Raw genomic sequence first — 106766 nt, 5'->3', positions numbered from 1 at the left:
GTATGAGAACCAAAACACAGCTATCTTTTGAATTCTGCACTTCTCTGAATTTTGGGGTGCATTTCTGCAACTAAAGAATGTTTACAAACATGCACATATTAGGGGACATTGCTTGCAAAAATGTGGTGTCAAAGCTGCATGAACATGTGCATTAGGAGAAATTCACACTAAAACACAGAGATTTTCATGAAGTTTGTTTGTTTTTAATCACAAAGTGCTGCAGAAAGGTGGGGAACTGAATTTAAAATTGGATAAATGAGAAGTTGAGAGAACTGAAATTAACAGAACGGCCCATCACTAGCCTTGACTGTTCCTACTGTGCTGTGTTTTAGCTCTCCATCCAAAGGACATCCTTGATGTATCTGAAGTGTGCTCTCACGTGCCTTTTCACGGCTGATTCACACTCGCATATCTCCCACATGCTGCAGTGGAGATACTATGTTTGATTCACCAAGGCTCTCAGTAGCCGGAGTCATGCGTAGATCAGCAATAAAAGAAAGCACTAAATGTCAATGAAGTTAGCTCTTTATTCAAGGCTTTCTACTCAACATGGGATACGACCAAGCCAAAGCTCTCATAAAACAACGTGTAGTAGACACTGAGCGCCAATTGGATCTAGCCTGGACTCCAACTTTTATTGCCAATGAATCCTCCAGGTACTCTGCCTACCCTATGGCATATCTTAGCTAAACTTGAAGTCCCTAAGCACCGGAGGGCCTTTACCTTGGCTCTATGTCATGCCCTCCCCTCGGCTGTCCTTGGCCGATACAGGAAGATTGCTTACCCGGAGAGACAATGCCCCTGTGACTCTGGTCAAATAGAAACAACAGAGCATGTGCTTCTATAGTGCCTGTATTACAGAGACATTCATACTAGCTTCATCTTACCATTACTGCATAAGTACCCAGGGTTCTTGAAGCTACCAACATGGTCTGCGCAGACTTGATTTCCAGCGCCACGGAAGCAAGTCCCTGCACCGCGCTGTGTTGGTTTAGTGCAGCATGTGGGAACTCACCAAGCAGGCGGCTTGGTTCAGTGGCAGCTCATGGGCCGATTAAATGACCCCCGTGGGTTGCTTGTGGCCCGTGGGCCTTAGGTTGCCGAGCCCTGTACTAAACCCTGTTGCTGCTTCTGACACCACAAAGCCTGTTGCCTTTTCAGTTTCTTCCCCCTCTTCCTCCCAGTCTGCTCCCTCTGACCATAGATCGTTGTCCCACCACCAAACCCCTGGCTCTGAGCTGCCCTCCCTTGGGGGTTCCCCAGCTTTGGCCTTCTTCCACTCCTCTGTATCCAGCCAGTCCATGACAAAGGAACAAGCTTTCCCACTTGCCCCTCTTATAAGGAGGAGCTGCTGTTCGAGGATTTACTATAGCTTCCTGACATTTGCAGGGTGGGTGCGTGGGAACTGACCTTTGCCTTAGGCAGAAGGAATCAAGTCAAGTATTTGGCTTTCAGTTGTTGGTTTGATAAGATAAGAGTATTTTCCCCTTAAACTTTTTACAATTTAATTTTTTTGCCTGGCATTTTGTATCTGTGTTAAGCTTTGTGGGTCCTTTTTGCCAGAAGGTGGGCATAGGAACAAACTGCAGCGTTACCTCAGATTACAGACGCTTCAGGTTACAGACTCCGCTAACCCCGAAATAGTGCTTCAGGTTAAGAACTTTGCTTCAGGATGAGAACAGAAATTGTGTGGTGGCGGCGCAGCGGCAGCAGCGGGAGGCCCCATTAGCTAAAGTGGTGCTTCAGGTTAAGAACAGTTTCAGGTTAAGAACGGACCTCCAGAATGAATTAAGTTCTTAACCTGAGGTACCACTGTATAGTACACAGCCTTACCATATATTTAAACCACATGGTTTCTCCCAAATAATCCTGGGAATCCTGGGGAACTGAGTTTGTTATGGGTGCTGGGAGGTGTACCTGTTAGGGTTAAACTATTGTTCCCAGGATTCCTTGGGGGAAGCCACATGGTTTAAATACGTGTTAAATGTATGTTGCAAATGTGTCCTAATTGAGCAACTGGTTGCATTTGTGAATGAGCCATAACAAACTTAACACAACAGGTAAAACAGTCACATCACGTAACTCACAATGCTTTTCAGTTAAGTCAGTACACACTTTCAGGTACAGTCATCAAGCACTGAGTAATAAAATGATGCACATACACATGTAAGAAACTGAATGTAAACTGGAAATGGTCATCCTAGTTTTGCTGCCCTATTCAAGAATGGCAAAATCCGTGTGTGTGTGTGTGTGCTTCAGATTTTTTTGGGAAGAGTCAGTGCATGTGTGTGTGTGTAACACACACACACACACACCTTACCTTTAATATATTTTTTAAATAAAAAAATAGTCCTCCCCCCATTAAAAATGCCTTTTCTTTTTTCTCCCTCTTATGCTAGGTGTATGTGTGGTGCTGTCACCATTGTTTTGCCCTCAAAAGGTGATAGCAGTAGCATTTTATTGAGCCCCCCACCCCAGTCTATTCCCCCCCCAAACTAAACAGGTGTAGATCTTCTAGCTATGGATTGACAGAGCAAGATAATTACATCCTATTTCAATTTTGTTGATGTTCAGTCATAGGTCCATCCGATTTCATTTTGTGCAGACTTTTTGTTTTGGTAATGCAACCTACCTGCCCCCCCCCCAATTTAAATTATACACATTTTATAGGAATCTACACTTTGGTCATACCACACCTGAAGTGCAACTACTGATGCTACTAACAACAGTACAGTGGTACCTCGGGTTAAGAACTTAATTCGTTCCGGAGGTCCATTCTTAACCTGAAACTGTTCTTAACCTGAGGTACCACTTTAGCTAATGGGGCCTCCCTCTGCTGCCGTGCCACCGCTGCACGATTTCTGTTTTCATTCTGAAGCAAAGTTCTTAACCCAAGGTACTATTTCTGGGTTAGCGAAGTCTGTAACCTGAAGCATCTGTAACCTGAAGCATCTGTAACCCGAGGTACCACTGTAACAATATATTTTTAAAGGCATGTTTTTGCTTTGTGTCTTTAAAACCAGACAGGGCTATATTTCAGTCTTTATAATCTTTGGTCCATTTTTTTTTTTAAAAAAAGCAGCCTGGCTTCTGACTGCTATGTTATAGAGTCCCACTCCCTTAAATTGTCCTTTGCAATACTTTCTTTACCACTGTAGGGCCATTATGCTGGATTGCTTTCATGCTTCAGAATATACCAGAATCACTTACTAGCTTTTGGCATTTATTGTGCTAGTTTAACTATATATGATAACAAATCTAAGATCCAACTCTTTGCTAAAGACCACGGGCAATGTAGTTTCCTCCTCACAGACCTACAGTTCCTACTACCATTAGGGGGATACTGTTACGATATGGATGCAATGCAGCTGCAAACTGCTAGCTTGAAAAGTAAACATGTTGGGACTGCCGTGGGAATCATAGGGCAGTCTATTCACAGTGCGAAGCACCGGAATTAGCTCAGAGTGTAATATGAGCTCTTCCGTTTATTCCTATCCAGGAAGTGTTTTGACTCTTGGCTGCTGGAGTTTGAAGAGAGGAGTCATGTTTTTGTAATGCTGCAAAGACAGAAATAAAGGCATATAAAAACGTTTCTGTCTATCTCTTTCCCCTGCCCGGGGGGGGGGGGGGGCAGGAAAGAGGGGTGTGTTCTTCTCACGTTTGAGAAGAATCGCCGATCGAGACCTTGCCTGCGTCTGCTGGGGAATGCAGCCAGGGAGGTCATCAGGGAATCAAGCCGGGTGCCTACGATTGTTGCCAGTTCCTCTGATAAAAGGCTTGATATTCCCAACAGATATGGGTGGCGCTGTGGTCTAAACCACAGAGGCTCTTGGGCTTGCCAATCAGAAGGTCAGCGGTTTGAATCCATGCAATGGGGTGAGCTCCCATTGCTCTGTCCCAGTTCCTCCCAACCTAGCAGTTTGAAAGCATACCAGCATGAGTAGATAAATAGTTACCACTGCGGCGCGAAGGTAGATGGCATTTCCATGCGCTCTGGTTTCTGTCACTGTGTTTCCATTGAGCCAGAAGTGGTTTAGTCATGCTGGCCACATAACCTGGAAAGCTGTCTATAGACAAACACTGGCTCCCTTGGCCTGAAGCAAGATGACCGCCACAACCCCATTTGACTGGATGTAACCATCCAGGGGTCCTTTACCTTTCCCCTTACTACCATTATAACAAACTACTGTTCCCAAAATTATTTGGGTGGAAGTTGTGTACTTTAACTGTGCATGTGGATGTCTTACTTGGGCGAAAGAGACCTTTAGTCAGGGAAGGAAAAGTACAGGCTCAGCAGCACACACAGTGCTTGAGCATTTATGAATAAACATGTTGGATTGCAATCCATGTGAGCCAGATAGTTGATAGCTACACTAATGCATATTGTATTTTACCAGTTTAACTGTCATGGCTTCCTCCAGATAATGCTGAGAGCTGTGGCTTGGTGGTGGTGAGCTGTGAACTGTGGCTTGGTGGTGGTGGTATTGAGAATTCTCTAGCCCTAGTCATGCCTTACTCTCAGCTAGAGCGTATCTTTGTTGACCGTGGAGCAGATCTGTGCTTTTAGCCCCAGCTCTGCCACCAGGTCTTCTTTCTGCAACAACTACATGCCATGTGTGGTTGTCAGCAGTGGTATTTGAACTCCTGAGCACTACTCACAGGTAGGCCTTCTACATGCCTGAGAGGTGAGGTTGCATGGGTATCCTGATAACACAGAGCCTCTACATGTGAGTAGGTTCCCGTGTATTTGCATTTTTCCACAGACAACTATGCACAACATACAGCTATTTCTGAAAGAAGTCCCAATGGGGTCTTTGGGACTCACAATGCCTCACTGTAAGGAAGAGCCTCTTCCCCGCAGTGAGACATGGGGCAAGGGCTCCACATGACAAAAGCAGCAGCAACTGTGAAGATGTAGCCATGGTGACATGTGGCTGATAGGGACCAACGAACTGACACCTCTCCCAATCTGCCATCTGAGCCATGAAGCTCATTGTGGCTCATAGTAAGGCCAGCCTTGCCTGTACCAACCAGGAACTGGTTCTTCCTTGTGAAGGGCAAGCTAACCCTGCCTTATTATCTAATTTGATAGTTTCCTGGCTCTTACCTCTTTATCTTTGTGTACAGTAATTACATACGCTTCAGGTTATATACACTTCAGGTTACAGACTCCGCTAACCCAGAAATATTACCTCAGATTAAGAACTTTGCTTCAGGATGAGAACAGAAATTGTGCTCTGGTGGCGCGGCAGCAGCGGGAGGCCCCATTAGCTAAAGTGGTGATTCAGGTTAAGAACAGTTTCAGGTTAAGAACGGACCTCCGGAACGAATTAAGTACTTAACCCGAGGTACCACTGTACTTGTAAGCTTTGTGTACTTAAAAAAAATCCAGTTTTACTTCTTTTTAGTACCAAAAATTTACAGGTTAATTTCATGCTCTGCCTCCCCCTCCCTGCAATAGGTTTGAAATCTTCCCTTGCATATGGAAGTGTCTGGAAATGAGTGTTTTGGGGCACCCCTCTGGGGACCTCAGAATCTCAACACCCCCTCCAGTTATTTGAAGATCGGAATAAATTTCTTGTGCTTTGAGGTTGCTTGCTACTTAGAGCATGGTGAGATTCTTATTTTGTGGTTGATCTTATCTATAAAAAGAAACTAAAATGAAGATTCTGTATTAATAGTGGAACATTCTGGTTTAATAATGGAAAATTTCCAACTTTCCAACTTGAGACTGGTACACTATAGTCAATGGGATTTCCTTCCATGTAAGTACGTTTATTATTAGTTGCTGTGTTCAGGGAACAAATGTGCAAGGCACAGAAATTCAACTGAGTTGACAGAAATAAGACAAGTTGATACATGAGCCTAAGGTGGCCTCAAGCAATTATTTGCATATGTTTCTTTTCATGGATAAGGAAGACGTTAAGCTGCTTCTACCTGCTATGAAGTAATTCTCACTTTGAACTGTGTTGCAAAAGCTTGGTAGTGCATAAATAGAAAGAAGGAGCTATCCTTCCTGGGTAATATATCTCAGGAATAGCCAACATGGTGCCATTCAGATATTCAGACTACAACTTCCATAGCCAGCATGGCCAATGCTCAGGGATGATGGCCATACATCCTGATTTTCCTGGAATTCACTTCCAAAAATGGCGTCCTGGATTATTATTTTTTTAGAATCCAGCAAATGTCCCCAAAAGCTCAAAAATTCTTGTAGCTTTTACTGAAAAAGATCAACAACTTTTGGGTTTTCCTTTAAAAAGTTCAACAATTTTTGAGGTTTCCTAAACATGCAGGTGCTGTACTTCAGTCCCATCCTGGTATAACTTTATGATGAAGGTGCTCCTATGATATACAGTGGTACCTTGGTTTTCAAACATAATCCGTTTCAGAAGAGATCCATTCCATCAGCTGGAAAAGTCCACTGGAACAAACATGACAATCATTTTATACCTGGAGGGGAATGATGTTCCCTGGTTCATCATGGTGCTATTATATGGTTTCCTGCAATATGAACGTTTTTGTAGACCGGACTGGTGTGCCACAAGCTGGACACCATTCAGAACAAGATAAGTGATTCTAGAGCTGTATTAATTTCAGCTGACTAGATCTATGTACATGCTGGCTAAATGCTTACTGATATTTTATACCCACTCTTCAACCCAAAAGGCCTCATATTTTGGCCATTAAGACTTTTGGCAAGCTTTGAATCTCTGTAGTGGGGAAGTAGATGATTGTGTTGCCCAACTCCAAGCCTTGTCTATGTCCTCATCACATTTTCATCAACACCCCCAAATATGGGAGTATTCTCTTTATCAATGTTCTATAAAATCTTTATTGGTTAAGTCTTGTTATGAAGATTAAGGGCTACGTCAGTCAAACACCTGCATTTTTCAGTGGAGGAAGATCATAGAGTGGCCATCAACTGCTATCTAACCAACAATCTTTCTTCTTTGCCTTTACTTAAATAATTTTCCAAACATTTATTTGCACATTTAAGGGTTCCCCATTCTCCAGATGCTGAGAAGTCCAGGGGAAAAGATACAAGGATACGACCACCATCTTTGTATTGGGTTCCCACAAAGTGGTCCTTCACCTCAAGCTGCTTCATCTCCAGGTAGTTCACATAGCTTCATTTAAACAGCGTAACTTTCCTAGACTTTGAGAGCTCATTACTCAGGCTGAATAGTTAAATGGATGTTCTCATCAACCAAGTTGTATGGCCACAATGACCTATAGCCACTTAAGTCACCTCCACCACAACACGGGGACCTTCAGCATCAATTAACTCAAATGACTGGCTTCAAGATACTGAAGGAAATAGGGAGGGAGCTATTTTCATTCCTTGGAATTCAGAAAGGGGTGGGGTCATGAGTCACCTGCTCATCTACTTCACCCAGGAGGCACCGTCAGCTGTGAACTTTATCACTCAAGCACCACTTCGAGCAACTGGATCATATGCAGCAGATACTACGATGGGGGCTAATTCAAGTTCACCTGAGGTAAGAAAACTTTGCAAATCAAGCCAAACAGCCTGGGCTTGTAGGAAGCCCGTTCTGAAGCTCGTTATGCGTACTTTCAAATGTAGGTAGAACATGTTTGAGCAACTTGACAAATCCACAGGTGCTGTACTTGATTGAAAGAGTTGCCTTTCATCCCTTTTGGTTTGATTCCCTTTGGTACATATAGCCTGAGAGCGACTGAGACACCTTACAAACAATTAAACAAACCACTCTGGTAGGAGAGCTGTGAAGTATTTATGCATGTAGGTGGAACTTGTTACAACACCGAGTGGCTATTTTTAATCTATTTTTCTTTCTTTCTTTAGGGCTTAGCAAATAATCGAAATTTGGCAAGACCGGTATGTATGAAATGGGGTAAACACCTTCAGAACATAAGTTTGTTATGATGTGTGTCAGGGGAGTGGATGTTAGGATGAAAACGTGCCATAATTTCAATCGCAAATACACTGTATACATGGATAAATGCTGATTGTTGTGGTGGTTCACCAGATCTTATAATTTTCATCATCCTGTACCAGCACACTCAGATTCTTACTTTGTTCTTGGGAACTGTTCCATTTTCAAAATGTCTCTCATTACAGATTTATTTCTCCTCCTTTTTGTTCCTTTCTCAATTTGATTCATGGAAGTACGATTGTATGTTAGTATATAAGGTTCTACACAATGTTTTCTGTTTAGGGGCATTCAGGATTTATCCTGAGAATATTAGATTAAAAAAAATTCGGAACTCTAAGGATGCCAGATAGTTTGTCTCAAATGAGAGCAGCTTTTCATTCAGCGGGTTTTACACATTAAAAGCAGGCTATAGTGCGACTGTAAAAATTATATGGAAAAGGCCTTTCAGAAGCTTATCTTTTTATATTGGGAGATGTACTGAATCCCATTCCCCCCAATAATCCTCCCCAGTGCTGTATCAAAGTTGCAATAATAAATACAATAAAGAATTGCAATAATAGCAATAAAGAATAGCAATATGGGATACATTAATTGGGGTGTTACTTCCTATTATTTCTTTGAACAGGTATGTTTTTGTACTGATGAATGGCTACCAGTGTTGAAAACAACTGAGCTACCCCTCTTTCTCTGAGAATTGGGAGGTGCTCTAATAGTGTGGCTAATCTTTGGTCCTCAGTGCTTTTTTTCTAGAAAAATAGGTGCCGGTACTCACCATGAGGCTGTTACAGTAAGTGCCACACTTTTTAACAACAAAAAAAGAGGTGCCGGTATTGCGTACCCTTGAGTACCCCCTGAAAAAAAAGCACCGAGTCCTCCAGATATTGGACTCCAGGTCCCATCATCCCCAGCCAGCATGGTTAATGGTGGTGTGAGTTGTAGTCCAGCAATATCTAGAAGGCTGCAGGTTCTCCATCCCTGTATCAGAGACTCAAGAGTGTGGTGATAATGCCTTGTGTAGGTTGCAACACACCTGCTTTAGATATTACAGTGAAGATGGACAAAATTCAGAATTATTTGTGTGCCCAGCCACAGAGTCCCCCACCCGGCGTGCCTAACTACTGAGTGGGAAATGAATGGACACGACAACTGTCTGGGATTTAAAATGGCTTCAACTTTATTGATTTCAGATGTAGGAAGCCTTGGCATAGGTATTGGGCACATATCCCTCTCAGCCCCACCCCTGCTGGGGGGCTGAGGCATGACAGAGTCTATTCGGGGGTAAATCCATCACAAAATGCAGGTTTGTGCAGATGGCCTCCAAATGCCAAGGGAAGCTCTATGGCCCGCTAGCCCTACTAAGTGGTTCTTGGGACAGAGACTCTCCACCAGACCCTTCTAACAGGGTACCCTGTTATCACTGCCACAGAGAACAGGGGCTGGGTGAGTCACCATTTCACCGCACACGAATTGGATGAAAGACTATAGGATTCCACCCAAGGCCTAAACCGCCAAAGTTGTGACTAGGGCTAAGGGGAAGGCAAAACCTGCAAAACAGGGAAAATTCATTCCTGGCTCCAAATACAGCAACTGTCAAAAGACCACAGCAAAGCACTCCTAGCTGAAAAGGAAATGTTAGAGCAGTAATAAACTATTAATGAAAGGGTGGGTGATGCTCCCGGCTGATTGGATGCTGTGCTGAGGGGTTGGCCAGGCAACTAGATGGAGGATGGAGTCCCCCCCCCCCCCCAGGGCCAGGGCAGATTGGCCCCTTTGAATGGATGGGTTTGGCAGGAACCCGTCAGCATCTGCTGTAGCTGAGGGGGACAGGGTAAAACAGCTAAGGTAGCATGGCGTGTCTGGGGGGAAAGGAGGCACTGCGTCAGGCCACAACCACCATGCACTGGGAGGATGCTAAGCAGCCATTCTGTACCACTTCTGTTTGCCTTAACAGCTGTTGCAAATCCCAAAATGATTCTGGCCATATTGAAGTCCTCTGTAGTGGTGGAAATATCACAGTATTCAGCAAGAATGGGATTATTACTGATATGAGGCCTATTGTGTTCTCCTCTGCCCTCCCATGACCATCTCACAAGAGGGAGAGCAGGCATGAGTTGGTGGACCTGCCTCCCTGGACAGCCTCATTCTTGCAGCCCCCCAAGTATTGGGGGCTGGACATCTCCATTGGTGAACCTGCTCTACTCAGAAAAGGTCTCCATGTGATTTAGAACCCAATTCTAAAAGAGGGGGCTGCAAAAATAGCAATGGAGACTTGTGAGAGTACTGGGGGTCAGTAGGCTCATAACTGCTTTCCCCCTTGTATGATTGTAATCATAGGGGGCAGGGGGATTGACAGAAAGTACACCATAATGGAACACCTTGGCTTATACAGATTGCCAAATTAATATTAAGGGTATTCACAGACCCCAATATTCACCATGTATTTCTTTCGGGTTTTTTTTTTTTTTAATCCAATCAATTTCTGAGTTGCTTTGAGCTCTCTCAGTTTTGATCTGTGTTTCGGTTTTCAAGCTGATTTGTACAAAACGAAGTTCTGTGATTCTCCATTCACTATAATGGGGAATCTAAAAACAGCTATAAATTTTCCTTCTTTTGGTAAAAGTGGATGAAATTTACTGGCCCAGAGTGCATTAATGCAGCAAAATTGCAGACAGATAGGTTCTGTGACTTTTTGTGGGAAAAGTAAAAGATTACTTTCTCCCATCATGTCTTATGGGTGGGGGGGGGGGAGCAGATAGTGGTCTCTTTCTTACTTCATAGCTAATAGGAGGATGCTGAGTGGTGTGCATTCTTGCTTGTACATTTGTTTAAACTTTGCATCTTCACACCTGCCCTTTTCTGGTGGTTATTTATGTCCTTCAATAGGCCTTACATGCCTAGACCTTTGCAGGCCTCTGATATGCATTTTAGTGTGAGGCTGTTGAGAATGCTGCCTGCAGAGTTCTGAAGAACTTTGAGTTTGTTTGTTTGTTTATTAATGTAGAACATGGGTAGGCAAACTAAGGCCTGGGGGTTGGATTGGGCCTTCACACAAGGTCTGAGGGACAGTGGACTGGCCCCCTGCTGAAAAAGTTTGCTGACCTCTGATGTAGAACGTAGATTTTTCTAAAATTAAATTAAACTTTTAACTTTTAAAAATATCCTCTGCTGCTGTGCTTTACAAACAAACAAACAAACAAACAAACAAACAAACAAACAAACAAACAAATCCAGAGCTCTACAGTGCTCTGTAGGCAACATTTTGGTCAGCCTCAGTCTGGAATAGCTCATGATCTGAGAGAAACATAGCAATTTATAGGGACACATTGATACAAGGTATGAAAAATTTCAGAAACAAGGTGCCATGAGACTTTGTTTGGCCCCAGTGTAGAAGGGCTGCTGACACCACGCTTCCACCCCAATCCCCCCAATTTGTTTTATTTAACACCCACACAGAACCGATGCACACCCCTAACTAATATAATATAGTAGTAATATTGCGGTTTCCTTGGAATCAGCTTGCTTCATATATGAATGTTTCCTAGGAGATGGAACTGAAATAGGCTTTTGGTAAGGGTAGAAAAATATTGAATCCAATCCAGTCTAAGCCTACTCCGCATTAGATTCCAGCCCACATGCAAACTCCTCAAGATGTTCTGTGATGTTCTCAAAGCTGCAAGGTGCTCACTTAGAGGTACCCTGAGTGCCTTCCATCAGCTTCAGCTGGTGGCCCAGCTATGTCCCTATCTGGACAGGGATAGCCTAACTCAGGCATAGGCAAACTCGGCCCTCCAGATGTTGCGGGACTGGAGAGTGGAGAACTGCAGGTTTCTCACCGCTGCTTTATGCAAAGGATGCCTCTATGTGAATCTTGCCTAGCTGCAAGTCTAACCATGGCACTTCAAATTCTGAAGATGCTGGAATGGGCCTTCCAAATTAAACAATTGTAATCTCCATTCATACCAATGTTTTCAGCATGCAGGGCCTCACTGGTAGATCTTAAAAGCCTTGTGGGATCACACAGGGGAAGACATTGCCTAAGGTAACTCAGGGATTCAACCATGTGGGGCTTTAAAGGTCCAATTCAGTCTCTTGTAGCGAGCCTGCAAATCACCTGATTTGTGTTCTTTGCAGACTTCAGAATGTTTACTGGGCATCTACAGCATTGCTATAAATATCTGATAGATTGCATTTGCTTGATGTTTCACAAGTTGTGCAGGCCTACCATAAACTGAGGAAGACATAATGTATGGTTTTGTGGGCTTGTTTCTTCCTGGTGTACCAATTTGCACAGAGATTGAAGCATGTTACTTTAAATTAAATATGGTAACAAGGCACCATTAAGTGTTGTGGGGGGAGGAGTGCTTTTGGATAAATTCAAGATTAAACTAAACAAGAAGGTTTAGTTTTAAGACCATTTGTTGGATTGTCTATATCACTTTGGAGTGGCTGGAAAATAAACCAAGCTGCTTCTTAAAAAACTGAGAATGACTTAGAATTTGAATTAGCTCAAATCAAATCCAAAGAAATTTTCTGGGGGTCCTGCTACCCACCTTTTGTTGTTGTTGTTGTTGTGAACGTTATGAGTTCCCAAATGTCAAAATTCTGAGCTTCAGAATCTTACTTATGTGCTGTTTTATTTTTTGATTATAACCAGAAATAGGTGTCTGGTTATAATTTAGGGCTGTTGTACGGCTAGGGTTTTATAAGAATGACTAGTGTTTCCGGCTTCCCAAAAGCCTTGGGAAAAGAACTTCAGGACTCCCCCCCTCTCTCTCTCTCTCTCTCTCTCTCTCTCTCTCTCTCTCTCTCTCTCATAACTTTTCATTTGGTTTTATCAAACCTCTTGACTTGACAAGATGTCACTCTATTTAGCTATGTTGGGTGGCATTGATGGGAGTTGTAGACCAAAACATCTGGAGGGCACTTGGTTAAAGTAATGCAAGCCTGTGTAGTAAGTGCAAATGATACCACTGCCTATTCCTCAGCAAAGTTACAACTGACACAAAGTGTTGTGTACATGTTATGTATGGCTGCTGGGAGGCTGTAAACAGTGAGGTCAAAGGAAAATGAAATGCAGAAGGCATAGATGGTGATGATTAAGTTATTAGCAGTGGTAATTCACAGTTAACAATGGCAATTCAACAAGAGGCTTGAACAGTTTGTTTAAAAATTCTTCTTATTATTTTTACTCTTATTCTTAATCTAATTCTACAATGCTGTTGTTGTCGTTTTTGTTGATGATGATTGGCTGTGTTATCACCAACAACTGTTTTCTGAATGGCCATTGTTAGTAATGCAATTTATCACCATACAGTCATACCTTGAGTTACAGACGCTTCAGGTTGGGTTTTTTTGGGTTATGGACCACCGAAACCCGGAAGTACCGCAACGGGTTATGCGCAGAAGCGTTGAATCGCAACCCACGCGTGCGCAGATGCGTCGCTGAAGGTAGCGAACGCTGTGGGTTGCAAACGTGCATCCTGTATGGATCACGTTCGCAAGCTGAGTGTCCACTGTACTTAATTTTCCTCTGACCTCACTTTTTACACCCCTCCTCTCTAAACCATATGTCTCTCTCTGTGTGTATACACACCTGAAACTGATTAACTGGGCTCTAGACTACAAAAGATAAGATCAAAATCCTTCAGAGTACCACAAGACTCTGAGCTATATCCAATATTTCTTATCCAGTACAGCAAAAGTACTTGTACAAGCAGATGGGTGAGTTTTAATGTTGCACAACAGAGGGATTGAATGCAACACTTGCACTAGCAGGAACTCATTATGCCATGTTTCATCTTCACTTGCACAACAATATTTTGCCAGTGGAAGAAGAATAGTGCAAAGTGACTTTAATTTAGTGCTACATTAGATAGAATCCTTCTTGTTTTTACTGAAGAGACTAATGCAGTTACTGCTTTAGAAATGGAAGCTCTTTGAAATGATATATTAAATTGCATTTTCAGTCTGTGTTTTCACAAGACACGGTATATTGTGATTATAATAATTTACATTATAACAATATAAAGTGCAATGCAATCTCCTACACAGATGTTGCATGCTTCCTTTAAGCCTGGGTAAACATTATAGTTCACTTTGGCTCCAGTGTTCTCTCAGTGCTAATGCCTGAAGTCGTGTACAAATGAAATTGGCCACAATCCATATCTATCCCATAGCTGCTTGAGAGATACTATGGTTTGATGTGCTTTCCCTCAAGCCAGCTTCCATCCAATTTGGCAACTTAAGTCACATTCATTTTGCATTTAAATTACGGCTTGTACATTTGAGATAACCATTGCGCATGTGCATTATTTTGACTGGAGCATGCCCAGTGCTCATGTGCACACATGTAAGCACTTCTTTGTGGGTATGAATGGCCTAAATGGGTCATCACAGTCATCTTCATTTTACTTACTTTTTTTTTGCATATGCTGCTATCTTGCCAAGTTCAATTATAAAGTAGTTTTTAGTGATTAAACTTTGAATAACGTTTTCTGTGTGATGCTTCCAGTTTCTTTTGGACCAAATTTGTGGTTCAGTATATTTAAATAGGGACGTGGGTGGCGCTGTGGGTTAAATCACAGAGCCTAGGACTTTCCGATCAGAAGGTCAGCAGTTCGAATCCCAGTGACGGGGTGAGCTCCCGTTGCTCGGTCCCTGCTCCTGCCAACCTAGCAGTTCGAAAGCATGTCAAAGTGCAAGTAGATAAATAGGTACCGCTCCGGCGGGAAGGTAAACGGCGTTTCCGTGCGCTGCTCTGGTTCTCCAGAAGTGGCTTAGTTATGCTGGCCACATGACCCGGAAGCTGCACGCCGGCTCCCTCGGCCAATAAAGCGAGATGAGTGCCGCAACCCAAGAGTTGGCCACGACTGGACCTAATGGTCAGGGGTCCCTTTACCTTTACCTTTATATTTAAATAACTAAATAAATGGTACTAAAAAACACAACTGTAGCAGCATCCTGTCCACTGTAGACCATCCAAGTCAAGGACTCCAATGCCTTGAAATTAAAACATTTATTCCTTGCAAGTTCAGTCCAGTGTATTTCTGCCTGTTGTACCAGGTTGGGCGACTGCTGATGAGAAGCCTCTCGTAAGCCCAGGCACGTCCAAAGTCCGTTTTGGGGGCCTAATCCGGCCCACCAGTTGGTTTAATCTCCTGAGAACTCATGTGTTCTGTCACCTTAGTGAATTTTACCCTCAGCTTTATGTTTTTTTAATATATAAATATTTTTATTGTTTTCACATTTTCCATAACATCCATATTTTATATCTTTTTTTACAACTTCAATTTAGCCTTCAGACCTCCTCCCTTCCCTCCATGGGTTTCTAAAATAATTCCCAATTAACTGCATGTTATTAATATACCAATTCTTAATCAAATATGTAAAAATAATAATCCTATAATAAACATTCACAATACAAGCTCTTCAAAATTCTGCCAATAATTTTAAGTGTTTACAATGGTCTTTTAAATAATTCAAATATTTACTCCATTCTTTTTCAAATACTTGATCTCCTTGGTTTCTGATCTTTCCTGTCAGTCTTGCCATTTCTGCATAGTCCATTAGCTTAATTTGCCAATCTTCTTTTGATGGTAGTTCTTCTTGCTTCCATTTCTGGGCTGGTAATACTCTTGCTACTGTTGTTGCATACATAAATAATTGTTTGTCTTTTCTCGGTAGCTCTTCTCCTATTATACCTAACAAAAAGGCTTCTGGTTTCTTAACAGATGTATATTTAAACATTTTCTTTAACTCATTATAGATCATTTCCCAGAACACCTTTACTTTATCACATAACCACCACATATAGAAAAGAGTAAAAAGAAGTTCCTTCTTTTTACATTTCCAGAAACATTTGAACTAGTTTTATACATCTTTGCCAGTTTGCTTGGTGTTAAATACCAACAATATATCATTTTCATATAGTTTTCTTTCAACGCACAGCATGCAGTCTTCTTTAACTTTTTTCAGCTTTATGTTTGATTGGCTAAACTTGCACTGGTAGTCCCTCACCTTTCATATTAGTAATAGTAATAGTCACTATTAGTAATAGTCACTGGCAAACAGTGCAACAGAACATGACAGTCATGGCTGATTCACATGGTGATTTCCAAATGGATAGCTCTTCCCATCAGGTTGGACATGGTGTGGTAATTCGGTCTTGTGATGTTACCATGACGCCACAGGGTTTGAAATCCCACCATATCTTGCCTCGTCACAGTTTCCAAACAATTCCAGCAGTGTCTTGTGAAGCACCACACTAATTCCAGCATTGTGCTGTGAAGCACTGCACCACATTGATTATTGTGTGAGAAGTTCACCAAATTGAAATTCAGACCACAGAGGCAGAACAACATAATGAAATTGGGCAATTGAAGGAGGCGGAGAATTCCTTTGTGATTCATCCAGTAGAGACTTCTGAGCAAATCAGTCAGGCTCTGTGTGCTCATGTTTCTTTGGTTTGTCTCCATTGTGTTTTAGCACGAGCCTGGGGAAACGTAGTTTGCCACAACAGGTTACATTATCATTGTTTATTTATGTTATTATTTATTAATTTGCTGTACCTCCTTTCATCTGAGGATCACAAGGTGGTTTACAATATACCTAACATAATAACAAACAAAAACTATAACCCTCCCCACAGTTTAAAAGGCCATAGATTGTTTAATTACCCAAAGGCCTGGAAGAAGATGAATGTTTTTGCTTTTTTGCTTGGCGCCTAAAGATAGGGAAGCGGGTGGCGCTGTGGGTTAAACCACAGAGCCTAGGGCTTGCCGATCAGAAGGTTGGTGGTTTGAATCCCCGTGACGGGGTGAGATCCCGTTGTTCGGTCCCTGCTCCTGCTAACCCGTCAAAGTGCAAGTAGATAAATAGGTACCGTTCTGGCGGGAAGGTAAACGGTGTTTCCGTGCGCTGCTCTGCTTTGCCAGAAGTGGCTTAATCATGCTGGCTACATGACCCGGAAGCTGTCTGCGGACAAACGCTGGCTTCCTCAGCCTATAGAGCAAGATGAACATGCAACCCCAGAGTCGGTCATGACTGGGCCTAATGGTCAGGGGTCCCTTTACCTTTACTAGAGATATGGCATGAAGGTGCTAGGCGAGCCTCCCTGGGGAGAGCATTCCACATCAGGAAGTCACTCCTGAAAAGACTTCTTGTTTTGCCACCCTCCAGACCTCTCATGGAGGAGGGACCTGAAGAAGGGCCTCAGATGATGATTGCAGGGTCCGGGTAATTTCATAAGGAGAGAGGTGGTCATTGAGGTATTGCAGTCCTGAGCCATTTAAGGCTTTACAGCCATACCTCGGGATAAATACGCTTCAGGATAAGTATTTTCGGGTTGCTCCGTGGCAACCTGGAAGTAATGGAGAGCGTTGCTTCCAGGGTTTGCAGCTCGCGAATGTGCAGACGGTCAAAATGATGTCACGCGCATGTACGAAAGCGGCAAAACGCGACCCGCACACGTGCAGACATGCAGTCGCGTTTTACATTCTGTTTAGGATGGGAACGGGGCTCTGGAATGGATCCCGTTCACATCCCAAGGTACCACTGTATAGGTCAAAACCAGCACTTAGAATTGGGCCCCTGCTCTTCCCAGCTCCTGTCTTCCCAGGCACATCTCCCCTCAAGAAAAAAACAACAGTAACAAAACCCCACATATTTTTTTTTTAAAAAACACAGAGTTAAAACAATTGTAGCAGCGAAGCTGCCAGATGCACAGATATGAACTTGTGCAGCAAGGAACAAGCTGTCACTGATAGACTTGTTTTGCTTTTAATGATTCCAGGAGGCTGGAGCCAGAGTCAGGGCCGTAGCAGTAGCTGAGTCAGGAAGATTTCTGGAGCCGGAAGCCCAGTGAGCTCAGTGAGGAGCTATTAACCCTGCAAAAGCAAAGAGGAGTCGGAGACTCATATATCCAGCTCCTTGTCTACCTGCTCTTATGCTGAGACCCTGTTTGCAGCAGGTCCTCCATTCTCTACCTTCCCCAAGTGTGTGTGTGCGGAGATCCCTACTTTGGGAAGTGATGAAGAGGGCTCACTATCAAAGATGGGCTCCCAGTACGTTTCCGAGCACAATTCAAAGTGTTGGTGCTGACCTTTAAAGCCCTAAATGGCCTCGGTCCAGTATATCTGAAGGAGCATCTCCAACCCCATCGTTCAGCCTGGACACTGAGGTCCAGCGCTGCGGGCCTTCTGGTGGTTCCCTCGCTGCGAGAAGCCAAGTTACAGGGAACCAGGCAGAGGGCCTTCTCAGTAGTGGCGTCCGCCCTGTGGAATGCCTTCCCACCAGATGTCAAAGAGAAAAATAACTACCAAACTTTTAGAAGACATCTAAAGGCAGCCCTGTTTAGGGAAGCTTTTAATGTTTAATAGGTTACTGTATTTTAGTGTTTTGTTAGAAGCCGCCCAGAGTGGCTGGGGAAACCCAGCCAGATGGGTGGGGTATACATAATAACTTATTATTATTGTTATTATTGTTATTGTTATTGTTATTGTTATTAAAGAGGAGAGGTCTCATAAGGACTCTCCTTGGCTAGAAATGACACTCAGAGAAATGTTTCCTGCTTGGGGTTGTGAGGCTTGACTCTAATAAATTTCTACTTATTTGTTTCTCTAACTCTTTAACACTTTTTTCTAAAATATGCAATACAAACAGGGCAGGTGTTTTGTGAAGTACTGCATTGCATCAGTGAGAAATCACCAAATTGCAGAAGCAAAACTTTTCCCCGTTTTATGCTATGTCATTCATTTCCCATCCTATTTGTATATATGCATGTTAATGGGCACCCTCAAATCCCCATGTCCATTCATTTATTGTTGCTTTTTTATATCAGCACAAAGAAGAAACTCCTTTCAGACTCCTCACAATAAGAATACTGAGAGCCAGGAATATCCAGAAGGCAGATATTTGTGAGTATCTCTGTCTGTTGCTGCCAAATATTCCATCCTTCTAGAGCTGGGTGGGCAGACTTGCAGATCTACTTTGTTTTTGCTAGAACCCTGAGGTTGATCAACCACAGCCAAAATTTTGTACCACAGTACAAAATTGTGGCTCAGCTGGGCAGCCATAGGCTGTGTACACCTTACCAGCTTAACATGCAATGAGGCTTTTCTTTTTCTCAGTCCAGATTGAAGCTGTTTTTTTTTTTTTTGGGGGGGGGGGAATCCATCAAAATACAACACTGCATAAGAAATGCCAGGATAGATACAGGATATGTATGGATTGGGGCTAATGTTGTGTGCACCCTGCTTCCCAAACCAGTGGTGGGAGCGCACTGTATGCAGAGTAAACAGAAATGTGTCTCACTTAGCCATATGCTAAGAATTAAGGAACAGGATGCCTTTGTGCACATGATCAAACTGGAAATTTGTGATTAGTAGCACAGTTGAGCTCTCAAGCCTTTTCACAGAAAAATCCACTCCAGGAGAATTGAAGTTGTGGCAGAGACTGTCATAGCTTTAAGAAATATGGTTTATTCACATATTTACAACATCAGTCTGCATGGAGAGAGTCCAGATCTTACAGCATGGTCATTTCAAGTAGGGCTTGAACAGGAGTCAAAAGCATCTCTCCCAGCCCGCCAGCCTTCAGCCATCCTGCCCAAGATGGATCTCTGTCTTTTTTTTCTCCCCCTTCTTCCCAGCACATCTTTCTAAAGACACCCTTTTATTGTCATCTCACACCCAGTTACCCTGGCAATCTTCTGTCTGCCCAGGCCCAAGATTCCTCTTAGATGGGCAAATTATTATTTATTTATACCCCGCCCATCTGGCTGGGTTTCCCCAGCCACTCTGGGTGGCTCCCAACAGATTAAAAACCTTTTGTCATGTTAATGCCTCTATCCCAGGTGAGGTTTGGAAAGGAAGCTTAGCTTGTATTTTTCCACTGGCCTGCAATCTTTGCTTCAGTACTCCAGATAATGAAGATTTTACCATTTATTAATTTCTAGGGTTTTTGGGGTCCCCAAAATGTATAACACTATTGTTGAAGTTGCTACTGCTTTGGTAAATTGAGCATTCAGTCTTCATGCAATGTCTGCAAAGGGTTCCCTTATTTCTGGAGTGGGTCTATCGGCAAGAGAAGACTTGTCATGATCCCTCAAGATCCTGCTGGCATCTATATGATGAAGGAGGAACATGGACTGAGTCAAGATAGACCACCAGGGTCATCTGAAATATACTTTCTACTTGACCTTACACAGGGGTAGAATTCTGCCCACACTGCCACTTCCCTTACAAAGCTTGCACAGTGGCAGCTTCTCACCAAAATCTTATGAGATTCTGTGCACACCGTGAGGTCTCGTGAGGTTTTGGTGAGATCCCGCCAGAAGTTGCTGCTGCCTCTACTCCTATTCCACCAATGGAGGGAGCAGTGGGTTGGAATTTAGTGAATAGGAAGGCCATGATGCTTCATTTTCTTCTTCTTCTTCCAAAATCAGGATTTGTATTTGACACCAAAGTGCTTCAGAACAAATCAAGCTGTTGTCTGAAGTACCAAATCAGGTTGTGAACTGAATCTTGTGGTTGGTGCACACCCCAGTTCCACACAACAGTTATCGTTGCAAAAGAAATCCACACTGTCCACCAGATTCCATGAACCTTCAAATGACAATTCTCATCCATCCTTTCTGAATAATGTTTGATTGTCAAGGGAATCCTTTAAAAACAACTGCATTGAAACAAAACAAAACCTAAATATATGAAACCCCATGGAAAAAGCATCCTTAGTTTTAATGGCTCCCCACCACCCAATCCTCAAAATAAGGTTCCTTATGGAAAGGTTTGTCTTTTAGGGTTATATGTAGAAAACAAGTTATTTCTGGTTACGTTGCAAATGTTTGGCCGCGGTTATCTCTGTGACTTCCTTTCATTTTAGACACCTGGGGCAGACAGATATGTTGTCTGACAGGCAGAATACTTCATAGCTATTAGGAACATGATACAGTATGTGCCCCAGTGACTCCACCACACTTTGTTTCCTGCTTATAGCTTCAAGTAATGACTTATTAATTGTAACAATGAGTCAATTGCCACTCTGTGGCATTGCAGAAACATGAAACATCTTAACATTGCTGTTTCATATATTGTTACACGGGGATGGCTGTTGTGTCATTTGGCAGCAACACAGGATCCAAAGGCAACGTTTGATTTCCTAATCCTTCCACCCACAGGGACAAGGAGAATGTGATCTGATTTGACCAATGGTTTCTCTATGTTCAAGTAGGAACTTTTGAGTTTTCATCCACTATTCCCACATTCCTGCTCCTCCTTGCTTCATGGGATAAAGCCTTCTATCCCCCACCCCACTTTTGGACTTCAATGGTCATGCTCACATGTCATAATGACCAAGCCCAGTTTTCTGGTTCATTGTGGTTCTTCTTGTGTGTCAGCAGTGTGCTGCTACATGCTCCGTGATCATTCCCATTTTGCTGCTCACCAGGAATGAATGGGAGAAACAAATTAGGAAACCACAAATTAGCTTGGCTTCCTGTTTCCTCACATCTGAATGCTCCCCCCTTCCCAATAAGCCAATTTGTTATTGTCTTGTGGCAGCCTTTCCCAGCCTGGAGCCCTCCAGTTAACGTAAGGAAGTTCATGGAAGAAAAGTTTCTCATCCCTTTCCTCCCTCCCTCCCACCAGCTTCTTGTGCTCCAGCCTGCATTGTTTATGAAGGCCCACAACCCACCAGAGGATTTTAGGGGCACAGCTGGCCATGGGGTAAGGCAGGTGGAGGCAAGAGGATTATTTCCTTCTCTGAGCTTTCTTGTTTTTGGATCCATGCTGATGAGCATTAAGTGGGATAGAAGGGAGGGGATGTGGCTTTTTTAATTAACACCCAAGGTATTACATATTCAAGACAATGCTAAACGAGTGTGACTCCTTTGAAGATTGCAGCTGCCAAGAGATTCATTATTGTTGACTTACATTGCTACATGGCAATTAATTACCAGTCACTGGACACATATGAGTTCAACACTCTGCAAAATGTCTTTTCTTGTACATGTAAAAATGCAAAGCTCTTAAGTGCTGGCTAGTGATGACAAAATGATATGCTTATTAGGAAAGAGGTGATGTAATAGGAAGCTGCAATTATGTAAGAGAGAGGCCTAAAGTTTGAGACAAATGGTACAGGTGGATTCTTTCACGCTCTTTATGAATAATAATAATAATAATAATAATAATAATAATAAATTTTATTTCTATTCCGCCCTCCCCAGCCGAAGCTGGGCTCAGGGCGGCTAACAACAATAAAACAGTACAATGAAGAGGTATTTTTAAACTATTGGCAAAAAGTATATAATACAGATTGTATATAATATCTATATAGACAGTATATATTATATACTGTATATAATAAGATTTAAGGACACTGGAATTTTGGCTAGTTTGGACATTATTGTTACATGCCACCCCAATCTCTGTGTGGTGTGAGATTTGGTTTCTTCAGAATAATGGACAGCGGCGACTGTGGTGTCGTTATGATATGTGGTATATATATATATATATATATATATATATATATATATATACACACAACCTGAACCTACGGTGGAGGGGCTCACAGCCTTAATACCCCAGAAGGCCTTGATTCTCCCTGTCAGGGGTGCTTCTCAGCCAGAGGAATGCACAAGGCAGATAGTGAAATATCTATTATCAAAGATAACACAGTCACTTCTACAGCTCTGGATATATACGCACACCAATAGTAGTAGTAGTAGTAGTAGTAGTAATAATAATAAAAATAAATTTTTATTTATATCCCGCCCTCCCCAACCGAAGCCGGGCTCAGAGCTACAGTGGCGTAGCATGGGGATGGCAAAAGGGCAGTTGTCTCAGGCTCAAAATTATTAGGGCCACAAAATTTCAACACCCAGTGCTGCCTCAATACAGCTGTGCACTTCCAATGCCGGGCTCTGTTGAAAGCTGCTTCTCCATGTGAACCAGGAAGTGGCCTTTCCAGTCAATGGAACGACTCTTATTTTCTTATCTCTGTTGCTGCTCTCTCCCGGGTGATGTGGATGCTGTTAGACAGTTGAATGTGCATGCTAACTTCCTCCATTTCCCTCCCTCCTACTCTCTCCTCTGCGCAGCCCTGGACACTGGCAACCCACGCTATGCTACTGAATGGTTAGGCAGCTATTTCCAGGTCTGTGCTCTATGGAGCAGTTGTGGAAACAGGGTCAGCCCTCCCCACCAGTTTATGTACCACGATGGTGCCTGCATGGAAACTTCCTTTGCACATCCCTTTTCAATTCCTTCCTGGTTCTGGGAGACAGTGGTGCAGGGTAGGGTGGGGAAGCACCCAGCCCTTCACTTGCCTTGGCTGCCTTTTCCTCCTCTTCCTCTTCCTCTAGCTCTGAAGCTTGCCTCCTGCCTCTGATTCTTGCCTCCTGGCTGGTACCGGTCCCCACCAAACACTACCCCCCATCCCCTGAGTCAGACTCCAGCACCCTTCCCTATTGCCCTCACAGACCTACAATTCCCTAAGTGGTTTAACAGACAGTCCCTCCTCCCAGGAAACTGTACTGTAGCTCTGGGAGGGGAATATGGGTCTCTTAACAAACTCTACTTTTTTTGGGGGGGGGAGACCATGACTGGCTAAAGTGGTATGATACTGCTGTAAATTTATAATGCAGATGAGACCTCAGTAATGCTCTATCTGTTTCAGCATTGAAGGACCCCCATATAATTTATCCCCTTATTCTACAGTTACTGAATCTGATTGCTACGTGTGTCTATCCTTGCCAACTGCTACAAGTGAAAAAGTCCGGACCATAACTGTTTCCAACAGTAAAAATCCAGTGTGGAATCAATCCTTTTGCTACAGGATTGACAGCCGTGTAAAGGTGAGGCCATGTGTATTTTTTTCCATGTTGCTCATTCTAATTAGGTTCTCTTAACAAATGAATCTTATATACTATTCCCAAACTCATTCTCTGAGTCTAGGACGACATCTGCATGCAAGAGGGAAGTGGCAGGGTTTGGAGGAACTCAAAGGGTTGCAGAAACCCTAAAATATATTTAGTGAAAAAACCTATGTGTGTGTGTGGGGGGGGGGGGGACAGACGGACAGGGAACCCACCACAAAACAGTGTAGTAAAGACTGATCATGCTCAGCAGACATGGAATACCAACTTTTAGGTGAGGAGGGGGTTTGAGAAAATTGGGGTAGAGGGGTAATGGAATAGAATATCCTGGAAGGAAGGCTGGCTGGAAGCCCGAGCAGGAGCAGTCCACACTGCAACATCTCACAAGGGAACCAAATGGATTCCACCCTGAATGAGCATAGTGACCCAAAGCATTAAAAATAATAATTTAAGCAGTATGCAGGCAAAATGTGGGTATTTACCTTTAGTAATCCCCCCCACATAAGATGAACTCCCAAAGTGTGCAACACTGTTGATTAAAATTAAGAATTTCATTCATTTTTTCAAGTTTAGATTTATAAACGCTGTTAAACAAAACTAAAATAAGCTTACAGACTCTCTTACAATAGCAATCTTCACAAGGCAGTTTACAGAATGAAATAAAAGCAAACACATTGTTCAAACAATATAAAAGCACAGCTTAAAATTATATAAAACAATAGAAAAATAGCAGTCTCCAAAATCTCTTTACTTGCTTCTGAAAAGAGAACAGCAAAGAACAGTTGACATCTGAAAACACAGCTTCGGGGGGAGAGGCCTATAAGTTTTAGGAGTGAGGAACCAGAAGTATAGGCTGTTTTATTTACATATCCCTCATGGACCTAAAGAAACAGAACTTGCATACGCTAGCCTGCATAGTTCATTTGTCATTTCTTTGAAACTCAAAATACAGGTTTCTAAAAAGAATTATTATCACAATGTGTTTCTATTACTAGAATATTCTGGAGCTAAAAGTCTGTGATGAAGATACATTCACCAAAGATGACCACCTTTTCACAGTTCTCTTTGATGTCGGTAAACTGCAAACTGGGCGAACTAGTCGTGTGAACTTCAACTTGAATCCAGCAGTGAGTGGTGAAGTTACACTGAGAAATATACGTACAGTGAAACAACTGCATGCCTGTGATATATTGGCTCAATTTCTACGGAGCACTAAGTTAAACTGTTGCTTAAAGGACATTACTCTTGCTTTGCTCAGTTTTCTAGTTCTGCAGTTGCAGTGAGCTAAGCCATGGATCGTGATTTATCTCCTCAAGACAAACCAAGGGATGTAGCCCTCTAACAAACTTTGTGGTTTGTCTGAAGTGAGTCAAACCATAATCCTGGGTTCAGATGATGTGCTATGCCAACCATGGTTTAGGTCTCTGCATTGCAGAAGCAGCAGGACCAGATGAGAGAGCAAAGCAGATGGATTTTCCTATCTGGGAGCCTGGATGCTTACATGCATTCATGCTAAGCATGACTTAGCAGTACATGTGAACCAGCTCATTGCATTATTGGACTTTACCCTGCATTAGATACTCGCTTTATTGCATTTTGATTAATGTGTGGATTTTTAAATAACATTTCCGGGGCACACAGGCTGATATGATAATGACCAAAAGTGTGAACATCTCAGCAATTTTGGCATGCAGAAACTGAGTTTTGTCAAAATTTGGTCATTTGTGTGCATTTTAAAGAGTAAACCTGTTTGCTGATTTTGCTCATGTATAATGTTGATAGCCAAATTATCGCTTAAATGCTTTTTCAAAATTAAGCTCTCTTAAATTTAGATTACAATTGGGCTGAATATAACATAGAAGTTTTTGCCTTTTAACTTTGAAAATCATGGAGTTTGTCAGTAGGGAAAAATGAAAATGAAAATGAAAATGAAAATCCAATATATTCAGGGTTGTCTAGTTAATTTATTTTTATTATTAAATATGGAACTATAAAATAAGTCACTAAAGCTTAATTGTATTAGAATCCTTTAGAGTATGACAAAATAATATTGTGTTTCATATTGTTACAAACAAGAGATGTACTTGCTACTTTACTTCACTGCTTTTAGAAGCAACACATTTTCTGGACCTGAAGGAATAATTGAATTATGTTCAGATACACAAGTGTGACTTCCCAGATGTAAACTTGCATTAGCTTAGTTCATACATAAGGGAAAGCCATGGTTTACTGCTATGTTTATACATCTATTCAATCCCCCTCTCAACTTATTTTGTGTACCAGAGGAGATTGGAAGACATTGTTCCCGATTTAGAAGAAGTCAGTGTTCCTTGTGACATCTGAACTCTGGGAACTGTGGATTGTTTAAATCATGGCTTGAGAACAGTCAAATCCTGGTTTATTTCACTAACCATAATTTAAACAAATCAAAGTCCCCCAAGTTTGAATGTCATGGGGAATACTGGGTTGTTTAAAATTGGAAATGGAAGCTTCCTGTCTCCTCCTCATGGGCATGGAAGGAGTGGAGAACTACTGGGACTGTTTTCAGGAAGGAACTAAGGTTGTAGCAGCCAAATAGTATACATTGATATTGAAATACTTTGAACACATAAAATGATACTTATGATAATGAGGCGTAATCATTACTTGACTCTACTTTCTTCTCTGCAAGCTGGGAGAAAGGTAAAGTGCCAAAAAAAAAAAATATTATCAATGGATAAGTAGAAAAGCAGATTTTGTATAGGGGGGAGTCATTCTTTTTCCTATTTTTTTTTTAGACACAGGAAGAGTTGGAGGTAGAGTTCACATTACAGCCCATGTGAGTACAACTCTTAATATTGTAAAGACTATAATTTATGTGCAGAATCACATCAGTGCAGCTATAAGAGGCAATTATAATTTAACTTGTGTGTTTGTGTGTAACACAGATGTTGGCGAGACTGTGGATATAATGGTCGATTAGCAGGGCTGCCGCAAACACATTTCTTGCGTGGCTTAGGAATCTGTTATTTGCTGGTGTGTTTGCCTTGGTGAGAGAAATTAGCTGTGCTGAGATTACTCAATGAAACCGAAAAGAGGCTCATTTTTTTACCATCAGCATTTCAGCTGAATTACGAGCATACAATAGGATACAAAAACAAAGCAAAGAAAAAAAAAGTCTCGCCAATTCAAAATATGGCAGGTTTAAAAAATGCAAATTCAAAACCATTTCTTTCATGCTAATGAAATCTGGTGTAAAGATGTGGTAGCACTTTGAGGGGAGGTGTGTGGGAGAAGCCCTCTTGCACTTGTAGGAGCTTTGCGCTGGCTTCCATTAGCAGAATAGCTTAGTTGAATCTGGTCCCGAGGTTTTTATTTTTTATACTAAAATTCAGAGAATGTTATCCACTGAAAGAGTGGCTGTGAAACTGTACATTGGTTCTGTGGTGGCCTCAGTCTTTGGCCCTCTGTGTGTTCCAACCCTGTTTGGATTAGTATATTCACTATCAGGTATCATTCTTCAGGCTGAAAAACTGGCTGCATAGTGGTGTCTTATTTCCTTATATCATTTTTATCCCAGAAACGGATGAAACACATAAAACCTGAACCCATTTATACTCTGCTTATGGTTTACTCTTTGTATCTTAAAAATGCCTGGAAGGGAACTCACCTGGAAATATTCTAAATTGTGTGTCTTTGTTTATTAAAAATGGCACTAACTGCAAATGACCTTAGTCCCAGGAGCTTTGGGAGATGGAGTGCATGCGTCTAAGAGATGCTCCAAATATGTTCAAATAATGTGGGAGAAGTGTGCAAGCGGAGTGTGTACCTCTCCTGGATCTGCTTCACTACGTATATGGGTTGGGAAAATGTGAATCATTAACCTTACTTGTACACCATGTAGTGAACGAAGTAGTCAGGTGAGCAGCAATTGCCAATAGTTTTCCATTTCCCCTTGCATGTAATAGTGATTCATCATGTTTGAAGTGGCTCTAAGATTTGACGCTGGTCCTTCTGAAAGGACAAGGGCGTGTGATTTCAGATTTTTTTCTGACCGTGTCTTTATACATGTTTTCAAAATGCAAGGAGGCCTGACCATTTTAGATGGGGAAGATAAATCAAGGAGGTGTCAGTGGGGAGCTCAGGTGGGGTGACACTGGCGCTTCACATCTCAGCAAGGCATTGGCCTGGCCACAGAGGGCTCAGGCAGGCAGTTGCTGCCAGCAGCAGGAGTTTGAATGGTGTGGCAGCAACTGGTCTGGGGTGTGCTCATTTTGTCAGCTTGGGCAGTGCAGCCTCAGGCAGACAGGGCAGGGGGAGTTCGTTCTGCTGCCCTTGCTTATCTGCCACTGGAGACAAGTACAGTGGTATCTCGGCTTAAGAACTTAATTCATTCCAGAGGTCTGTTCTTAACCTGAAACTGTTCTTAATCTGAGGTACCACTTCAGCTAATGGGGCTTACTGCTGCAACTGTGCTGCCACTGTGCGATTTCTGTTCTCATCCTGAGGTAAAGTTCTGAACCCGAGGTACTATTTCTGGGTTAGCGGAGTCTGTAACCTGAAGCGTCTGTAACCCGAGGTACCACTGTAGCTCAGTGTGGTTCATGAGCGCTAAACATCACTTGAAACATCTCATCACAGAATCATAGTTGGAAGGAATCACTAACTCTTAAGCAGGTGTTATTTTAACTTTGGTTTAATAATTTCTATTGGAACAACTTTCAGTTTGTATGCCATGCCATTTTTCTGGGAATTTTATGTGTGGATTTGTAAAGGGGAACTTCTTGTTCCAAGTTGAGCCAGTTCTCTCTCTCTCTCTCTCTCTCTCTCTCTCTCTCTCTCTCTCTCTCTCTCTCTGTCTCCCTCCCTCCCTCCCTCCCTCCCTCTCTCTCCACTCTCCCATCACTACATACCTGGCATTGGAAATTACCTTTACATTTGGTATTATATGCCATCACAACCATAACAAAATCGATTGATTCAATAGTTAACATTATTTTTTTTATTTTACTTAACAAAATACGTATACCACTTACTCGAACAAAATGCCTCTAAGTGCTTTACAAGACAGTACCAATAAGAAACAAACATTAAAAACAAGATACACAAAAATAAAATATAACAAATAAAATGAGTCATTTAAAAACATTTACACCTACTAAAATCGCAGGTCAACGTGAAATGCCTGGGGAGAATTGCTGGCACCCAAAAATGGTGAAATTTTGAATTTGACAACTGTTGTCGGTGTGTTTGTGTACATTACAGCATTGCAGCTGCGCTTCTTTCTGATATTACGAGACATCAGTATTTGCTTTGGGTGTTACGTGGTCCATGAACAAAATTAGTGATGGGTGAACTCTCTTCAGCTCAATTTGTATATTTCAACACATCTCATTTTTCTGGGCTCGGTACCAATATGTGGAAGTTGTGCTGCAGTTCTGATAACATCATGGGGAGTGTGAATGGGTCAAAATGCCATTTCCTCCTCCCATCTCCTTCTCCCACACCTGTAAATTCCTGAATTCTGCCCCTTTACCTTCACCGACCTTGCTGCAGTGGGAGCAATGGCCATTCCTTTCTGATGCCTGGGACACTGAAATGGCAGCAGCAGGGATTCAGTAGGGATATCCAGGAGCCCTGGAAACCACAAGGCCCAAGGCTTGTGGTTTCTGTTGTGAGCATGTTCAGGGCATCTCAGACTCCTGATATCTCTGTTGAGTAGTTATTGTTGTGGCACACATGTCCAGAAATTTACTGAGCCAGAGAAGAACTTTGGGGGACAAAGTGCTCCGTTCACAAGCTGAGTGCTTCAAGCTGGGGAGCATCATGTTGTGAAGCAGGTGTGTATGAACTTCATGCTTGAGCCAGATGCCATGATTCCTCTGACCACTTGGAGGAGCTGTACACAGGGGTTGGCGCTGTGGTCTAAACCACTGAGCCTCTTGGGTTTGCCTATCAGAACGTCAGCAGTTCAAATCCGTGCGACGCAATGAGCTCCCGTTGCTCTGTCCCAGCTCCTGCCAACCTAGCAGTTTGAAGGCACACCAGTGCAAACAGATAAATAGGTACCGCTGTGGTGGGAAGGTAAACGGTGTTTCTGTGCACTCTGGCTTCCATCACGGTGTTCTGTTGCACCAGAAGTGGCTTAGTCATGCTGTCCACATAACCCGGAAAGCTGTCTGTGGACAAACGTCGGCTCCCTCGGCCTGAAAGCGAGATGAGTGCCACAACCCCAAGGTCGCCTTTGACTGGACTTAACCGTCCAGGGGTCCTTTACCTTTTTACACAGGGGTGAATCATGGAATGCTTTTGCCATCCTCCACTGAGTCTCCACATGGAGGCCAGATTTGCCTAAAGGAGGCAACTGATGCCTCAGTAGGCAGAGACTGAGGAGGTAAGTTCTTCCTCTTCTTAAGTTACTCCATTGGTGTGTTTTTGTTTTCCTGTATTGCTTTGTCGTGTTTCACAAGTGACAACATTTTTTCCTCTTGTTTGTTCATAGGGTCCAAAGACAGCCCCGAGTTGCTGCTGCTGCACGTACTACTGCTCCTCCTCCTGTTCCTCGTGGTGGTGATAATGAAGGAGGCCTTATAGCGACGGGAACACGCTGGATCCGGTGGATTCGCAGTATCGATATCCCTAGGCCTCCTGGCTTCTAACGGAGCACAGGATTCGAGGTTAATAAACTTTTTGTAGTTCTCGAAGAAGCAAATGGCGCTTCACATTCCTAAACGTAATTTATAGGGCATGTCTATACCAGAAGGCATCCTTTCCCCACTTTGGGGCATTTGACTGAGAGAAGAAGGTTAAAGAGTATGTAACAAGGCATGGAAGACAAACTTCTCACCTTGTATTATGTGAATATTGTGGTTCCCACCAGCCCTTCTGTGGCATCTTCTTGCTGTGGAGATGGATGAGGAAACCATGAAAGCCCTACTCATGGATCTGGGCTCATAGGAGGGAGTTTGATTCCTAAACATTGATCTTTGTGGACATGCTGCCTATGGGTGGTTAATTTAACTTTTCTCTCTTTCCAACAGATTTGAAACTGAGCACAATTATGTATTCCTGGAATAGCAAGAAGCTTACGTGAAAACCACAAAGAAAAAAAGCTAAAGAAAAATGTAAATAAATGTATAAAATGTATAAGATATATATTAAAACATTGACTATGAAGAAAAATCAAACTTGTATGCTTTTTTCTTTTTAGTAAAGTATTCGTTTATGTTTTTTAAGTATTTGTTTTAGTGCTGGCACTGTTTTTATAATTTATTTTATTGCATTTTTAAATCACCCTCCCTCTATGGAGTTCCGAATGGCTAACAAGTTTCTTCATGCTCCACCCTATTGAATCTTCACAACACCCCTGTGTGGTAGGTTATGCTGGGAGAGCATAACTGACCCAAGAGATCTAAACCTGAATTTTCCTAGTCTTTGTCCTGTTCTTTGGCCACTACACTGCACTGGGTTGTCCCCTACAATATTTACATTCTCACAGCGAGATGAAGGTGAATTATTTTGTGAACCCATCCAAGTGTTTTTCAGGAGAAAAGACAGCCCTTTAGACCAAACTTCACACCAACTTATGTATTCATTTCATTTTGGTAGAAATGTTTCATATCTGTGCCATTGGAGATATTGACTGAGTTGAATCCTTATGGGATTGTTTTAGTCAGAGATTAATGAATAATCCTGGCATTTGGCGAGCCATGAAAGAAAGAAGTGTTCAGTAAGGCCCACTATAAATTTGCCTGGAGCATTTGGGGCAACTTTTCTTTTTTTTGGGGGGGGGTGGGGAACATTTGTCAGAACAGTGCTTATAGGTTGTAGCCAGATGGGAATTTTTTGTGCAATTGCTGCTGATAATGGTGCTAGGAGATTTCACACGCCATACACATGATGTGCCACCCATTGTTCCCTTTTATCATTTAACTTCCAGTTATTTTCCCAGAACATATACAGTACTTCTTACATTTTAGATGTATATTTCACACTGTCTCCCCTTGCATTATCAGAGTTTGATTCCATCTTTTCTTCTGTTGCACACATTCACACTCAACATTAGTTTCTCCTTTTTTTTTTTTTAGTTTTAAAGGTAAAGGTAAAGGGACCCCTAACCATTAGGTCCAGTCATGACCGGCTCTGGGGTTGCGGTGCTCATCTCGCTTTATTGGCTGAGGGAGCCGGTGTACAGCTTGACTAAGCCGCTTCTGGCAAATCAGAGCAGCGCATGGAAACGCCGTTTACCTTCCCGCCAGAGCGGTACCTATTTATATACTTGCACTTTGAGGTGTTTTTGAACTGCTAGGTTGGCAGGAGCAGGGACCGAGCAACGGGAGCTCACCCCGTTGCACGGATTTGAACCTCCAACCTTCTGATCCACAAGTCCTAGGCTCTGTGGTTTAACCCACAGCGCCACCCGTGCCCCCTCCTTTTTTAAAATTTTAGCAGAAGCTAAATTTGCTACTATATAACATTAACACTTGGGCTGGATCTAGACACACCAAAGAAGTGTTTCAGTTAAATGCTGTAAATTTAAACAGGGCAACCAGATAGAGAAAAACGGGACTCCATAATGCCATCTGGTGGAACATTATATCGCATATTCAATGCATATAAATCACTTTTTCTTTACCAATCTAGCTGAGTCCTAGGTTACGTTATGATGTTCTGTCAAGGGACTCTCCCTCTCCTCTATTCTTTTACACACTACTTTGGAAGTTTTGGGGTGTAATGAAGGGTGTAAATTTCATTTTGCCAGAACACATTATGAACCTCAATATTCTTTGTTTGAAATACTCCACTGGCTGCTCTTGCTTCCTTTGGCTGAAGACAGTTGATTCATGGCTGCATATGAGACTCCACATGCTATCTAAAATGACTTTTGACTACTAAAAAGACCAAAAAATAAAAATAAATAAATCCAATAAACAGACCTGCCAACATTACAATGTCAGGACTTGGCTTACTAGCAGGCCCTGAAGCAAAAATTCTTGGAAAGTCTTCAGTTGCTACAAATAAGGATCCACAACAAAGACTAGTAACTCAGAGTATGCAGTAGGCCCAAGGTTAAATCCCTGACACTTCCAGGTAAGTATAGGAGAGAGCCTTCCCCGGAGAGCTGTAGCCAGACAGTTTTGATAATACTGAGTAAGCTGGAGTAGTGGTCTCACTTGGTGTAAGAAAGCTGCCAGTGTTTCTGTTGTAGTACACACTCCTCTTCTACTCAACCACTGCTACTGTGTCCTTCCTTCTAGCAGATCAAGATAACCAGGTGACAGCAAAAATGACAATTTTCTTTAGCAGGGGCGATTAGAATAAGATCTATTATTTGATTATAGATGTAAACCTCCAGAATGTATTTTGTATTAAGTTTTTACGTCTGTCTTCAGTCTGTTGTATTGCTATGGCTTGTGGCTGTTGCAAATAGATTCTTCTGATTCTCTGGCCCTACCGTTAGGCAGAGTGAGGCAATTGCTTAAGGTGACAAATGCTGGGGGCATTCTTCTTGAAGTAAGGGTCTGCTGCCAGTCCAGTCACTTCTCTTTGTGGAACTACATGTGTGTAGGAATGTGCCATCTTGTCTTCTGCTTCAGGCAGCAAACTGTCTTGGACTGGCCCTGATCTCCCTGCCACCTAAGAACTGCTTGTAGCAATCCTCAGGGTCCACAGAAGTGGAGTCCTTTTAGGAGGTGGGAAAAAGAAAGGGACATTTTCTCCTTCCCTACAACTCGTGAAACCTCCTCATGCTGGGCTATAGGGCTCACAATCAGGAGCAGCTCATGGCAGCTTTGTATTAGAAGGTAAGAATAGTATAAACCACAGAGTACCAAAGGAGCCAGTTGGCAGAGCCATCTTTTCCACAGGGCTTAGTGGTGCATCGCGCCAGGGCGCTGGCCTCTCAGTGGTGCCCCAGCAAGTGGGAGAGCAGCGCGGCTTTGCTGGCAGCCTCCCCTTTCCCTGCACGCCCGCCAGGTGCGCCCCGCCAACCATAAGGCTGGTGGACGTGCAGCTTCCCTCCCAAGCCTCCTCTGGAGGAGAGCGATCCCCACAGAGGCTTAGGATGGAAGCTGTGCCCCACCAACCACATGGCTGGTGGGTGCGCAGCTTCCCTCCCAAGCCTCTGTGGGTATTGCTCTCCTCCCGAGGAGGCTTGGGGGGGCGCATCTTCACTCCCAAGCCTCTGAGGGAATCGCTCTCTTGCAGCGGCATGGGGAGAGTTGCACCCCCGATGGTTGGCAGTGCGCAGCTAGGGCTACCCCAACACTATCCGTGGTAATTTGGGGGCTCTGGGTGCATATTTGCACCCCAACGCTGCATCTGCTAAAGACAGCCCTGCCAGTTGGGACTGCCAGTGTCAGAGATGGAATGACTGGATATAAGATCAGCAGAGCAATTGAACACTGACATCAAGAGAGTTTCTAAGCTCCATTTGTGCTGGGGGGGGGGAGACAGCACCTTTGGGGATCCGGGGGCTGAGAGCTAAGTGGCACTGAAAGAAAGGCTTTCAGGTAGTCGCTGTTGCAAGAATCCACCCCCCCTCCCAGCTGAAGGTGGAGACTAGGGGTCATTTTGATTATTAGGGCATGATGTCAGGATGGGTCAGGAGACCTGCCATTCCACCCACCCACCAGATGCCTTGGAAATTCTCTCGCTCCATAACATGGAGCTCCAATCACATGATGCAGTGTGGATTCACATTGAATAACTTGCTTCAGAAGTCTACTACACTGAAGTGAATCTGATTCTGGGGTCCATTGCGGCACTAATCTATGACAACATATATGAGGCTAGTGGAAGAATTATAGGAAGACCAGCAGCACATCTCCTCGTTCTGTAGCTTAACACCCAGAGCTCTAGAAGAGGCATGGGAAGCTGTGACTCTCCAAATATTGTTGGACTCCAACTCCCAACCTCCAACAACCAGAGGACTCCAGGTTCTCCAGCCCTGCTCTAGAAGTTAAATGTCTTTTCCAACATTGTTTACTTCTGTCCATAATGGATATATCTTTACATCTCTGTTTCCCATCTGTCAAAAGACCCTGTTGGCTATAAAAACCTATGCAATGAGAAGGATATAAGTAATAAGGTGTTAAGGTATAATACCTAACTAAATACAATGTATTTTGTGCCTTAAAGGTCCCATAGAAAATATTAACAGATTGTAATATTTTCATCTGCCATTTTGTTTTTCAGCCCAAATGATCCTGAAAACATCATTACAAATGGAACTTTGGTGGTAATTATTCATTTTCAGAGTCCTTTTCTATGAAATGGCTGCTGTATGCAAACCTTAACCCATACTGTCTTGCAGTAAGCAAGGAACACTCTGTGCTGCTTCTGTACTGTGGGATTAAATTGCTTGCTTCTGCCTATTTCAGCTCAGCTAATGCAGATGATATCTGTTGGTTAAAATGGTTTCAACCAAGCTGCTATTCCTTCCAGTGGTTTTGTTGTTGTTATTCACTTGAACCCTATCTCCTACCCCACAACTTGAATGTATCAGCCCTTAAAATATATATTTTTTTCCTTTTTGGAAGAGGTTTGCAATTACATATGTTTTTCTTCTTGTTGTTGATTAGAAATTACTAGCCTGATGAGAACTATGTAGGCCATTTAACCACCTGGATCACACCCTCTTTGGGCTTTTATGGTTACATGGAAAATAGGGTAATTTGTTAACATTAATCAAGCAGGACTAATAACAGTCATCAGAGAGCTGCCTGGATATGACCAACTGGTTGGGTGACAATGTAATGGTCCAGAGCTCTCTCTCCAGCTATGGAGTATTCATTGTCCCAGAGAGGGACTGTAGCACATTAATACATCACATGCTCTGCATGCAGAAAGCCTCAGGTTCAGTCCTTGGCGTGTCCAGTCCCCACAATGGATGGTTTAGGTGGGTTTTCTGTGTTTCCCTCCTTATCGAACCAGATGCACCTCTACTTGGCAGATTGAAGGAGTGAGAAACAAAGGAGGCAAAGAGCTGAGTTGTCAATAAAAAGGTTTGGAACAGGGATGTGTGTCATAGGAAGGAAGGGCAGAGTAGAATGAAGGTTGGGAAGACAGCAAGACTGGGAGCTTGGAGGGACCAAGGAGGTTGGGGCAGAATGCTGGATTTTGTATACTAATTTGGAATAACCAGTCAGATCTCATGCTGCAGGTTTGCAATTATTTGGTTCCATTGATCATTTTGCTCTTTATTTCCCCATTGTTCCTGCAGTCACGAGAAGTTTCATGTTTGGAAGTTACAGTCGATATTGAGAAGCTGAAGGAACAATACACAGGTGAGGTCATTGCATCTTTAACTCTTTATGTCTTTGTTGCTTTAAATCAATAGCTTACAAACACTGGAAGATATATAATAATCACATCTATTACATTTTCTTGACCCTTGACTTGTTTCTGGTTTCAAGGGACAAAAGAAGAATTTGATAAACTCATGTCTTTCACACATGATAATGTGTTCATTTATTTTGTGGTTAGGTGCACTTACCTGAGTAAAAACATTTGCAACTGACGCCACTTTGAAGGTTGTGTTTTTGTGGCACAGTTCAATAAACTCAAGTATTTTGAGTGGACAGTCCCAAATAGCACTAATCCATTTCACAATGTCTTTATGACTCAGTATTTGGGATTTATCCAGTTTAGTGATGTGTCCACATGGCAGTTTTGAAGGGTAGTTTTCCAAATGAATATCCGGCATTTACATTCCACACACATCCTTTGCTTCATGTACTGGTTCCTTGCTCATCCCATTCATCCTATTCGTGGTGAATGCAGAATGTACAAGAACATGTAGTCCATATAGCAGAAGTACCTCCAGAAAGAATTTATGGGAGGCTACTGTTTGGCACCCTGGGAGTTGCCTTGTGGTGTTCTGCAGGGTCCATCTTGTTCCCCATGGCATTTAATATCAATATGAAGCCACTGAAGGTGCTATCAAGAGAGTTAGAGTCAAGTGGCATCAATGTACAGATGACACCATCAGAATTGGGAGAGGAGGTTGAGGTGTTAGACCAGGGCTTGGAGATAGTGATGGGTAGGTTGTAGGTCAATAAACTGAAGCTGAATCCTGAGAAGACAGAGGTGTTATGTGTCCTGAGTTCTCACATCTGAGAAAGGCAGAGACGACCTCTTTTGGATGGGTTTGCACTTCGCTGGAAGGAGCAGGTCCACAGATTGGGGGTGCTCCTGGATAAATCTCAGTGGCTAGGAATGCCTTTTTCCAGAGCATGGAGTACAGCGGCCAAATCATCTCTGTCCAAAAGAGTCACCAACTACTGCCTCTTTGGGACAGAGATGATTTGGCCACCGTGCTCCATGCTCTGGTAACTGGCTGGAGCTCTGTTGAGATCTCACATAACCCCTGTTATGCAACAGCTGCATTGGTTGCCAGTTCATTTCCATTCCCAGTTCAAGGTGCTCACATGTTTAGAGCCCTAAATAGGCCTCAAATGCCCAAAAGGCCTTCTCCTCCCAAACAAGCTCCCCTTGGGTGTTAAGATCGGTAGAGGGGGCTCTCTTGGTGGTTCCCTTGCCCTCAGCAACCTGGGGTGGTGATGGCCCAGGAGAGGGCATTCGCTATGGTAGTCCCTAAGTTCTAGGTCACCCTCTGCACAGAGGTGTGTTTGCCACCTTCATTATGTAGCTTTTAGCTGAAGATGCTCCTCTTTATCCTGGCTTGGATACCTGAGTTGTAAATTTTTTGGCCCATCTCTTTGTGATTTATAAGTTCTTTTTAAACTGTTTTTATCTTTGTGCTTTAATTGTTGTGACTTGCCCTGAGATGTTAGGGCGAAAGATGGGTAACAAATTAAAACATTAGGAGTTGTAGTAGGAGGATTGATGCTTGCCGTTCACACAAGTTATAGTTGTTTCACATCCTTCCACAGTTTTTTTTACATCTGACTGAGTGTTCTAGCTCCAGACTGAGCAGAAAAAAACGGCAGTCTAGATGTGCCATGTGCCCATCAACATCTTACCTTATCCCTGGGCTGCTTCTGAAACCCCCTCCCTCTGAATTGCCTGCTGAATATTGCTGCTCTGAATGATATTCCCTTGGTTGTAGATCAACACTGCTTTGTTGGTTATATGCCATTTTTTTGAGCTCGGATTTCTGAAATTTGTAAAGACTAATGCACAGTTAAAGGTGATGGGAATAAAATATAGTGAGTATAGAATTACTGAATGTGGTGATCACACAGGGCCCCCGGATGTTTGACGGTCTATTGACCCTCTGCCACCACTGTGATTGCTTTCTTCGCTGCCGCCACCCTGCTTCTCACGGGGACACACGGAGTCCAGACAGTTGTTAACATTAACAAATAATCAAGTTTATTTTTAAATGCAGGAACAAACGTATGGTTTCAATTAATATTTCTTGTCAGTTTCTTAATCTTAGTGCCTAACAACTCTAAACTGATTATTCCAACTATCTATCTGACTCAACCTAACAATTCCTCTCACTCTCACAATCCAACTCTATCCAACTCATTGCCTATTCCTCCCTCTTCCTTCTCCAACTCCCCAAACCTCAACTGTCAACTCCCAAACCTCAACTCCCAACTCCCAAACCTCAACTGACTTTCAAAACTTCTCACTCTAACCTTTACTCCCCCCTTGCATTCTTACTGGCTAATCACATCACACCCCTTTTAACCCTTTCTTTATGACCCATCCTAGGAGGCAAACGCCACACTGAATAATAGAATTGTAGGTTGGAAGGGACCCTGAGGCTCATCTAGTCCAGCCCTCTGCAATGCAGGAATCCTGTCCACAGGCCTCCACAGGGGTGGGGGCTCAAACCACCAAACTTTTGATTAACTGTTAGACACACTGACCCATTGCGCCACTGGGGACTAGTGATGGGTAAATCTTTCAGGGGCTTGATTTAGGATTTGACTAGGTTAACTGAGCTATTTCCCTCCTAAAAGAGTTGTGTTTTACTTTCTTTAAGCTGAATTCTGAATTCTGAAGCCCCTTCACACTCCTGGTAACATATTCAGGAATGCAATGGGGTTCCTGAATGCTTTCCCACAAGCTTCTGCTCCCTGTAAGTCCTCATTGGGGTGTCAGAGAAGGAAATCTAGAGTCTGAGAGGCATCATTCCTTTTTTGTACCTGAAACATTAGGATACCTTGCATCTTGGATGCTAATGTTCAAAGAGCCAGAGAGGTGGTGTCTCAGGGTCTCCAGATTTCTCATCCACTGCCACCATTCCTGCATTTATTGCCACTGTCACCAGTCCAGGTGAATTGGAAGAGAGCTGTAGGAATTGGCCAGAGAATTCTTCTCAAATGTGAATTATCACGAGCTGCCATTTTCAACACCCCATTTTACCTGTTGTGCATGGGTCTCCTCTTAATTCCAGGATTCTGAATAACTGGATCATAGACAAGATTGATTTTTGGACAAAACCTTTTTTGAAGCAAGTGAACTATTTGTGCTTCACTTTTTTTCTGTTTAGAAGGTGATCTGACATTAACAATAAAGGGTTCCTATGAGGAAACACAGAAGATTCCACTGGCTCCAGACACCCGACTTAGCAACAGAATTGTCATTCAGTTCCACTGTATCAAGAATCATCAGTCAAATTTGGAGATCATATTACCTAAGAAGATGCAGTGGTCAAAGGTATGTTTCCTTTGCATAATTATTAGTCCATGGAGGCGCAGGTCAATTCTGTGTCCAGGACAGCTGTTTACCAGCTCCATCTGGTACACAGGCTGAGACCCTACCTGCCTGTGGACTGTCTTGCCAGAGTGGTGCATGCTCTAGTTATCTCCCACTTGGACTACTGCAATGAGCCTTTGAAGGTGAGCCGGAAACTACAATTAATCCAGAATTCAGCAGCTAGACTGGTGACTGGGAGCTGCTGCCTAGACCACATAACACCGGTCTTGAAAGACCTGCATTGGCTCCCAGTACATTTCCGAACACAATTCAAAGTGTTGGTACTGACCTTTAAAGCCCTAAACAGCCTCAGTCCAGTATACCTGAAGGAGCGTCTCCACCTCCATTGTTCTGCCCGGACACTGGGTTCCAGTGCCGAGGGCCTTTTGGCAATTCCCTCACTGTGAGAAGCCAAGTTACAGGGAACCAGGTAGAGGGCCTTCTTCGTAGTGGCACCCAGCCTGTAGAACATCCTCCCACCAGATGTCAAAGAGAACAACAACTACCAGACTTTTAGAAGACATCTGAAGGCAGCCCCATTTAGGGAAGCTTTTAATGTTTGATGGACTACTGTATTTTAATATTTTGTTGGAAGCTGCCCAGAGTGGCTAGGGAAACCCAGCCAGATGGGTGGGGTATAAATAAATAAATAAATAAATAATAATTAATGTGGTTTGACTGAAACAAATAAAGGGGGGGGGGGAGATTCGTCACCAAATTCTTTTATCTCAAACGTGAAAAAGCTCTATTTTTAAAATGTGTGTATATTGTATTTAATGTATACAGCTGGATTTAGAGGTTTTAGAAACAAAAACAAGGGCTGGATTCACATATTTCATTTAGCTTTCAGAAGTGGTGCACATCAGAAGTGGTGGCAATGTTACTGTACCTTGGGGTAATGTAGAAATTTTGTGTTAAATTTCTATACCTTCTTTTAATTTTTGTTGGTGTATTTTAGCTGGCTTCATTTAAAGGAAACTCAGAAAGTAATATCTCTGTGGTTTTACCTTTGGATGAGCTTCCCATAGAGAAGACAATAACATTAAGAAAGGTAAGTGCTTTATCTTTACGAAAATATTGAATTTAAATAATTGTCAGTGAGTGTGGGAACGCTATAGCTCAGTTTGCAAAGCCTCTTTTAACTCAATATAACTTCTGCATAAACATGTGTATAACTGCACTGTAAGCAAGATGGATCGGCGATCTGCTTCAGTGTGAGGCAACTTCCTAATATTTATCCAGAAAATAAAGCACTTTTGCCCAATTCAGGAGCATCACTCTGCTTTTTCCTAGCAGAAAGATGGATAAATTTGTGGCAAGTGAGGCCCAAAGAACATGTAATTCAGTTGTTAATCTGTTAAGGAGGTGGGTATTAAGTAAATAGTGCCAATTACCAACAAGATTAAGCCAGCTGTACTCAGCTTCTCTGAAGGTTCATGATGTTTGGGTTATTCCTTCAGAGAAGCTGGGTACAGTTGGCTTAAACGGGCTCTGAGCTATCCCCCTGCTGTGTTTTGGAAGTGATGCTAAAGCAATGTATTGCAGGTCAAAGGATTTAGATGTGCTAGCACACACACAGTGAAAATGATGCCCAACCCAATCCTTCTAAATCATCCAACAGAGGGTGATGGATTGATCCAACATAATCTTGGTTGTTGTTTTATCTATCTCAGCACAAACGCCTGGATTTGCAGTAGCAGTCCAGCTGATCCACAACTGGACTGCTTTGTTTGTCATGCTGTGCTCTTAAAAGGGCAGAATAGTTTATGATATGCCTGAGGTTTTAACCATTCTCTTGATTTTCAGGACACAACGTTTGATCTGCATGTGAAGGCAAAAGACTGGTAAAACATTGTTTTTCTTTGCCCATTTCATCTAAGCTTGTGCAGTTTTGTTTCTTCGTGTCTCAGGAAAGTATGATTTTGAATCTCAGAAGTGTTTTTATGCATTCAGAGATCATTCAGGAACTAATTCACACACTTTGTTGCCCTTTCTGAATCTAGAGTGAGTTTCTCTTGCTCCGATCTATAAAAAGGCAACATTATAACACTTAAACACAGATGAAATTAACAGGGCAAGGGGAGTCATAACTGTGACTGAGCAGAAACGGTATGTTTCAGGAATGTTTTGGTAACATAAGAAAGCAGTGGTGGGCCTGGGTACTGTGGCACCCTGTGTAATGCCAAAATCCCGCCCCCTCCTCATGCTGCCTTCTGAAAGGTGGGCAAGGAGGCACCTGGCTTTGGGACAGAGGCACGAGGGCCTTACATGTAAGTTACGTGTCATTTTGAAAAATTTAATTGTGTTTTTTTGTTTTGGTATTGTTTTGATTTTGAATTACATATGGAGGACACCAGAATTGTTTCAGTGCTCAGGGCCTCTAAGACTGCCGCTGCTGATGTGCCATAAACTGCACTATAGGTGCAAAAGTCAGGTTAGCTTTAGTAAGACTAGGATAATATAGTACAGATGATTTTGCTGCAGGCACAGAAGTGGGGGGAACTTCCCCCCTTTTGTATCACACAACTGGCTGCTCCATTTAACCTGCAGTCTCATCATTGTTGTACCCTTGGCAAGAGCCATAGTTACATTCTTGTTGGAGGTGGCATCCTTGTGGATTTAGGGGAATGCGGCCAGTTTGGTCCAGTTTGGTTGCACTGGGTGCGGGCCTTGGGGGCGCCTTCGAGGGGCCACCACTATGATGTAGAATGGAAGGAGAGAGGTGTGTGAGCCAAATTTTGGTGTCACACAGGGCTGCCACTGTGTGAAAGATGATACTCCAAGGTCCACTACTGCTCATGTTATTCAGCTAGGTCAACTATGCAAATCATCTGAATTGCGATTTTGGAAGCAATGCCAAAGTAATGTATTGCAGGTCAAAGGATTTAGATGTGCGCCTGGCCTATGACTTGTGTGAGGAAGAACAAAATTTCCTTACCAAGAGAAGGAAATTTGTTGCTACAGCTGTGAAGAAGATTCTCCAGTTAAAGGAAAAGCTGCAGGATGATGAGGTAGGTGACATAGGATCTTCTCATTTCCTCTCTTTCCCCAAGAAGGTTAGAGTAGCCAGCTAGCTCCATCATTCATGAACTAGTGCTAGATATCTTGGGGCAGGCTGCAACCTAGGAATAGAGGAAAAATTCAGGGGTTTTTTTGCATTTGAGATTGGACAAAATGAGAAAAGTAGAGTGGATAGATTTGTCCATTCCTACTGCCTTCTGCTGTTTAAGAATGAAGACACTACAAGCTGTGTTAATGGTCAATTAAACTTTATTCCTGATGTTGCCTAGGAGCCTGCACAGATCAGAAACTAACTTCTCTAGCCATGCCACACCTGTGAGTCAGCTCTCCAGAAGCTGGTCTCCTGGGTCATAGCCATTTCTCTTAAAAGGATCACATGCCAGAGATTTAATTATAATGGTTTATCAAGGCTTGTGGTTCATAGGGTGGAACACACATTGATGCAAAGATGCCCAGTTCCACCCAAAGCTTCTTCTGATGCAGTTGTATCCTGTACGGGCAGTGGAAGAACAAGAGGGAAACAATATGCTGTTTGCTTCACCTTACTCAATGCATATAATATTCCGGACTGCTAATATTATGCTTAATATGTTAGGTAACTTCTATAAAGCTTTGTCAATGCTAAGTGCACATGACAGTACCAGTGTTGCAGATCATTTGCTCTATCTTTTCTTTCACAAACATGGTACTTTTGGAATAAGGTCCAGCAGCTTACTGTTCATTCTTTGCTTCTCTGTGTTAAACAGTTGCCTGTGGTGGCAATCATGACAACAGGTGGTGGGACCAGGTCATTTGCAGCAATGTATGGAAGCCTTCTGGGTCTGCAGAAACTGAATCTCTTAGACTGCATTACGTATCTCACAGGCTTGTCTGGCACAACATGGTAAGGAGGGCTTTTCTTCACTATATTTTGCATGCCCAATTCAGTTTGCTGTTTTATGTGGTCTCCCAGTATTCAAGACAACACATAAAGCTTTCCATGCTACCAGTGCTACCTAGGTCACAGGAGAAAATTCCCTTTTAAATAACTGTGTTATGACTGATGTTTACCTTGTGCTCTATGAAAAATATAGGGCTACAAAGCTTTGCAGGCACAGCGAACCTAGATTCACTGGGGGCAGAGGGCATAAGAACCAATAATGGCATGGCAACAGCTTGGGACTGAAATGGCCCCAACTTTATTGAATACAGAGATAAGTAGGCTTTGGTATAAGCATTGGGTATGTATCCTGAATCAGTCTATCCTGATTGCTGGCTCATTGCTCCTTTAGGGTCAATCCTAGGTTAAAGCAACCCTCCCATAATGCAGATCAAATGGGGCGAACTGCCAGGCCACCACGTGGGAAGCCTTTTGGCCCATTAGCCCCTGTCTGGGCCTTTGGACAAAACTTTCCCCATAGACTTTACCAGAGTACCATAAACATTAGTTCCAGTTTAGACTAAGGATCCAACCCAGTGCCTTTTCTGCCAGAAGGTTGTGACAGGTGCTATGAGGTAGGCAAAATCTCCAGACAGGCAAATTCCTTCCTGGTCCTAAATACAGCATCTGATTAATTCCACAACAAGGTCAAACATGTGCTCTGTTAGCTTGCCTTTGTGTAGGGCCAAGATATACCAGGTGGGCAGATGGGATATCCATTGCTGAGTGCTCTGCCCACTCCTGGCGCAGCCAGAATGTAACGTGTGGAGGCAGACCTGAGTGGAGATAGGCTGCCTCAGGTCCATCTCCACAACCGCACTCCCTAGACTGGCAATGGTTGGCCATTTTGCATTTGAAATTCTGGTGGGAAGTCCCAGAAGACCTTGTGACCAGCTGAGGCTGAATAACACAACCGGTGGTCAACCCCTGGCTTCCTCGCAGCTGTGCCAGTTTGCAATTGCCGCTGCTGCTAATATGATAAGCAGTCTTTTCATTAATCAGCTAGATCATTCGGTCTGAAACTTTTTAATTCACAAAAATGCAGCTGATTAAGGCATCATTAGGATTTTTATGATAAGTGCTCATAAAAACTGCAGATGGCAGGCACATTCTCTAAATAGGCATTCACCATTGTCACACAGCTTAGAAAAAGAGAAAAGCCCCTTTCACTACAAGAGTCTGTCCGGCAGTGACCCTCCATCTATGGAATACCCTACCCTGAGAGGCTTAGCTGGTGCCTACTTTAATATCTTTTTGATGCCAGGCAAAGTTCCTCCCCGCAGCCCTTTTAATATCTCTAGTATCTTTGAACACCAATAATCTGCATCTGCAGAATGATGACAATAGCATAACCTCTAACATTTCGCCGATGAAAATAGGGACGTCCCATTCTGTGATGATAATTTTACTATTTATACCCCACACATCTTACTGGGTTGTCCCAGCTACTCTGAGCAGCTTCCAACATATATAAAACATAATAAAACATTAAACATTAAAAAAACCATCCATATACAGAATTGCCTTCAGACGCCTTCGGGGGGTCAGATAACTCAATACCCTCCAACATTTGTCCAATGAAAATAGGGACGTCCTAAGGAAAAGTGGGACATTCTGGGATCAAATCAGAAACTGGGATGGCTTCTCTAAATCAGGGACGTACCTGGAAAATAGGGACACTTAGAGGGTCTGCAATAGTTGGGCTGAGTTGTTCTTTGGATTGCTGGATTTGATTTACCTGTGTCTATTGACACAGCACACTTATCTGGACACATAATTTGGTTATGGATACTTGTTTTTAACATTTGCTGCTTTTATCTGTAGTTTATTGATTATTGTTTTATATTGTTAGAGGAGCTTTTTATTAAGCAGTTTTTAAATTATTCTAAATAAATCAACATAAATAAAAAAGTATTGTTGTACTATTACTGGATTGGTTCATTGATTTAGGGTAGTATGATTGAATTGCTGTATTTTTTTTAAAGTCATTTTTCACTGTGTATGTTGCTTAGCCAAAAAATAAAATAAAATATGTGACTCATGAACTAAATTAATATAATAATGTTAAATAATACATGTGTGCCTGATCTAAATAAAAAAAAAAATACATGTGTGAATCATCTAAGCCTTTTGCCTGCCAGGATGAAGGTGTGTGTGTTTGTGTGTGTGTAGAAATCTCTGACGTTTTTGTGCCTGAAGTGTAGCCTACTGGACAAAGGTAAGAGCTATAACCATTGATCCTCCCACTTTTACCTCTGGCCATGCCCATTGCTGGCACCTAGTCCCTGGGAGATGGCTCATGGAGGTTTGTGGCATTCAAGCATTGAAAAAGATTACCCACTTTTGATCTAAGTACACTTATTGTTTCTGAAAAATTGTTTTTATTCATATGCAGATCTATGCAGATTTAATTTATAGAGTAATAAACTAAAAGCACATTTGAAATGATTTTTTTTTAAAAAAAACACATTTTTTGGCTTGCTGCTCTTATGAAAAGCTAGAGTTTGTCTCTCTCTGAACTTGAGGTTTCTATGCTATTAGTTGCATATCAGTCTGATAGTATCTTTCAAAACTCAGGACTATGGGGAATTTGTATGAAGATGCTGATTGGTCCCAGAAATACCTGGAGGAAGCCATTCTCAAAGCCCGGAAACAAGTGACTAAGTCCAAGCTTAACTCCTTTTCCATGGATAAACTGAAGTATTATTATAATGAACTGAAACAAAGAAGCGAAGAAGGACACAACACTTCATTCATAGACCTCTGGGGGCTTGTCATTGAATCCATGTTACATGATGAGGTAATTGTTGTATTCCCCACCTCCCCTCCATTTTGAAACATGGCAGTTAATCAAGGGGAAATGGAGGTTTATACACATAGGGCCAAGTTGCTTGAAATACAGTGGTTTGAAAGGAAAGTATGCTTTCACACAGTGTATAAATAAGGTATGAAATTCAGCTACTTTAAGATAGGGCTGCCATATGTCGGGAATTTGCCAGACATAGCCAGGATTCGTCTGCCAAAAATGGCAGCCCATACAAATCCCCCCTCCCCCCCCAAAAAAGCTTCTTTGGATGGATTGCAAAAATTGCTCAATAACGTTTGTGTCCGGATTTTCACTTTTTGAGATATGGCAACCCTATTTAATATGTGGTGATTGCCACAAGCCGAGATGGCTTTAAAAGGGGTTTAGAAAAATTCATGGAGAATTGGGATTATAGAGCTGGGCTTTTCTAATGTTCTTAGAACAGAACTCCTCCCACATCACAGCCTACGTACCTCGTTGATTCTGCACCCCCTCTGCCAAATCTTATCCATCTGCACCCCAAGTGACAGCATAAGCCTTGTCATCCAAGCATCAGGTATATGCACATCCATAAACTGATATTTAGAGGATTCTATCAAGTCAAACCCTGTGTTGGGAGACAGTGACAGTCTGTGTTCTGTTCCTCCTGGAAGGTGAGTCTGATGTGCTGGAGATTGGGAACCAGGACAATGGAGCTGAAGAAACCTCAAGGCGTAGAATCATAGAATTGCAGAGTTGGACAGAACCCCAAGGGTCATCTAGTCCAACCCCTGCAATGCAGGAATCACAACTAAGGCATCCATGACAGCCAGCCATACCACCTCTGCTTAAAATTATTCAGTGAAGGAGAGTCTACAAACTCCCAAGGGAGTCTGTTCCACTGTGTTTAGTCAGGATCTCCCTTCTTGTAAGTTGAAGCCATTGGTTTGAGTTCATGCTCAGCTGGAGAATAAAGCAGCAGCTGTGTGTATGTCAAGAGGAAGTCCTGAGTAGGGCGACTGGGAGTTCAGGGGAACAAAGAAAGTGGACAGAGAATGAGAGACTTAAGAACAAAAAAAGCCTGAGTGGGGGAGGCAAATGGCAGAGACCTGGATGAGGGAAACACAAGGTGACAGTAGGAGAGAAGAGAAAGGGAAGGAAAAGAAAGGAGAAGCCTTTCAACAGAGGAGGACGGCAAAGAGAATAATAGGGGAAGGTCTGGGGGCTATTAACCCCAGTGGTGGAGTGAGAGTATTAAGAGGTGTAGGCAGAGCCACTACACCACGGGAAATGTTCTTGATGGGACAGGATCCAATGATGACAAGAGCACCCAAACTCACAGTGAGGGGCTCATCAGGTGTTTCCTGGGGACCACAGGGCACTGTATTTCATAGAGGGCACTGTATTTCATACTCCTGTGTAGAACACATTTATGCTTTTAATGTTGCCCTAGTTTTCAGCTGCATTTCCCCCTGCATTTCAGTGTTTTGATATGTATTTTGATATTGGACGCTGCCTTGAGACTTGACATGGAAGCCAGTACGGAATTGTTTCAAACAAATATAATATAACAATATAAAAATCTGGGAACATGCATGCAGACACGTATTCAGATCTTAGATTCCAGCTCAGTTTTAAACTAACGAATCTATAATTTTGATCACCATTGTTCTTCTCTCTCATTTGCAGAAAGACAATAGTACAATCTCAGGTCAGCGAATGGCTGTGAATGAGGGTCAGAATCCCTTGCCCATTTATTTGACTGTCAATCTTAAAGACCAGTACAGTGCTCAAGATTACAAAGGTAATGTTGCTATTATAAATCAATGAGGGGTCCTCTTTGTTGTTCTACCAACCTCAGAAGCTCAGGGAAGGCAGTGGCAGCCCAGGAAAAATGCCTAGTCAGCTCAAGTATGGAAACACCTGCCTTTGTGGTTAGAGTGACCGTACTCTAACCATATTGTGTGTAAACAGAGATTGGAGTTCTATCCTCCTAACACTTTCCAAATTGCTTGCTGTAACCTTTCCTGCTTCGGCAAGAAATAAAACTCTGCTTTTAGAGAATTCTTGGGCATCACTTGTTGTTGCTAGCGAGTAAAAAGATTTGGCTGTGCAAGTCTCTTTCCCCACATCAGTAGGGGAAATCGAACTCCATTTTGTTGTTTTCACAGAGTGGCTGGAGTTCACACCGTATGAAGTGGGGAACTTCAAATATGGCGCCTACACCCATTCAGAAGATTTTGGTAGTGAGTACTTCATGGGACGACTGATGAAGAAGCTTCCAGAAAGTCGAATCTGCTTCATGCAAGGTGCTGAGGGCGGGGGAGGATCAGTTACAAAGAAAATAGTAGTTTAGGCAAAGTAGAGCTAGGATCAATTCACTTGACCTAGCACCCAATCATTTCTTATTGTAGTTCCCAAATGTCTAAATCAGTTTTGTTTTTTGTTTTGGCTTCACTGGCAAAGCTACTTCAGGGAAAGTTGATGCACTGAGTTATGTAGGCAACACAATGCAGTAATATTTTACACAACACATTTAAATGCAGTGTGAAGGTTTACACTGATAATTGTTCAGATAATTGTGAGTTATTCTGGAAAGCAAATATTTCTCCCTAGTTTCAGGTTTAGTTTGGTTTATTATTTCTATCCCACTTCAGTGTTACTTGGTTTTTTGATGAAAAGCAAGGGACAGTGATGATCAATAGTGTATTCCAAACCAGTTGTATGTGAATCTTGACTAGGGTGATCAGAAGCAAAGGAGGTCAGAACTATACATTAAATAACCGAGGGCACAAAGACATGTTAGCAGGTGGAGCTCATCATGTGTTGCAATTCTCTCTGCTGCACAATTAGAAACTGGCATAATTTCCTTAGCTCAATTTAGAATCCACTAAGCTTTCTTAGTGAGCATTTGGGCATGTGTGTTTGTTTTCTGAGAGAATATATGGAGCAAATATGCTGATGCGACTGCCCAGATGCATGGGTAACCAACAAGGTGCCCTCTAGATGTTGCTGGGCCCCCATGGGAGTGGTAGCCCAACAACACCCAGTTGGTATCACGTTGCCTACCCTGGCTTTGTGTATTGTTCCCTGGTCATTGTCCCCCCCCTTCTCAAAACAGATATACACATGAACAAGATGATGTTTTGGACAGGATGGGGAACAATAACCATATGAACATTTTCTAGCAATGGCCCCATTACATCCACACTACAGGGCTGAGATCCATAGCCCTTGCAGGAATCCATTTCCCAAAGAGAATTACAAAACAGTTTTTCAGGCTGAAACCATATTTCACAACTCTGGATGCCTTTATACAATTAGTGAGCTCCAGTGCAAGGCAAAATACCTGTTTCCTTCCAAAGCTTCACCTATTTAGTATTTTGAAATCTCTTCCATTTCACAGGGATGTGGAGCAGCATATTTTCCTTGGATTTCATGTATTTCTGGAATTTGGCTCATAACTCTGAAGACTTTTGGAGCAGGTGGACAAAAGACAAAGTAGAAGACATTGGTAATGTGACATCCTTGCTTCTTTTAGATTTTTCTGTTTTGTAAAATAATTGTTGACACACTCCTGTTTGATAACAGATTTGCGTAGACTAATTACTCGTTCCAGTAAAAGGAGACAGGAAACATTATTGTTTGATTCCATTAAAACAAAAAATGCCCACCCAAGAAAGTGATCAGACACAGACATTGATCCAGACAAAAAAACAGGCCCAAATTCTCCCAGTTCCCTTGACAACTAGTGTGAGAGACCAAATCTAATTAAAACCTAGTCTATGGAGGGTTTTTACCTTTCCGGCGTGTTCAGGCTATGTGCAACAACAGCTCATGAATATGTGTATTTAAGATGCTTTATTTATTAATTGGAGGTATTTTTAATCCACCCTTCACTTGATGGTGGTACATACCTCAACAATGAAAGCATCATTAGCAGTGTATAATTAATTAATCATCAGCCACATTAGTAAGACTCACAGAAAAATCACCAAAAAAATGTTCAATCAATGTGAGGCAAAATATAGCAATTCTTGATCCTCAAGAGCCTAGACAAAGAGGTGTATCCTTGTCTGAAATGAAACAAAACAGTGTTGGAGCATGGCACACCACAAAGTGATAGCTATTCCAGAAGTGTTGCCACCACAGAATATTATTTGTGGCAGTGCTTGCAGTCCAAAACGATCATAGGTTTTATTCCTAGCACTTTATCACTTCCGACCATTGGTCCATCGAGCCTAGTTTTTCTTTTCTGTTTGGACTGGCAGTGGTCTTTTGAAATCTTGGGCAAGATATCCTTAAATCCTTTTACTGAAAGGGATGAACCTGTGACCTTCTGCAGACAAAAGAGGTGCTTTTTCACTATGTTATTGATCTTCCTCAAGCCTCTGTGAACAAAATGTCATTGTTATCAAGGGGCATTAAACATCCCTTATGTCTTTTGCAGATGCTTCTCTTTCACCCTCAGGACCACGAGATCTGGAAACCCGCAAAATCACCCCCCAGGGCCAGCTATCTTATGCTCTCCGAGATGTCTTAACAGGACGCCCAACAATAGCAGAATATCCCAATTTCCTGAAAGGCTTCCAGTTTCATGAGGAATACTTAAAGAATGAGCACTTTTCTGCGTGGAAAGGCACAGTAATAAACCTACATTTGTGGTGATATCTTGTTGGCTTCTCAGTTGTCACTCAATATACAAGAACATTTGACTCAGGAAAACGAGTAATCTAGTTTTGTGTTAATTAAACTAGGAATTCATTGTGTGGCACAAGCAGTTCTCACCAAAGAATCACTTCCATTTGAACCTGGCAGCTTGCTCCACCAAAGACATTTTGGAAGATTCAGAATACAAGGCCAAAGAGGCTCAAAGAGGCTGGAGAACCAGTGGAAAATTATGCACAAAACAGCTGTGGTGATATTTCACTGGTTATGTGATTGATTTGTTGCCACTTTTTGCCTTACATTTCATAGTTAACCCTAGAAAAAAAGTTCACATTTTCAGTTACATACATTTCTCACTCTTTGTGTCCCATATAACTTCTTCCAACATTTTCAGGGGTGAATAGCAGTGTTTGCTGGGAATGGGAGAATCTCCCCAATTTGGTTTCTCATTTCCCAGCCTTTTCAGTACGCCACATTTCAGCATGTTTGCATATTTTTAAAAAGGAAATTCCTCATGTTTCCTTCAAAAAACCCCTCCAAAATAACTAAGGACAATAAAGTAACATTCACAATACTATTTAACAGCTCTCCCTCCCCCTAAAAAATCCCACTGGGGAGCAGCAGAGGTTAAAATGGTAATTAAAAAGCACTAATACACAAAGTTTGGATGAAATTAGAGGACATTCCTTTATTTTTTGCCTTGGGAGCTTTTGTTGTTTTTGCACAAAGTTGACCTGCAAATTTGCTTTTCAGATACCGTGGTGGATGATTACCCTAACCAGCTAATGGAAACAGCAGAGCATGCTCTGTCTCTGGTGGATACTGGATTTTTCATCAATACCAGCTACCCACCCCTTCTGAGACCTGAGAGAAAAGTGGATCTTATACTGCATTTAAATTACACTGGGGGCTCACAGACCTTGGTGAGATCTTTTAATTGTTCCTGTCTTTCTTCTATAAGCTCTTATGCAAAGATTAAAATGCAACAGGCGCACACTGTGGACTGGCCATCTTTCAAATCCTACATAAGTCATGCAGGATTTGAACAAAGATATACAACAATGTTCTTGCAGCGCAATGCTTTCTGCTTTCTCAACTGAAATCTCTCCTACCTCCCCACATGTTTGGAGGTTTCCGCCAGCTCTCCGGAGCACATGTGGAAAGAAGAGGAGGGAAAATGCCATTACATAAGTGGAAACCCTTATACAGATGGAGCGAGTTACTTAGATGCCACTCTAGGCTGAAACAGACTTTGTTGGTGCAGCATTAGTTTTGTGTTGTATTTGATTTTCACAGCCCATTTCTTTGTGATTTCTCACCTAGAATTTAGACCAGTTTTCCACTTATATTGCTAAGCTCGGAATCCCATTTCCCAACATGGAGCTCAGTGAGGAAGACAAGAAGAACCTGAAGGAGTGCTATTGGTTTGAAGATACAGATAACGCAGCAGCTCCTATTGTGCTCTTTTTCCCACTGACAAACGATACTTTCAGAAAATACAAAGAACCTGGTAAGTTGCGAAAAGCCACTGAGCTTCCCAACATCACAGTGACTAGTCACACTCCAATAATGCTCTTCGCTGACTAGACACTTAAGTATTCCTTTGGTCAAATTGCTAGTCTTTCCATGAGCACCAAATCCTATAAGTAGAAGTGCACTGAACCACACTTAAAAGGTTGATTGTATCTGGCCTAGTTTTGAGCACATGGTAAAGTGTCTTTGCTCTATAGCCAGGTCTTAATTTTATAATGACCAATGTGCAGATGCCTTTGCCATGGTGCACTGAATTGTCCGCATGTGTCATAAAGCAAGAACTTGGGAGAATGGTTGAGCAATGATACAACAATGCCAACCTACCAATGATACAACAATGTCAAAGAAGGGTCAAACAAAGGTCTCTATTTTAGCACATATTCCACCCATTTCCCTCAAGGAGGCCATTTTGTGGTTGATAAGTTTCCTGTAATTAGAGTTGTCTCTATATCTATCCATCAACTTCATAGAATCATAGAATTGTAGAGTTGGAAGGGACCACGAGAGTCATCTAGTCCAAATCCCTGCAATGCAGGGATCTTTTGCCTAATGCTGGGCTTGAACCCATGACCCTGGCATTAAGAGTCTCATGCTCTACCAGCTTATCTTACAAATGGTGGATGTGCAAAATTGTATACTGGTAAAGTGCTGGCACTAGTTCAAGGCTCAATAGCCTTGTAGGTAAAGGTAAAGGACCCCTGGACAGCTAAGTCCAGTCAAAGGTGACTATGGGGTGTAGCGCTCATCTCACTTCAGGCCAAGGGTGCTTGCATTTGTCCACAGTTTTCTGGGTCATGTGGCCAGCATGAATAAACCGCTTCTGGTGCAATGGGACACTGTGATGAGTGCCAGAGTGCACATAACTGCTGTTTACCTTTCTGTTGCAGCAGTACCTATTTATCTACTTGCACTGGCGTGCTTTCGAACTGCTAGGTTGGCAGAAGCTGGGACAGAGCAATGGCAGCTCATCCTGTCGTGCAGATTCGAACCGCTGACCTTCCGTTCGGCAAGCCCAAGAAGCTCAGTGGTTTAGATTACAGCGCCACCCGCTCAAATAATATAGTCTACACTGTTTCCCATCCCGTTGACTCTCTGGAAAGTGGGAAGGAGACACAGGGAGCTGTGTAGGTGGAAGACTCTGATCATAAAATGGCCACCTAGGTGATTTTACTTGAGTGAGTTCATTGCCAGCCTCTGGTTCTCAACAAATGGCCCATCAAACTGACAGCTGGAGCTGTCATATTTATTTTGGGCAAGCTCTGGTGTGATTTCATGCTGAGTTTTATATGTCTTTAGAGTATTTGTACATTATAGGAAGATGTAGTATTTAAGCAAGGCCAATAATATTACCCTTCTTAGATTAATGTGAATGGATGAACTCTGCTGTTTTGGCCTAGAGATGGAAACCTTACTGGTGAAACTCTTGGTGGTGTTCTTTCTACAGGTGTGGAACGCAGCCCCACAGATATGGAAGAAGGCAATGTGGATGTCTCTAGCTTTCATTCCCCATTTGCTACAAGAGAGGTGACCTTTTCAGAGGAGAATTTTGACAGATTGGTGAAACTGACTGAATACAACATCCTGAACAATGAGAACAAGATTGTCGAAGCCTTGCGTGTAGCTGTGGAGCGGAGAAAAAAGCGGAAATTATGAGTACCACCGCGGAGGGTCGTAGGCTGCAATCTTAAGCACGTCATTTTTGCTGCTACTCAAATTCATGTTGTAAATCTACATGAAGAGAACAGTTGTTCCATGAGCACCTACTGCAAGATATTTGTTTATTGAAAACGAGATAGCCATGTTTCCTTGTAATATTGGGAACACATTCTTTTAGGTAAGCTGCATCATAGTATAATTGCAATACAGGGATACACAGCCCTCCTTTTACAATAGATTATTTTGGGGAATCTATTCTCATATGGACCAGAAACTCTGAGAAAGAATGAAATTAATTATCTGTCTGCGCAATTATACATTGTAATCTTATACATTGTAATCTTAAATCCTCCTGCTTGATTTTCTCATTCATTTGATGTTTTTCTCCTCTGTGCTTGGTTTATTTTGTTACTCATGTTTGTTGTTGCCATGGTACATTATATATGCATGTCTTTTTTAAATGGAAAACTCAATAAACTCATTTTAAAAAGAAAGAAAACAGGGCAGTCATTACAGTTGTGCATACACACGAACAAATGATTCATACACCCCAAGAGAAAAATGTATATTACATAGAGAAGCAAGCACGTTAGAATAAAAGGAAAACAATCCTTAGTTGTTTGAGAGATACAGTGGTACCTCGGGTAAAGAACTTAATTCGTTCTGGAGGTCTGTTCTTAACCTGAAACTGTTCTTTTTTTTTTTTAATAATATTTATTAAAGATTTTCAAATATAACAAAAAAAAAAAAAAAGAAAAACATCCAAATTTAAGGCCTTATTTTCAATATCATCTTTCCAGGACTTCCCCCTCCCCACCCCCTCTTGTATTCCAATTCTTTCAAATAGATTCAACAAATTCTTACCCCAAATTTTAAAATTATTATCATTAACCCAATTTAAAAAATATTTCCCCATCCCCTAAAATCGACCTGTTCCCTTCCACGAGTTCCCCTCTTTAATATAAGATACAGATTAACATAAAAGAATTAATAAAAGAATAAAATATAATTTAACACCCTTTGGATTCCAAATTTCCCTCCCCCCTTTCCCGGTTGCGTTCCCAATGTCCATCAAATCCATTGTCTCCTGGAGCTCCCACATCTGAACCATAATCTAAGCCATAATCCTTCACCAGTCCGCTTTGCCGTCTTTTTAATAATCTTTACCATCTTTTAATCATCTTTAATTTCAAATGTCCAATCTTAGAAAGGGTCTATCTTCCAACTTTGTCCAATTCTTGTTTTTCTTGTTGTTCTTGATGTTCTCTCTTCTCATCTTTTTTTTTTCTTTTTTCCCCCCTGCTCTCCTGCACAAATGTTCTAATTCCAAAAAGCTTGTAATTCCTCTACAGAGGCTTTGTTATTCAGGAACAAAACAATACGTCAAGTCCCTTCCATTCTTCAATAGATAAATCTATTGTCTCCTTTAGTGTGTAGACCTCTGTAGACAAAATAGTGTTCCATTTCTGCAGTTTCCCAGGAGATAAAATGTCCGATTCAAATTCCATGCCAGCGATACTTGTAATAACCCACAGCTCCTCTAGAGGGATTATAGTAACTCAGTTTCATTCCCGATCTCACCCACCAATCAAAGTAACTTATTATTCCTTATTTTAAACAGTTTATATCCAATTTATAACAAATGTAACCAGCAAAGTCCTCGTAACAAAGTTTTCTTTTTGTTCTTCAGTTTTGGCAGCTCCTTTGACAGCTGTCAAAACCTCTATTTCTCCTCTCCAGGCGCTCTCACGGATCGCTCCCGGGGCTTCCGGGGGGGGGGTTGTATTTTAATTCACATTCCACTCTTCTCCTCCAGCCCAGCTTATAATTTTCCATCGCGAAATTAATATCTTTATCAAAAGAAAAGGTTGCGCTCGATCTTAGTTGTCAGGTCCTTTGCTTTAGCTCCTCTACAACAGGGGGGAGGTTGACTTCCTTTTTATACCTCCCCCGCTCGCTCCGAATTTAAGAAAAAATTTATTCCCCTTTTTAATCCAAGTTCCAATTACTCACGGGTTGTTCTTTTAAGTCCAGATTTTCAATGGAAGAAGTCAGCGCTCTCCGCCAAATGGCATGCGGCTTCGCTCGGCAGGGGAAGCGGAGGACTCACAGCACCACCCCCCCCTGTCACCCGCTCCACAGCCTTTAAAAAGGCTCCTTCGCGTGGTCGGGGGGGCGCAAACGGTGCCAGCCGAGTCACCATGCCCATGGGTTTCAGCGCCCATGGTTTTTGAGGGTCCCCGCGTCGCCGGCGCGGTAGAACCCAGCCCCTGCCGAGCAGACTCCCTCCGGAGCTCGGAGGGAGTCCGCCATTCGGCGATGGCGCCAACCCGGAAGTCTCCTTAACCTGAAACTGTTCTTAACCTGAAGCACCACTTTAGCTAATGGGGCCTCCCGCTGCTGCCGCACCGCCAGAGCACAATTTCTGTTCTCATCCTGAAGCAAAGTTCTTAACCCGAGGTACTATTTCTGGGCTAGCGGAGTCTGTAACCTGAAGTGTCTGTAACCTGAAGCATCTGTAACCCAAGGTACCACTGTACAGCAGAAGAGCAGATAAACACGCACTCAATGCTCTCTAGCGCTTTTAAATCTCAGTGCATTTCTATAGTCACCGTATTTTTTGCTCCATAAGATGCACTTTTTTCCTCCTAAAAAGTAAGGGGAAATGTCTGTGCGTCTTATGGAGCGAATGTGTGGTCGATCGCTGGCTCCCTTTCTGGCCCTGCCCCCTTGCCCAGGCCTCCATTGTTGAATGTTCTGAGGAAGCTGTTTCCCCAGCGACATGTGACTGGCTGATTAGATCATCGGTTTGGAAACTGTAGAAATGGCTCCCTTTCCTTTCCTAAAGAAGCTGCAGAACTGTGATTTGAACCCCATAAAGGCAGGATTTTCCCCCTTTGCAAAGTAAGGTCAACAACTTTGAGCTGATCCTCAAAAAAGGGGCTTTCCCCCTTTGCAAAAGAAGCTGCACAACTGAGCTGATCCCCTCCCAGAAACGGGGCTTTCCTCCTTTCCTCCTCTAAAAACTAGGTGCGTCTTATGGTCAGGTGCGTCTTATGGAGCGAAAAATACGGTGATCACCCAACCGTACAATTATCCCATTACCTACTTACTTCTGTTAATACCTAGCAATCTGTTTCCTAGTAAACATTTTTCTAATTCTGATGCAGAGACTGCCACAATCTATTTTTAAATCTCGGCTCTCAAAGCATAGCCTGGAATTCTGTGAGGCTTGTCCAGGTTTAGAGGACAGGAAGCTAGTAAAGAACTTTAATGTCTTTCTCCATCAAGATCAGCAACAGGAAGCTTGTAACTCCACCCAGATACAACTAAGGGCTTATCCACACTTCCTCTTGTCCTGCTGTCCTGCTGTTGGTTTTCCATGTTCTGATTTAAAGCTAGAGCAGGTTTTCCCTGGGAAAGGAGCATGGCAAGCAGGAAACTGCTCTGACTCATGCTTTCTCGGCATGGCATAAGATGAAGTGTTGATGAGCCCCAAGTCATGTGCCTTCTAGCCTTTGCCAAGCAGGTGCCTGCTATGTATTTTGAACAAACTCCTCTTAGCCCCCACTAGCATGTGCTTCTTCTTCCATCAATAGATACCTCAGCTGGCTGGGGCTGACTGGAGTTGTCCAAAACATTTGGAGGGGCACCAGGTTGCTGAATGCCAGACTAGACCATAAGATTATAATGCATGGAATCCAGTGGGATTTTTGTGGTCACAGAAGGGCTTTTGAAATAGCAGATATGTGTGCTAATGGAACAGAAGAGGAGGCAATTCCCCTTTCCACCCAAAGCCCACCTTCTACCCTGTTTTGGGGAGACCCCCAACTCTCTGGAACTGATTTTCGGGGGATGCTGGGAGCTACAACAGGGATTCCACCTAATGCTACTAGCTGTGTCATTATTTTTGTCCCACTGTCCTGTCTCATCAAGCTGGCTGGGCAGGTTTTTGAAGCACTTCAAAATCGGCAACGTATATGAAGACAATGAAGATAATGGGATGCGTATTTACACCGTGGCAATAAGGTCTTTACTGTTCCATCTTCAAATCTCTTTAAAAGCTTTCCTCTGTGTGTAGCCTACAAAAACAAGACAAACCCATGGATGCTGGACACCTCCCAGTCTTTGTTGTATTTCTTGATACTTCTCTCAACTCTACTTTTATCCTTCAGGCTGATTTCTTAAGCGCGGTTGCTTAACTAAAGTTCCAGGTTTCTAGTCTCAAAGCTGCAATTAGATAGCTGTTTTGCACCTTTATTAACATATTCCCACAACTTGCATGGACAAGTATGTGTGATACTTAATATAGTGCTTTGTCTTGATATTCTGAAGCCAAATGACCTGAAACCCATGTACAAAGGATGTGTGAGGGGATTATCTGATAAGAATTAGATGAAGGCCTTGGTTCCTATCTGGCCTCTGACCCTTGCATGGTCTTCCTGTTTGATCCTGGCTCCGCTATGCAGTTCTACATTATTATGCGACTGGAATGATGTGGGGAGAGGGGAAACAACAGCCACAACATCACCATCAAATGAGAAAGTAGCCTGTTCCCCCCCCCCCTCTGCTAACAATGAGTTCTGGGATGTTAATCTGTCTCTAAAACTGGAAAAGAGACTGGTGTTCTTAAATCAGGGATTTGGAGGGTGCTTTCAGTCAGTCACTATTTCACAGATGTGGTTAATTTAGGGGCAAATTTGGTTTGTGCAACTGAAACAGATTTGGTCTCTTGTGCCACAAAACCTCTTCAAAAGGGGGGGGGGGTTCTACATGGTGGGATGCCAGTGGGATTATACCCCAGTAGAACTGAGGTATATCAATAAGGATTTGGCTTCATTGTTTTGGAGAAAGTGTGATTCCCTGCACATGGACTACCACATGTGATAGAGCTGTCCCAAAGTAGTAGTAGTAGTAAATAAATAATTTATTATTTATACCCCACCCATCTTACTGGGTTTCCCCAACCACTCTGGGCAGCTCCCAACAGAATATTAAAAACATGATAAAACTCTAAAAACTTTCCTAAACAGAGCTGCCTTCAGATGTCTTCTAAAAGTCAGATTTCCTTATTTCCTTGACATCTCATGAGAGGGCATTCCACAGGGCAGGCGCATCTACCGATAAGGCCCTCTGCCTGGTTCCCTGTAACCTCACTTCTCACAGTGAGGGAACTGCCATAAGGCCCTCAGAGCTGGACCTCAGTATCCAGGTGGAACAATGGGGGTGGAGACACTCCTTCAGGTATACTGGGCCGAGTGTTTGGTGAAAGGGTTTTTCAGGAAATATCAGATATAATGGAACAATTGGTGGTGGAGGTGGAGCTATCCTAGTTCCTGTCAAATTTTATAGCCCATGTGTTATAGCAGTGTTATAGCCCATGACTAACGTCAACTCATCATCATTTACAACGCAAGGCTGGTGGCCCAAAGTGTGATTTAAAGTGTGATTTATTGGGTTGGCTGAGAAGCTTCCATAGCCCAGAGGACTTGCAAAATGTGATAACTTTATGGCAATGTGGGGGGCCTTCATGACATTTATTACCAGGCAAGGAAGTGAATTAATTCTGCCTGAGTACCAGAAGTCATTTTGGAAAGGTTTATTGCCATGATATTTGTTAGCTTAATCTTAATAGTTATCTTGGTAATGTGCCAGTATTTGGATATCTAAATTATGTTTCCTAGTGATGTTTCAAATTATGTAAGGACAGGCACTATATTTTGTTCCAATGTATTTAATTTAATAACATTTAAATATTCATAAAACCCACTTTCCTATAAAGTATAACAAGACAATGTACAACATAAAAATGAAATACTATGATAAAAGCAGTAAAAGCATCAATAATATATCAGTAAAAATGGGCTGGTAAAAAAATTGTCGTTCAAAATACTTGTCTGACCAACACAGCTTTTAATAGGTGGATCAAAGAAAGCAGAATTCCTTCTGAATTTCTATTGGCAAGGAGTTCCACAGGATAGAACCTGGCACACAAATGGGCTGGGTCTTGGTAAAGTCTGCCCAAACCTCAGGGGCTTCGGGGACCACTCAACATGCTTCAGTAAAAGACATCAAAATCTTGAAATTGCTGGTGGTTTTTAATATATGCTTTTATTTATTTTTTAATAAAAGAAAAGCAATGAGAAAATGTGCTGGAAAGTGAGGGATAATGAACAGTTGACATGGCATTGTATAACTTTTCCACAAACAAATCATAATGAATACTCATTAAATAACTGATGCCATATTATCTCCCCACAAACTTTGTGCAAGTCATCCAGAAGTGACTCAAGTTTATTAGGAGCTTTTTTTTTTGAACCCTGCAACTCACACAGAATGGAATCTAAAGCTAAAATTTGCTCTTCTCCAAACACTCCAGCCTTCCGCTACCTTTCCTATTCCCCCAGATCCTTGTCATGTCTTTCACTACAAATCCCAATATGCAGTTCGCCTACCACAAACCAACAAAGAACAACGGATACCCAAACAACAAACTGTGTTCATGGAAGAATGGAGCAACTTTCATTCTGGAAGCCAAAGATAGGACACAGCTTCTGAAGCTCCCAAGATCAATGTTTGGGTCATCTTAACAAAATAAAAGTGTTTTCCTCCACTGTGAAAGGTTTTGACACTCCTTCTACACTGATGCTAAGAGTCTGTATGCTGCTGAGAGAGGAAGGAGGCTCACCTGGGAAATGTATCCACTACCTTAGACAGCTCCTCATCATCAGCCCCCTTTGGTCAATTATAATCCTATGTTCCTGGGGGAAAGGAATGCTGCCTCCTTGCTTTGGCTTGAACTGTTCTATCAGCCTTCACAATGTCAAAAAATTAGGGGAGGTCCAAAATTGGCAAACCGATTTGGGGAAGTGGGGAGCCTGGTGTTTCCCCCCCCCCATAGAAGTGAGCAGCAGCAGCAATATTATCCAGCCCTTTTGGTTTGAAAAAGTGGCTTTGGGCAATGGTGGCTCAGTTGCTACCACTGCTGCCAAAATACAGCTTTTATGGGAAACCATTACCAATTGTGAGAGTATTTCTGCCCCCACTTCATGAAGCACCAGAGAAATGGGGGTTTGGATTTTACCTCAGGATGGGTGCACACCACCTAAGAACTTCGAAATGTTTCACTAGGGGGGTTGTAGAACTTGCCACACAGATGACCTCACAGAATCAAGGGTAATGTGACATAAAATTCCTAACTATCTCAATCTAGCATGCCCTCTTCACATCCTTTCTGGGTCCTTTCCTCCCTTTCCCAAATTTAAAAAGTTAGTCGATTTTTTTGCTATTAGTCCGATGCTAAGGGATTTGTCTCAAATTCCCTCAGTCTTGTATTCATTAAAGCTGCAAGTAGACTTCTACTGCATTTGATCATTGCTCTTAGCATATGAGTTTAATGAAAGAGATTGCAACACATTGAGAGAAATTAAGCAGGGGTGGAGCTGTGAGTTAGATCGTAAAACACCTGCTCAACAACTCCTGTGTTTAAAGGCTGTAAACTTGCTTTAGCCATTGCTGCCTGCTGGGAAACTGTTGTGGAATCTAGCAGACCTGGGCCACAATGGGGGCATTTTCAAGCAAACAACAGGTAAGGAGTTGGAGAATACCAACTCAGATCCATTTTATCTGATTAGCTGTTTGGGCATTGTAAGTAGGGATTTGTCTTTGCAAAGATTCTTTAGTATGCTTTTTCTCTGCTATCTCCAGCTTTGTAAAACATTTCTTCTTAGGCATTTGTGAGCTATACCTTCATCTTGATCAATAAGTGCTGGCTAAGAAAACGGTCAGATTCCCACGAAAGGTTTAATTTGTAAAGATCCACTCAGACTGTGGCTGGGCTGAAAGTATGAGAAGGGTTAAAGCTCTTGAGGCAGTGATGAGCTCTTGTCAGCTAGAGCACAGTTTATGTAGCAATCATGAAACATTCACAGAGCTCGTGTTTGTGGGCCAGGTATACTTGATGATGCATCCTATCCCTCCAGAACAGTATAATCTGAAGTTGTCAGCGTGGGAGCAGTGCAGAGTTTGCCTCTGACTGAGGGAAAAGTCACATTTCTTTTCCAGAGGAAAGCCCCATGTAGAACAGCAGTTCCAGATTTTGTGTGTATATAAAGCTGAAGTTATATTAAAATAGTAGATGTTCATGCTTTAGAATTCTTAGCTTTCTTTTGTGTTTCTGTTTAAAAACATGTAGAAATCTACCAATAACACACAGGAACTGAATTTTCAGCATGGTGAGAAAGGTTACTTTTAGATTAGCAAGGGAAGTACTTATGTTTGCCTTAGACATGGGTGGTGGAGGAGGAGTTGCACTATAAAGCAAAATAATTACAAGTTATGCCCAGGGGCTTGATGCTCTGTTGACAGCCGTGTTTATCCTCTTTTAATTGATTTATTCTTCTTTTTCTTTCACTTTCTGGCCACCACTTCAAAGCATAGTCCATGCATTTTCCTGATTCAGTTATTCCCAAACTGCTTAGAGTGCACAAAGTTGGCATTTTAAGAGTTCTCTAGATTTATCTATAAGTATCTCCACCAGGAATCACCTGGAGCAGAGCACTTCTCAGAACTTTTAAGGGTTGAAAGGATCATTAATAACAAACCATTATATGTATATTTCCATCACTCCCACCCCATGCTATTGGATAATATCTCAGATCAGCTTTGGCCATATAAAATAATAGTATGATGAGTGGCAAGTTATATCAAAATAGCTGTGGCCCACCTGCTAATTCTACAAAATATGTATATTTGATGGAGTACTGGTGGGGATCCAAATTCACCTTATTCAGAAACAAAATGAGATCAGTCACCCTTCTGGATGACATCCATGACATCTTCTGTATTCTGTAGGTTAGCCCCCATTGATTAGGCTAATGGTGAAAGTTGGTAAGTGGCTGCATAGCAATGAATTGTGGTTTTATCAATATGATAACTCAGCCTCTCCAGTCACTATGTAGGCCACTAAAAACTGAATAGAGCAGCTGTAAAAGGCATCAGAGATAGAGCTGGCAGAAAAAAAGGAATTGGTCATTGGTTCAACTATGAACCAATTATACATGCTTAGTGAAAGGTTCTTGAAAAAGTCTGAAGGACCTCAGAAGTTTTTAGAGCATCACTGGAGAGGACATCGAGGAAGGGGTAGTGCTTCTGTGGCCTATATGAACATGGATGGGAAGCACTTTTATTGCAATAGTTATAGGCAAGGGCAAACGGTTTGGTGGGCTAACCAGAGCTTTAGGTAATATGAAGTGAATATGCATTTCTCTGAGCACAAACCCTTCTCAGATTTTGGGCTGATCTAAGAGCCAAGAATGGATATTTTATACCATGCTGGCAACCCACCAAACTCAATAACCCTCATAAAATAACAATGAAATGTTTGCCTGACCTTTCTTGGGTATCATTAACAGCCTCATCATTCATACCAAACTCTAGTAGTTGTCATATCATCCTCAATAACTTCCACATCAATAGCTACTATGAGAAACATTGTCTGCCAGAAAATAGGAGGTGTCTGGCTCTATCCCTTGCCAGGAAAACTAACTTTGCTGGAACAGCCCAGAGTTGTGCCACAACTGGCAGAAAGAATGACATGTGACGAAGTCACACAGGATGTTGCAAATGCTCTTAGTTATCTGGCAACAGTCACTGTATCAGGTGGATCATGGTGCAAAGGCATTGATCTATGCATACATAACATATTTTCAACTGATTGCATTTTGAGTCACGGGGAGACCTAGTCTTGTCCTGTAAACCTTGCCAGACATAATCACGTGAAAAGTGTAAAGTTCTCTTTGAAGTTAAATCAGCTTGGGGCTTGCCTAGCTTCATGTGTTAACCCTGTTTGGCCCACCTACATCTTTACCTGCCCAACATATAGAGCAGCAGGTTTGCTTGTTTAGCCAAAATGGCCTTCCAGGTCAAATGCAGAGGACTAGTGACCCTAATTAGACCCACAGTCCAGAGGTTCCTCAGCGTTCATTTAAAATGAAATTCAAGGTTCAAAATAAAATATCTACAGAGAATCTTAGGAAAGTTTAAATTCTCCAGGTGGAGTTCACACATCTGACTAATATTGCCTAAGGTAGAATTCTGGGCAAGGTGTGTGCTTTGTTTGGGTGGGGGAGGGAAATATGCATCATGATATGGTGATTTTGGAGAGAAATCAGTGTTTATTATCTGGTCAGGAGAGTTTCCACAATTCTAACTGCATTTCCTCACAAGTGGAGTTAAAGATATATTTCAAGGGTCTTGTTCTGGTGACACATTTGTAGAAATTCTGAGGAAAGTGTTCTTTTTAGCACACGGCCCGATAGCCAAAGAACTTGGATGCTATTTGCTGAAATGAAAACTCCTCCCTCCAGAGCATGACGAGGTGTGACCAACTCAGCTGTGTTAGTAAATTGTCTGCTAGCCAAAGCTGCTCATTTGGGCAGCTGCTAAAAGGCAGTGGCAAATGACATCTGATGTGTTATGCATTTGGGCCTAGGTTGTTCAGTGAGAAGACAATAATAATCAGCTGAAAGGTCACTTCTAGTAACTGTTTCTCCTCCTCTAATGATAATAATAAAAATAAATTTTATTTATACCCTGCCTTCCCCGGCCAGATCCGGGCTCAGGACAGCTAACAACAGTAAAATTACAGTAAAAGCATAATGGAGGGGGGACCAATTTAAAATACAGGTTAAAATGCAATTTAAAATGCAGCCTCATCAAAACCATAAGGGGAGGGAAACATAAGGGTCATACTGGGCCCAAACCAAAGGCCAGCCGGAACAGCTCTGTCTTGCAGGCCCTGCAGAAATGTCAAGTCCCACAGGGCCCTACTCTCTCTTGTGACAGAGCGTTCCACCAAGTCGGGGCCAGTACTGAAAAGGCCCTGGCCCTAGTTGTGACCAATCTAACCACCTTGCCGCTTGGGACCTCCAAAATGTTGTCATTTGAGGGCCTTAAGCTCCTCTGCGGGGCATACCAAGAGAGGTGGTCCCGTAGGTACGTGGGTCCTAGGTCGCATAGGGCTTTAAAGGTCAAAACCAGCACCTTAAACCTGACCCTGTACTCCACTCTGGCCCTTTACCTCACATCCCCTATCAGGGGCGCTGACTTACCCCCCACATTTGGGGAAGGCACATCACGTGATGTGTCATGTGATACATCCCACCCGCCCCCACCAGGCCACGCGGGCATCCTCTCCCTGCTGCTGTGATGCTGGCGCTCATGTGCCAGGAGAAGGTAGAATGCAGCTGCTGGGCTCCGTGCTTGGCCTCCTCCCTGCATGTGCATGAATGTTAAAGTAAGATTCAATTCCTAGTTCAGTTGGCTTCCATATGTGGAATGAGAGGAAACACAATATTGTGCTTTGCCTCAGGCAGCAAAAAGAATCTGCGTTATCACTATTTCATAACTAGAGTAGAAGGTGCCAGGCACTATAAACCTATGCAGTGTATCACATGGTACACCGGTCTGAAGTGATGGAAAAGGATACAAAAGGGTTAAGGAGGAGGATGGGAGTGGAGGAGAGAAGCTAACCAACACGTGCCATCCTAGATCCGTCTGCAACAGCACAGACAGATGCACTCATGGGCTAGTGTATATTATTGTAAGTAGATTTCAGACAATATGGCGGAACAGATTTCCCTTGCTTGGGTTGCAACTTGATGCTGCTCTAGCTACATCAGTGCAACCTAATGCCTCATTGCAGCAAGGCATCTGTGAGTTTTTGCTAGGATGGGCTTGCGATTTTGCCTTACTTCCTCCTTTCCCATGCCAGGCTGGGGGAGGGGGGCCGATTCTGCATCCTGTGGTATGTAAAAAGTCAGCTAGATGCCTTCTTTACAAAAAGCTAAATGTTAACCCATCATTCATGTTTGATTTTGTTCTGCAGACAGAACCTGCTCCTTGCAGCCTTCTCACTGTAAAGGTCATAAAAATGAAAAATCTCCGGAAGGCAGACCTGCGTGAGTATTTCGGTTGTTGTGAGAGCTTCCTTGTCATTTTAAGAAGCCTAGAGTCATAATCATACAAATATACTCATCACTGAATGATTTTTATATGCATGCCTCACAAGTCAGCATTTATATTCAGTGCAAGTAGAGAATTACATCTGCAGAACCAACTTAGCTCAAACATTGCCATATAGAAGGAAAAAGTTGTGTTATGCAGGATCTAAACTACACCCAGCCCTATGCAAATACAATTTGAAAGTACACTGGTACCTCGGTTTAAGAACAGTACTGTTTAAGAATGATTCAGTTTATGAACTTCGTAAAATTGAAAATAGTGTCCTGGCTTGAGAAGTTTACCTCGGTCTAAGAAGGCCACTTCCACCTTAAGGAGGAGGTGGTGTTGTGGGCTCTCACGACCCCTCCACGTGCGCAGGAGGTGGGTGTCCAACCCTGTGTGTCTGGGGGATTCCCAGCTGGGTCACTGGCCAGGCCGACCAATCTGGTTGGTCCGGGGGTGTGGCCTACCCGATAAAGGCACGGGAGATCTCTCTCTTTCCGGCTTTCCCACCCTCCCGCCCTTTAAGGTTTTCATCTCTTTTGACCTTCATATATGGACTTCAGTTGGTCACCGTTGAGGGGCCTGGTGGGAATTTTCCCACTTGGCAAATTGGCACCAGCCACTTGGTTTTCGCCTACCTTATAGCAAATTGTCACAACTTTTTAAGGTTTGGTGGTTAGGCATTGGAATATTTCTGGAGAAGAGGGGAGGTAGTGCCATCACCTGCCCCACATATTGAAGGGTATTCCGTTAAAGGATTCCGGGGGACGTGGTCCTGTCCAAAGCCTAGGGAGGTTAGGGCCTAAGGCACAACCCCTATCAGTGACCCCTGGGGGAGCTCCTAGTTGATGTGCATCAGCAGGACTCCCCCTACTGGTGGTTAACCCTTCTCGGACTCCCTGCAGATGGGCTGGAGTCAGATATAGTCGGTTAGATCCAATGCCTAAGCCAATACCACTCATCATCTGTAACCAATAAAGTTGTGGCCTTTTTTAGCCTGTTAACCTTAAATACTTGAGTCATGTGTCTTTATTCAACCAAGGGGGTTGCCACGCAATGTAATCCGAATGGTGGAAGGGCACCAGCGGCTGCAGGCCTCATTAGGGAAAGCGTGCCTCAGTTTAAGAATGATTTCAGTTTAAGAATGGACTTCCGGAATGGATTAAGTTCGTAAACCGAGGTACCACTGTATCTTTACTACTTAACATGAGATGATGACTCGATGAAGCAAGAAGTGCATCTTTGAACATAGATCTTTTATTTACCAAAAGAGCACCATCCACATGCAATAGCAGGCTTGCGTGAACCCCAACGTTGGCAGAAAAACAAATACAGTGGTGCCCCGCAAGACGAATGCCTCGCAAGACGGAAGACCCGCTAGACGAAAGGGTTTTCCGTTTTGGAGGCGCTTCGCAAAACGAATTTCCTTATGGGCTTGCTTCGCAAGATGAAAATGTCTTGCGAGTTCCTGCGGGGTTTTTCCCCTCCCCCCCTTTCCTAAGCCCTAAGCCACTTATCAGCTGATCCGCTAAAAGCCGCTAAACCGCTAATAGCGCTAATCCGCTAAACTGTCAATGGGCTTGCTTCGCAAGATGAAAAAACCGCTATACGAAGAGCCTCATGGAACGGATTAATTTCGTCTTGCGAGGCACCACTGTATCTTAGGCTTGTGGGGGGGGGGACCTAATGGGAAAGCTCCCCCAACAGCTCAGTGAGAACTGAGCATACTCAGCATCACAGGATGCTGACTGATGAGGGATTGTTGTTGTTGTTTAGTCGTTTAGTCGTGTCCGACTCTTTGTGACCCCATGGACCAGAGCAGGCCAGGCATTCCTGTCTTCTTCTGCCTCCCGCAAATTGGTCAGACTCATGTTGGTAGCTTCGAAAACACTGTCCAACCATCTCGACCTCTGTCATCCCCTTCTCCTTGTGCCCTCAATCTTTCCCAACATCAGGGTCTTTTCCAGGGAGTCCTCTCTTAGTGGAAGGAAACTAGGGGTAGTGGAAATAGAATGGAGTTTCCTGGAAAAGGGCATGATTGGCCAGCTGAAAGTGGAATGTTCCACATGGCAACGTTTTGCTGCAGGTTCTACTTGTTTCTGTTTATTTTTATTCCAGGAGTTCTAACAAATACCCAGCCTTGGGAGAGTGTATGAAAATGCCTCTGTGGGCATCTGTCACTAGTTAGATACCACCATACTTGGTGATATTTCAGCTGCTCCCTGTAAACCATTTACCTCCAAATAATGGTGGCATAGTCTCTGATGTCTGTGGGATTTCAGGGAGACTATAGTAACAAAGAGTATGACCGTCGATTACAGTAATTGGCAAGTTGTCTCTTGTATGTCGCTACTGGAAGCTTGTGATCAGCAACATCTCCAAGCCTCATTTTATGTGAAGCCAGATTTGCATCTTGAATAATAGGAAGGTGTTGCGCAAACAAATTGTGCCAGTAAAATGTGCCAGTTGTGCCAGTAAAAAGGTTGGAAAGGATGTGCCCTGGCCTTAATATTTTATTTTATTTTTTAAATGCAGCAAGCTCTAAATGGAAAAAAAGTGTGAGGTGAAAAGAACCAGAAGAAAGCAGAAGACTTTATTCATGTAAACAGTTGAAATAACTTCTAATGCAGAATGTTTTAAAATGGAAAGTTATTAAGCTTGTTTTTTTGCAACATTTGGTAGGCTGACATAGCAAGGTGCTGGCATCTGAGTCCAAAGCTAAATTGAGAGACATTGCTGATTCACAGGATTATGAGAAAAAATTAAATTATACAATATTAAATGAATGATCTCATGGCCTGGAATACTGTATAAAATTTAGGACTGGGACAATTTAGGACTGGAACTGTATTCTTGCTAACTGAGGCTGACCCAATAGCTGAAAATGAAAATTTATTGATGAATTGCAAGGTAGATGTGAGGCTATAGCCATACACACCACCTGCTGCACTTGGAAGTGTAACTCACTGGGTTCCTTTAGCTTTATTGGTTCCATCCTCTTCTCAGTCTCTGTCAGGCAGAACAGAAATAGGCTGCTGGAAACTCACTGCTCCACAATTTAACAGCAAAGCCCTCAGATTGCCTCCCAGAGAGCTCTGCCTCTGCTGGACCAACCTGCTTGTCCCTGGACATCTGACATCTAGAATTATTAAATTTAATTGAGTGGAGCATAACATATTCTTTTATTTCCACAACCATTTGATGGATGACACATATGTACTTCTAGCCTTGATCTTAATAGTGGTTAGGGAGGAGGTGAAAAGGTAGTGGTGGGCTTTGTGGTGGCCAAGTTTACTTATGACACTAAATTGTTCAGGTTTTTTAAAAAAACAAAAACAAAATGAGATTGTGGAGAGCTCGAAAAGGATTTCTCCAAACTGGGTGAATGGGCAGTAAATGTTAGTTATAAGTTTAATGTGTTTAAGAGTATTGTATTTAGAAATGCTGTATGGGAAGGCAGGGTTTTTTTGCCTTAGGCACAGAGGTAGGGTTTTCCCATTGTAAATGAGCCAAACATCTTGTGGCTCATCTCATGACCCATCACAAGACACAACTAAAGAGAACCTGTGGAAGTCTATTTACCTGGAGGTTGCTTGCAACAGGCAGAGGCAACCAGTCAGATACAGTGCAATTTTTTTAAAGACATATAAAGACTTAGGAGCCAATTCCTAGGGGCCGTGGAGGCTTTGGCCCCCACAATAAAATATTTGAGGGGCTGGGCCCCCACAAAGTTGATGGACATTCCCATTCAATCATGAGACTGATTATGCAGTGTGGGGCTTATTTGGGCCCCCACAATATTTTATTCAAGTTGGCACTCCTGTACAGAGAAACTTGATTTTACTAGATGCTTAATATCTCACTTTGGGAGCAGAGATAAGAACTGAAAATCATTGCTTATTTTTGCAATGTATTACTTAGTTACAAAATATAAATGTTACAAAAGAACGAAGTGTTTAAAACTGTTCTGAAGCAAAGCTTTAAAGTTCATTCTTGTGGTGGAGTGAATTGAATTCTACACAAGGTCCAGAGCAGGGGTATTTGTTGTCTAACTCTAACAGTAAAATAGCAAATGAAATTATATATGAACAAGTGTAAAGTAATACATGCTGGAGCAAAAAAATATATATCTTAATTTCACATACATGCTTGTGGGGTCTGAAATGGAGGTGACAGAACAGGAGTGAGACCTTGGGGTCACAGTAGATAGCTCAGTGAAGATGTCAACCCAGTGGGCGGCAGCCATGAGAAAGGCAGATTCCACGCTAGAGATAATTAGGAAAGGAATTGAAAATAAAACTGCCAATATCAAAATGCCATTATACAAATCTATGGTGTGACCACATTTGAAGTCCTGTTCTGGTTGCCTCCCCTCACCTCAAAAAGGATATTGGAAAAGGTTCAGAACAGGGCAACCAAAATAACAGGGATGGAGCAGCTCCTTGATGAAGAATGGTTGCAGCATTTAGGACTTTTTAGTTTAGAGAAAAGGTGAGTAAGCGGTGACACGATAGAAATTCATAAAATCATGCATGGCATCGAGAAATTAGATGAAGAAGAGTTTTTCTCCCTCTCTCATAACAGTAGAACTTGCAGACATCCAAAGAAGCAGAATGTTGAAAGATTTAAAAGGTAAAGGGACCCCTGACCATTAGGTCCAGTCGTGGCCGACTCTGGGGTTGCGGTGCTCATCTCGCTTTATTGGCCGATGGAGCCAGTGTACAGCTTCCGGGTCATGTGGCCAGCATGTCTAAGCTGCTTCTGGCGAACCAGAGCAGCACATGGAAACTCTCTTTACCTTCCCGCTGGAGCAGTACCTATTTATCTACTTGCACTTTGACGTGCTTTCGAACTGCTAGGTTGGCAGGAGCAGGGACCGAGCAATGGGAGCTCACCCCGTCGCGGAGATTTGAACCGCTGACCTCCTGATTGGCAAGCCCAAGAGTGGGTCAGTGGTTTAGACCACAGTGCCACCCGCGTCCCTTGAAAGATTTAGGACACATAAAATAAAGTTATTATTCGCACAGCACATAATCAAACTATGGCACTCGCTCCCCCAGGAGACAGTGATGGCCACCAATTAAAATGGCTTTAAAAGAGGCAAATTCATGGAGGAGAAGGCCATCGATGACTATGATGTTGATGCTCTGCTTCCATGGTAAGAGGCATGTCAGTTGCAGGAAACCACAGGACAGAAGAGTGCTCTCGTGCTCATGTTCTGCTCCTTGGTTTCCTGCAGGCATCTAGTTAGTCACTGAGAACAGGAATGCTAGACTAGATGGGCCATTGGCTTGATCCAGCAGGCTATTCTTATGCACTTATGTTACTATGTTTAATTGGCCGGAAAGTGCCGATCACTTGTAAGCAATGTTGAGGGTGTTGTGTTAATAGCGGCAAAAGTATCCATCCGCTGACAGAGAACAAAAGCAGGAAGGGTTGCTCTTGTTGAGATGGCTTAGTGACACACTCACCATGCAGCTACAAATTAGCTGCATTTCATGGCATCACTGTAGCATCATAATGGTATCATGCTCATAATGTTATCATGCTGTGTGATGATCCCCGTTAGGTGGGATAAAGCAATCAACATGAAGAAGCTCTGTTTTTAAAAAATGGCACAGGAAGAATTGCCAAGTGCATTTAACTTTTTGTGTGTGCACTTTTGCCTAAGCCCTGGTTGTAATTTATAACATTAACATCAATTATTCTGAAATATCTGGCCTCCTGATCATCTGACCTTATACTGTTGGCAGAGGCAGATTTAGGGGTGTGTGACCAGTTCGCACTGAGCACAGAGCCTCAGGGGCACCAAACTATGCTTTAGAATGAAGCATGAGAGGCTGCCCCCCCCCCCAATTTTGGTGACACACAGGGAACTTCTGAAATTTGAGACCCCAGGGTCTGTCACTGCTGTTGGCAAAAACGACAGCAACTGCCACAGTTATGTCTCAGAGCTCTGATATGCCTGAAAGGATCCCTGAGGACTACTGAACTCTGATGTTAGCGGCTGACTGAGATTCCACTAATTGTTGGTCTGAATGCTTTACTCAGTGCCCAAGGTCTAAGTCTGGGTGGAGGCGAGGAAGAAGAACCCCACCTATTGAGTCTTGACTAGTGACACGCAAAAGAATTAGGAATTGGGAAACAGGAAGAGATGCTATTCTACAGGGAGCCATGGGGGTGGATGGATGGACAAGGTATTGCTTGCATGATTGTAATCAGATTGATCATCAACATACCTGAGAACTGGGAAGGAATGTTGTCCCAAGTCAGCTGGGAAAATCACTGAGCTTTCTTTCCACCCACATGTCTATGAGGCTGCATGCTGCAAAACCTGTTTAGTTCCAGTCACAAGTGTCTGCCTCTGAAACCTAGACTTATTCTTACAGGTAATATGGTGCACCTTGGCCCATCTAGATGTATGCTAGTGATATAAGCTTGCTATTTCTCTCCAATCTCTTCCTTCCCCATCCATTCAGTGCATCTGCCACACTTCTGAAGGCACTAGTTGTTGATTTGTGGGTGTTACAATTGAATATGCTGTATGTGCTCTTAAAATCCAACACATGTAGACACCAACTGTGTGGTTCATCCCTGGATTTTATCTGGGATATCAGGCACATTGTTTAGGTAGGCATGCATTGGATTTCACAGGTGTATGGCCTATTCAAATATCATGGATATATAGCAGGGCACCGAAGCCCAGTTGGCAGGAGAGAAAGCAAGGCTGCCCTCTGCCCACATGCAGATTTTGGGAGTACAGAATTCCAACAAGACCATACTAAATTCAGTGAGCATGGATGACATTCTGCAGTCATGTGGGCTTTTGGCTCACTAAAGATCCAATCAGGGTCTAACTGGGAATGGGGAGATGACCCAACAGAAGTCTGGCCAGAAGAAGAGCTGGCAATGGCTATATAGGAGCTCTATCTCCCTTGGACCTTGGCTGGCTTACCAGCTCCCCTTTGAGCTTATTCATCCTTATCTCTAGTCTCCACAACATCTGCTGGTCATGGATCTTCATCCTAGACAGTCCCCATTTTTCATCCTAGACAGTGAGTCCAGAAGGATACCACAGTCAATGCTATCCACAGCCACCAAGAGTTAAGTGAGAATTTGCTCAGTCACACTCTCCTGAACCTTTTCTCAGCATGTCATTCATCAGTGCATGAAGGACCCAGGCCTGAAACCAGATTTAAATGGATCCAGATAATTGATGATATCCAAAAATATCTGGAGTTTCAGGGCAATCACCCAAGAAAGGTATGTTTGTGACCAGCTAGTTGTTGCCTAACCTCGAGGTCCTTGGAATGCTTTTTTTAAAAAAATGAATGGAACCACATATTCACATCAAAAGGTATTGATAAACTAATTCCCATAACCAGATGGGGAAGGGGAAGAAGAAGGAATAGCCTTCAACTTCCCTTTCACTCTTAACCAGCTTGTCAGTCCTCCCTTTACTGAATCTGCCCCTGCCTGTAATAACTTCAGTTGGGTGCTTTTCTTCCTTCTGAGCTGATGCAACTTAAAATTGCACAAGCATCTAGTGAAAAAACTGAGCACAAATCCAAAAGCCTAGAGCCAAGAGAGTGCAATATGTCAAAAGCCAGATAAAACAAAACTAAACACATTTCAGTTTAGCAGTGGGAAGATAAAGTGCCTCATAGATGCAGAAAGATCAGACTGCAAACTAATTTAGCAGCAGCTGCAGATAAAGTGATTAATCTCATGAAATCTTATAAAACTCATTACAGAAGCAAGAGACAAAGTACATAAGATACTGCAAAGTTAAATGGCAAGAGTAGATTCCAATTTCCTTTTTTAAAAATAATTTATTATTGTTTTTCAGTTAAGCAAAGAATGAGGAAAAAACAAAAGCAAAATATCCCTCAATGTGAAATTTCCAGTCCACGGATGCTCTTTGAAAATACTATTTCAAGCCCATAGATGCTATGAATGAAAGGGTTTCTTGTGATAGTGTTAGAAGTTTTGCTACAGCATGGAGCTAACCCCTTCCATCCCTCCAAATATGGCTTTCCATATAGCTTTGGACAAGTATGATTTCCATGCTAAGGGCTCCGCTACTAAAAGGGATTGAACGGGCATGGAAAGTGCCCCCAAATACTTTTTTTTATTTAGCACAAACTCCACCAGAATGTTGGACTTGGTGATCCGCTCTACTCCAGTTCTTTTTGTTAATTCAAAGCAACAGCTTTGGCATCAGGGTTTGTGTTAATTAATTTTGTTTGTTGCATTAAGTATCATTTTTTTGATATGCAGGTGGAAAAAAATATAGGGCTTCTGACATGTGTGATCTTTTGTAATGAATTCCTTGCTATTGTCTGAAGTGCTGTGTAGGACAAACATTCCTTAATCTAGAACTAAGATGTGGTTGCTTTCCGGGAATGCACCACAATAAAGCTCCAGCCCTGCTTGTATAAGGAATAATTAGTACCTCGTTTACTAGCTTTAGCAGTGTCTGTGATGCCATAAAATATAAGCTGCTCTGCACTGCACTGAGTGTATTGTCTAAGAGTGATCTAAGGGACCAATTACGTGGGATGTTGATAATGCTGTTTGCAGAATTTTCCTTACAAAAATCGCCAGAATGCTCTACTCCCCCCCCCCGCCCGCCCGCTCAATTCCTAATCCAGATTGGGATTTTGGCGTGGAGGGGGGGGTGCCAAGTGCTAAAATTCCACCCTGTGCTAAGGTCCCAATTGGATTGTGTTCATAGTACTGGTTATTTCTGCCAGAAAAACCCTGTATTCAACCTGACATGAATATCTGAATTTATATATAATAAGCAAAGCTTAAACACTGCACTGATAGTTAAATCCTAAGCATATTTACTCAGAAGGAAGACTCACAGAACTCATTTGGAGTCATTCCAAAATTTAACATGCTTAGACTTGTGCTGTAAATACTTATGAGTTGCATATTGCTATTTTATTGCTAAAAAATCACATCTTTTGCAATAGTAACCCAGTCTGATTGCTACGTGACTTTGTGGATGCCTACTGCTTCAGTGAAAAAGACTAGGACCCAGACCGTGAAGGACAACAAAGACCCGGTGTGGAATGAAACATTTCACTTTAGGATTCAGAATGAAGTAAAGGTAAGGAGCTGTGCCAACGCTCTTAAACAGGAATTGCTACTTATATAGGCAGTCACAGAAGCAGAGGACTGGGAACTGCACAGGTGTCACTTAAAAGCAGGGCCATAACTATTGAGATATCACTATGGAGATACTCCCAATATTTACTCCTCTTCCCAAGTGTTAACATCATACAAATTCAAACAGGACTGTTCTACTTTCTGGGAGATGACACATACATAATATTAAACGGTTAAAAGTTTAGATCAGGAATTACCCCTGGATTGACCTCCTTGGATGGGGATGAGGAACCCATAGCCCTTCAGATGTTGTTGGACTACAACTCCCATAATCTTTGACCATTGACCATATTGGCTGTGGCTGATGGGAGTTGGAGACCAACAATATCTGAACTGATTTCCCATCCTCACCTCTGGGGTGAGGCATGTGTTACTGTGACAAACATCTTCAGCGTAGTGAGGATGGTTATACATCTTCAGCGTAGTGAGGATGGTTATACCAGTCAGGGCCTTGGTTGGGTCTGTCAACAGTTCCTCATACTCGGGAGCAGGGCAAATCCAAGCTGGATGAAGGTTAAGTTCACAGCTGGCACTAAGATAAATTGAAGTTGTTATCCCAGCAAGGAAAGATTGGAAGGTTTATATCCTCTTAGGCAGCTCCTCTGTTTTCCTGGTCATCTTCTGGATCACAATTTGTCCTCCTTTGGCTTCTCCCTCCTAGCTGAGAAAAAACCCTGTTATTGAAACCCTACGGCTGTTGGATAAGCACCCTTCCACTGACTGTGGGTGTCTTGCTGGACTATCTGCTTTTGAGGGGTTAGGAGTAAAGAGGGAGATTCTGGATCGAGGGGAAGAAGGTCCAGAAAGGGGCAGCACAATACATTCTGATACCTGAGGCCAAAGACCCATTTGAAACTGAATGACCGTGGATTGGCACTGAATCCTTCAGCACTAGTGGTGGGACAATTTTATTCACTACAGCTGAGGGCAGCAGTCTGGTTTAGGAGTTGCAGGGCAAGCCATGTGGTGTGCATACAGCTCAGTCTGCTGACACCTTTCTATTGCTTCCTGTCCACCAGTATTTGCCACCTGAAGTACTGCCTCACTCTGACTATTGGTAGGGCCAGCCCTGAGGGCAGGTCTGGGGTGGGGGACATTAGACTGCTCAGTTGTGAGCTCTTTGGGGTCTTTGGTGCTCCTGGAGTCCCACTCCTCTTCCTTGGATGAGGTGCCCCTAGAGAGAGAGGCTAGTCTATGAGAGGTTCTAAAATTCTTCTCTGGATTTCTCTAGAACATTCTGGAGCTTAAAGTTACTGATGAAGATAAGCATACTGCAGATGACCATCTCCTCACTGTTTTCTTTGATGTTTCTAAAATCCAACTTGGTGAAACAACCCGCCTGAGCTTTCAGCTGAATCCAAAAGTGAGTACTGCAAGTAAAAAACAGGCTGTGGAACACAAATCCACATTTCTCTCAATTTTCAATGAAGTTCCCTTTCAGCTATTAAGCAATGGTACCATATAAAAGAATTACACTTGCTTTGAATACACAGACAACAACAAAAGACTTTTGTGGCACCTTAAAGACTGACAAATTTTATCATAGCATAAGCGTTTGTAAACTAGAGTGCGCTTCATTAGATGCATGAAGTGTGTGTGTGTGTGCGCACACACAAACACATATAAGTACATGGGTGTAAAGAAAAAACAATCTAAAGGTTAGAGTTAAATGGCAATGGAATGGAGAAAGTATAGCTTGATAATTCTGTTAGTTTAAAATTATGCAAACTTACCCTTCACAACAACTGTGGTTAGTTATTTTAGCATTACCTAGCTGTGACAATATAGTGAGATCTTAAATATGCAAAATGAGCTCAATGACCCTTCACAGCAGCAGTGGCTGTTGATAAACAAATCACCCACCTATAGAGGATTACATATTTCTGTTCTGACCTAACTGAATAGAACTGAACATTTTGACGATGAATACACCAGTGATTCCCATATCAAACTGTTAAGTATGAACAGTATGTGTGTTTCTTTAAACATCTGAGTCCAGTCCAGACAGGGCAATGCACACCAGGACCCAAACCCAAAGAGTGCTAGTCACACTCAAGTCCCATTGAATTAAATGTGGCTAATTGTTTTTGACTGAAGTTAAAGGGATTTGAGTTCTATATTTTTCCCCCTATTGGGACTGCAGCCAAAGCTGCTTGGGCATCACCAGTGCTTCCATGTGGTATGGAGAGCTAGCTATCTTGGGACATAATCGGGCAAGGCACATCAGCACGGCCTTTTGTTAGTAGGATCCCATCTACCCCCTGGTCAATGGCTCCCACAGTGTAGCCTAGGGAGAGCTGAAGAATCTTTACCAAAATGCTCATTTTTAGGGGAAACTGCTTGCAAAGATGTGTATATTAGTAAAAACTGCATTAAAATGTGTTTATTAGCAGAAATCCACACTAAAATGCCGACAAATTTCCAAGAGGATTAAAAAATAATAATCACAAGTTTCTGCAGAAATGTGGAGAACTGGATTTATGACTGGAAAGATGAGAAACTGAGAAAACCAAAATGGTCAGGTCCTTCCATCCCTAGCTACCTCTGCGGTGACTTGGCTTCTCAGTCCTGCCCCCTGACTTCCACTCATTGAGGGTGGACATCTGAGTTGCAGAAGCAAATTATAACCTTGGTTGGACAGGTTTCTAGCTCCTATGGAATATTATGCTCCCAGTCTTCCATAGCATGAATGTCCACAACTCAGGGCATGGACTCCCTTCACTTAACTAATGTGTGAAGTGGGCTTATTATTCAAGGGAATGTGTGAACATGCTGTCACTGTTTTTGCTTTTTAAACTTTCAGGGTAAGGAGGAACTAGAAGTTGAATTCACAATGGAGAGCAGGTAAGAACAACTGTTGTTGCACATACCATTAACAAAACTGCCATGCAAAAAATAAAATAAAATGCAGCATTGATAAAGAGCTTGCCTTGTATCTCTCTTGATAAAAAACCTTTAATATATATCTATCTAGGTATTGCTGATGGTGTGTATTCATATTCTGTTATTGGGGATCGATCTGAAGGATCAATGTGGTATAGCAGAGGCTAATATATTGATGGGGATATAGTAGCATTTGCTAAAGGGCTTCAGCACTGGCTATTTATAGGGAGGCTATTGAAGGCCAGGAATATTTCATCAAGGAAACTGCATGATAGAACTACTGCTTTACTGTTTCATCTCTGTCGACAGATGGAGAAACCTTGTGACTGGATGCTCCATATAGAACTCCTTGCATACAGAAAACTAGAGATCAGGGAGAAGAGTTCCTGCACAGCATGTGCCATGATATTCCTGATCCAGAGCCTTGCATGTGTTTCCCAACTTTGGGTCTCCAGCAGTTTGGGACTACACCTCCCATCATCCCTAGCTAGGAAGACTGATGGTCAGAGATGATGGGAATTGTAGTCTGAAAGCAGCTGGAGATCCAAGGTTGGGAAACACTGCTCTGCAGCATTTTATAGGCCTCCTGTACAACCAGTCTTCTCTGTTCACTTCCATGGAGCACTGTGCATCATTCTTGTGCATATATCTTCTGCTTTTATCTAAATGAATGGAAAAGCTGCTCTTGTGGGTGGGGAAGCTCTGTGTGGGCACCAGAGCTGTCATATGTGTAAGAATGGTGTGGAGAGATGCCAGTGAGAGACAGGTGGCCCAGGGGTTGCCTCAGAGCGCACAGCTACAATTTGTAGCATATGCCAGCCATGCGCTCAAGTGTCGTCCACTATATGGTTGTTCCCAGGAATGGAGATTCGTCTCATAATCTGCTTGTCCTGATTCAGGTAGGTAGCTGTGTTGGTCTGACACAGTCAATATATATATAGGTAAAGGTAAAGGTACCCCTGACCACTAGGTCCAGTTGTGACCGACTCTGGGGTTGTGGCGCTCATCTCTCTTTATTTGCCAAGGGAGCTGGCGTATAGCTTCCGGGCTATGTGGCCAGCATGACTAAGCCGCTTCTGGCAAACCAGAGCAGCGCACGGAAACACCGTTTACCTTCCCGCCGGAGCGGTACCTATTTATCTACTTGCACTTTGACGTGCTTTCGAACAGGAGCTCACCCCGTCGCGGGGATTCGAACCGCCGACCTTCTGATCGGCAAGTCCTAGGCTCAGTGGTTTAACCCACAGTGCTACCCGCGTCCCTTAACACACACACACACACACACACACACACACACACACACACATACATATATATTGTCCAGTAGCACCTTAGAGACCAACTAAGTTTGTTCTGGGTATGAGCTTTCGTGTGCATGCACACTTCTTCAGATACACTGAAACAGAAGTCACCAGACCCTTATATATAGTGGGAGGGTGGGGTGGGGTTTTTCTCAGGAGGGTAGTAGGAGATGCGTGATTGACTCAATGGGTATGGTAAACCTGTTGATGACTGTTAACGACTGCAATTAGGCTTACAGGAAAAAGCAAGGGATAGTATGCAGATGATTAGCATGTTTAGCATATGTAATATGCTTGTTCTGAGTTTTTGTTACTCTAGAACTTGATGCAATTGGTTTAGCCAGAAGTTCTACGTTACTTGGAAGTCTGCTTGTTTAATTGCTTTTCCAGCTTTCCTTTAGGCCCCTCACACTGTTGTGCCCTTTGGAATGAGCATTTCAGAGAGCCTCCCCAGTTCCTGGCATCTCCCCCTCTCCTGTTGCTCACTGTCTTGGGCGTCCTCCTGAGCTCATACCCCTCCCCACACTGGAAAGGACACCATTCTTGGGGGAGGGCTGCAGAAGGTCTCAAGTTCAATCTCCAGCATCTGGGAGGACTGGGAATGCCCCCTGTCTGAAACCTGGGGAGCTGCTGCCAGTCAGTACAGACAATATTCAGTATTAGGCAGCTTCCAATGTACCTGAAGAACTCCCAGGCTGAGGCAGGATGCTGCCCATGCTGGGGATGGCATGTCCCTTCTTGGCCTGGTTTTGTGAATATTTGGCTGTGCCAAACAAGTTGTGGAGTCGCTAGGAAGCCGCAAAAGACACAGCTGCTGACAAATGAGAAAACAAAATACAAATAAAATGCTATCCTTACAGCTACTGGAAAAGTATCATTTTCTTTTCTTTTACCTTTCAGCCCAGATGTCCCAGAGAAGATATTTACTAATGGAGTTTTAGTGGTAAGTTTATTCATTTTGTTTCTTCACCTGACCAAATAGTAGAGCTTAGGTCTATAAAGTGCTGGCACTCAAATTCTGCATACCTAAACACAACTTTCCTGTGCATGACAAGCTGGAACTGGAATTTGTACTACTTAGCTCTCCCACTCAATTCCCCCAAGGTGAGGAAGCTCAGACTGGAACAGAGAAGCTTGGTTGCAGTTTCCACACTCCACCTCCAGTTCCACCATCAGATGAATGCCACCAATTGGTAAAAATCAAAGCATGCTATACCTGCCACCTTCATATTGAAGCTTCCTAAAACTGAGATTGGGACATGACAGTTGATTTAAGCTTCTCTGTGCCTATCATTTCCCCCTGCGCTGCCTAGCGAATTTAACAGACTCCAACATGTGCTGGCAGAATATTCATAACTATAAAACTGTGTTACATTCTTTGTGCAGGGGTGAGGAACTGCTGAGCTGCGGGGTGTTGTTGGACTGCAACTCCCATCATCCCTGGCAATGAGCCATACTGGCTGGAGGTTATGGGAGCTAGATATCAACAGCTTCTCCCATTCCTGCCCTAATGGATATTGCCAGTAGTTTGACAGAAGAGAAATCCTTGCAAAGGAACCTACAATTTGGGCTACTTTACTAGTCAAGCAAAAGATTGTGCTTGGCAGCCCCTCATTTCTCCCAACAGGTCTCCTGCTATCACCTCCCTAATGATGAGCTTAGACACTGCTGCTTGAAGGTGTTCAAGGTGCCTTCAAGTAGCAGTCTCTAAGATACCCACCCTGCCCCAGTCTTTCCCTAGAAAAGAGTGGGTGGGTGAGAGTCTTCTTGCCCAAGGGCTACTAGGCAAAGGAATGCAAGACGCCTTTCTCCAGAGGCATTCAAGCAAACCCCACCATCCTGGCCTTTCCTGCTCTCACAGGTTTGGTCTTGTGTGGCTGAGGCACTCCAGTTGCCTTGGAAACAACCCCCAGCCTTTCTCCTAACTTAGAAGATGGGATCACTGGACAGCTGTAGAGCTGATCTTAAACCACCTCTGTAGGTTCTAAGTTGGCATAAGCATGGCCCATTGCTCACCAGAAGGTGGCGACAAGTTTGTCACTAAAACAATCCAGAGGTTTACGTTTGTTCCTTCATTGGCAAAATGCTCATCACTACGATGGGCAGATACTGTATCTGCTTTCTTTCTATTCTCGATTCCAAAACCATTTCTGTGGTAGTGGAGATGGAGTCTGTATACTGCAAGGCAGTCTAGAATTCCTTTCTTTGGGGTTGGGCCATCTAGTATTGGAGGCAGGGGGCAGGATTTGTTTCCATGGTAATAAAGTCCCCAAGTGCTGTGGTAATATTTTTTCCATAGGTGTGAACATCCACCAATAAATTCTGACTTACCCTGAATTTTGTTCCTTTCCTAACAGTCTTTCAGTTGCATCCTATTTACTTGGCTCATTGTGGATGAGCAAATAATTAATTAAATTTATGAGAGATTACATTTTATGTAATGCTACATTGCATATACAGCGGTACCTCTGGCTGCGAATGGGATCCATTCCGGACGCCTGTTCGCAACATGAAAAGAGCGCAACCCGCAGCAGCGAGTCTGCACATGCATGGGTTGCGATTCACCGCTTCTGCACATGCGCGTGATGTCATTTTGCGCGTCTGCGCAAGCACGAGTGGCGAAAACCGGAAGTAACCCTTTCCGGTACTTCCAGGTTGCCGCAGGACATTACCTGAAATATCGTAACATGAAGCAAACTTAACATGAGGTATGACTGTAGTACTCAGAGAAGCCAGAGTTAAATCTATCTGAACACATAACCTTTGACCTGGAAGGTTTAAGTGTGGGGACTGGCTGTGGCTAAAATTAAGCCCAGGTTTATTACATTTGCATCATAATAGCACCTTACATAGCAAAACAAGGCTGCGGCATAAAAATCTATATTTGTTCTAAATTCACTCTTTGATTCTAATTTTTATCCTTTACAGGCGCGTGAAATTGCCTGTTTGGAAGTTCAAATAGATGGGGGAAGAAGGAAAACAGGTAGGCAATTTTTAATTGGGGTTGGGGGAGTGCCTTAGTTCAGTGGGAGGGCAGTGGTACACCCAGTTCAGTCCCTGGCATCCCAAGTTATTGTTGGGATAATCTCCTGTCTGAAGCCCCAGAGAACTGCTGCCAGCCGGGATGAACAAGAAAGAGCTAGATGGACCAATGGTGTATGGCAGCTTTCCATGTGTATATGTAATATAATAAAATAAGAACTAGCGAGTGTTTTGTCGGCCTCTCTGCAAGCTAGCTGGTGTCGCCTCCATGCCTAGTCTTTACTGAATTGCTGTGAAGTCATAGAACATTCATGACCATTTTAACTGTAGTCCTATTCAGGCATTATGCCTGAACACAAAATCTCCACACTAGTACCCCATGCTTCTCTGTATCGAGCAGAGAAAGTCTGCAAGGGGGGATTTTACTTAACATGAGTAGAACCCTCTATATCAGTGTTTCCCAAACTTGGGTCTCCAGCTGTTTTTTTGGACTACAATTCCCATCATCCCTGACCACTGGTCCTGCTAGCTATGGATGATGGGAGTTGTAGTCCAGAAAAAGTTGGAGACCCAAGTTTGGAAAACACGGCTCTACATGATAGGGAAGAAGAGTTTGGATTTGATATCCCGATTTATCACTACCCGAAGGAGTCTCAAAGCGGTTAACATTCTCCTTTCCCTTCCTCCCCCACAACAAACACTCTGTGAGGTGAGTGGGGCTGAGAGACTTCAAAGAAGTGTGTCTAACCCAAGGTCACCCAGCAGCTGCATATGGAGGAGCGGGGACGCGAACCCAGTTCACCAGATTATGAGTCTATCGCTCTGAACCACTACACCACACTGGCTCTCTGCTGACCCTGGCAGGAAATAGCTTTCAATTCCTTTCCCCTGATTCCTTCAAAATCTGCTGCAGTGGGTTGGAGGAAATCTGAGTACTGCCTCCTTTCCCCCTCTTGTGAGGGTTCTCCTCTATTGCAGCGCCATCACTTCTGCAAACAGGAGGTGACCTTCCATTCGCAAAAAGGGGTACAGTGGGTCCCAGGCTGCTTCCAGCATCTATAGCCTATTTATGAAAGCCATTTTAAATCATTTTTTTTGGAGGGATTATTAATATATAGATCTCTGTATTGCTCCCCCCCCCACCTTTCTGTAGAAAGAAAATTCACTCTTTCCGTGGGAGGATCCCATGAAGAAGCTCAAAACCTCACGTTGCGCACCTGGCTTTGCCGTGCTGCTCCTGCTAAATTTCACTACATCAAATATAACCAATCAGAATTGGATATTGAACTGCCGAGGAGACAGCTTCTTACGGTATGTTGGGTTTTTTTTGTCTCTGTAATAAGGCTGAGGGGAGGCTGAGCCACAGACATTTGTTAGGTAGGAGCCAGGAAACACCAGGGGTAAGAGCTGAGGCAGTGAAGCCAGAGGACACACCAAGAGGCACCATAAGTCAGTGCTGGGCAAGACTATCCTTGCCAGCCTGTACTGGAAACCTTTACAGAGAAGCCCTTCCTGGTGAAGAGAGCCATGGCCAGTCTTGGGCGGGCCAGGACATTTCAGTACAGTAACTGGCAACTCTTCAAGTCAGTTGCGGAGGAAGGGGTTTCGGTACCTGGGATGGCGGGGGTGTGGTACGTTGCCAGTGGGGGTGTGGCACGTCACATGCGGGGTGTGTGGCATGTCACCCATGCGAGCTTCCCAATGGGGCGGTGCCCACCTGTGCGAACATCACAAGGGGGTGGCGTCCGCCTGAGTGAGCATCATGCCAATGGGGTGGCACCTGCCCACCCGAGTGTCCCAAGGGGGAGGTGCCCGTCTATGGCGATGTCACCCCCCCAGGCTGGCACCTGGGGCACACCTACCCCCTGCCCCCTTCCTCTCCCACTGCTTCAAGTGCCCAGGGAGACACTTTACCCTCATGGTTTACTACCAAGCACCTGGTTCCTAGTTCTAGCCTCAGAAGCCCATGAAAGAAAGTATCAACTGCTTTAGATGATTTTCTCCTAGTGATGAATTTCATTTTATATGCAGGCCTCCTCAGAGACGAATGAGTCAGCAACTGTTCCCCTGAACACTCTTCCTATCAAAGAACAAGTGACAATACCACCGGTGAGACTTCCTATTGACTTCTAGGGACACTTTTTTCAAATAATGGGACAATATTGAGTGCATTCACACCAAGAAAAAACACCCCATGTTAACTCTTTCTTGTCATTCATTTGAGGTAAAGCTTTCCTATGAATTTGGTCCACATTGTCTGATTTATATTTAGCTAGAGTCTAATACTTTTGGCACATACTTTTGGCACATTTCAGCACCAAATGTAGGGCACATGGATAAGAAAGTTTCACAATTTCCTGCCTGCCAAAAATTATGGTTTAAACTAATCCATACTTTCATTATCACTCAAACCAGGACAGTTCATATTTATTTAATTTGCTTGATTTGAAAACAGACTTTTTATCTCTCCCCTTTCTCTCTTTACAAATGAAGATCTGTAGTTATAAAACTGCTCTTATCCCAAGTTCATGTTCATCACCCAGTAGATATTTTATCTATTACCACCACCAATTTTTAACTTCATAATAAGGACCCAATTGGTTCTTTCATTATTTGGGCCATTATTTGGGCCATTGTATCAATGCATTGTTTTATTTTTGAGATTCTGATCTACTTAAAAATACAATTTTGGGAATGCAGATCCAATTTTGCATAGTTAAGAGGAAGATGGCAATTGCCACCTACAGTACATGTATTTTGGGTTACTTTTGGGGAGAAGTAAAACCACAGAGGAATTTAAATACTTTCTGGAACAGACAGAAATGAATACTCAAATGCCCCTTGGTACTTAACAATATATCTTCAAGCTGAACTGAACTTAATATCTCTCCACCCAGCATTTGCAGAACCTTCTGTCCACTAATGGAGATCATTTTTGCATCTTTCGGGGTTTTTGCCACCCAGCAGTTACTTGTATTTTTATTTAAGCAAAAGATGGGAATAATCCCTTAGCATCTCATTAAAGTGTACATTTTCCAAAACAAATGTTGACCCAAACTTTGGCCTCCCCCACCAAGCATCTCTTTTTTGGGGGGGAAAGGGTCTTCCCCCCAGACATTCAAAATTCAAATGTAAACATTCAGTTCATCCCTCATGTATGTATTTTTTTTTATTTTCCAGAACAAAACATTTGATTTGAGTGTGAAGTCAAAAGATTGGTAAGAAAACCTCTTCTAAACCTGAGCCTCCCCAGCCACATGTATTTCCCCTCACTCCTTAACTACTTTGCTTTTATATGGAATCTCACAAACCTACGAGGTTTTGAATGTCTGGCTTGAGGTGAATTAACACCAAAAACCATAATATGTGAATGTAAGAAGCACATGCGCCATCAAAGCAATTTGGTACCAAGTTTTTTTAAACCGTTTGTTGTCCAGGTGATCTGCCTTGAGAAACAGTTCTTAAGATGCTTAGCAATTACGTGGACCAAATGAGACACAATCCAACTGTTATGCACTATGATTTTTATACGTTTAAGCACACTTATTTACCTTCTGGATTCTGTCCATTGCATTTAAATGTGTTCAGATTTTAACAAAACCACATTATGGGCATTGCTCAGAAAACATTGCTCACCGGAATCATATGCTCAGTCTTCCCTCCCCTTTCTTTTTTCCATAGAAACCTTGAGCTTGAGCCTCCACTTCCTTGCCTTTTTATTTACATCCTGCTTATACAGCCAGCACCATGCACTTGGTCCAGGAGGTGGCACTGCTGTCAGCTTCCTCCTCCTTGGTCTCCGGGGTGCTGTTGTAAAACTAACCGATCGGGGAAGAGGGTGGAGACATAACTTGGGTAGAGCAACAGCATAAAGTTAAGGCTCATCCAGCACACAAAGCACATGACTTCTCCCAAAGAATCTTGGGAACTGTAGTTCAAGGGAACTGTGGGGGTTGTAGCTTTGTGAGGGGAAAACTATGGTTCCCATGATTCTTTGCAGGGAGTCATGTGCCTTAAATGTACATTTGATGTGTTGTAAAGGTATGGTATGGGGACGTGGGTGGCGCTGTGGGTTAAACCACAGAGCTTAGGACTTGCCGATCAGAAGGTCAGTGGTTCGAATCCCCACAATGGGGTGAGCTCCCGTTGCTCGGTCCCAGCTCCTGCCAACCTAGCAGTTCAAAAGCACGTCAAAGTGCAAGTAGATAAATAGGTACCGCTCTGGCGGGAAGGTAAATGGTGTTTCTGTGCGCTGCTCTGGTTCACCAGAAATGGCTTAGTCATGCTGGCCACATGACCCGGAAGCTGTACGCCGGCTCCCTCGGCCAATAAAGCGAGATGAGCGCCGCAACCCCAGAGTCGGTCACGACTGGACCTAACGGTCAGGGGTCCCTTTACCTTTACCTTTTAAAGGTATGGCGTTAATTAGCTCTGCCTGTCCCTGGCTCTGTTTCCTCTTCCTGTTTGCTTTCCATTTTGTCAGCACCGTTGGACAGCAGCCACCCCTGACAGCAACCTATTCAGTTTGTTTAAAAATCAGCTTGTGCTTCGGCATGGGGTAGGGGCAAGACTGCTACTGCTGCATTCTACCCTGATGGTTAGGAAAAACGCATTGTGCGCACATGTGCATGTGCACACAAATGTTTCTTTGATAGATTGCAGCCAGCAGATGTAGCAGCCTTTAAAACCGTCTGCGTAAATTTCTCTTGGCCTTAGGACTCAGGGCCTGCTTTTTAAAAGGCCAAAAAGTCTGGATGTGCGTCTAGGATATGATCTGTGCTCAGATGAAAAGAATTTCCTACAGAAACGGAAGAAAGTGGTTGCTGCTACTCTGAAAAATCTTCTTCATTTAGACCAAGGCCTGCAAGACCATGAAGTAAGTGAATCACAAGAGTGCCATTTTATCCCTACAGATCTTGGTATCTAGTGCAGCACTTAAGTATTTTTAGACTCTGGTTTTATGATGGGAAATTGGCTCTGTGGTGTTAGTCCTGTGTATTTCTTCACTACTACAAAATGTTGTGACCCAGCCTTGCTGCATCTTAGAATCTTCTGCTTAATCTGCTAATGAGGCCCTGGACTTTTTTATTAAATGGAGTTTTAACATGCCTTTCAGAATAAATTATGCTGCCAAGGCAGTTTATGTTTCAGCAAAGCAACACAGTAACATTATACAAAAGGTTTTTTTAAAAAAGTTAGCTCTGCAATCCTATATTTCTTGGGAAGTGGCCACAGGAAACTGGCCTGAGATCTGCAGATGAAGGGCAGTACACAAATTCAATAAATAAAATAACAACCAATAAAAAACTGGTTATTTTCTTGCACTCAACAGGTGCCTGTGATTGCTGTGACAACTACAGGAGGTGGAATGAGAGCATTAACCGCTATGTATGGCACCCTTTGGGGTCTCCAGAGACTGAAGCTTTTGGACTGTGTTTCGTATATAACAGGCTCATCAGGGACAACATGGTAAGGGATGAGAACACCGAGAGCCAGTGTGGTGTAGTGGTTAAGAGCGGTAGTCTCGTAATATGGGGAACCGGGTTCGCGTCTCCGCTCCTCCACATGCAGCTGCTGGGTGACCTTGGGCCAGTCACACTTCTCTGAAGTCTCTCAGCCCCACTCACCTCACAGAGTGTTTGTTGTGGGGGAGGAAGGGAAAGGAGAATGTTAGCCGCTTTGAGACTCCTTAAAGGGAGTGAAAGGCGGGATATCAAATCCAAACTCTTCTTCTTCTTCTTTTGTAAATTGTGATTTGTGTGAGCTACTTGTGCTGAAACCCTTCTTCCAATATTGCGTCATTATTTGACTACCGGTGAAATCAGAGGCAATTATTAGTTGATTTCGTAGCATACTGTCACAATTAAGTAGGTGTACATAGTTTCTCCTTTGGCTTTCCGTACCAGCAAGGAAGTGCTTAAATTTTGTGAAACTCCAGAACGCCCTTGGTATTGTGAGTCTATGCAGAATAATTTTTCCTCAGTTGCTCCGTGAGTCAGTTGTTTGGTCAGGTTACAAGGCAGGACTAATAGTTTATTACCTGGGAGTGGAGAAATGAGAACAGTTCCTCTGAGTATACACAAATCCCCCCCCCCAATAGCTGAGCGAGTTTATTGGTTTCAAAGAACACAGTGAGCGGAGCCAAATTTCCTAACAGTCTAATACAACACTACATATGCCTGCTTAGGATTAGGCTCCATTGAGTTCAAGGGGACTTACTCTCAGGTGAGAATTGCAGACCAAAATGCTAGAAGTTGGCAGAATAGTCTCTTTCTCCCCACCCCCATGTCTGAGCGGGAAGAGTGGTGATTTGTTGATAGTTGATGGGCTGCTGATCTGTGTTTTCTTTTAAAAGGACATTTAAGCTAAACTAATATTAAATAGCATATTTTAGACGATAGGGTGACTGAACTGTTTTTCCAAAGTTTGTCTCAGTTCAAGCATTCAAAGACAATATGTTTAACTTCCAAAGATAACACCTGCCTACAAAAGTGAGAAAGGAGTGGCGGCGGTGGGAGTGAGAGAGCCCATTTCTTTTGAAATTCCACCCACCCTTTACTAGTGAATAGGTGAAAAAAAATGTTTTGCAAAAGGTTCTGCACAACACTACTTGTTTACTTAACCTGTATTATACAGTCTGGAATAAAAACAAATCATATCTCCTTTCCTTTCTTTTCCAGGACGATGTCAGATTTGTATGAAGATGCTGATTGGTCAAAGAAAGATCTTGGGGAGATCATCAAGAAAGCTCGAATTCAAGCAGCCAAATCTAAAATGAGTGCCTTTTCCTTGGAAAGCCTAAAAGCCTACCATAAGGAGCTATGCCAGAGGACCATAGCAGGATATAAGACATCCTTCATAGACCTTTGGGGACTCATGATCGAAGCCATGCTGAATGATGGGGTATTCTATATGTGTTTGTTTTCAGAAATGTTATCTGTTTCTTCCTTCAGAATTATTTGTATCATCTGAAGATCTCAGGGCAGAGGAGAGTAGAATCAATACATTGCCAAATTGATGCATAATGTCATCAAAATACTGTACACAGTTGCTAAATCTCACTTACCATTCCCAAAAGCAGGGGCAAAATGAGGCTTTATTTCATCTGGGTCAAAGACCCAGTTTGGCACCCCCTATGCACATTTGCATGCACACACACATAGACTGGGAGCCTCAATGGCGCCCCTCTGGAGGCTTCACTCAGGGCAAAACACCTGGCTAGTCCCCACCCCCCATAGCTACAGCTCTGCCAAATGCTTGGGTGAAAAACTACTCCCTGCCTCTGCTGCTTTCCAGGTTTTCTGGTGATGACCACTGATTGCAGCTGAATGCCAGGGTTTGCTCTCAGCTGCTGGACAAAGTCAGGATATTTCTGATGGTTCACTTTATTATTAATCATTTTAGCTCCATGCAATTTGCAGTTGGTCTGACAGCTAAAGTCTATTCCCACATTGACTTCAGCAACAAAATTCTTCCCTTTGGATGAGCCAGCTGCTGCTCTTCTCTTGCTTTGCCCTCATGCAAATAATGTTAATATTATAATATAATATAATATAATATAATATAATATAATATAATATAATATAATAAATATACCATAGTCCCCTGATATAGATGGAATAAGATGGGGTATGGAGGATGTTGCCTTTGGAAAGTACAGTCTAAGCAACCATATGTGTCAAGTACACAGATGAAATCGCTGCAAACTTTGGTACCCTCTGTATCAGCCTTCCCCAATCTGTTGCCATCCAGACACTGTGGACGGCAACTTCCACCAACACAAGTCAGCATGTCTGCAAGTCAGGGATGATGGGGGTAGTAGCTCAGAGCAAATGAAGGGCAACGAGTTGGGACAGGCTGTTCTATACTGTTCTTTCATGGCTATTTTTCATGCTGTGCTTCGAATTTATGTTGGATCCTTTTTTAAAAAATGCAATACTTAGGAGGGATTTTTGTTGTGATTGCAACCTGTAGGGACATGGCCAGCCCTTGCATGATTCACAGGGAGGCAGCTGCCTCAGGCAGCAAATTTTGAGGGGTGGAAAGTAGATAGGAATGTTGCTGTGTGGTCTGCCCTGCAGCCCCTAAGCTAGCTAGCTTGCTGTCCTAGGGTGAGGTGGAGGACTCTGGCCCATCACTAGTGATTCAATTAACTGTCTAGTCAGATTTTGTGCACAAAAAGGGAAATGCATCATCTTGTCCTTTGCCTCAGGCAGCAAAATGGCTTGGGCCGCTCCTGTGTAGGGAGGAAACATATAGCCTTTCCTTCTTTAACCTGTATCATGATTGAAATCCCCCCTTAAAGGCAGAAAACTTAGCTATTTCATTTATTATTATTGTATTTTTACTGCCAGAGAGGGGGAGAGGTGCTTGTGAAATGTTTTACCTCAGGTTTCAAAACAACCCAGACAGCTTTGGGTACTGTGCACCTTGATTTGAGGGCTGGATGATACCATTTGCTGTTCACCTGAGGCAGCAAAATGTTTGGGGGTCAGCCTTGCAAGTTCCTATTTTCCCCAATTAATCAAATATATAATGTGTATTTATTTTCCCTACACAAACCCAGAACAACCACCATAAACTCTCAGATCAACGACGAGCATTGAGCAAAGGCCAGAACCCTCTTCCAATCTACCTGGCTTTGAACGTTAAGGACAATGTTACCACAAGAGATTTTAGAGGTAATTTTTTCCCAACATTTTTCATATTTTAAGTTTGTATGGCAAATTACATGGTCAGGTATGCACATATCAGAACCAACAAAAAGGGAAAACTCATCTTCTGGACTCAAGTTGAGCTCAAGCACATGGGCAGCAGCATTATTCTGATCCTTTCCTCTACACCAGGTATAGGGAACCTTTGGCCCTCCAGATATGGTGGAACCAGGGCTTTTTTCAGCCGGAACTCGCCAGAACTAAGTTCCGGCACCTCTCTGATGGGCACCATTGCCATTATAAGAGAACAAGGGAGGTGTTCATAGTGAGTTCTGGCACCTCTTTTTCTAGAAAAATAGCTCTGGGCGTGCATCATACCTGGCCATTGGCCTAGTTTTCTAGAATTGATGGAAACTGTCGCTCAGTCACAACTGGAGGACCCAAAGTTCCCACTACATGATACAACTGTGCCAGCACCCTTCCAGATTGTGATGAAGGAGAATGGGTGACACCATCTTAACTTTACCCTACAAGTCATTTATTAGATCTAGAATGGCCACCTGTTGAAACAGGATACTGGATTAGGTGGTCCTTCGACCCAATCCAACAGGGATCTTCATATTTTCTTAACCAACTGTGTAGATTTAAAGGGACTTTCCATTGTCACCGTTTCTGGAAGGGTAGCCATGTTAGTCCATCTGTCCTGAGGCACCCTTGAACGCTGAGACACTTATTATGGCATAAGCTTTCATGGACCATTGTCCACTTTATCAGATGTATACAGCATTATTCTGAGTGGCAAGTACATGTGGCGTGTATATTTTAGGGAGTGGGATGTAAAAATGCAGAGAAGTGTTGACTGTGATAATTACTTTATTGACAGTGACCATTCACAGTAAAACGGTAGCTGATAATACAAACATCCTGGGATTGGTAAACCAGTCAACACACACATTGTGATAAAATCCATTCTGCTATAGCACTGAACCCTTGATGTAGCATAATTCAACGGCTGTCCTCTATGTGCACTGTAGGACAGGCAGTGATCCCATATATACACTCCTTGGTGTATCTACAGTAGAATGTAGCAGTGACATCCTCTTCCTTTTCATGCTGCCACTGCTGCTTGCTGGGATTGGGGACTAGGCAGGGGGAGGCAGCAGTGAGGGCAGGGGAGTTATGGGCCACCCCAACCTGGAGTTCCCCTGATCTCACAGCCTCCTCGTCCTGGAATGTGCAGAGCCACAATCAGGAGGGCACCCTTACTGCCCTGTCCCTTTCACATGCTGCTGCTGATGCATGCATAAGGTTGGGGAAACAGAAGGCAGTCAACCATTGTTTTATACTTTTTAAATATTGCGTATGGCCCATGAGGAAGACATTGGCTTGGAATGTGTCGGGCTGAATAAAACACTTCCTTGTGTCTCTAAACACTTCTTTGTGTATCTTTTGTATTTCCTGTAGGTGTTAAAAAGCAGAAATGAGTTGTGGAAGTTGTTATTTAAATACCTAATCCTTTTTGAGGAACACAAATTGCTGGGTTAATTATGAGCTTGAAAATAAGCATAATCCCCTCATGTGATTACTTTCAACTGAGAAAGCTACCCATTCTCTTTTCATAGTATAGCAAATGTGTTGAATGTTGGCTTCCTTGCAGAGTGGGTAGAGTTCACACCATATGAGGCGGGCTTCCTGAAATATGGGGCGTTTGTTCGTGCTGAAGATTTTGGAAGCGAGTTTTTCATGGGGCACCTGATGAAGAAGCTCCCAGAATCAAGGATCTGCTTTATGCAAGGTGACTTTTTATATCTGGGGTGGGTGGGTGGGTGGGAGGGAGGACATACCTTGACAAGAAGGCAGGCGATGATGCATTTGGTAATGCGGGTACAGCCTGCACTACTTGGGAAAAAATGTGGAACGCTGATGCATATCAGGTTTCTGTTACATTTCCACACTCACTGTGTCTTTTGTTTTCATTGCATTATGACTCCCAGGGGTGGAAGCAAACTTTAAATTCTATATATTATGGTTAAATGACAAAAAAGGCGAATTCCATGCTAGGGATTATATGGAAGGGGGACAGAATCATATGCCAGTATGCCAGTGATATGATATGATATGCCAGTGATTATGATATGCCAGTATCATAATGACCTTTTACAAATTTATAGTCTAGCCACACTTCAAAATACAGTTCCAGTCACCCCATAGCATAAAAGGAGCAATGGTGGATCATATCACACGCTCATCTAATCCAGCATCCTGTTTCTAAGAGTGACCAACAAAAAGCCTGCTACCAGCAAATTTCATTTAGTGGCATATTGCCTCTGAAGATGGAGGTTCTATACAGACATTACGTCTAGTAGCCATTGATGGCCCATTAGTCTGGTGCAGCAGACTAATGTTGATACTACTTGCAGTTTACCACCTTCCTTCCTTCCTTCCTTCCTTCCTTCCTTCCTTCCTTCCTTTCTTGCAAAATGTCAGTGTTCCTCATTCTGTGTAGTCCTATCCTGATCCATATACATAGCTAAGTATCACATCAATGTAGCCTTTGGGACAGCCTTTCTCAACCTTGGGTCGCCAGATGTTGTTGAACTACAACTCCCATCACCCCTAGCTAGCAGGGCCAGAGCTCAGGGATGATGGGAGTTGTAGTCCAACAACATCTGGGGACCCACAGGTTGAGAACCGCTGCTTTGGGGGCTGGTGGTAGTTCAAAATATCTGGAAGATGCTGGGTTAGGAAGACTACAGGAATTGTTTCAAATGCGGCAGTAAACAAGCCAGCTGGTCCTGGCCAGGAAAAACCTGAAACAAGTCGCAACAGGAATATATATAAATTCAAATGAAATGTAATTTGAAATCTGGAACAACAACTACATTTGTATACTAGTTTAAATTGTGCCACTGTTTTGCCCCATAATAAGAGGGTCGAGGTAGATAATTTGCTGGACCAGCTTCCAGTTCAGGATAAAGTTTTGAGGGGAGAATGCTTCTACTTCATTTGTCTCTTTCTTTCACAGGAATGTGGAGTAGCATATTTTCCAAGAATCTGTTGGATGCCTGGCATGCAGCTGACAATTCAGAGGACTTCTGGAACAGGTGGACCCAAGATAATATCACTGAAATTGGTAAATTATAGTCCACGCTCCATGTGATTTTTGATGTAACCATATACAGATTGGTTTGGGGGCTGGTGTCTTGCTGCGTGGAAATAACTCATTCTGAACTTTGCAATACAAGTGGTGTGTTTAGGTGCAACTTCAACACCCAGATTCAGTTCATCATAATATTACCTTTTTCCAGAATGGTTGATACTCATGTCTGAGCATACTCCCATACATGGTTGGCAGCCTGAATGTGCCTTTCATTTTCACCCACCTTGCACACCTCTCCCGCCTCTGTGGTCACTGGCCATTCATGGATATAGTGCAAACTTTGCCAGCCTGGTGCCTTCCAGATGGCTTGGACTACGTGTTCCATCAATCCCAGCTAGCATGGCTATGTTGGCCCAAATAAAATCCAGAAATCAAGCATGCAGTTTGGGTCTTATGGGTATTAGATTTTGGGTATATGTGTGGATGTAATATTTCAACAGACCTATTGAAAATTTTTATTCCCATGTGCACATTTAGTGGTTCAGAGGAAGTACAGCCATACTCTCTCTCTCTCTCTCCACTGTGTGTGAGTAATTGCTTATCTACTAGGCCAAGGTGACTATAGATAATGGTATCTATATTTACCCCAAGAGTAAAGGTCTGATCCTAAAATTCACCCACCTTTTAATTAGCTCCCCTGAATCATTTTAAAACAAGCATATTGTACACCATCCCTATCCATGTATCTGTTTAGTTTAATTAATTTTATCTTTCTTTAGATAAAGAACCTGGTTTTTAAAACAGGTTGTTCCTCATCCCTTTTCATGTACCTGTTTACCTTAATTAACTTTGTTGTTCTTCAGATGAAGTACCTGACTTACCGGAGAGACCTCACGAGATGCCGACTCGCATGTTCACTCCAGCAGGCAGCCTTTCCAATACTCTACGGGATATTTTGACAGACCGTCCAGCGGTGTCAAAGTACCATAATTTTTTAAAAGGGTTCCAACTGCACAATGAGTATGCGCAGGATCTACAGTTTTCTAAGTGGAAAGGTATACCCGTAGCATAAATTTCATTTGGAAATAAACAATTTGCATAGTATAGGCTAAATCAATTACATTTTTTCTCATCGAAGAGAATTCACTACTGTCATTATTACTGCGTCACTGCTCCAACTGTTGTGCTTTGAGAGAGAGAATGAATGGGCCAGGGTGGAATGTAAGGGGATAGTGGAAACTGCACTTACACCTACTAGGTGAAAAGACTCTTTCCTTGTGTTCATCGGCATCTCTGCAATGGTTCCTCACCTCTGGCACATCATTGCATATGGCAGCAGCTGCTGCCCGCACCACTCTACATAACTGAAGCTAGCTCTCAGCACTAGCACAAAGGGAGTAGAGTCCTTTTGTGTCAGTACTCTGTGGAGTGTGCCTGACTGGACCTAATGGTCAGGGGTACCTTTACCCTTATGTATTTGGAAGGCCACAATACAAGACTCATGTGCAGATTCTGGAGAAAAGGATGGCTTACTGCAAGGTGGGGAGCAGTGATTGAGGTCCAGCTTAGCTGCAGCTGATCCATGGTGGTCTTCTGGTCCCTGAGTGGCCAATGGAGACTGTCGCTTCCTCCTCCACCGGAGACATGGCTTGGAGGACATACAACAGGGAAGTCCTGTTCACACCCCTGTCTTCCATCTGCTATGATCCCTAGGCTTAAAAAGAGGCCTAGACAGGAATTTTCCTCCAGAGAAATTGGGCATGTCTAGGGTTTTTGCCTGCCTCATAGCCGTTGTCACAACTTGTTGGCGGATAAGGCATTGGGTTGGATCCTTAGTCAAGGCAGAAGGCAGGGTTTGTGAGTCTACCCTCTGGCTCCAAAGAATTGGGGTATCCCATCAAAGGGGTCCAGGGGGAGGTGCTTCTATCCAGATGCCCAGATGGGGCTGATGAGCCACAGCACCCCCCTTCCGTGGAGAGATCACCCCGATTTGATGTATGCCATTCTTGACCCAGGATTAACTGTGCCAAACAATCAGCAGACAGGTTGGATGATTTGGAATACACATCCATTGCCTAAGCCAAAACCTACTAACATCTGGGGTCAATAAGGATGTGGCCCGTTTAAATCACAGGATGCTTGTCTTGTGATTATTGCAGCTTCCCAACCTTGCTCCCTGGTTGTGGGCACACTGTTCCTGGGCCTAATCAACCACTCACTTCCAACCTGTACAAAATGTATATGTACATAAATACAGGATGCAGACTGTATGTGTATGTAATACTTGTATACCACAGGCTCAGTGTAGAAGAAGATATAGAGGTCAAAGACATCTGAAGGCAGCCCTGTATCATAGCTGTCAACTTTTCCCTTTTCTTGCGAGGAATCCTATTCGGAATAAGGGAGTTTCCCTTTAAAAAAGGGAAACATTGATAGCTATGGCCTCTATAGGGAAGTTTTTAATGTTTGGTGTTTGATTGTGTTCTTACATCTGTTCAGAGCCACCCAGAGTGGCTGGGGCAACCCAGTCAGTTGAGTGGGGTACAAATAATAAAATTATTATGTGGAGGAAGACCAGCAAATGCGATTTGTTCTTCTTTGCCACATCTGTTGACTTATTGGTGCTAGTTTTGTGATAAAATTGTTTTTCTGAAGGGGAGCAGAAAGGCGATTACTTCTGGATTTTGTTGGTTCTTTTCATTTTAAAGTCAATGCCTTGTTTTGTAGATACTGTGTTTGATGAATCCCCTAATCAGTTGAGAGATTCAGCAGATCACCTGGAACTGGTGGATACAGCATTTTTCTTTGACACCAGTTGCCCTCCACTTCTGAGACCAGAGAGGAAAGTTGATGTCATTCTGCACTTCAATTACACTGGAGGATCACAAGCTAAGGTTAGATGGGTATATTAATTTTTACTATTATTAAATCTTTTTGAAAGATAATCCAAATGTATGTATTGAAAACAAAATCCAGAAATTAATAACTATTATTATTATTGTTATTAAAGTTCTAAACAATCCAGTTAATATCATAGTTCAAAGCCAAAGGAGGTCTGCCACAACATTAGGATTAAAATGGTCTTTTAATTCATTATCAAAAAGATCTCAACTTTCCAAGGTTGGAGTCAGCTATTTCTGTAGTCAAGAAAAGTGCAATTTATTTCAGAAAAAAATCATATGCTCCTAGCCTAAATTTGGTTGCAAAAATTTAAATGTTTACTGTTCACATTTTTCATGATTCTTATTGATGCTGTTGGTTTGATTTTTTTTTTAATTAAAAAGGTATAAAATATAGGAGAGGCAAATTGGTATTGAATTTAAGTGCTTTAAAGTTAATAAACACACCTTTAGGTTAAATTGTGTTTTTCTTAAGTCTGTTTAAGATTTAGAAAAAAGTTATTTAAAATAATAATAATGCTGCTGAATTTCAAAGTCAATTTCAAAGTTTCCTTTCGGCTCTAGTGGTTCCCTCTCATGACAAATTAAATGCCTGTTTTGACAGCATGGACAGTTTTCTGTATCTTGTTTTGCATCCCATTATGATCCCATTATGTTTTCAAATGAAATTACTGCTCATCAAGGACTCCATGGTTGGTTTCTTCTTTGGCCCCTGCTAAAATTGCTTCATTTTGCAACCATAGCCTTTGGAGCGGGCCTCTACATACTTCACAGAGCAAGGAATCCCATTTCCCAACACTTTGCTGAATGATGAAGAAAAGAAAAATCTAAAGGAATGCTACGTGTTTGAAGATGCACACAACCCAGATGCTCCCACAGTGATTTATTTCCCACTAGTGAATGACACCTTCCAAAGATATCTTGCACCCGGTGAGTTAATGGCAGCCAATATATAACAGAAATAACATTTATATCAAGTACTTCATCCAAAACAGATTTTACACAATCTCACATTTTCTTTGAGAAAGTCTTACTGGTTTTAATGAAGTTGAAATGTGTTTTGGTTTGTGAACTTACAGCTCAATCTTAATCATATTCAAAAGCAAGTCTGATACAGTGCAATGATTTCCTAGCTAGCATGCTTTATCTTACAATCTGATACTTCATTTAAATCGTTGCACAATGATTAGGGTGGATTTTTCTCAATTAAGATCTTAGACCATATTTTTATAGTGAGGTGAAGTTAGGTAGGCTTGGAATATTTATTTTTGTAGGGCAACTCCATGAGTACTGAAATCATAATCTGGGATTGGGGAGGAATATTATACACCAGAAGTGTAAATTTTGGACATTTGTTTTCCAATCAGAACTAATAATAATAATAATAAATATGTTAGTCCCGTTCTCTTGCTCAAGATAACTCAAAGCAATTTACAACCCAAAAAAGCTTTCCACATCCCCACATTTTATTAAAATTATATGAAAATTGCTATATTATTGCTGTATTCCACCTTTCTGCCTTAGCTGTATTTCATCAATAAAATCAATCACACAATTAAACATAACAAACTATTTGAACATTTTCTGATCATACAGAAGAACTATTTTCCTGTTTGGAATTGTTCTATGGCAGGGGTCAGCAACCTTTTTCTGCCGTGGGCCGGTCCACCGTCCCTCAGACTATGTGGTGGGCCGGACTATATTTTGAAAAAAAATATGAACGAATTCTGATGCCCCACAAATAACCCAGAGGTGCATTTTAAATAAAAGCACACATTCTACTCATGTAAAAACACCAGGCAGGCCCCACAAATAAACCAGAGATGCATTTTAAATAAAAGGACACATTCTACTCATATGAAGACATGCTGATTCCTGGACTGTCTGCAGGCCGGATTGAGAAGGCAATTGGGCTGGATCCGGCCCCCGGGCCTTAGTTTGCCTACCCCTGTTCTATGGAATCTAAAGTGCAAATTGCTTATGCTCCTGACTCAGGATTACACAGTAATCTTCTGAATGCTTCCTTTTGAAACATTCATTAATTTACTGATTTGACACTTTTGTAATTTTCCCTTCCTCTTGAAGCTCAGAATGGCTTGGATTTGAGTTGGATTTGAGTTGAGAATGGCTCAGAATGAGTTGGCCTAAGTCCACCCACATAGCTTCACATCTAAAAATCTGAGCCTGAGTGCCCCACATCCAAGCCAACAGTCTAGTCTTTGAACCACACTCCCACTGGGTCAGTAAGGACCCCCCCCCCAAAAAAAAAAATGAAATTTAGATAGAGACAGGGTTGCTGCCCTTCCTGGCATGCCTTCTGATTCCACTGGCTAAGCTTTGGAGATGATCTGTCTAAGGACTTGACTCCCTTTTCTTTTTTTCTTCTGTAGGTGTGGAACGTAGCACTGCTGAAATGTCACTGGGCAATGTTGATATCTCTAGTGCCTTTTCTCCATATTCCACAAGACAGGTTTCGCTGCAAGACGAGGATTTCAACAAGCTGCTGAATCTAACTAACTACAATGTCCAGAATAATGCAAGCACAATCCTTCATGTTTTGCACAAAGTAGTAGACCAGAAAAAACAGGCCTGGTCATCTCAGGCTGCCTCATGAATGCACCTTTCTTGTAGGGATGGGGGGAGAAATTCAGTTCAGTTACCATTGAAAGGTGACAGTTTGCACTTTCCAAAAGTATATGCAAACCAAAACACAGCAAGGCTTCAAAATTCGCACTTCTCTGAATTTTGCAATGCAGTTCTGCAGTCAGGTAATGTGTACAAAAATTCATATGCTAGGATAAATTATGCATTAAGTGCATATAATAGTGAAGCAATATGTACAAAAGTGTATTACATATGGGGAAAGTGCTTTGCAAAAAGTGTATGTTAGGCAAAAATGTACAAAATTGTGTCTTAGAAGAAATTTGCACTAAAATGCTGTCGAATTTTCATGAGTGCTTTTAAAAAAATGCAAACTGATGTGGAAGGTGGATAAATGAACTTAAGACTGAAACAATGAGAAACTGAAATTGAGAGATTTGCCCATCCCAACTTCCTTGCCAGCTTAAGAAGAAAACTTGTAAGTGGGGAAGAGATCTAATAGCTGATCAAAATGGTTGTTGTTGTTGTTTAGTCGTTTAGTCGTGTCCGACTCTTCGTGACCCCATGGACCAGAAGGAACTCAGATAATTCAAAACTGACTTTCTTGGTTTTTTTCAACATGGGAGACCTCACCTAGCCAAGGTTTACTATTATTGCAATGGTTCTAGTATGTAATTGGCAGGATGGGAGGTGGAGTTCCATCTGTGCACTTGAGCCCACAAAAGTTTGGATCATGGCATGCAGACCATTGCAATTCCTTCCATATTTTCAGATCCCTTATTATTCAAATGTTTCCCTGCAGGCATAAATATTGATTCTTTACTATTCTTTTTAAAGGTAGTTTTCTCACAGTATTTTCTCTAACTCATTTGAAAAGGGTGGTTAATCTTTCATCTAGATACTGTTAAGACTAAAGTGTTATTCTTAATAACTGTGAAATACAGCCCAAAACACACTTATATAAATGCCAGATTGAAATCATGGTTGAACAATTGAGTTACACCCTAGAGGGTTGTTTATCTCGCAGGCTGCAACCTATATGCTCTTATCTGGGAGTAAGTCCCATTGAATTCAGTGGAGCTTCTTGCTGACTCTGAGGAAACATGCAGGATTGCACTATCAGATCTGTTCTCTTACCTAATACTAATTAATTGTTGCAGGCACAAAGTTACAGCTACCGTATTTAATCTTTTGTGTGTGTGTGTTAATAGGCTACATTTATCTCTTACTCACATGTATTTTGTTTTAAGAACTGGTTTCCTGTATGATGGTAGATGTATATAGTCAGCTGAAAAGTTTATGGTTAGGTAACTGCTTTCATGTGAAGAAATGCTAAAATCAAAAGCATGAACAAACAACAATAAAATTTTGCCACCTAGTCACTTCATTATTTTTTCTGTTCATGAGTTTTGCTTTTCCTGCTTGGATGCATGGCCTGGTTTGAACTCTTTAATTATGAAGGGTGTAGCAAAAAGTGCCTGGCTTTTTTTATAGCTTTGGAGCCACACACACATATAATTAATATATTGTGTACTTTTTCATTTATAATCTGTCTGTCATTTCAAGAGACACTCAACTTCACTAAAAAAATGCTTAAGTATTTATTTTATGAGAACAGCTATTCACTGCAAGGTCCCAGTGTGGGTTACAGCAAAAAATATACCCAACTACAAAATATTTACAACCATGAAACGAGAAAAGTGTAAAAAAAACCACAACAATTTAAAAAACAGTTCCTTGCATAAAACAATGTAAAACAATTCCACATGTAAAAACATACTACAACCATTTAAAAAGTCTATATACAAAAAGAGTTTAAAATAGTTAAAATACAGAGGCTGACTCAGATTGCTACTAAAAAAGTTTGTTGGAAGAGGGATGACTTTAAGAAGCACCAAAAGGCTTATAGTTGTGGCTCCTAATATTAAACAGGGGAGAATTCCAAACAGCAGGTGCCACCACACCAAAGTCCCAGTTCCTATATACTGCAGAATACAGTGGTACCTCGGAAGTCGAATGGAATCTGTTCTGGAAGTCTGTTCATCTTCTAAAATGTTCAGAAACCAAGGCGCGGTTTCCGATTGGCTGCAGGAAACTTCTGCAGTTAATCAGAAGCTGTGTAAGCCACACCGATCGTTTGGATTTCAAAGAACGTTTGCAAACCGAATGTTCGGTGTTTGGGAGCCGAAACGTTAGACTTGCAAGGCGTTTGGGACCTAAGGTATGACTGTTTTAGGCCAATGGACCATCTAGTCCAGCATCCTGTTCTCAGCGACCAACCAGATGCCTGTGAGAAATCTGCAAGCAGGACATGGGCACAATGGTACTGTGTCATTCTGTGGTTCCCAGCAATGAGTAAAGCTTTCTGTGATTTCCAAGGGTATGAAACACATGTATGGTAGTATTTCCACTGCAAATGTACCTCATCCCACAAACTGAAATATATATTTTGTGGCTAATGGCTCCTCCATATAGCCTGTTTATTGAGCATTCATCCTGATTTATTGCACAAAGCTTCCATAGGGGTTAGACTACGCCTTACCTTTATTGGGTATTTGCTCTGATTTGTTTGCAGGATAAGTTATATGAGCAATGAGCATCCTGATTTGCTTGCAGGGTGTTTATATGCCATCCCTTTAATCATTCTTTCATTTCACATTTGCGTGTCAAGACCCCGAGGCCACCTCTGCGTTGATGAATAAGACACAAGGACACGGATATTAAGTTAATGGTTATTGGGCAAATTTAGGCCACAACTTTATCGGTTACAGAATGTGAGTGGTATTGGCTTAGGCATTGGAATTCACCTGACTATATCTGACTCCTGCCCGTCACGCAGGGAGTCCTGTAGGGGTCAACCACTGGTAGGGGGAGTCCCGTCGATGTAAAGCAACTCGAGGTCCTCCTGGGTTCCCGACAGGGTTGTGGCAAGGCCCTAGCCCTGCCCCGGACTTCGGACAAGATCACCACCCCCCCGGATTCCTTTAAGGGAATACCCTTAAGCTTGGAGGGGCAGGTGATGGCCACACCTCCCCTCCCCCATCATAAGACCAATGCCTAACCACCAAACCTTACAAAGTTGTGACGATTGGTACGAGGTAGGCGAAAACCAAATGGCCCAAGCCAATTTGCCAAGTGGAAAAATTCCTACCAGACCCCTCAATGGCCACCAACCAAGGTCCATAGCAAGGCCAATGTCAAAACCTGAAATTAGGGAGAGCGGGCGGAAGATCGAGGAAGTGAGCCAGAAGGAAGTTCCCTGGCTCACACCTTGGTTTAAATGGGTCCTGGCCATGCCCTCCAGACAGCGGATTGGCTGGCTGGAACTATGGCATGGCAGGGACCTCCGGGTGACGCAGGACTCTGCCCCTGCCCCCGGAGGGGAGTGGGTGGCCATGTGGTCCACCGCAATTCCTCCCCACTGGGAAGTGGAGCGGATTTTTCAATGTATTACCCCATCAATTTCCTAACCACTCAAATTCTTTTGTAAAAAGAAAAGAAAAGGATTTTTTGGTGTGCATTTTAAAACTTTTTTCAGATTAATGCAGAATGGATTAACAGGTGAACACATGTGAAAGTGACATCATCATCATCATCATCATCATCATCATAATATTTATTATTATTATTATTTGTACCCTTCCCATCAGGACGGCTTCCAGCAAATATAAAAGCATAATAAAACATCACACATTAAGAACTTATAGGGCTGCCTTCAGATTTCTTCTAAAAGTTGTATAGTTACTTATCTCCTTGACATCTGACTGGAGGGTGATCCACAGGACTGGTGCACTTTCAGTAAGACCCTCTGCCTAGTTCCCTGTAACTTCTTGCAGTGAGGGAACCACCAGAAGGCCCTCAGAGCTGGACCTCAGTGTCTGGGCTGAACAATGCGGGTTAAGATGCTCCTTCAGGTATACAGGGCCACGGCCATTTAGGGCTTTAAAGGTCAGCGCTAACACTTTGAATTGTGTTCAGAAATGTACAGCTATTTGCTCACAACAAAACTATGCCACCCAGTAAATGGGACGAGTAAATGGGACAAGCAAGAGAATAACACTAAGAAACATCTTTTTATTGATGGATTTATTGTAGTAATTAAAAACATAGGACTTCCGGGTTAGCGCCATCAGCGAATGGCGGAGTTCCTCCAATCGGAGGAACGGACTCCGTGGAAATTGGGTCTTCCCGCCGTGGCGAAGGCCCGCTAGAAATCCCAGGTGGAAGAAGCCTGGGAACGTGGGGTTCGGCAGAGCACCAGGAGCGCCTCCCCTACTCGCGGGGAACCCCATTTTGGGGCTCCGGAGTGAAGTAGGGTGAGCAGCGCGGTGCTGCGAACTGATTGCTACTTTCACGGAGGGAAGCCGCATTGCCATCGTCAGAGAGCGCTGACTTTTTCCTGTTGACAATTGGACTTTAAACAAGTACCCGTGAGTAGAAACGGAAAATTGGATCAAGAAATACTCTAATTTGGCATTGAAGCAGGAAGGTTCAAAACAGGAAGTCCGCCTTCCGCTTTTTGTAAATAGACTGAAGCAAAGACCTTTGTAAGCTAATAGCCTGGAAAATTGTTGTAAAGGTTGAAATTTTCTTCATTTATAACCACTAAAATCCCCAACTGGACTGTTTAAGTCTGCAGGAGAGGGAGTAAAGAAAAATAAGTTTTCACTGTCTCTAACCTGGGAACGGGGGTTAGAGACAGAAATTGACTGAGACGTCCATTGACTGTGAATGGAACATTTTGACAGATAGCTAAAAGAGAAACAAATTGATTCCAATGTTGCCTTCTGCATTTTAAAGAAACAAAATATTTGAAAATTGAAAGTAACTTTTCTTTTGTTGGATATGCTTAAAAAGATGGTTACAAATAGACTTCCGGGTTGGCGCCATCGCCGAATGGCGGACTCCCTCCGAGCTCCGGAGGGAGCCTGCTGGGCAGGGGTCGGGTCCCGCCGCGCCAGCGACGCGGGGACCCTCAAAAACCATGGGCGGTGATGCCCATGGACTTGGTGACTCGGCGGGCACCGTTTGCGCCGCCGACCTGCGAAGGAGCCTTTTTAAAGGCTGCGAAGCGGGTGACGGGGGTGTGTGGTGCTATGAGTCCACTGCTTCCCCTGCCTAGCGAAGCCGCATGCCATTCGACGGAGAGCACCGACTTCTTCTTTTGAAAATTTGGATTAAAAAGAACAACCCGTGAGTAAATTTATCAGACTTAAAAGGAAAAATTTGCTTTACGAATTCGGAGCGAGCGGGGGACATGCAAATAGGAAGTCTGCCCCCCCGTTGTAGATGTTTTAACGCAAGGATTTGACAACTAAGATCGAGAGAAGAATCTGTTTATTTGAAAAAAGTTATTAATTTTACGAAGGGAAATTACAAGTAATTGTGCTGGAGGAGAAGAGTGGTTTGTGAGAACTAAAGTGTAACCCCCCAGGAACCGGGAGCGATCCGTTATGAGAGACTGATGAAGAGATATAGAAATGTTGACAGCTGTCAAAGTAGCTGTCAAAGTGGGAGAATAAAAGAGAACTTTGTTACGATGACTTTGCTGGTTAGATTCGTTACAATTTGGATATAAATTACTGAAAACACGCGGGGACCCTCAAAAACCATGGGTGCTGAAACCCATGGACATGGTGACTCGGCTGGCACCTTTTGCGCCCCCCCAACCCGCGAAGGAGCCTTTTTAAAGGCTGCGGAGCGGGTGACAGGGGGGGGTGCTTTGAGTCCTTCGCTTCCCCTGCCGAGCGAAGCCGCATGCCATTCGACGGAGAGCGCTGACTTCTTCTATTGAAAATCTGGACTTAAAAGAATAACCCGTGAGTAATCGGAACCTGGACTAAAAAGGGGGATAAATTTTTTTTAAAAAAAATTCGGAGCGAGCGGGGGAGGCGCAAAAAGGAAGTCAGCCCCCCCTGTTGTAGAAGAGTTAAAGCAAAGGATTTGACAACTAAGATCGAGTGCAACCCTACTTTGACAAAGTTATTAACTTCGCGAGGGAAAATCATAAGACTGAGCTGGAGGAGAAAGGTGGAATTGAATTGAATTAAAAAGCAACCCCCCCCCCGGAACCCTGGGAGCGATTTGTGAGAGCGCCGGGAGAAGAGAAATAGAGGTTTTGACAGCTGTCAAAGAGCTGTCAAAGCGGAAGAATAAAATAGAGAACTTTGTTACGAGGACTTTGCCGGTTACATTTGTTACAAATTGGATATAAATTGTTACAAACAAGGAATAACAAGTTATTTTGACTGGTGGACGTGATCTGGAAGGGAATTTAGTTATTGCAAACCACCTAGAGGAGCCGAGGGACATTACAAGTATTGCTGGCGTGGAATTTGACCAGAACTTTCTATCTCCTGGGAAACTGCAGAAATGGAACACTATTTTGTCTACAGAGGTCTACGCACTAAAGGAGACAATAGATTTATCTATTGAAGAATGAAAGGGACTTGACGTAATGTTTTGTTCTTGAATAACAAGCCTCTGCAGAGGAATTAGAAGCTTTTGGAATTGGAACATTTGTGCAGGAGAGAAGGGGAAAAAAAAAAGAAATTTGGAATCCAAAGGGTGTAAAATTATTATTTTATTTTTCTTCTATTTTAATCTGTATTGCATATTAAAGGGGGGAACTCGCGGAAGGGAACAGGTCGATTTTAGGGGATGGGAAAATATTTTTAAAATTGAGTCAATGATAATAAGTTTAAATTTGGGATAAGAACTTGTTGAATTTTTTTTGTTTTGTTTATTTGTAAGAATTGGAATACAGGAGGGGGAGGGGAGGGGAAGTCCTGAAAAGATGTTATTGGGAAAAAGATTTTAAAATTGGATGTTTTTTTTTTTTATTCTTTTTTGTTGTAATTGGAAAATCTTAATAAATATCATTTTTTAAAAAAATAAATTACTGAAAACAAGGGCAACAAGTTAATTTGACTTTTGGGTGTGATCTGGAAGGAAACTAAGTTACCATAATCCCTCTAGAGGGAGTTCTGGGACATTGCAAGAATGGCAGCAAGTGGAAAAATACTCATGGAATTGAACAGGACTTTTTATCTCCTGTGGGAAAGCTGCAAAAACGAAGCATTATTTTGTCTACAGAGGTCTCTACACTAAAGGAGACAATGGATTTATCTATTGAA

General features: G+C 42.7%; 2 protein-coding genes across 2 annotated transcripts; both read left to right on the top strand.

Annotated features, from left to right (window-relative positions):
- Positions 1-7395: 7395 nt before the first annotated feature.
- LOC307209926 (cytosolic phospholipase A2 epsilon-like) lies at positions 7396-54525 on the top strand. Its single transcript, XM_079965352.1, has 21 exons — positions 7396-7502; positions 7829-7861; positions 18757-18832; positions 23633-23769; positions 24786-24917; positions 26568-26608; positions 34966-35008; positions 35993-36056; positions 39239-39405; positions 40403-40495; positions 41251-41288; positions 42320-42455; positions 43212-43348; positions 45962-46184; positions 47859-47973; positions 48341-48478; positions 49576-49683; positions 50620-50808; positions 51591-51760; positions 52161-52347; positions 53815-54525. The coding sequence occupies exons 1-21, from the start codon at positions 7476-7478 to the stop codon at positions 54021-54023; spliced, it is 2463 nt and encodes an 820-aa protein (XP_079821478.1). The 5' UTR covers positions 7396-7475; the 3' UTR covers positions 54024-54525.
- Positions 54526-61467: 6942 nt separating this feature from the next.
- On the top strand, positions 61468-101017 carry LOC307209450 (cytosolic phospholipase A2 epsilon-like). Its single transcript, XM_079964523.1, has 20 exons — positions 61468-61614; positions 65914-65986; positions 75014-75150; positions 76441-76572; positions 78013-78053; positions 80294-80336; positions 82322-82376; positions 83529-83686; positions 84407-84484; positions 85556-85593; positions 87092-87251; positions 87708-87844; positions 89056-89278; positions 90942-91056; positions 92687-92824; positions 94055-94162; positions 94993-95184; positions 96857-97023; positions 97773-97959; positions 99420-101017. Exons 1-20 carry the CDS (start codon positions 61588-61590, stop codon positions 99641-99643), a joined length of 2433 nt encoding a protein of 810 aa, XP_079820649.1. The 5' UTR covers positions 61468-61587; the 3' UTR covers positions 99644-101017.
- Positions 101018-106766: the final 5749 nt, after the last annotated feature.

The sequence above is a fragment of the Podarcis cretensis genome, assembly GCF_951804945.1.
Source record: "Podarcis cretensis genome assembly, chromosome: 1".
NCBI lineage: Eukaryota > Metazoa > Chordata > Lepidosauria > Squamata > Lacertidae > Podarcis > Podarcis cretensis.
The sequence above is the reverse complement of the archived record's forward strand: the minus strand, read 5'-3'. Positions and strand labels throughout refer to the sequence as shown.

What these genes read in the sequence shown, in the direction of transcription:
- LOC307209926 (XM_079965352.1), top strand. Translation starts at nt 7,476, where the DNA reads ATGGGGGCTAATTCAAGTTCACCTGAG. An exon ending in TTACAAATGGAACTTTGGTG is followed by an intron (nt 35,009 to 35,992) that starts GTAATTATTCAT and finishes TTGTTCCTGCAG; the next exon opens with TCACGAGAAGTTTCATGTTT. An exon ending in GCACTTTTCTGCGTGGAAAG is followed by an intron (nt 50,809 to 51,590) that starts GCACAGTAATAA and finishes TTTGCTTTTCAG; the next exon opens with ATACCGTGGTGGATGATTAC.
- LOC307209450 (XM_079964523.1), top strand. Translation starts at nt 61,588, where the DNA reads ATGGGGGCATTTTCAAGCAAACAACAG. An exon ending in AAGGCCTGCAAGACCATGAA is followed by an intron (nt 87,252 to 87,707) that starts GTAAGTGAATCA and finishes TGCACTCAACAG; the next exon opens with GTGCCTGTGATTGCTGTGAC. An exon ending in TACCACAAGAGATTTTAGAG is followed by an intron (nt 91,057 to 92,686) that starts GTAATTTTTTCC and finishes GCTTCCTTGCAG; the next exon opens with AGTGGGTAGAGTTCACACCA.